Raw genomic sequence first — 121,896 nt, forward strand, 5'->3', positions numbered from 1 at the left:
TCCATTCTATAAGATTCTTGATGTGACAAAGAAAGGGAGACTAGCTTAGTAATTGACAGGAGCTAAGGAAGGTATTTAAGTGGAAGGGAAATGGCTATAAAAGGACAACATGGGGGATTTGTTGTGGTGATGGAAATGCTCTGTATCTATCTTGACTGTATCAATGTCCACATGCAGATTATAATGTTGTTCAAAACTATTGTATCATAGTTTTGCAAGGTATTACCAGGGGGATAATGGGTAAAGTATATACAAGGTCTCTCTGTATTATATCTCACAACTGAATGTGAACCTACCATTATTTCACAATAAAACGTTTAATTAACACACACAATATATATATATAAATAGTTTGCCAAGATGCCTTGTCTTTTTCTTTCAGATGAACATATAGACCTGTTTTATTTAGGTGACTACTTAATCTATTCACTCATTTTTTTAATTTCAACTTTTATTTTAGATACAGGGGTAAATGTGCAGGTTTGTTATATAGGTATATTGGACCAAGGTAGTGAGCACAGTATTCAATAGATAGTTTTTTAACCCATGCATCACCCCCTACCTCGCCAGCTAGTAGTCCACAGTGTCTGTTCCCATGTTTTGGTCCATGTGTGCTTAATGTTTAGCTCCCACTTATAAGTGAGAACATGTAGTATTTAGTTTTCTGTTCCTGAGTTAATTCGCTTATGATTATGGCCTGGAGCTCCATCCATGTTGCTGCAAAGGACAAGATTTCTTTTTTTTATGAAAAGCCATGCCTTTATTCCTGATAACTCAGATACTCATTAAGCTCTTGATCCTAAGTGCGAACTCAGGGCTTCACAGCCAGATTGGTGGGCCCAAATTTGGCCAGCTGTCTGACTGACAGACATTGTTTTGACTTTGAACTAACGTCACTGGAAATGTAGTAAGTCTTGGTTATCTGTAGAGCTCACTAAATAGTATTTGTCAGCCAGTTTGTCTATTGGGGAAATTTTTTCTGATGTGATGTCATGATTTACTATGATTTTTTGAACCAAATCAATATCTCAGCAGTTTTTTCCTGTATCAGTTATCATCCAAGCCCCAAACAATAGTTGTCAAACACGGATGAATATTGGAATTGCAGAGGAGCAACGAACTCAATTGGTTGGAGCTAAGACTCAAACATTAGTATTATTTAGAAGCTCACCAGGACATCCACATACAGCCAGAGGTGAGAACCACTGATCCAAAACAAATAGACAAAAAGCCACAATTACATTGAAGAGAAAATGATCAATACCTACAGATTCAAAAAAATAGCAGCCAAGGTTGGCAAGATGAGGAAAAATCTCCATTCTCATTCATTGCTAGAGAGAGAACGAAATAATTTTCAAACTTTTCTGAAGGGCAATTTTGCATCTCTGTGGAAATATTCATAGAAATTAATCTTACAAATCTTCTAGCAATCTAAGGAAAATCATGGGATGAGTGATGATATCCAGCTACATAATGTTAATTGCCATATTGTTTATAAAATGTCAAGACTGATGGCAACCTTAATGTCCAATAATGACGGAGTGGATAAATAAATGATTCCATTGTGCATTATAATCATGGAATATTACAAAGTCATCAAAAATAGAATTTTAAAATAATATGTAATTATGTGGAAAGATGTGAACAACACACTAAACTGTGGGAAATAGATTACTAAACAACATGCACATTATGGCCACATTTTTGTTAAATAAGCATCATGCATTTATGCATAAAAATAGACACCCAAATGTTCTCACTGGTAATTGCAATAAGACAGGATTGGACATATTTCTTCATGCTTGCCCATATTTTCTAAACTCCCCAAATACACATATATTAGTGAAAAAAATAAATTGTTTTAAGAAGTATACAACAAGAAAATGGCCAAATCTATGCTAACATACATGGATGAAAAACATGGTCCAGAGTCTATTCTGAGACTTCAACCAGGAATAGTCAAGAGTTTGTAAACATGCTGTGGAAAGCTCTGACTGCTAAGTGAAAATCAAATATAAAATGTCCTGGTAGATGGAAGCAGGGCCCATGTCATGAAAACCAGCTCCATGTAATTCCAAGATGTTCAAGTAGCATCTTTTTCAACTACCCTTAACAAGCACTAGTTGTCACCCCATAGCCTGACAGCTTTTCGCTAATGTTTATTGAGCTCCATACTATGTCCAAGGCACTGTATTCAGGTGGAGGATCCCAAATGAGTAAGATGCATTTGATTTCTCAAATGCTTTGCAGTCTGGTGCAGCAAAATTGCATTAATACTGCAAAAAAACTCCATATACACTTCATCCAGATTCACAAATTGCTAAAATTTGGCCACATTTGCTTTATCATGGTCTTTCCCTTCCCATATATGTACATAATTTTTTTACCATATGAGAATAAGTTGTAGGTGTCATATTTCAGTGAATATTTTTCAAGAACAAGGACATGTAGGCCCAGGTGTAGTGGCTCATGCCTTAATCCCAACAATTTGGGAGACCGAGGTTGGAAAATTGCTTGAGCCCAGGAGTTTGAGAACAGCCTGGACAACATAGCCATACCTCATCTCCACAAATTAAAAATATATATATTCGCCTGGCATGGTGGCATGCAGCTAGTTGGTCCCAGTTACTCAAGAGGCAGAGAGGAGGATCACCTGAAACCAGCAGTTTGAGGCTACAGTGAGCCTTGATCGTGCCACTGCACTCCAGCATGGATGACAGAGTGACACCCTGTCTGAAAAACAAAAGAAAACAAAAACAAAAACAAAAAGGACATGAAGGTATATAACCACAGTATAATTATCAATGTCAACGAATTTACATTGCTACAATATTATTATCAAATTGAAGACCTTATTAAAAATTTACTGGTTGTCTCAATAATGTCCTTGTTTTTTAATAGATATTTCTGGTTCAGAATGCAAGCTAGGTTGACACACTGCATTTAGTTTTCATGTCCCTTTTGTCTCCTTTAATCTTCCTTGACATTTTGAAGACTATACGGCATTTATTTTAAAGAATGTTCCTCAATTTGGGTTTGTCTGATCTTTCTCATGATTAGATTCAGGTCATAAGTTCTTGGCAGGAACACTACCTAAGTGATGTATGTCTTCCTCAGCGCATCACATAAGAAGGTACATGACAGTCTAAGAGTCAAATCAAGAACACAGTCTCATTTACAATAGCCACAAAGAAAATGAAATACCTAGAAACACAGCTAAGCAAGCAGGTGAAAGATCTCTGCAAGGAGAGCTACATAACTGCTGAAAGCAATCAAAGACAAGACAAACAAATGGAAAAGCATCCCATGCAAAAAATCTGTATAATTAAATGACCATACTGTTCAGAGCAATTTATAGATTCAGTGTTATTCCTATCAAACTACCAACATCATTCTTCACAAATTAGTAAAAACTATTCTAAAATCCATATGGAACCAAAAAACAGTCCGAATAGCCAAAGCAATCCTAAGCAAAAGGAACAAAGCAAGAGACATCAAATTACTTGACTTTGACTATACTATAAGGCTACAGTAACCAAATAGTAAAGATGTGGGATCAACACAGGTGCCCATCAGTGGTGGATTGGGTAAAGAAAATGTGGTACATATGCACGATGGAATACTACACAAGAACATAAAAAGGAGCAAGATCATGTGCTCTGTAGCAACATGGATGGAGCTAGAGGCCATAAATCCTAAGTGAATTAATGCAGGAACAAAAAACCAAATACCACATTTTTTCACTTGTAAGTGTAAGCTAAACATTGAGCACACATGGACATAAATATGGGAACAATAGACACTGCAGGCTACTAGGAGAGGAGGGAGGGCAGTGGGCATGGCTTGAAAAACTACCTATTGGGTACTATGCTCACTATCTGGGAGCAATATACCCATTTAACAAACCTGCACATGTACCCCCTATATCTAAAATAAAAATTGAAGTCAAAAAATAAAAAATAAAGAAGGCACGTGATATCAGTCTGTCTCACGGAGTTCCTCCACAGCTGTCCAAAGCTCAATAAACCTTTACAACTACAATTTTGGCAATATATTTTTGGCAGAAATGTTTAATATTCCTCTTTTTTCCTTTTAAGTGTATTTTGCTTAAACATGAATATAAAAGAAATAAAAATTTATGTTCACATAGAAACCTATACATGAATGTTCATGGCAGCTTTATTTGTAATAGCCAAAAAGTGTTTACAGTCCAGATGTCCTTCAGCTGATGAGTAGTGAAACAAACTGAGGCACATACATACAATGGAATACTACTCAGAATAAAAAAGTATAGACTAACGATACACACGACATCTTGGATGAATCTCCAGTGAATTATGCCAAGTTAAAAAAAAAGCCAATCCCAATGGATTATATGATTCCACTTATATAACATTTTTGAAATGATAAAATTATAGAGATCAAGAATAGATTAGTGGTTGCTATGAGTTAAGTGGAGGGGAACCTGAGAGGTTGGTGAGTGGCTATAAAAAACAACAAGAGGGATTTGAGTGGTGATGGAATTGCTCAGTATCTTAATATATTAGTCCATTCTCACACTGCTATAAAGAACTACCTGAGACTGGGTAATTTATGAAGAGAAGAGGTTTAATTGACTCACAGTTCTGCAGGCTATACAGGAAAGCATGGCTGGGAGGCCTCAGGAAACATACAATCATGGCGGAAGGCAAAGGGGAAGCAAGTGCATCTTACCATGGCAGAGCAGGAGAGAGAGAGCAAAGGGGGACATGCCATACACTTTCAAACAACCTGATCTCATGAGAACTCACTATCATAAGAACAGCAAGGGGAAAATCCTCCCCCATGATCCAGTCACCTCCCACCAGGCCCCTCCTTCAACATGTGGGGATTACAATTTGACATAAGATTTGGGTGGGGCAGAGCCAAACCATATTACTTGACTACGGTGGCAAATACAGCAACCTACGCATGTTATAGAACTGTATATTACTAAATACACACAGATGCAGAGTACAAGTAAAACTAGAGCAATCTGAATAAGATTGTACCACTATCAGTAACCTGGTTGGGATATTATACTATAGTTGTGCAAAATGTTAACATTGGGGGAAGCTGAGTAAAGAGCGTACATGATCTCTCTTTATTATTTCTTTATAATTATATGTGAATCTATAATTATCTCCAAAAAACTTCAATTTAAACAAATGCATCATAGCTAGTCACAATAGAGTCCATTCATGAAAGCTGATCACCCTAACAGAATTATATAAACCAGTCGTATGGTGAAATTTACGGTAGCTCTTACATAGTTTACCCCACTTGTATTTGCAATATATTTATATTTAGGCTGCTCACTTCTGTGACACCTTTTTTCAAATTTCCTCAATAATTTTTTTGTGTTTCTTCTCCCTATTTAACCAGCATAATTAGCTTTTTTGTTGGTTATTGTTAATGGCACTTTCATATCTTTGTTATTATTGTTTTATCATAAAAGAATAAAATTGTAATAAAATGGCTTTCCAAACAAAGAGGAAAGTAAATACACCTTGTTTGAAAGAAATGTGAACATTTTTTCCCACAATATTCAATTATTCATTTTAACAGTGCCAAGCACTATTTTAGGTGCTTAAGAAAGAGACAGTAGTAAATTAAGCAAAATTCCTGCTTTTTTGGAGGTGACAGTCAACCAGATTAGAAAAACAGACAAATAATTATATATTACTTTATCCTAAATATCATGAAGAAAAATATATCCCAGCAATTATTCACAGAGAATGGTGAGAACACTAATGTAGATAGGGTGGTGATCTGCAGTTGTCTAAAGAGATAAGATTTGAAGAGACTTAGATGGCATGGTATGTAATTCATAGTTATCAAGACAAAACACATGTTGGCTCTCCCAAGACAGATGCTTATTAATTCTTGATTTCCACATTAATTGATGGAGAAATGAATCCTCAACAAAACTTCTTTATCTTTCAAGTGAAAGTCTGAGGTATTTCGTTAGAAGATGAAAGAGTCAAGTACTTAATGCCCAATCTTTCATTCCCTTATCCTTTGATGTTTAAAAGCTTGCCTAGCTCTAAAAGAAAAAAAAAACACATCATTTTAATGAACACTGCAATTAAGAGATACATGCCCTGGAAACTCATCTCCTTTGAGCTGCTCTGATGTCGGCCTTTTCCTGATTTGAGGTCAATAAAGTTATGGTGTTTGCGTCTCCCAGGGAAAATCCCTCTATGTAAGATCATTTGACTCACTCTGGCTTCCCCCAATCCTCCTAAGAAGCTCAATCTGCAGATCAGAGCTGGCTACTCCTTTTCAATTAACATTCTTTCAGATTTGATCATCGTCCTTGTCTTCATTTATGTCAAATGGTGCTCCCGTGGAGACAGGCAGCTGATTATTCTAGTCTAACTCAGATAAACCTTATTAAAATAACCACCTCCCTTATGCAAATCTATCCATCACTTTCACCTTGACAGGCCCTTGTCAGTCTGGTGCCCTGCACCATCTCTGGGTCCCAAATGGTAAATGCCCCCACCCCAACGCTGCACCATCAGCATGGGGACACTGTTAGCAAGATGCAAATTGCATATGGAGATTTTGAGTCATTTGCTTCTTTAGAAGTTGAATTCCACTCAGGAAATATTAACTAAAGAAGCAGTGTAGTTTATGGGGTAGTTCCAGGTATCTAGGCCAATAAAATGCCAGGTCAATGTTTTGCAAGGCGATTCCATGACAAGTGGCATAGAGAGGAATAAGAGGTTTTCAGACCAGACAAACCCCAGATTCAGCATAAACACCTGTATAGGAAGACAGGAACTAATGCTTTCTGCTTAATATGAAAAATTGCCTGGAATTAAAAAAAAAAAAAGAAGAGCCAGTCATGGGAGAGGGAGGTCACTGCTGCCCCAAAAACCTTCCCGATCACCTCCATCCTGGTCATGAGCCACAGCCTCTTGACTGTAGAAGTGATCTGCTTTGTCCTCTAAATTTAAACTCACAATGGGATCATAAAGGGAACAGTGCCAAACAAACAGCCCCTTGGTTTTTGTGAGGATTATTCCTGAGAGCTCTATTGGTCTCCAGTAACATGGGCCTGATGTAGGCGCAGTAAGGTGATGGCCCTCTCAGAGGCAGGAGCTAGTGAGTCTTACAAGATGACTGTTTCCTATTTTCCCTTTGTTACTCATGGAGATGACTGAGGACTATTTACTTCTCATATATGTCGATGTAGTCAGTGTAATAGTCCTAAGATGGATTGGCAGACTCCCATGGAACTGGGTCATACCCCTTTGAAAAAGTCTGATTAAACTTCTTTGAAAAGTCATTGGAGGGCTCATGACCATGGGATGGCATAGTGCCTCCTCCCCCAGTGAACAGACAATTAAAATCAGGGACAATGAGTCAAGAATGGAACAGTAGTAAATTTCAAAGAAGGAAAAAGTTCTGTGCTACTAGATGAATCTCTGAGTATTCAAGAGCTTATAAACTAAGACCTCAAGAGATAGTATTCTCCTGGGAAACCTGGCATGATGCAGCTTATTGATAGAGCTGTGAGTATTGCTACCAGAGCTGTAATGACCAGCCAGCACGTAGGGGGAATATGACTTAGAAGGAGTTGTAGATTCCCTGATACAAGAAATGAGATATCTACAAGGCCAGATGTGATAAGTTGGTCATGCCAAATGACATGATCTTGCCCCTCTGGGAAATGTAGTATAGAGAATCCTATTTTTGAAACTTGAAAAGATGACAGAGTTTGATTACCAAGTCAGTAGAATTTCTAACATTTGCTCCTTTCTTGAATATGTTCCCTTCTGATCAAATGTGGCTAAAAAATTTGCAGATGAAGTTGTGTCTGTCCCAAGCTTCTCTTGATTTTATATAATCCATCCTCCACAACCTAGCTTAGTAACTATTATGTAACTTATTTTTATCATTAAAAATAATTATTTTGAATTATTTTTAATTATTTTAATGGGTAATTATTGCTTAACTTATTTTTATTATTCTTGTTCTGACAATAATTCAGTGGTTTCCTATTGCAATATATAGCAAATCCAAAAATCTTTAACATGACTTATGTTAAACAATTTCTTTCTGGCTTCTTCTCTCCCCATTGTCAATGGTATAGCCATCCTGTGCATAAATGGCACTTTTTTTTTTTAACTTTAATGAGCCAGGCTTTCTCACCCCTCTGCCTGGTTTCCCAGCTCCTTCATTAAACTAACTCCTCTCCATTCTTCAGGTTGCAGCTTGAATCTACTTTCTCTAGAAAGCTTTCCTTAACCCTCACATTGCATTATGAACCTCTCCTATGTGCTCCCACAGAATCGCATGTCCATTCTATCATGCTACTATCACACTATTATTATTGCTTATTTGTTTATAATCCCCCACAGTGCATAAACATTTTGCAGGAAGATACTGCATCTTGTTTATCTTTACATTTCCAGCACAAAATAGGATCTCCTGAATGAATGGATGGATGGATGAAAACATTATTGTTACTAAGAGGCAGAAGACCTGCATTCAAGTCAACACCTCGCTATTTATCCTTAATCCGAAGCAAACCATAGACTCTCTGTGGAAGAGAATGTAGAAGTAGAAATGTGATCTTCTGTCTCCTTAAAACCAGGTGGCTAGACTAGGCAATTCCTTCATGGTCCTTATCAGCAGTATGATCAATGTCTCCATATGCAAAATATTGCAAGATATGTTGAGTTGCTCTAAAACACGTGCAAGACAAGCACCCTGGGCTCTCTGAAGAGGAGGAAAGATGAACAGTCTCTCCAAATGCAGATTCAAAAAAATCTCTATTCTAATTGTTATGTGAAGGAGAGAATTAACTCAAAGAATCAGTATAGAAACATGAGTACGTGACCTGATTATGCCCAGTTCTGCTAAGATCCAAGTGTTATTAAAAACTAGCCTTAATTAGGCAAGACTATGCTCTTTGTTTATTGGAATTTATTTATTAATTTTTATCATAGCTTCCAGTTTTCATTCTGGCTGTTTATTGGAGCCCTTCTTTAAGTGAGAAATGCTCACGTGTGTGTAATTTGAGCATTTCCCAGTGCTAACCTCCATTTCACCTCTGTCACGCTTAGGCAAGGACAGGATCCTCCCTGTTCTAGCAGAGCCTTGGCCCTGTTTTAGCTGGCATGCAAATGCAGAGTGTGATCCATCATGTTTTATTCAATAGAGTCACTGAGAGAAAGGGAAAGGAAATTGTTGTGAATTAAATGTCCTTGTCTCTTCAGACAAGAAGATAAAAGTTCTGATTGATTGCCGAGATGGCTAGAAATGGAAGTATTAATGCAAAACAATGATTTTGTTATGTTTCTATTCTCTAAAGTGTTGCAAGTGGCAAGAAAAAAATTTTTGTCCCAGAAACAGACTAAGAGAGCTTTCTTCCTTGCCAGAACAAGGAAATTTGGTGAAATCAGGAAGCAGGTGATGGTGAGCCCAGGAGTGGGGTCTGGAGATCTGTATTCCAGTCCTAGCCCTGCAATGTTCCCTTAGTGGCCTTGGACAAGTCATTTCCTATCCTGACTTCGAATTCCTTAAAATAGGAGGATTTCGCTAGAGATGAGATCTGAAGTCTCTGTCAGTGCTTGCAGTGCTATGAAATTCTTCTTCTTAATTAACTCAAGCAACAGGTCTTAAGTAGAAGCCATTGTCTGGGGATGCTACTGACGTGCTCTGCCTACTAGAATCTTCAGTAATATTACCAGGAAGATTCTAGCAAGTTCTGCCATTTATCTCCAATATATGAAGAAATTATTCTACTAGGAATTTCATAGTAACAAAGAATGTATAAGGTGTTAAGTGGTTCCATAAAATGGATTAAATTTGACAATTTACCAAAGTTAACTTAAGTACAATTATGTAAACCATGAACTGTATGTAATACACAATGTGATTTTGGTGTTAGCTTCTATTGACTCCTTTCTTTAAAAATGGGAAAATATTTAGGGTTGAGGATTTTTCATTGATTTTGTAAATAATTCTGTTCTGGTCCAGATCATCCTATTTTCCCCCTTCCTCAATATACAATTTTCCCTGATTCAGTGAATCCCTGAATTCATATAGTTCCATTTCCCAAGCTTGCAGACAGAAATACTGGCTCTTTGATGTGTCAAAAGTTTTTTAAGTGCTCACAGAGAATGCTCAGTACTTGGCTACAGTCGCCCAAGGTTCAAAGTTTAAGTTGAGCGCCTTTATCTACTATATTTCTTTGTTTTCCACTTGGACATTGCTGAAAACTAAAGGAAGTTTGATTTTCTCCAGTTTGAGTGTGTATTGCAGAGAATCTAAAACAGTTCTGAGGGGGTGTGTGTGTGTGTGTGTGTGTGTGTGTGTGAGAAAGAGAGAGAGAGAGGCAAACACAGAGAAAAATACTCTTCTTTGAAAGCTAAGAGAAAAATACCAGATTCTATAGCTCAAAACATTCTATATGATCTCAGGTCATGCTCAAAATTAACCACTGGGTCAGAACTCAAATTCTGTATGAGGCCAGATTTTAAAATAAAATTTAGGTATTTGTCTTAAAACAAAAACCAGGCCACTTTCAAAACTTACTCCAACAAAGACATGATTTCTTAAAGCAGTCTTGAAACGTTCTTTTATTTTATGTATGTTTCAGCTTTTTGGTTAAGTATCTGATTCTTAAAACACAAGTACAATTTGTAGCCTGCAAAGTTTGAAAAGTAATTCTGTTTGAATCAAAAGAGATGTTGATTTGATGACTGCTTTTGTTCAAAACAATCATGTCATAATTTATATGCTGTAATATCCATATCTTAATACTAGATCTCCTGGATAAACTGGTTTTCTCTACTACTTTGATAATTTTATTTTATTCAAAACTTGTTTCTGGATGCAGGAAGTATAGAAAGCTGATATTCTGGTATTATGGGTAAAACTGATGAAGTCAAAATTTTCCCCTTGGTGAAATGACTCTCAGATAATAAACAATGATCTTTCCCTCAGACCACTAGTGCATAGCCACACACATTGTGAGTAATTCCCTAACACAGTAAATTAACAAATGTAACTCAAATGAACTTAACTTGTTAAGAGTGTAGAGTTAATGAGCCTGAAACATCTGAGATTAGTTTAGGAGAGTGAGCTTGGGCAGGATTCAAAGCAACACACTGCATTCCAAATACTAGGAAATCTAGGCCATTGTCACAAGAAAGAGTGGAGCAGGAAAGTCAGCGAGTATGTCAGTATCCACCCATCATCCTTCAAAAAAAGGCAACTAAAAATGGGTAGGTAGAGTTTAAAAGTTATCATAGCTAGATACCTTATGGAAATGAGTGAAGCATTTCTAAGTGTATTGAGCTTGGAAGATACATATAGACATACTTGTAAATTTTGTATTTGTATTTATATTATAGTCTTTATATTAGACTATATATTGAGTCTTTGGTACTCTTATTTTTCATAATTCAGTTTGGAAGTGCATTAAATTTACCTTTGTCCTATCTATTTTTAAAATGCTTACAAAGGAAAATAAAGATAAAAATATAATTATAAGGAAAATTTTATCCTTCTTATATCTTTAAGAATGAACTTTTACATCTTTGTTACCCAGGCTGGTCTCGAAAACTTGGGCCCAAAAAATCCTCCTGCCTCTGCCTCCCAAAGTGCTGGGATTAGAGACGTGAGCCACCACATTTGGCCTGAAAGATTTCAAAGCAAACAATAAAGACCAAAAAAAAAAAAAAAAAAAACAAAAACAAAAATCCTAGTAGAAAACAAAGGAAAATATTTTTTGCAATTTTGAGATGAAAACATTTGTGCAAACAACACAACAAAGCTAGGAATCATCACAGAAATAACTACCAGATTCAAATTTATAAAGCATAAAATATTCTACATAGAAAAAAGTTTCCGTAAGCAAACTGAAGAAGACTAATGAAGTTATTTTAAAAAATATTTGAAATATGTATGACAAGGTAGCAATGTACTTAAGATATTTTTTAAAAACCTATAGAAATTAATGAAGAAAAGAGGACTCCCCAACTGGGAAATGAATAGGTAGAGGTCATGAACAGGCTACTCATAAAACAAGTAACTTAGGATGAGAATCTGGTAAAGGTCTGGAGGATGAGAAATTGGATACAAGAATAAGAAAATGATATGGAAAATGTGGAGAATGGACTTAATATGGAGGAAAGGAAAGGAATTGGGAGAAAAGTCTGGCATAATTAAACTGGAGGCAACCTAGACAGCCTTTAGGGTCTTGGCATGAAATAGACCTGGGTCTGAGTCTTTTCTCTGATGATGACAGTCACATAGCCTTGGCAAGTTGCTGGCTCACATGATTCTTAGTTTCATCATTTGTAATTTTTTTTTTTTTTTTTTTTTTTTTTTTGAGAGGGAGTCTCGCTCTGTCGCCCAGGCTGGAGTGCAGTGGTGAGATCGCGGCTCACTGCAAGCTCCGCCTCCCAGGTGCACACCATTCTCCTGCCTCAGCCTCCCGAGTAGCTGGGACTACAGGCGCCGCCACCACACCTGGCTAATTTTTTGGATTTTTTTTTTTTTTTTTTTTTTTAGTAGAGACGGGGTTTCACCGTGTTAGCCAGGATGGTCTCCATCTCCTGACCTCGTGATCCACCCGCCTCGGCCTCCCAAAGTGCTGGGATTACAGGCGTGAGCCACTGCACCCGGCCTCATCATTGTAATTTAAAGTACAGTTGTGAGGACTGAGCAAAACAATTTATTTGACTCAGTCAACTCTGTCTCACCTATGCATAGCCTGGTGGTTTAGTAAGACTGATTTATGCAACTCTGCCTCCTGCTATGCAGGGACCATCCAGTCCTGGAAGAGCAGACCAGGCCTCTCTGTTCATCTTCATGCCCCGTCGATAAACAATCCTTCCAAGGTAAAAAGCAAAGTGGACATGAGGTTTTCAGATCTGTCTAAGCTGTCTGCTCCAGAAGACAGCTTTGTTGACTAGTTCGTGAAGCAAATGTAGTCAGTTCAACAACCACTTTTTTCCAGGAAAAAAAGCAGGATGGATTTTTTTAGGGCATACAGGATAGATTATAAGCGCATTTGGTCTCTGTTATTTTATGTAGTTTTCTTTTGCAGGGTGGGGGGTTAGCATTTGATTCTTTTTTTTTTTTAATTTGGTCACCTTTTATGTAATTTATCTGCTTTTACTAAGGAGAATAGTCCCTTCTGCTGCAATTGTATTCAGAAATCCCCTTCATTATTCCAGAGATGGAAAGAAGATCATGACAGTAAGAAAGTAAATAAATGCTAAATACATTCATAAAGAAAAATGAAATGTTTCCTAGGAACGAGAGGGGAAAATATAGAAAGAGAAAAAGAAAGGGATGGAGAGGAGGAGAGGATAGCAACCAGTGGTTGCACACAAAAGTTTTTCCGTCAAAGACTGCCACCTGGTGGAATTGTAACTGTGCCTGTTCCTTTGGCCTCAGCTAGTTCTGGAAGGAGTCCAGAGTAATCAGACGCAACTGACCTGCGAGCCTTCAAAGCTAAATAAAAAGCGGATGAATAAATGTCGGTGCATCAGTAGATTCTAAATCTTGACAACACAGAAGGCTTATTTAATTTGATCCCTGTGCATCAGAGGCTTTAAACTGTCATTAGTCAGGCATGCTGCCACTCTCTTTTTGAAGGCTAGTGCTGTTTATTGGGCATAAACCAGCTATATTTCATGTGAGCAAGTGAAAGGAAACAAAATCTCTTGTGCTAAAATAAAGAATAAATATAAATGCTATTGTCTTATCCTGCATAAGCCTTCATGGACTTCTTTTCAAGGCATTTAAATAGTTTTCTTAAGAAAAAGTATATATTTGAAATTTTGACCAAATGAAATAACCACTGACACTTTTTTAAATGTCCCAAAGTGGTTTAAATTAGACAAGATTTTTAAGAGATTAATTCTACCCAGTAAGAAGATAATAATATTGATGGACAGGAATATATGTTCACATTTAATGTTTTCTCTCTATTCTACCAAACATGACAATGAAATTATACATATAAGGAATTTAGCCTTAACTCCATGCCTGCACACTACATTTCTGACTTCAACAAGGATTACTACACTGTATGTCAAAAACATATTTAAATGTCAAAGGCAACTTTGTATTTCTAAGCCTTTGTATTGCCTTCTTATCTGGTAGAGAAAAAGGCAAATAAGATTGGCTTATTTTTTACTTCTGCCCAGAAAAAAAAAAAAATCTTAGAGCTTCCATATTCTCTTTAATTACATTTTCTACCTCTAGGCTCCAAATTTCAATTTTCATTTACAGATTTCTAAGGTTTGCCTAATTTTTAAAGAACAGCTCTCTTTATTCCCATCCTGTGAGTTGAATACTCTGGACTTAGCTGTTTTCATGCCCAGATTTAATGACTGTTCAGCTTTGTGCAAAAAAAAGAACAGGTAAACAGATCCAAGGGGATGCTTTCTCTACTAAACTTATGTCAGTGAAAAGTTAATTGATTAAATTAAAACATTTGACATACTCAAATAAAAAACAGAAGTTAACAGTAAGATTTTCATTTGGGTACCCAACTTAAAAGCTTGACAAGAAACAAGAAATAGGTCCAGTGTGCATACAATACTTATCATTCATTTAGATGAGTCACTTAATATGTTACCAAAAAAAGCAAATTTATTGAGCATACAGACAATAAAGAAATAGTCTGCAAAGCAGAAGAACCAAGGAAGTAAAATTTCATGGTATCCAAGGTACAGAGTTTAAAAAAAAGAAGTACATGCAACTCATAAGTTAAGTAAAATAGACCTGAAAAATGTCCATTAGATATGACAATGAAAGAGCTATTGGATCGAGGGAAAGCAATCTCAATAGAATGATGAAGGCATCCTCTGCCAGGATGCAGTGGATTGAGGAGAAAGCTGGAGGCCGGGCGCGGTGGCTCACGCCTGTAATCCCAGCACTTTGGGAGGCCAAGGTGGGCGGATCACAAGGTCAGGAGATCAAGACCATCCTGGCTAACACAGTGAAACCCCATCTCTACTAAAAATACCAAAAAAAATTAGCCGGGCATGGTGGCGGGCGCCTGTAATCCCAGCTACTCGGGAGGCTGAGGCAGGAGAATGCCGTGAACCCAGGAGGTGGAGCTTGCAGTGAGCCGAGATGGCGCCACTGCACTCCGGCCTGGGCGACAGGGCGAGACTCCGTCTCAAAAAAAAAGAAAGAAAGAAAGCTGGAATAGTAGAAGTGGGAATAGCATTATTACTCTTTGAAAAAAATGTGGATAAAAGAGGAAGACAACAAAAAGGGGATTCAGGGTCCCACACAGGACTTTTTTAAGGACAAAGACCCATGAACATATTGATTTACTGCAAGAAATAATAAAGACAGTGGAAAGACAGCAATAAGGATATGAGTAAGAGAGAATGACTAAAAAGGAAGATCATGCTGGATTTAAGGAGAAGGGGTATCATTCCTCCTTTGTCTGGAACTGGAGCAAAAGTTGGAGGAGATAGTTGCGTATAGGCATACGTATTAAGGTACAGGGAACCAGCACACATCCAGTGACCTAAATGAGGTAAAAGGTAAAGTAGCTGTTGGAACTAAGGAGTGTGCAGGTTGACCACACAGACCAAGGGAAGTGGCAGAGATTGGGAACAGGAAAAGATGCTGACCAAGGAGAGTCCCCTGCGTGTGAGAAGAAGAGAAGCCAATTATCACATGAATCACAAGCTGGGTTTTTTCTGGGTGTCAGAGAAGGAACATGAGTAACTTATTTTCTGTGCCAAAATGATTTCCAGTAATTGTTCACAGAATGAGATGATGGACACTGATACTCTATGGTTGATCTTTCACTTTAAGTACAAGTATACACACCACCTACTCCCCAGCATATTAACATCAACTGTCATCATCATGAATTTGCACCTGCTGCTAAGCCTCATCTCATCTCCACCACTATCAGCCTTCTGTTCTCAAAAATAGTTAGAGGTACATTTGGCAATTTCTTTCTCTTTCTTCCCAACAAAGTTTTGTAGTTTCTTCTGTTCCTAATTTGCCACTTGCAACTCCCCTGGCGTCTCTACAGTTTCTGAAATAATACAGTATCTTCACAATATTAGTATATTCCTTACACTAAAAATATTCCATCCATATTTGCATGTTTGATTATCATACAATAGGCAGATAGTTAAAGGTTGGAGATCCAATTCTAGCCAAGATATTTTTAAGCAGCAAAGGTTTTTTAGATACAGCCCCCAAATTACAAATTATAAATGATAAAAATTGATAAATGTGACTACATCAAAATTCAAAACTCTTGTACTACAAAAGACAATGTCAGAAAAAAAGACAAGCCTCAGGTGTGGAGAAAAAATTGAAATATGTGTGGCAAAAGATAATTTTTTCAAGAAATGGTACAAGAACAATTGGATATCCCTATGCAAAAAAAATGCTCTTAGAACTGTACTTCATATATTAAAAAATTAACTCAAAATGAATTATACTTGATCTTAGCCAAAAGGCCAAAAAGCAATTCAAAATGGATCATATATCTCAATGCAAAGCCCAAAAATTATAAAACTTTTAAAAAGTAAATAAGAAAAAAAAATCCTGGAGACCTTGGGTTAATCAAAGATTTCTTAGATACAACACCAAAAGCATAATCAATGAAAGAACAAAATGATAAATTTGTCTTCAAATTTAAAACTTCTACTATTAAAAGACACTCCTAAGAGAATGAAAAGGCAAGTCATTAACTGGAAGGAAATTTTTGTAAAACATATACCTGATAAAGACTTGCATCTAGCATATGTGAAGAACTGTCAAAACCAAACAATAAGCAAACAAACAGACCAGTTTTTAAAATGGGCAAAAGAATGAACACAAAATTTACCAGAGAAAACATATAGATGGCAAATAAGCATACGGAAGCGTGTCCAACGTCATTACTCATTGAAGAAATGCAAGTTAAAATCAGATATGACCACATACCTATTAGGATGGCTAAAACTAAAAACACTGACCGTATCAAGCATTGCAGAGAATGTGGAGGAACTGGAACTCTCAATCCTGTTGGTAGGAATGCAAAATGGTATGGCTACATTGGGAAATAGTTATATTGTTTCTTAAAAAACTAAATATATACCTACTATATGATCTAGCCATTCTGTTCTTTGGTATTTACCCAAAAGAAATGAAAGAATATATCCACACACACACACACACACACACACAAAAAAAAAAAAAAAACTTGTATAAGAATGTTCATAGAAGCTTTATTTATGATAAGCAAAACTGTGAAGCAACTCTAATGTCCATCAGCAGGTGAATAAATAAATTGTGGCATATCCCTTTAATGGAATATTACTTACCAATGAAAAGGAATAAATTATTGTTACATGCAACAATATTGATGGATCTCAAAATATGCTGAGTGAAAGAAGTGAGCCAATATAGGGTACATACTGCATGATTCCACTTCCATAAAATTCTGGAAAATGTAATCTAATTTACAGTGGCAGAAAGGAAATCCATAGTTTCAGCAAGTTAGCAGGTTATGGAGAAACAGAAGAGATAGACTACAAAGGAGCATGAAGAAAATTTTGGGCTTGATGGGTATGTTCATTTTCTTAATTGCAGTAATGACTTCACAAGTATATACATACGTCAAAACTTATCAAATTGCCTACTTTAAATATGTGTTTATTATATGTTGATATCTCAAAGTTGTTTAGAAATGTCACTGCTACCTGTGCTTTCTTCATAGAAAAGCATAAACAATATAATGAACATCTGTGTGTTAACAACCCAGCTTAAAAATAAATTATTAAAAATATATTTAAAGCTCCCCAAATATACCTTTTGCACTAGGTAGAGGATCTCACTTCATCTTTAGTGAGGAGGACCTGCAGAGATCACAGAATCTCACATTTCCCTTTTGCAAATGTGTACAACAAATAATACCTAGTTCTCATTGCAGAGTAAGAGTCCAGTCATTTCCCACAAATTCTTTTGCCATCTTCACATGATGTCAAGCTCAAGAACTTTCTCTAGGTGGTGGCAAATAGAGAGCCCCTTTATCTAACCACACAGACCTCATCTCAATTCAAAAGAAACATGTTTGGATTCGCTCCAGCACTGCATAGCTAGGGTATTGCTCTGCTCCATGAGCGGCAGATGGGGCAGGATGACTCTGGGCAAACTCAGGTGCATGAATGGCTCTTTTTACTTCCTAGCTGACTGACAAAGGTGGAACAGACCCTCCACTTGTGCTTTATCACTCTCGGCTGTCCATCTTTTCGTGCATTATATATTCTCTGTCGGAAATGACAATGTTTCTGCTGGAAAAGAAAAAAGGAGTTCAGCCTGTCAGCAGTGTAGTGGGAAGTAAAAGCATTTCACAAGTTCCGATCTTATCTTAGCAACTGCTTTTCTAAATATTTTGCAATAGTACAGTAAGAAAGCTCTTTTTCAACAATAATAGAAGAAAGGCCTTTTTCTAAAATGTTATAACCCAAAAACATCAAAGAGTTAATGTCAGGCTGAAATGGGAAGAATATACTCTGCCTTAAAATTAATCTTTAGGAGTAAAATAAGTAGATTCCTTTTTTTTTTTTTTTTTTTTTTTTTTTTGAGACAGAGTCTCGCTCTGTCCCCCAGGCTGGATTGCAGTGGGGCGATCTTGACTCACTGCAAGCTCCACCTCCCAGGTTCACGCCCTTCTCCTGCCTCAGCCTCTCAAGTAGCTGGGACTACAGGCGCCGGCCACCACGCCTGGCTAATTTTTTGTATTTTTAGTAGAGACGGGATTTCACCGTGTTAGACAGGATGGTCTCAATCTCCTGACCTTGTGATCCGCCCACCTTGGCCTCCCAAAGTGCTGGGATTACAGGCATGAGCCATCATGCCCGGCCATAACCAAGTAGATTTCTAAGCAATTATGCCTATTACAGAAAATTTCAGCATGTGGAACTCTCTGGGGCCTCAGAGACCACCATGATCAAGACCCTCACTTTACAATGAAGGAACTGAGGCATGATTGCTTTATTGTCTTCTATTTCGAAAGCATTCTAAATCTCTAGACGGTCACCAGCATATGCCTTTTCAAAACTTTCCAACTATAGAACAGTAAGGTTTCAAGAAAGAAATGGTGGGTGGCTCTCCTTCAATGGAACTAAAGTAAACAATCTATAAAAGCTAAGTAAGTTTTATTCCACTAAGGAACAAACGAACGACTGCTTCTGATCTAAGTTTTTCCAGTTTTCCTGAAATTGATGCAAGAAAAAGAGATCAGTTGCCTACTCTTCTGCCATTTCACAACTTGCACAACACACATGGCCCCATAATCAAGCAACAGATTAATCACGGCTCATGGCATAGCCCTGAATCTCCTCACTTCCATAGGCCAGAAAAGCTGACAGGCATGTTGGTTATGAGGGTCTAATGGGATCAACTGTTAGCAAGATAAACAACCTCTTTATCAACACTGCCATAAAAGTAATCTTCCAACGGTAAATGTGTGATCATGCCTCTCCTTAAAATTCCTTCATAGTTCCCCAGGCCCTCGGTGTAAAGTTTAATTTTCTCTGTTTCTCTTTACAAAGCCCTTCATAACCTGTATCCTTTTTTAATAGCCTTATTGAGGTATAACTAATATACAAAAAAGGTGCATATTTAATATGTATAATTCAATGAATTTGGATGTAAGCATATATCCATGACACCATCACCACAATCATAACAAACATCCATCACTTCCAGAGGTTTCCTTGTGTCCCCATGGGTTTTTTGTTTGTTTTTTGGTTTTGTTGTGTTTGTTCTGTTTTGTGGTAAGAACACTTAACACGAGATTTACCCTCTTAACAAACTTTTAAGTACACATACCATATTATTAACTGTAGGCACTATGTTGTACAGCAGATCTCTAGAACTTACTATGCTTGTGTAACTGTAACTTTATATTCATTGAACCTATCTCTTACTTATCTAAGATCCTTTTCTGTCTTCACTACTATGAGCACCACCATCACCACTCTTCATTCTACCCCTGCACCCTGCATCCCAGACAAATATTTGAAATTCTCCAATCAGGCCTTGTTCACACTTTCAAGGCTAGCTCATCTGGCATTCTCTTCCTTGAATGTGCCTCTCCTCTTCCACCATCCTAAGTCTACCTTGGTAAATGCTCATCTGCAGTCAGCTTCCAGTAGGGTGCACAGCGATCCCCATCTCCTTGTATTCATACCCTTGTGTAATCCCTTCCCTTGTGTGTAAGCTAAGCTTAGTGACCTGCTTCTAATGAACGAACTATGGCAAAAGTGATGAGGTGCCACTTTAGAGATTAGATCACAAAAGACCATGCCTCTGGTCTTGCTCACACTCACTCTCTGCCTCTTCTTCCTTGCTCACTGGGGTGAAGCAAGCTGCCATGTTGTGAGCTGCTCTAAGCAGAAGCCCAAGTGGCCAGAAACTGAGAGAAGCCCCAACTGCCAGCAAGTAACTGAGGCCTTCAGTCCAAAAGCATATGAGGAACCGAATCTTACCAACAACAATGAGTGAGTTTGGGAGCAAATCTCTCCCTGGTCAAGTAGTCAAGATAACTGCAGCCCAGCTGACATGTTAATTGCAGCCTCCCAAAAAACTAAGCAAGAACCACCCACCTACCCCATACCCAGACCCCTGACCCAGTGAAACTATAATAAATTTTGTTGATTGAAGCTACAAAGTCTGGGGAGTAATTTGTTTCCCAGCAATAGATAATTAATATGTTATCTCTTGACACTCAATTAACTAGTATCTGCCAGCCTAGAAAAAATTAACTCCTCTCTTCTTTATAACTAACCATGCCCTGTACTCCTGCCTCTGTCATAGAATTGTCACGCATGTGCTTCTTTGCAGCTTTGTCTCTCCCATTCTACTTGAAGATCTTTGAAATTGGAACATGTCTTTTAAAATTTGTATCCCAAGATCCTAGCACAAAGCATGTTTGTGAATTGATGAATGGAAGTGAATTAAATTATAACTTATTCTCAAAATTGAAATTTTTAAAAGACTGACAAGTCAAATTTGCTTTCTTACAAGTACAGGGAAATATGCTGGGAATTACCAGAATAGCATAAAACCCTCCCTCTTAGAGGTCTCTTTTTTATTCAGAGACAACCCTTTACTGACCATATCATTATCCAGTGTGGTGACTGTTTAAGATGACTCTTCCTGGGTTGGGCGAAAATTCAATTAAAATGGAAATCATTCAAGCTAAACATTCTCAGAAATAAAAATCACCCACTTCACACAATGAGAATCACCTACTGATCTATTTTGCCTCTTCGTAACTGCTCAAAGAAGGTCCCTTCTACAAGGAGTTAGATTGGAAGAATAGGAGGTTTGATGAACACTTCCCCAAGAAAAAGGGCATAGGTTAGAAGTCTAACAGGTATTCTAGTTACTTTTTCAGAAGGAGATTATAAAATATTTTTATATGCTTATTATATATGCTACCTCCTATTTTTTCATGTCTTGATTAATATTACAATGCATAAAATCAAAAGCCCCTAGATTTGTCTTCTAGGAAATGGAGTGTGAGACTTTATGGGCCACTCTATCGTGCTGAGCGACAGAGGGATTGTTTGAGCTGTAGAGAGGCTGAAAATATTAGAGAAGATGGAAAAGAAAGTTAACTTTCTGAGACTGCCTGCAAGAGAAGAAACTAAAAATAATCAACTTCCTGAGACTAGGTATCTTGTCTCCCATTTGTTAACACATCAATCCTGTGCTACAAAGGTAACAATGTCTTCCCATAAGGTGTTGGTCTAGACTTCAGTTCACATTCACTTTCCTTTAAGGAGCATTTATTGAGCAGCTTCCCTGTGCCAAGTTCTCTGCCAAGGGAGGTACCATGAGACATGATGTGGGATGTCCCAGTGGAAGACCCAGCACCCAGAATGAAACCCAAGCCAGTAGCAGCCCTTATATTGAAGGAATTGTTTTCTCTTGATGGTTTTTCTGTACTATCTAAATGTTTTCATTTATATCCCTGTTATAGGAGAAAAAATATTCTAACACAAACAAGATTGATTTTGTCAAGTGTAGGAAACACAAGCTAATGGAATGCTTGAGTTAATGATGCTTCCAACATTAAGGTCTATTTAGTGACATATTTTATGGTTCAAACTGTGCCCAGAGTAATAATATACTCCCTTGTCTCACATTTCTCTACATGAGCACAACATTCGGTAGTGTGGGATTTTAAAATCTAAATAATATCAATATGAAAATTTTGAAACTTCAATTAAATATCTAGGAGCTCCCAAACATACAGATGTTGAGTAGCCATATGCGAACCCCCCCGCCCCGCCCCCACCTGCCTTACACAAATATAATACTAGGCGCTTAACAAATGGTGGTTGATTTAACCTACCAGGGGCTACAGCTGGTGCCTTTCACACACTATCCTAATTTATTGCTTCACCAGTCATGCAAAATAGATGTTAGTACAGCCTCCCCTCGGCTTATGCAGGGTGTTTGTTCCAAGACTGCCCACTTATACTCAAATCCCTGCATACTCAAGTCCCATAGCTGTCCTGCAGATCCCACACATAGGAAAAGTCAGCCTTCAGTATATTTGGTCAATCCACATTTGGTTGAAAAAAAAATCCCCATGTAAGTGGACCCATGCAGTTCAAATCCATGTTGTTCAAGGGTCAACTGTATTTCCAATATGTAATTATCTAATATATATTTGGGCTTATATGTGCCAAAGGGTAACTAGGGGAAGCATTTAATATATGTTTTCATGTATGTATTTATTCATTCAGCAACTCTATTTGAGAGTCTCCTATGATCCAGGGATCAGGTTAACCCCTGAGGATATAACAGCAAACAAACCAAATAGACAGGGCACTGTCCTCATGGAGCACACTTTCCAGGCAAGTGGAGACATCAATAAATAAGAAAACAAAAAATAGCAAGACAATTACAGACCACGTAAGTGCAAGGAAAGAAAATAATTAAATGAAGAGATAAAAAATTTCTGGTGATCAGGAAAGTCACTCTGGGGAGATCTGAAGAACTGAAGTAGACAGTCATGCAAAGACCTGGAGGAAGAGATCCCAGACAGGCCTGGGAAAAAGCCCTGAGCTGGGAAAAAGCCTGGCTTGCTAGATGAGCAGAAAAAATGCCAGGGGTACAATTGTTCAAGGTAAATCTGGAAAGATAAGTGAGAGTTGGGTGGTTCAGGGCTTTATGGTTTATGGTGAGGAATTTTGATTCTATTTTAAAACCACAGGGAAGCACTGAATACTTTAAGCTGGAGTATGGTATGATCATTTGTGTACTTTTTAAAGATGATTCCAGTTGTTGAGAGGGGAATGAACCTTAGATAAGCAAGAGTGGAAGTGGGGAAACTAGTGGGAATATCATTACTGCCATCCAGATTCCTATCATTCAGAGATGGTAGAGGATTGGGGAAAAGGAGGTGGCCATGGCTATGGAGAAAAAAGGATACTTCTGAGATGTGTTGCAGTGGTAGAAACAACAAAGCTCACTGGAGAACTTAATGTGGGAAGCGACCTTATAGGGCTGGCACAATTACTGCCTGTTTATACTCCCTTTACACACAGATAAAGACACTGAAACTGAAGCCTGGGCCCTTGGCCACCGTGCTCCATTCCTTCACACGCATCCCTACTCCTTACCCATAATTTCTTCAGGTAAACTCAGGTTTGTCTCACCTTCTATTCCTGCTCTTGACCATTGGTTTTCAACCAGGCTGTCATGTACAGACATGGATGTTGTGCGCTGCCCAGCTAGAGGAGGCAGGGGACACAGGCTACTGTGTAGGTTTTAAAGATAGGTTTACAAGTTCTTTAATATTCCTCCCTTCAAAGTGCTTAATACTCTTCCTGTCGAGTGTGGGCTGGACTTGGTGATGCACTTCTGGTGAATAGAATACCCAGAAGTGATGACATGTAGAATGTCACTTCTGAGACTAGGTTATAAAAAGACTGTGGCTTCTGTGCCCAGTCTCTCTCTCTCTCTCTCTCTCTCTCTCTCTCTCTCTCTCTCCCCCTCTCCCCCTCTCCCCCTCTCCCTCTCTCCCTCTCTCCCTCTCTCCCTCTCTCCCTCTCCCCCATAACTCAATAGAAAGCCAGACGCCATATAAAAAGGACTCCTGGCCATCCCACAGGCAAGCCCACATGGCATGGAACCAAGGCCCGTCAGCAACCACATCAGGGAGCTTGAGAGCACATCTGAGGCCTCACAAAAAGCCACCATAAATGAGCTTGGAAGAAGATTCTCCCCTAGTTCAGCCCAAAGATGACTCCAGCACCAACCAACAGCTTGAATACAACTACATGAGAAACCTAGATATCTGACCCATGGAAACTATGAGATAATAAATATTTTTAAGCACCCCAAAGAAATCATTTGGGGTGATTTGTTACACAGCAATCGATAACTAGTACAAGTATCATGTGAATGGTTCCTGGAGTTATGCAGTATGGTGGTCCTCTTTCCCCCTGCCCCTCATTGCTGCTCCATTACTGTGTCCCCTGCCTTAGAACTATCCCTCAGCTCCAGAGACTAGTCTTGGACTTTTTATTCCAGTTCATCCTTAATCACGTTCCGGGATAGGATCCCCAGTCTCTGTCCACTGACTTTATATCCCTTACCCATGGGCACGAAGTGCTTCACCTCCTTCCATCTGAGGCTCAAGAGATGATTCTGGCTAGGCCTGCATTATTTTTATATATTTGCCTGGATTAAACAAATACGGATAAAAAATTTTAATTTTAATATTTCTGTTTATTCCTAGTAAAAGATACTGTCAAACCATTTTCAGAGGAATAACTGTATCAGAATCTCTGGGGTGCTCTACACACATACAAATTTCTGTACCCTAACACTAGAGAGGCTAACTCAGTAGGTTTCAGTTAAGTCCAGAAAGCTGTATTTTTAAAGAGCTCCCATGTAATTCTGAGACCTAGCCAACTTTTGTAAACTCTAGCTTAGTATTTCTCTCCATCTTGCTATAAAAACAAAGCATGTAACCGGAACCAGAAACTGGGTTTCCCATGTCTTCTTCAATGAATCTCTCACACACATACATAATAAAGTCTATATTTTACCTCTCTGCATTTTATTGACAGCAGTAACTTAATTACATTTGATGAATGTCTGCAAAGATGTAGCAATAAGGATATATTAAATTTATATGAGACCTTTGTACTTTTAGGAAACTGGGACTCAACTTGATGCAAGTTAGTACTTGGAACATATAAATTTATTTTCTGTAATCTCACTTTTGCAGTAAGGACTTTCATTGGCATCTTAGCTCACTCTGTGGAGAATGTGAAGAGCATCTCAATAAATTAAAAAATGACAGCTTTAGGTTTATCAATGATTGAAGCTGCAAAACTATGAGCTAAAGAAAATACAGCAAAGCAAAAATAGAGCCATTTATTCTGTTAGAGTTAAATTCAGGGAAGCAGGGCAGTCAGCAAAAATGCCAAACTCAGTCAAAGACGCTACTGGAGAGGGTTTCTGGTAGGAAGAAAGGAAACTGCAGTTTTCTAATTAACACTGCAATGAATACTAAAAATGACCTTAAAATGGACCTTAAAATGTATTTTAATGAGTTTTTGGCAGGGACTGCCGATGAGCCCTTTTTCATAAGTGAAGGGAAATGTCTTAAAATTAAGCAAGGCTTATGATCATCATACTGGAATCATATTTCAGGGAAATAAAGCCTTTTGCTGGAAGTTAAACAAAAGGCCCAGTAGGAATACTAATCAAGCTTGTGTCTTATTCTAATAATTCTAAAGGCAGATTCCTGAAGTATAAATGTTATAGCATCACACACACACACCCCACTTCCTATTCCACATCTACCTAATTGTCTGCTTCACTGTCTTTCCCTTTCTCTCCAATCGTTCTTCAGGTTCTTTGCCAAACCCAATTATATTAAAATATATACAAGTCTCTTCCGTATTTTCTAAAGCCTTTACTTGCCCTAGACATCTAGTTTAATATAGTATCTGCTACTAGTTTTCCACTAAAGTACCTTCACCTCCGAAGATAGAGAAAAATACTGCAGCTCACAATCCAATGCCCAGAGCAAACCATGCCCTGGAACACACACCCCCATGGCAGTTCCTCCCCTTTACCTCTAGAGAGCAGCTCCTACCAAAGCAGCCAGCCAACCATGTAATCACCAAGGGGCTCATCTTGCCCACTGCCCAGAAAAGCCAATGCACTTTTTTGCACCAAAAAAATAGTTTAATTAATGTAATGCAGGGCTAGCCAAGTGGAAAATAAAATTTATTACTCAAATCAGCCTCAAGAACTCAGAGGCTAGGGTTTTTATGGATAACCTCGTGGGCAGGGGGCTAGGGTGCTGCTAATTTGTTGGGTATGAAATCGTAGGAGTGTGGAAAACAGTCCGTGTGTGCTGAGTCAGCCTCTGGGTGGGAGCCACAGTACCAGCTGAGTCATGAGTCATGGGTCCAGGTGGAGTCAGTCAGTCTTCAGAATACAAAAGTCTGAAATACATCTCAAAAGACCAATTTTACCATTTACAATTGTGATATTATCTACAGGAGCAATTGGAGAAGTCACAAATCTTGTGACCTCCGGCTTCATGACTCCTGAGCAGTAAGGAATTATATGAAAGCAACCTAAGGAACGAATGGCTGAATATTATTTAACCATGCCTACATTTTAGCAGAATCCAGGCCCCTCCCATAATCCTAATCTCCTGGCCTTTTATTCGTCTTACAAAGGCAGTTTCAGTCTCTGAACAAGGAGAGGTGCAGTTTTAGGGAAGGACTATTATCATCTTTGTTTCAAAGTTAAACTATAAACTAAATTCCTCCCATGATTAGCTTGGCTTACACCCAGGAAAGAGTGAGGACAGCCAGCCTGTGAAGCTAGAAGCAAGATGGAGTCAGCCATGCCAGATACCTGTCACTGTCATAATCTTTGCAAAGGTGGTTTCAGCCAAGTTCACAGAGCAAAGCGCTGGCCCAACTCCCACAGAGCCATCTCTGAGCTTGAGATTAGAAGCATCCAATCACTTCTGCACTGGCGCCTCCTTTGTCTGCGTTGTAGATAAGGGTTCTCACCTCTACTTTGTATTTCTTCAGTCCTCTTCCATCTGCCTTATGTGTTCCAGCAATTATTCAAATCTTCTGTTTTATTCTTCCCTCACTTTTAGTACTGACATAAAATGCTTCCTATCATACTTACCCTGTTATTTTAGAAAGAAACTTTAAAAATAACAAAACAAACTTGTATGCTCAGAATTGGTATGTTGATTAAATAAAGGACTGACCTGTGACCCATTTCTCTAAACTATAATATAGATTTGGGGTTCCTCCAGGACCACTTAGTGGTTGGTCTGGAAAATCTATATTGACACTCACAGTTGCCCAGGGAAAAAGAAAGACATATTGTATGTTTCAATTTGGTCAGAGCAAAAGTGGCCTTTGATCATCTATAATAAGTTCTGTGTATTCTGGGGAAACTTTAAGATTAACGCAAGAATGCAAGCAGGAGTTTTTATTTTACAGTAAATAAGTTTTTATTTTACAGTTAAATAAGTTACATAAGTTATTTCAGATAGAAATAGGTGATTTGTCATCAAGAAACTGGAAGTGTTTCTAGACACTTCATCCATAGTTATAAACCCATGAGCCCCAGGGAAAAACACCTTCAGAATGACAGCATTGCCAAGAAAGGAGAAAGAATGGAAAGATAATCTCTTATTTAGAATGATCTGAAGAGGTCTACCCTCAGTTTGAGGTCTTAGTCTAGACTAAATTGAAGCAGAGGAGGAGTGAGAAGACAGACACCATACCCAAGCAATACCTAGCGCCTTGCTACTCAGACTGTGGACCTTAGACCAGTAGCTTCCAGGCCACCTGGAAGCTTGTTAGAAATGCAGAATCACGGACAGACACAGTGGCTCATGCCTGTAATCCCAGCACTTTGGGAGGCCGAAGCAGTAGAACCACGAGGTCAGGAGTTTGAGACCAGCCTGACCAACATAGTGAAACCCCGTCTCTACTAAAAATACAAAAAAAATTAGCCCACCACGGTGGCAGGCGCCTGTAATCCCAGCTACTTGGGAGGCTGAGGCAGGAGAATCGCTTGAACCTGAGAGGCCAAGGTTGCAGCGAGCTGAGATCACACCACTGCATTCCAGCCTTTCTTTCAAAAAAAAACAGAAAGAAAAGAAAAGCATAATTATATGCCCCACCCTAGACATGCTGATTCATAATCTACGTTTTTAACAAGATCTTCAGGTGATTTGTACACCCCTTAAAGTTTGAGAAGCTCTACCCTGGAGAAATCATCTCTTACAGGGCACCATAGAAAAGTGAAACTGATGGGTCATTAACTCGTCCAACTTTACACCCTCCTACTTTCTCTTCCTCCCCACTTTCCTGGGCCATAGAGATTACCCTTGGAGACAGGTGCCTGGGGTTATTCCGAAGACCAAATTAAGTGCTGAGATGCCCAAATATCATCAACAACCACACAAACCTGGCAAGGGGAGGTGTCTTGAATTCTATTAAGTTAGTACCAGAGAAAAGGCTCAGACTTCTGAGAGTTCTTTGTTAGCCACTATTCTGTGAGTTGCAGTAGTAGAAAATCCAACTCAAAATAGACTAGGCAAAAGGGGAATTTATTAGCTTATATAGCTGAAAAGTCCAGTTACAGATCAGTTCCAAGCACAGCTTTGTCTGTGTATTTAAATGATGTTATAGAAAGCTACCCCAAAGTCTGTTTTTCTCTGTCTTGGTTTTCTTTCTCTGGAGGGCTTGCACTTAAGCACAGCCTCCAGTTCCAGGTCCACTTCTTCTCAGCTCTACATCCACAGAAAAAAGAAGTTTTGGCTGGGTGCGGTGGCTCACGCCTGTAATCCCAGCACTTTGGGAGGCCAAGGCAGGCGGGTCACCTGAGGTCAGAAGTTCAAGACCAGCCTGACCATGGCGAAACCTCGTCTCTACTAAAAATACAAAAATTAGGTGGGCGTGGTGGCACACGCCTGTAATCAAGCCTGCTCTTGAAGCCAAGAATGAGATCAACCCCATGTGAAATGCATGAATCAAGAGTGTGGGAGGAAAATAGAGGAACAGATAGCAAAAGAAGAGGAGACTGATGCTGAGTGGAGAAAAACAATAGCTATTCACTAGGGCATCTTTCCACTGAAATCCACAGCTGCTCTCTCCCTACACAGAGGTGTCCTCTCCAGAAGCAAATGCATAGCCATTTGTTAGAGCAATCACCATAGAGCTGCAGGGCAAGGAATTTTATCCTTATAATTTTATTGTCATTTTGGGGGTGTCCATTATTCCATTATACCATTTACAATACAATAAATTTAAATAATATTTAAAATATGGCACTTCATTGCACTGCTTTCTTACTTTTTCAGAGTGACAAGGTTCAACCCAACAACCTGACTTAATGAAAGTGAAAAACATTAGCCAGTGAAAATATAGAAGGAAAAACATCATTGTGATGGTAACAGAGCTCTGGCCACAGGTGAGGCATGTGCCAGTTTTTTCATAACTATCAAACAGTGCTACCTCCTGTAAACAAACATTGAAGGTTTTAGCCCTGGTCAAAGTTCCCAAAGATCTCTCAATGCCTCTGATAAGTGTGACTTTAACTCAAGGAAACACTGATCTCTCTTCATGTCTCAAAAATCTGGATACAGAGCTGTGGGTCACATTTGGAGATGCTCAATTTTGTTCTCCACTACTGAATTCTCGAGTGAACTATTCTGTACAAATCTACTTTAATTATGTATTAATTTCAATATTATTACATGCAGTACACAACTGCTACTCATTAAAAATTAATCTAGATTCTATTGGTTTTATTTCGTATTCATTATAAGGCAACATCCACTTTTTTAAAAAAGCCCTCCAGATAAATGTGTTGCTCTACATAGCCAAGTAGTGACTTGCCAAAAATAGAAATACCTTAATAAGAATTCCGCCTGCATTGTCCTTTCCCTCCTCTCTTTAGCAGCTTCATTCACAATCATCAATAATGAACTGGAGGAAAGCAGAACTGACAGGGACTGGTTAAGCACAACATTTGAGAATCCCTCTGTTCTAAGTTTTTGTTGAAGTTGGAACACCAAAGTCCTATTCTCATTTTGCCATTAAAAGGAATTATTTTATGTTCTTGCCTTTAACAGCCCTGCTCTGGAGATTCCACAACAGGAAAGCTTTTGTTTAGACATTGACAAGAAGTCCCAGTGCTTTATTTCTCCACATCTATTGCAGTACTTTTCCATGCAGATAAGTGCAGAAAAAAATACAACAATGCTTAGAGTCATGCACCACATAACAACATTTTGATTAATGACAGACCACATATACGATGGTAGTCCCATAAGACTATGATGGAGCTAAAAAATTCCTATTGCCTAGTGATGTCTTAGACACATTTTTATGTCCTACGTTGTACGATGCATTATCTGTGTGTTCATGGTGATGCTGGTGTAAGCAAACCTACTGTGCTGCCAGTCATATAAAAATATAGCACATATAATTTTGAACAGTACATAATATTTGGTAATGATAATAAGCAACTATGTAGCTGGTTATGTATTCACTATACCATTCTTTTGATCATTATTTTAGAGTGTTTTCTACTTATAAAAAAAAAAGTGCCTGTAAAACACCCTCAGGCAGATTCTCCAGGAGATATTCCAGAAGAAGGCATTGTTACCATAGGAGGTGACAGCTCCATGAGTGTTCTTGCACCTGAAGACCTTCCAGGGGGACAAGAAAAGTGAAACTGATAGGTCATTAACTTGTCCAACTTTACACCCTCCTAGTTTCTCTTCCTCCCCACTTTCCTGGGCCATAGAGATTACCCTTTGAGACAGGTGCTTGGGGTTATTCCAAAGACCAAATTAAGTGCTGAGATGCCCAAATATCATCAACAACCACACAAACCTGGCAAGGGGAGGTGTCTTGAATTCTATTAAGTTAGTTAATGGGTATGTTTCTGTCTTAGCTTTTAACAAAAAAAAAAAAGAGGTTTAAAAAGTAAAAAAAAAAAGTTTATGAATAAAAACTGCTTATAGAATAAGGATATAAATTTTAAAATATTTTGATACAGCTGTACAATGTGTTTGTGTTTTAAGCTAAGCATCATTACAAAAGAGTCAAAAGTTTATTAATTAAGAAGTTAAGTAGGCCGGGCGTGGCGGCTCATGCCTGTAATCCCAGCACTTTGGGAGGCCGAGGCAGGCGGATCACGAGGTCAGGAAATCGAGACCATCCTGGCCAACACGGTGAAACCCCATCTCTATTAAAAATACAAAAATTAGCCGGGCGTGGGTGCCTGTAGTCCCAGCTACTCGGGAGGCTGAGGCAGGAGAATTGCTTGAAACCGGGAGTCGGAGGTTGCAGTGAGCCGAGATTGCCACTGCACTCCAGCTTGGCGACAGAACGAGACTCCATCTCACAAAAAAAAAAAAAAAAAAAGTAAGCTAAGGTTAATTTATTATCAAAGAAAAAATATTTTTATAAATTAGAGTAGCCTAAGTGTACAGTGTTTATAAAGTCTACAGTACTGTACAGATGTCCTAGACCCTTGCATTCACTCACTACTCACTCACTGACTCTCCAAGAGCAACTTCCAGTCCCTCATGGTAAGTGCCCTATACAGGTATACCATATTTTATCTTTTATACAGTATTTTTACTGTACTTTTTTTATGTTTCAACATGTTTAGATATATAAACACTTGCCATTGTGTTACAATTTTATAAGTGCCTACAGTATTTAATACAGTTTGTAGCCTAGGAGCAATAGGCTATGCCATACAACCCAGGCGTATAGTAGGCTATGCCATGTAGGTTTGCGTAAATACCCTATGATGTTCACACAACAAAATCATCTAACAATGCATTTCTCAGAATGCATGCCTGTTGTTAAGCAACATATGACTGTAGTGTGTGGGAAGAGTCATGTGGGATTGCAAGAACTAAATAAATAAAGTCTCAAACTGTTTTCTTCTAAATGTGAAAATAATAGTTAACATTTGTGGAAACCTTGCTATGTGCCAGGTACTGAGCACACACCTTATTTAATCCTAAGGGGAGTTATCACAGTTACTTCTCACTCACTGTATTTGATGTATTTTTCATACCTTAGGAGAATTTATGTTCACAACAAATAAAAAATGCTTTAATTTAATAAAGAAGAAAGAAAGCCTTAATCCTGAATTTACAATGCCAAACAATTTACAGAGAAACCAAACTTTTGAAGTCCAATTGTGGTCTCTTCTAACAGTATCAAATCAACATCTCAAAGCCAAGTTGAATCATGTATACTGGATTGGGCATTATTTTCTTACTATAAGAGGTGCTGCTGTGCTTTAGGCTAATACTTCAAAGTGTTGGCTTCAAACTATAACTGACTCAAAAAGAAGTTCTAAAAAAGAGTATTTTGTGGCTCCTTTTCAGTTCGTTATGCCTGGCCAGGTTCCCACTCGACCTTTTCGTTGACTTTCTCTTTAATTCTATTTAACAAACAAGTAAAAGAAGTTAAAGTGTGCCAGGCTAATGTGTTGGTTGCATGGGTTGACAGAAACTAACTTCATCAACCTAAGTAAAAATAAAACAAATGGTGGTGAGAAGGACATACACTACAGGAGTATGATCAGGAACCAAGGGCAGAGAATTACTCAGGCTTCAGGAAGCGAGATGACTAGGAATGGAGGTTTCCCAAGATCCCCTTCTCCTTTCTCATCTGTGGCATTCTCTACTCTTCACAGACCAACTTTCTCCGCTTCTTAACCACATGGCAGAAAATGTACAACCAAAGCTCCCAAGTCTAAATGTTGAATGCTGGCCAAATAGGAAACTCTGCTTTCTCTCTATCTCAGTCCCCACTTCAACACTCAGGAGAAATAATACAAAGGGCCCACCTCAGGTCAGATGTCCACTTCTGCACTCATCAGCTGTGGCTAGGAGATGGAGTCACATAAGACAAAAGGACGGTAGAACCCATCAGTACAGTTTGGAAGAGAGTTGCCAAGTAAAAGGAAGTGACTGAACTGGGCAGATGCCCTAAAGGATGTAGTATTAGTCAAGGTTCTCCAGAAAAACGGAATCATAAGAGAGAGAGACACAGAGAGATTGTAAGGAATTGGCTCACATAATTATGGAGACTGAGAAGTCATAAGATTTGGTGTCAGCAAGCTGGACATCCAGGAAAGCCAGTGGTGTACTTTCAGTATGAGTTCAAATAAGCCTGAGAACCAGGAGCTCATGGTTTAAGTTCCAGTCTGAGAGCAGGAAAAGACTGATGTCCCAGCTCAGCAGTCAGGCAGATAAAATTTCCTCTTATTCAGCCATTTTGTTCTACTCAGGTCTTCAACTGATTAGATGAGGCCAACCCACATTAGTAGGGCAATCAGCTTTCCTCGATCTGCTGATTCAAATTGTAATCTCCTCCATAACTTTAAAGAAACACCTAGAATAAACTTTATAGACACACCTAGGATAAATCTTGTTCAAATGTCTGGGCACCCTGTGGCCTAGCCGGGTTTGCATGTAAAATTAATCATCACAGGCATCCTCCACCACAAATAACAGTCTCTTTAGGAATCTGAATAAAAAGGCATAATTAAGATATTAATTTAATGATATTTGAATTTCTAATGACACTATAAATGAATTATGTCAATAATTTTTAAAAATTAATAAAAAGCCTATTGTTACATACTTGGAAGGAAAGTGGAATGCCAAACAGATACCTTGGCCCAAAAAGCATTTCTATAATACAATTGATCACAGACTCCTCTCAAAAAAGGCACTGGCACGAAGAACCCCATCCCATTTTTCTTACCAAAAATGATAAAGTTATGATGAAGGAATTCTTCTGAATTTAGTTACTTTCAAATTTATTTAAAGTCTTCAGACTTTTTATGTCATCATATTCTTTTTGCTTAAACTTACTAGCATTCTTTGATTCCTAAGCCAAACTAAAAGGAATTAACTTAAGACTTACCACAGTTATGGATATGATGACTTCTGCATTATTAAGCTGAAGCACAAGCTAATAAAAAAACTAATGTTTTAATTTACTAATAAAAAGATAACTTATTAGTATGTGGTTTCCATTATTAAATAAGTTCAAAAGGTTAAACTCTTATGTTCTAAATTTTGGAATAAGGGTGGCTGGGCGAGGTGGCTCATGCCTGTAATCCCAGCACTTTGGGAGGCCGAGGTGGGCGGATCACAAGGTCAGGAGATTGAGACCATCCTGGCTAACACGGTGAGACCCCTGTCTCTACTAAAAATACAAAAAATTAGCCAAGCGTGGTGGCGGGCGCCTGTAGTCCCAGCTACTCGGGAGGCTGAGGCAGGAGAATGGCGTGAACCCGGGAGGCGGAGCTTGCAGTGAGCCGAGATTGCGCCACTGCACTCCAGCCTGGGCGACAGAGCGAGACTCCGTCTCAAATAAATAAATAAATAAATTATAGAATAAGAGTTACTCTCATCCATCTCTTTGCTACAGAAAGAAAGCATATTAAGAAGAGACAACATAAACAATGTTAGAATATTTACCCTTTTAAATAGCTTACAATCATTTATTCACTGAATACCTGAATACCTACTATCTGCCAGAGCTAGCCCTAACATCAAGTATTTATTTCAAATGCAAAGGGTATGTTTTTTATTCTTGAGCTATTTGGCTTTGTTAAATATTACTACTATTAAAACCAACAAATAATATTGTTTTAAGAGTACATCAATCTTTTAAAAATTGAGCATTTATACGCTAAAAATTTTTCTGAGAAAATCGGAGTATATCTCATCCATTTCTGTATGGAGGAAACCAGTGCACAGAAAGGTGAAGTTACTTAATGGAGACACCACAAGTATTTGATTATGAAGACATGACAAGACAGTCTCTTGACTCTGGATCTACACCTCTGCCTTAATACCACACCACCATTGACTTAACAAATGATGCAAAAGTTATGTAACAATGACAAAATTCCTCCTTGACACTTGAGTGCAGAAAATGGCAATTTTTTATTTTTCTAAATAATGTCAATATGGCTTAACCCCTCAGCCGAGAGAGTAGATAAGAAATTATATGTCAGTCAAAATTTGGGACCCCTGTTCTGGGGTCAAACCTGTATTTATTCTTATTGCTTTATTAAAAATTGTAAAGTTAGTAATGGATTTCAAAACAGATATAAAAACGGGTTGGGAGGATGGTGGTCACCAATCACTAGTGATGACTCTCAGTGAGCCACACACTTCCTGCCATTTGTGCGCTTGGGTAATCCGCACACATTGACTCCGGCCAGCCCACGACTTGCTTTAATCACTAGAAAGTTACAGAAGTAACATAGTTCCAGGCTTAAGCTTTAAGAAAGCCTGGAAGTTTCCACATTTACACTTTTGGTAACCCTAAAGTACCACGTAAAAAGTCCAGCTAAGATGTTAGATTAACTGTGTGGAGAAACCTTGTGGAGAGAGAGAGGCTCCATCCCCCAGAGTCCCACCTGAACCCAACCTTCCCGCTATTCCCCTCAATGCACTAGCATAAGAGCAAAGCTACCTTGAACATTCAAGCCTCAGTCATCAATCACCTACAACTTCATGAAAGACCCTACGTAAGACCAGCATGAGAATCTTCCACGTAAACCCAGGCAACCCATAGAATTATGATAAATTCACTAACTTTCTATTATTACATTAATAGAAACCCAAAGAGGGGATTAAAAAAATCTTGCCCACCACAGAAATTGTTCCCAAAAGCGTATCAAAGAGTGCATATTACTGAAAGAAAATGACACAGCAAGACTCTGAAGAATACAAGTGGGCTCTGTGGTTCTGCCTCAGAACTCCATTCCAGGTTCATTTCTTATGATTGTCCAGGTTACTTTTTGCATGACTCCAGAATACACATTCATTTTTTAATCATCATAGATTTAATTTCTGTTAGACAACAGTAAAGTATATTGAAGAAATAGTACCTCACTCTGATTTTCACAAAGTTCCAATTTGGATTAGAGAGAGGGATGTACAAGTAACATATTAATTAATGGAAAATTCTACCGGGGTTAATCAATTCATTGAAAAAATATTCCTGGTCTCCATGGCCTTGCGGCTTGGCCTATCTTTTGTGTCTTCATGAGTATTTCAGAGAAAAGGTGAGGGACAGTGAATTAAGTATTATTAACTGTATACCATCATATAACAGAAATCCTAAATAAATGACCTTTAAAAAAAGTCAACACAAAGTCAACGCTTGTTTTAAATCAATGCTGCTTAAACTATAATGTGCATGTAAATCACCTGAAGATATTGTTAAAATGCAAATAATTTCCATTCAATCTGTCTGGGATGAGGCCTAAAATTCTGATGTTCTAAAAGAACAATATGACAAACACAATAACTGGGGATGATACAAGAAAAGTGAAAACTACTATGATTTGCTATCTTTGTCCTCTAGATGATCCACATTCAATCAAGGGAGAGAGAATCTCCTTGCTCCAGCATCTTACCTTAAGTTCATAGCAGGGGCACATAAGAGGGGGTTCTAACCCCAGCATGAAAGTTAGGGTAGACTTCCTTGAAACACCATTCTAAACTAAGATGGGTAAATCAACAGACTTTGCTAAGTAAAGTGTGGGAGAAAGTATATTTTCAGAGTCTACAGTATGTACAAAGTTTTGGAGCTGAAAGACATCATGCAATAGCCGGCAAAAGAAGGAAAAGGGAAGAAATCTCAACGATACCCCTCTGTGTTTCCCACCTACAATGAGAGCATGAGATTGGATGAAATTGGATTCACCAGCTTCTCTCACTACCTCAACACCCTAGGGATTCTTCTTATAATTGGGATACATATGTAGCCACCGCTTTATGATATGCAAGGCCCATTCCTTTATACATTCATTCAAGAAAGTTACATTCACATCTGGTGTACAATATCTAAGTAAAAATGGGTGCTAAGAACAGAGATGATAATCACTATTTTATAGATGAGAACAGAGGAAACAATTATGAACTTGATCAGACATAGCTAAGTGGAGTAGGCAAATGCAGAACCCAGGGCTTCTGGTTCCTAGCTCACTTCTCTTTCTACCTCATCCAAAATATTCCAAATATCAGTAGCCAAAAATATCATACAAGGCTATTTTTGTTTGTAGCACTTCAGCAAGATGTCCCCAAGGTACAGTATAGAACAGAGCAATAAAGTGGCCAGACAAGAGGGTGGTAGAATGGCAGCAAAAGGAGTGGGTGTAGGTCAATCTGAAAGTTTTTACCATACTATTTTCCTTTATGTGGATCTACTAGTTATTTACTTTTTTCTTATTTCCTGAACTGCAATCCTCTCTACAGCAAACAACTAGTTATTTTTGTATATCCATCACACTCAAGATCATTCCTTCAAAAATTCTGAACTACTCCTAGGTTTTCTAGGAGAGCCTTGACTTTATTCCTTCCCATGTCAATAAATACTAAAATGTTTCAGAAATTCTAATATATCACAATGCAAACTATGTGTCCCAGACTGCCTCTCATTCTCAAAGTCATTCCCCTAAATCCTTTGTTATATAAGATTTTTGTTAACTACCATGATTGTACATATACCATATAAAGGGTTGTTTTGCATGCAATAGGCGCTTAACAAATGCCTTTTGGTTAGATTTCTATATTGGTCAGCTTGGGCTACTATAACAAAATTTTGTAGACTGGGTGGGTTCAACAATAGGAATTTATTTTCTTGTAGTTCCAGAGGCTGGAAGTCTGAGACCAGAGTGCCAGCACAGTTGCTGTCTGGTGAGGGCTCTCTTCTAAGCTTGCAGATGGCCACCCTCTCGATGTGTTCTCATATGGCAGAAAGAAAGCCAACAAGCTCTCTGGTGTATCTTCTTATAAGAAACCTTGCCCTCATGGCCTTATCTAACCCTAGTTATCTCTCAAAGGCCCCATCTCCAAATACAACTCATTCCGGCATCAATTCTAAAGACTAAAGTCTGGTTTAAATATCATCTAAATTAGGTATGAATGAGACTTGAGATATGGTTCGTCCTAAGGCAAAATTCCTCTCCAGCTTTGAACCTGTGAAACCAGACAAGTTATGATGCGCTTCCAAAATGCAGTGGTGGGACAGGCATAGAATAGACATTCCCATTCAAAAAGGAAAAAATAGGAAAAAAAAGAAAAAGGTGATGGGTCCCAAGCAGGTCTAAAACCTAGTAAGGCAAATTTCATTAACATCTTAAGGCTCAAGAATAACCCTCCTAATACTGAAATCTGGGTGAAGTCGAAATAATTTAAAATTTAAATAATAAAAAAAAAAAGAAAAAAATAACTCTGTTTGGTTTGATGCTCCGCCCATGCCTTAAGTTCACAATGCCAGTCCTACCCACATGGTTGTGGCAGCTCTGATGATCCCTGAATCCCCTTTGGGGTCGTTCTTTCCTTTCCTTGAAAAATGGTGCAGTTTCACAACCAAATACCTCCGTGATCTAGTCCTACAAAATCCAAGAAGTCCAACAGCCTTCCTCCAATCTGTCCTGCTTTCTCTGGCCTCCTTTAGCTCCAACTGGCAGTATCTTTGCTAGTATAATCCCATCTGTATTCCTGATTTCTGCTGAGATGGCTGGTTATATCCATGAGTCACACCTGGCTGTCTTTATCAAATGGTTGTTCAGCCACACCCTCAGTGTTCTCTTCAGAAAAAGTTTATCATTTTTGCAATACAGATATGCTGATAATTTTGCATCTACATGTTCTGGTTCCTTTCTGCATAAAAATTCCTCTTCAAATAATCTCTCTCACTTTTCATATTTTACTATAAGCAGTCTTGAGCAACCAAACTGTTCCTTCAATATTTTGCTTAGAAATGTCCTCAGCTAAATATCCAATTTTATCACTCACAAGCTCTACCTTCCACAAGACACCAGAACATAGTTCAGTCAAGTTCTTTACCATTTTATAACAAGAATTATCTTCCTTCTAGTTTCCAATAACACTGAGACCTCCCAGAACTGACCTTAACATTCATATTTCTAGCATGTACCCCAAAACACTTATGGCCTCTATGCATTATTCAGTTTCAAAGCTGCTTCCACATGTGTAGGTATTTGTTACAGCAGAACCCCACTTCTTGTTACCAAAATCTGTATTAGTCAGGGTCTTCAGAGACAGAGAACCAATAAGATAGGTAGGTAAGTAGATAGAAGATAGATAGATAGATAGATAGATAGTCTTATAATAAAAAGGTTTATTATAGGAAATTGGCCTGTCCAATTATGAAGGCCAAGAAGTCCCAAGATCTGCAGTCAGCAAGCTAGAGGCCCAGCAGAGCTAATGGTGTAAGTTCCATCTAAAAACAAGCAGGTTCAAGACCTAAGAAGAGCCAATGTTTCAGTTTGAGTTTGCAGGCCAGAAAAGACCAATGTCCCAGTTCAAAACACTCAGGCAGGAGGATTTCCCTCTTACTCAGCCTTTTTGTTCTATTCAGGTCTTCAATCATTCAATGGGGCCCACTCACATTTAGAAAAGACAATCTACTTTACTCAGTCTAAACAGTTCAAATGTTACTCATCCAGAAGCACCCTCACAGACACACTAGGAATAATTTTATCCAAATGTCTGGCCACCTTGTGTCCCAGTGGGGTTGACACATAAAATTAACCATCACAACTTCAAAACCAATTAAGTATTAAAATTCTAAATTCTACATTTCTTAAATTCATGATTTCCCTTTCCTTTTTAACCTGCTATTCAATTTTCTAGCAAGCTTACCACTAGGGTGCTGCTGCTTCTTTTCTTCCCTGGATACCATCCTCCATTTTTCCCAGCTGCACCCAGCTTCTTCCTAACTCTGTTTGATTTTTTATTCTTCTCTCTCTCTCTCATCCTCCTTACTGGAGAATATAACCTCAGTGCTCTGTCTCTCTCTCTCTCTCTCTCTCTCTCTCTCTCTCTCTCTCTCTCTCATCCTCCTTACTGGAGAATATAACCTCAGTGCTCTCTCATCCTCCTTACTGGAGAATATAACCTCAGTGCTCCGTTTCGCTCAAGAATTAGTTTCCAAGAATCCTTCCATCAACTATTATCTCTTTCACAAGGAGATATTAAGCTGTGCCCAAGGCAATAGAATCTTGTTTCTATAAGCAATGATCCCAGAACAGCCACTAAACCCAGCAGTGCCAAGTGACTAATAATGATGAACTGGAGATTTTAGCCTGTTTAAAATTGTAGGGTGTTCTCATAGCGCTCATCTGCTTATTTCTCTTTTGAGAACAAGTAGTGCATGCCTCCCAGCCTCTTCCCTCTGATAATGGGATTTCTGGTCCATGTCATCTAACTCAGTACTACTTGCAAGGCCACAAGGTGCCAGAAACCTATGTTCACAGGTGCTGGAACCTAGGAGAAATTGTCAGTACTGCTGGTAGTCAGGAGAGTTTGTTTACCCTTGTGTTACAAAGGAAGATATTTTGTTACTGCCATACCTCTGATAATGGCCACCTTGTGCTAGGAACTCACACAGAACAGGGCTGAATAGGAACCATGCAGGAGAAATTATTTGGCTGCGATTCAGAAAAGGAGTCCTGGCAAAATCTAAATCACAAGTATTAATAAAATGCATTTTCATGAACAAAGGTTCAACACTCCTTTCTTGGTAATTACATCTGGCAAGACAATAAGCTTAAATTCCCTTCCGTTCAAATTCTCTATTTTACCCCCTTTCTAATTGGAAAAATAGACCCTGAATCAACTCTAGAATTTTTCATAAAGTTGTAAGGGAATGCTCTTATTTAGGGATCATTTAATCTGCCTCATTTACACAGGTGAAGAAACTAAGTTTCCTTGGAGTGAAATGAATTGCTCAAGTCATAAGTGAAAGGTAGACCTGGCACAAGAGCCTAGACCTGTCTTTTCCCTCTTGTGCTGGAGCTACCATATACCATGGACAGTGCCTCCCCCACTTCCATGACCTGCTCTGCCACTCCCTCACCAGGATATTTGGCCCCTCTAATGGTCAGCTAGTTTACAGAAAGTTAGACAGTAATTCTTTTCATCTTACCCAAATAAGAGACAAATAAAAAAGCATGTACTGATCTTCTGAAACTACTGTTACAAATATATGCCACAAAAAGATTATTTTTCTATCCAACAACTTACAGATAATGTCTTAATCATTTCTTTTATCAATCTCAAAATTCAGCCTCAAATAGAATTATGTAATTATGAGAAATTTTCCTGGTAATGTCAGCAAGAGAAAAAGTCATCTATTTTTAAGAACACATTTTCTCTGTAAACAACGAGCCTATAATTTTTTAGTGTTATTTTTCAGTTCACTTTTTCCCATGATACTATATAAAAGTCTTTCCTTAAATCCAGAGTTTCAAAAATTAGCCCAAGGCTGTATTATGCCATGGCCCTACAGGCCCTGCCACCTCCCCTAACTTCTCATTGTGCTCATTATCAATCCTACACAGAGCTGGGGCAGAGCAATAAGCTAGGACTGAGAAATGATCAAATGTCCCAGTTCTGCAGCCATCTAATTTTCACTTTTTAACACAGGATATGAACTTGGGCACTTCTCACAGCCTCCTAAATCTTCCACTCTTGGGTGATGCTACCTCCATTAAGCAGAGCTCCTTATACTCATCTAAACAAAAGTTAAAAGATGCATCTGGTTTGAAGAGAATCTGGAATATTCTAACTTATGTAATTCTCTCTTCTGGGTCTTGAAGAGGGTGTTTAATCTCATCCTGTCTTTATCTTGCCTGTGCCTTGTCCTAGTTTAAATGGCCTCAACCATCATACCTTGTTTTGATTAATGTAGTTAACAGCATGAGTTTTAGAGAGAGACAAACTTCGTTTTCAGTCTGACTCTGTTCCTACTAGCTTTGTGACCTGGCCAAATCAGTAGAAACAAAGTTAACTATGTTGCTCAGCTTCAGTTTCCTCATGCTTTAAATGGAGGACATAAAACTTGCCTCAAATGGTCCTTGTAGGGTGAAATGAAATAATGTATATGAAATATTTGGCATAGTTCCTGGCACATTGTTAGTGCTCTTATTATTTAGAAGATAATATGAAAACATTTTATTTTGGCTAATTTCCGCATCTCTTTCTTTTTCAACTTTTTATTTTACATTTGGGGGTACATGTGCAGGTTTATTACCTGGGTATATTGCGGATGTTGGGATTTGGGATATGAATGATCTCATCACTCAGGTAGTGAGCATAGTACCCAACAGTTAGTTTTTCAACTCTTGCCCCACCTCCCTCCCTACCTTCTCTTTAGCAGGCCCCAATGTCTATTGTTCCCATCTTTATGTCCCTGAGTACCCAGCATGTCCGTTTAGCTAAATGAGAGCATGCATAATTTGGTTTTCTGTTCCATTGTTAATTCACTTAGGATAATGGCCTCCAGCTGCATCCATGTGGCTGAAAGGACATGATTTCATTCTTTTTATGGCTGCATAGTATTCTATGATGTATATGTACCACATTTTCTTTATCCAGTCCACCATTGATGGGCACCTATGTTTATTCTATGTCTTTGCTATTGTGAACAGCATGGCAAGGAACGTGCACGTGCATGTGTCTTTTTCGTATAATGACTCATTTTCTTTTGAATATATACCCAGTAATGAGATTCCTGGGTTGAATGGTAGCTCTGTTTTAAGTTCTTTGAGAAATCTCCAAACTGCTCTCCACAGTGGCTGAACTAATTTATATTCCCACCAACAGTGTATAAGCATTCCATTTTGTCTGCCGCCTCGCCATCATCTGTTGCTTTATGACTTTTTAATAATAGTCATTCTGTATTATGACTCACATAATACAATGTGAGATGGTATCTCATTGTAGTTTTGATTTGCATTTCTCTGATGATTATTGATAATGAACATTTTTTCATGTTTCTTAGCCACTTGTATGTCTTCACCCATTGTGCAGGCTTGGTGGGATGGTATGACAGGGTATTTTCCCTCCCACTACAGAAGTCACAGAGGATCTATGAGAGCCTCTTTTTCCCACCCCAGTATCTGAGTTGAAGAGGTGAAGGCAATAAGGGGGCATATGGTTTAAGTTCTGCAGTATGGAAAATTCACATTTCCTATATAGGGCTCATAAATGTATCTAATCAATTAATATTTATTGAACACCATGTGTCATGTTCAATGCTAGACTCTGGGGGATTAATTAACAACACTATTCCTGCCCTCATAGGGATTATAATTTAGTAAATAATTCCAAGACAGTGCCCAAAGTTCAATAATAGAAGTATGGTGAGACCAGAGCGCAAAGAAAAGAGTAGATATTTCTACATGGAAACCTCAGAAAACATGTCATTGAGGTGTGCTGAGCATTGAGAAATAATCAGTATGAGGGGAAGGATGTTCCAGATAATAAAGCAGGATTGACACAATCATGGAAGTGTTAAATAGCAAGAGAAATTTTAGGGGCTCAAGTCATGGCTGGTGCATAGAGTGGGAAATGATGACTAGAGGAAGCTAGCTTTTAGAAAGATGAATGATCTTCTGCAAATTTCTACATGTTAGGATATTTCAGATTTTTTTATTTTAAAAAGTTAAATACAAAAATAAAGGAGAGTCAAGGGGCTTAAAATGAATTTTTTTTCCCAAGCTAAGGAACTCCAGCTATAATATGAAAACCCTAGGGAACCATTGAAATACAGTAAGCAAGGACTGTGCAATCAAATCAACCTTTTTGAGGATTAAAGATTGATTTGGAAGAGAAAACTGGAGTCAGGTAGGCTTGAAGTTGCTATAACCAACCCCACTAGGATTAAAGAGGTTTGCTGAGAACAGAACCTGGTGCTCACTCCCTACATCTTTAAAAAGAAGAAGGTAATGATGCCTTACTTCTTCAATTGCCCATTCCATCTGTGCAAAATGAAAAGACAGGCAATTGGTAGGATAGAGATGAGGGGATAAAGGCCTAGGTATTAAGACTAAGATGATAAACTGGCAGGAAATCCTTTCATGTAAATATAAGGCAGGCTGTCGGCAAGGAGATGCTGGATGGTTTAGTTAAGTCATGGCGGTCACTTTTATTGAATCTAACTTTTAACTTTCCCTCCAGTGAGAAATGTATGATAGGAATTGTTTACTTGTCCACAGCCACGGTCTTCTGCGAAGGTCCAATTTATCTACAACCTCAGAAAGTTATGAAAGAGCTCTGAAGTTGTAACTGGCCAGCCAGATTTGACTTTATCTTTTCTTTGGGAGTGCCACTTCATCAGATGGGTCTCCTGGAAGACAATGATGAATCTGTCACTAAGGAAGGCATCGTGTAGAATCAAAAACATTCAAACTAAAAGTTATTTAAATAAAATTAAGTTGTTAAACCAAAAGGGGGGTAATAATTTTTTAACTTTGTCATGTAGAGGGTGGGAGGATTAATTCACTTGTTTGTGTGAAGTGTTTTAAAGATAAATTGTGCAGCTAATGTGCCAAAGCTCATTTTTATTATGCTTATTTGCTGTGTCCTGCATAAATATTTAATAGGTACCCTGAGAAGTAACTCTTGTTTAATCTATCATCCATTTTCCTATTAGTAGATAGTGTACAACAGCTTAACTTTCCCCCTGAATACATTATTTTTAAAAACACCTGCAAGATAGTTTTCTATCAACCAAGCAATAATCCACAAATAAATTATTATAACATTTTTATCTTTCTTATCAATAAAAATCACATAGTATGGTAGAACCTATGTGTTGGAGCTCCTTCAAGGCAAAATATGAGTTAATTTTTCTGTGCACCATTGTGGTCATACTCAAATTGATCATTGCCAAGGAAAGTTTTTTTTAATAAACACGAAACAATGCAGGTTCTTACTCAGCTGTTTTTAAGCATTAACAACAATAAAACATGCCTTATTTCTAGAAACAAAGGCTTCACAAATTAAGAAGAAAAAAACTCCCATTATCATTCAAAGGTAATTTTTAGTCAGCGTGCTTCATGCTCCATTAATTAATCTATTTGTAAGAAAAAAGAAAAAGGAGTACCAACACCTCTTTTCATTGGATTTGTATCCCTTAAGTGAGATCAACACAGGCCCCAGGCTCTGGCCAGGGCACCCAGCCTGGCTGCATTAAGGATCCCTGGCAAGCTTTCTTCTTGGTCTGTGTTTCTCTGGAGATCTCCCTGTAGCCAGCTGTGCAGATGAGCACCTTAGCCTTTCACTGCAGCAAGTGCAGACCCCCATGTGTGCACAACACCTGGCACTAGCAGGCAGAAGGCAGAAAGCCAGCAGATAATTCACGGCAAGTAATGTTGGCAGAAAAATAGCAGGAAGCAAGCAAGGGAATAATGTTTAGGAGAAAAGGCATGTACAAGGTTCTCCTTCACAGGCTATAAGATTACAGTGTGTCCATCACACTTGCAGATGAACATGAGAACAGAGAAGTTGCAAGGTTTTCATATGTTTTCAATTGTTGCCAAGAGAACTCTGTGTCCCCAGTACACTAATTATGGGTCCAACTAGTTCTGTACCACCAACCCAAAGAACATGCAACTAATTCCAAAATGCAGGATAATTCTTTTCCTAGATGAAGCCTTAATGACTTGGACAGCTCTCCCTTTATCAGTGGGAAGGCCCTATCTGGAAGGCCAGGCTCCAAACAGAAATAAAGGATGCTACCTTTTCTTCTACCACACTTGTCTCTACTGCTTCAACCAAACCAGAAAATCTGATCCTACTTAGCCTTAGAAAATTTCTTATAGCCACAGGGGCAGAATCAAAGTTAGTGTCATTGCTTTTTTTCCCCAAGGTCTTGCCCTTTTGCCTACCTTAGACTTGAGCTTATCAATGAGGAACTAGCTCTCCTTGTGCAGGTGGAAGAAGCTATTCTGTGCCTTTGAGTCAAGTTTCCTCAAAAGGGTGAGATGATATATAGGTTAAGCCTGATAGCTTGTATGTCAAGCTTAATTTGAATCTTGGCTTTATCACATAAGAGCTGTGTGACCTTCAGCAAGTTAATCAACATTTCTGAGGTTCAGTTTACTCACTTGCAAAATGAGGAAATAGTACTGCAAGGATTAAATGCCAGCTTTCACTGTATTCTTCATCTAATATGCAGCCAATCATATATGAACGTAGAAACAGTGAATGTAATGCAAATTTTTAAAATGCTAATGTTTTAGAGCAATATGTATTCATACAATTATACATCACTCTATTCTTCAGTATCAAACCAAAATTTAAGTGACGCCATCTTTGAGAATCTAAGCCATTTTCATCTGTAGCCATTCTCAGTTATGCATGTTTCTTTTTCAAAACCTGTGCTCATTATCTTAACTGTGTTGGCAATTTCAGTTTGACAACACGATCACTTAGCATTCAGGACTGCTGTGTATGTTTGTACAGTTTATACACTGACAGCATTAGAAAATGTCATCCACATAGACTATGGGGCATGTCTAAAAATACTACATTTTCTTCAACGAATGTGTATTTCCAGAAATATACCTTCTCTTCATGAAAGCTACCAGAGTCGGATAGAGCTGAGTATTCAGCACCTGCAGGATCAATGTCAGTATGATGCATGATTTGGTTGGACCAACCTCTTTTCACTTTGAAGACTTTTATTAATGTAAGAATATAGAGCTGATTGACATTTAAATGAAAGAATTGTTCGTAACCGTAAATATAATTATTTTACACTGCTGAAAGAGACAACATGAAAGAAGCCTGGATTTTATTAAGGTTTTTGAGAAACATTTGTTCTGTTGGATATTCTATTACTGAATGACCAACAAATAGTCCAAAACAATTTTCAAATTCTAACCTTGCTTTCTAAATTATACATATCATTATTCAAAGTTTATCGAGCCCAGAAGAAATATTAAATAAATTAAATAGCTATTCTCATAAAGTTATTTTAAATATAATACATTTAACTAATCATAAAATATTATATACTCATTGCAAACAATTTTGGAGGAAAAAAGTGAGCATAGAAAAAAAGTCCATCAAAATCACACATATTATTATCACCCATAGATAACCTCTCTAACCATTTGGCTATATTTATTCCCAATTTTCTTCAAATGATATACATATATATGTAGTTTTTCTATAAATTCAAAATTATTAAATTATACACATATTTTTTCCATAAGTTATTGGAGTACAGGTGGTATTTGGTGGCATGAGTAAGTTATTTGGTGGTGATTTGTGGATTTTGGTGCATCCATCACCCGAGAAGTACACACTGCACCATATTTGTGGTCTTTTATCCCTCGCCCCCTCACTCTTCCTCACAAGTCCCCAAAGTCCATTGTATCATTCTTATGCCTTTGCATCCTCATAGCTTAGCTCCCACATATCAGTGAGAACAGACGATTGTTTGGTTTTCCATTCCTGAGTTACTTCACTTAGAATAATAGTCTCCAGTCTCATCCAGGACACTGCAAATGCTGTTAATTCATTCCTTTTTATGGCTGAGTAGTATGCCATTTTATATATATAAATATATATATGTGTATGTATATATGTGTATATATACATATATATATACACATATATACACATATATATACACATGTATATATACATATATGTGTATATATATACACACATATATATACACATATATATGTGTATATATATACACATATATATGTATATATATATACACGTATATATATATACATATATATACGTGTATATATATATATGTATGACAGTTTCTTTATCCACTCATTGATTAATGGGGTGCTTCCACGATTTTGCTATTGTGAATTGTGCTGCTATAAACCATGAGTGTGCAAGTATCTTTTTTGAATAATGACTTCTTTTCCTCTTGGTAGACTGCGTAAATACCCAGTAGTGAGACTGCTGGATCAAATGGTAGTTCTACTTTTAGTTCTTTAAGGAATCTCCACACGTTTTCCATAGTGGCTCTACTAGCTTACATTCCCACTAGCAGTGTAGAAGTGTTCCCTGTTCACCACATCCATGCCAACATCTACTGTTTTTTGATTTTTTTATTATGGCCATTCTTGCAGGAGTAAGATGGTATTGCATTGCGGTGTTGATTTGCATTTCCCTGATGATTAGTGATGTTGAACATTTTTTCATGTGTTTGTTGGCCATTTGTATATCTTCTTTTGAGAATTGTCTATTCATATCCTTAGCCCACTTTTTGATGGGATTGTTTCTTTCTTACTGATTTGTTTGAGTTTGTTGTAGATTCTGGATATTAGTCCTTTGCCAGATGTATAGATTGTGAAGATTTTCTCCCACTCTATGGGTTGTCTGTTTACTATGCTGACTGTTCCTTTTGCCATGCAAAAGCTCTTTAGTTTAATTAGGTCCCGGCTATTTATCTTTGTTTTTATCACATTTGCTTTTGGGTTCTTGGTCATGAAATCCTTGCCTAAGCCAATGACTAGAAGGGTTTTTCCAAAGTTATCTTCTAGAATTTTATAGTTTCAGGTCTTAGGTTTAAGTCCTTAATCCATCTTGCGTTGATTTTTGTATAAGGTGAGAGATGAGGATCCAGTTTCATTCTCCTACATGTGGCTAGCCAATTATCCCAGCACCGTTTGTTGAAAAGGGTGTCTTTTTCCCACTTTATGTTTTTGTTTGATTTGTCTAAGATCAGTTGGTTGTATTTGAGTTTATTTCTGGGTTCTCTATTCTATTCCATTGGTCTATGTGCCTATTTGTATAGCAGTACCATGCTGTTTTGGTGACTATGGCCTTATAGTACAGTTTGAAATCAGGTAGTGTGATGTTTCCAGATTTGCTCTTTTTGATTAGTCTTGCTTCTTTTTGATTAGGCTATGCAGGCTCTTTTTTTGGTTCCATATGAATTTTATAATTTTTTTTCGAATTCTAAAGATGAATGATGGTGGTATTTTGATAGGGATTGCACTGAATTTGTAGATTGCTTTTGGCAGTATGGTCATTTTCACAATATTGATTCTACCCATCCATGAGCATGGGATGTGTTTCCATTTGTTTGTGTTGTCTATGATTTCTTTCAGCAGTGTTTTGTAGTTTTCCTTGTAGAGGTCATTCAATTCCTTTCTTAGCTATATTCTTATGTATTTTTTTTTCTTGAAGCTATTGTAAAAGTGGTTGAGTTCTTGATTTCATTCTCTGCTTCGTTGTTGTTGGTGTATAGAAGAGCTACGGATTTGTGTACATTAATCTTGTATCTGGAAACTTTGCTGAATTCTTTTATCAGTTCTCGGAGCTTTCTGGAGGAGTCCTTAGGGTTTTCAAATAAACGATCATATCGTCAGCAAACACTGACAGTCTGACTTCCTCTTTACTGATTTGGATGCCCTTTATTTCTTCCTCTTGTCTGATTGCTGTGGCTAGGACTTCCAGTACTATGTCGAAGAGGAGTGGTGAGAGTGGGCATTCTTGTCTTGTTTCAGTTCTCAGAGGGAATGCTTTCGACTTTTCCCCATTCAGTATTATGTTGGCTGTGGGTTTGTCATAGATGGCTTTTATTACATTGAGGTATGTCCCTTGTATGCCGATTTTTCTGAGAGTTTTAATCATAAAGGGATGCTGGATTTTGTTGAATGCTTTTTCAACATCTATTGAGATGATTGTGAGATTTTTGTTTTTATTTCTGTTTATGTGGTGTATCACATTTATTGACTTGTGTATGTTAAAGCATCCCTGCATCCCTGGTATGAAACCCACTTGATCATGGTGAATTATCGTTTTGATATGCAGTTGGATTCAGTTAGCTAGTATTTTGTTAAGGATTTTCGCATCAATGTTCATCAAGGATATCAGTGTATAGTTTTCTTTTTTGGTCATGTCCTTCCCTGGTTTTGGTATTAGGGTGATGCTGGCTTCATAGAATGAATTAGGGAGGGTTCCTTCTTTCTTTATCTTGTAGAATAGTGTCAAAAGGATTGGTACCAATTCTTCTTTGAATGTCTGTTAGAATTCTCTGAATCCATCCAGTCCTGGACTTTTTTTGTTGGTAATTTTTTAATTACCATTTCAATCTCGCTACTTGTTATTGGTCTGTTCAGGGCATCTAATTCTTCCTGAGTTAAGCTAGGAGGGTTATATTTTTCCAGGAATGTATCCATCTCTTCTAGATTTTCTAGTTTATGTGTGTAAAGGTGTTCATAGTAGCCCTGAATGAACTTTTGTATTTCAGTGGTGTCAGTTGTAATATGTCCTATTTCCTTTCTTAGTGAGGTTATTTGGATTTTCTCTCTTCTTTTCTTGGTTAATCTTGCTGATGGTCTATCAATTTTATTTATCTTTTCAAAGGACTAACTTTTTGTTTCATCTATCTTTTGTATTTTTTTGTTGTTGTTTAAATTTCATTTAGCTCTGCTCTGATCTTGGTAACTTCCTTTCTTCTGCTGGATTTGGGTTTGGTTTGTTCTTGTTTCTCTAGTTCCTTGAGTTATGACCTTACAATGTCAGTTTGTGCACTAAGCTTAGGGCTATAAACTTTCCTCTTACCACTGCCTTTGTTGTATCCCAGAGGTTTTGATAGGTTGTGTCATTGTCATTTACTTTGAAGAATTTTTTAATTATCATCTTGATTTCATTTCTGATGCAATATTCATTCAGGAGCAGGTTATTTAATTTCCACGTATTTGCATGGTTCTGAAGCTTCCTTTTGGAGTTGATTTCCAGTTCTATTCCACCGTGGTCTGAGAGAGTGCTTGATATAATTTCAATTGTCTTAAATTTATTGAGGCTCATTATATGGCCTATCATATGGTCTATCATGGAGAAAGTTTCATGCACTGTTGAATAGAATGTGTATTCTGTGGCTCTTGTATGAAGTGTTCTGTATATATCTATTAAGTCCATTTGTTCCAAAGTATAGTTTAAATCCATTGTTTCTTTGTTAACTTTCTGTCTTGATAAACTGGCTAGTGCTGTTAGTGGAGTATTGAAGTCCCCCACTATTATTCGGTTGCTTTCTATCTCATTTCTTAGGTCTATTAGTAATTGTTTTATAAATGTGGGAGCTCCAGTGTTAGGTGCATATATGTTTAGGATTGTGATATTTTCCTGTTGGACAAGGCCTTTTACCACTATATAATGTCCTTCTATGACTCTTTTAACTGCTGTTGCTTTAAAGTTTGTTTTGTCTGATATAAGAGTAGCTATCCCAGCTCACTTTTGGCGTCTATTTGCATGAAATGCCTTTCTCCTCCCCTTTACTTTAAGTTTATATGAGTCCTTATGTGTTAGATGAGTCTACTGAAGACAGCAGATAGTTGGTATTGATGAGTTCTTATCCATTCTGCAGTTCTGTATCTTTTAAGTGGAGCATTTAGGCCATTTGCATTCAATGTTAGTGTTGAAATATGAGGTACTGTTGCATTCATCATGCTCTTTGTTACCTTTGGGATTTTTGTTTGTTTGTTTTTGCTTTTTAACATGTATTTTCGTTTTATAGCTCCTGTGTGATTTATGCTTTAAAGAGGTTCTGTTTTGATGTATTTCTAGAATTTGTTTCAAGATTTAGAGCTCCTTTTAGCAGTTCTTGTAGTGGTGGATTGGTAATAGCGAATTCTCTCAGCATTTGTTTTCTGAAAATGACTATATCTTTCCTTGATATATAATGCTTAGTTTCACTGGATACAAACTTCTTGGCTGATAATTGTTTTGTTTGAGAAGACTGAAGATAGGGTCCCAATTCCTTCTAGCTTGTAGGGTTTCTGCTGAGAAATCTGCTGTTAATCTGATAGCTTTTCCTTTATGGGTTACCTGATGCTTCTGTCTCATACCTCTTCAGATTCTTTCCTTCGCCTTAACTTTGGATAACCTGATGACAATGTGCCTAGGCGAAGATCTTTTTGTGATGAATTTTTCAGGTGTTCTCTGATCTTCTTGTGTATTGATATCTGGGTCTCTAGCAAGGCCAGGAAGTTTTCCTCAATTATTCCCCAGAATATGTTTTCCAAGCTTTTAGAATTCTCTTCTTCCTCAGCAACACTGACTATTCTTAAGTTTGGTCATTTAACATAATCCCAGACTTCTTGGAGACTTGGTTCATATTTTCTTATTCTTTTTTCTTTGTCTTTGTTGGATCAGGTTAATTCGAAGACCTTGTCTTTGAGCTCTGAATTTCTTTCTTCTACTTGTTTAATTCTATTTCTGAGACTTTCCAGAGCATTTCAAATTTCTAAAAGTGTGTCCAAAGTTTCCTGAATTTTTTTATTGTTTTCTCTTTAAGCTATTTACTTGAATATTTCTCCCTTCACTTCTTGTATCATGTTTTTGAATCTCCTTGCATTGGGCTTTGCCTTTCTCTGGTCCCTCCCTGATTAGCCTAGTAACTAACCTCCTGAATTCTTTTTCAGGTAAATCAGGGATTTCTTCTTGGTTTGGATCCATTGCTGGTGAACTAGTGTTATTTTTTGGCAGTGTTGAAGAGCCTTGCTCTGTCATATTAACAGGGTTGATTTTCTGGTGACTTCTCATTTGGGTAGGCTCTGTCAGAGGGAAGGTCTAGGGCTGAAAGCTGTTGTTCAGATTCTTTTGTTCCATGGGGTGTTCTCTTGATGTAGTACTCCCCTTTTTCCTATGGTTGTGGCTTCCTGTGAGCCAAACTGCTGTGATTATTGTCTCTCTTCTGGGACTAGCCACCCAGCAAGTCTACCCGGCTCCAAGCTGGTATTGGGGGTTGTCTGCACCAACCACCATCTATGGGTCTCTCAGTCATGGATACCAGCTGCTGTTCCAGTGGAGGTGGTGAGGTGGGTTCAATGGACTCTGTGAGGGTTCTTAGCTTTGGTGGTTTAGTGCTCTATTTTTGTGCTGGTTGGCCTCCTGCCAGGAGGTGGCACTTTCCAGAAAGCATCAGCTATAGTAGTATGGAGCGGGACAGGCAGTGAGCAGGGCCCTAGAACTCCCAAGATTATATGCCCTTTGTCTTCCATTACCAGGGTGGGTAGGGAAGGACCATCAGGTGGGGGCAGGGCTAGGCATGTCTGAGCTCAGACTCTCCTTGAGTGGGTCCTGCTGGGGCTGCTGTGGGGCATGGGGGTGAGATTCCCAGGTCAATGGAGTTGTGTACCTACAAGGATTATGGCTACCTTTTCTGAGTCATGCAGGTGGTCAGGGAAGTCGGGGAAAGCCAGCAGTCACAGGCCTCACCCAGCTCCCATGCAAACTGAAGGGTCAGTCACTCTCCCACCATGGCCCCACCCCAATAGTCCCGAGTCTGTTTCCAGGTGAAGGGTGTGATGGGCTTGAAAACTTGCCCCAGGCTACCCGCCTCGCAACTGAGAGAGAAAAGGGCTTGGTTCTTCCCCCACCTGTGGAGTCTGCAAACCAGATTTGTGCCCTCCCCCAGGTTCTGGCCAGGAGGCTTCTCATCCTGTTCAAATTGTTACAAAGTTCAGCTAGAGATTGCCTTCTCCCTGTGGAATTTTACCCCCTGCTCCTCTGGTCTCCCTCCCAATGGATTCCTGTGGTGCCAGGCAGGAATGGCCTGCTAGGGGACAAGCAAGGTCCCAGGGCCTTTCTGCTGCTTCCTCTAACCTTGTATTTCACTCAGCTCTCCAAATTGACTCAGCTCCAGGTAGTTGGAAACTTCTGCAAACAGACCTTCAGGTTCTCCAGTTGGGGATGTGTGTTCAGGAGAGGAGGGTCTCCTTTTCCCACTTCTGCAGTCGGGGCACTCACAGTATTTGGAGTGTCTCCCAGGTCCTGCAGGAGCAGTCCACTTCTTTCAGAGGGTCTGTGGGTTCTCTTGGGATTGCTGGTTTGTTCTTGCAGTTGAACTGGAGCTAAAATTCACAATGTGAGCTTCCGCAAGCTGCTCTGTCTGGAGCTGCAATCTAGTCCTGCCTCCCATCTGCCATGATGATCGCCCTAAATTATACACATTTTTAATTTTAACAACATCATTAAGCTTCTATGAAATATCTCCCCAAATGTCTTTTTAAATGACTGCATGTTAGTATATTATTAGATATTTTGGTTGCTGTTACTTTTTAACTATTATAAATAATATTGTGATAAATGTCTTTTACAAAAATCTTTGATTAAATATCTGATTTTTTTTATAAGACAGATCCCTAAAGTTTCAAAGGAACCTGTTAAAGACTTTGTCACACCTTGCCAGTTTCCCTCTATAAAGTTTATGCCAAATACATTCCTACCAGAACAGTATGAAAGCATTCACTTTTTTTACATCCTTGCCAACGCTAGGCTTTTTCACTATTTCTGGCATTCAGTTTATATTTGTTGTTTACCTACAATGGTCAGATCTTGGGCTATGGCCTCAATAAATGCAGCATAGTAGAACAAACAGTGAATAAATATAATTTATGATGTTAAAAATAAGTATGTAAAATGAGTGTGTCTTACAAAAGGGGAGGCAACTGCCTGAGAAGAAAACAAACTTGAGTTATAGCAAGTAGTAGTATAGCCCAGCTGAGAAGGCCTTCTTCCTCAAAAATATCTTCTAGATATTAAAATGTACTTCTGGTATATAATATTTTAAATGTCATCCCACAGATGAAGAGCAGGCATACCACTTCCAAAAGCTGGCCAACCAGTGGAAGCCAAACAGAACTTTAACCAACATTTCGTGACAGCCAAGGAAAAGAATCTTAACAATCCTGAGCTAGATCCAAACCTCGCAATGAGTACATGGATGGCAAATTCAAATATGACCCAGTGGGGCACTTTCTGCTCTTCAGAGGCAGCCTTTACACAGGTTTAGGAAGATTTGCTGAGCATTTTCCAGTACAAGGCACTAACTTTTTTGTAAGCCTTCTAAGATCAGGAAAAATGTATTTAATTTAGAAATAATGCAGGTATATTAATACCTAAAATTTCAATGCACCATAGGAATTTAACTACAAAATTCTGGTGTAAGTCAAGGAAAGCCATGAAGCTAAAATCAGCAAGCCTCTTAACTATAGAGCAGTAAATGTGGCCAAAAACATTTAAAACATAGAGGAAATCTAAATTGAATAAAAAGGAATTGAAAACACTGCCAAATGCAAAATTAAGCTCTCTTGTTCTCTCATTTTGCAGTTAATTTACCCCCATTACAACATTACAACCCTTTGGTCTACTATTTGCCATGAATTTTACTGCCAGGATTTTAACTGCTTTTTAATATGCCCTCAGTTTTACACACACACACACACACACACACACACACACACAAACACACACACGAGGAGTCTTCAAAAGGTTCATGGCAAATGCAAATTATGGAAAAACTACAAGTGTATTTCAAATTTTTTGCACCAAAATAAACTCATACTAACTTGTTATATATAACATATCTGAACAGGATCTAGTTTGAGGCACTAAGAAGAATAAGACAGTCTACAGCCATACCAGCTTGAATGTGCCCAATCCTTGTCTGGCCTCAGAAGCTAAGCAGGGATGGTCCTGATTAGTACTTTGTAAGAAGGATAAGACATCAGTTTGAAAAGAGCCCCTATCAGAGCAGTATAAATTCTGCTAAAATTGAAGCAAGAACAAACACCAAATTTCTAGTAATGTTTGGGTGAAAGAGTGATGAAATCATTGATGCTGTATGAAAAGCTTATGGTGAAAAGTCCCTCAAAGAAGTTTACAAATGGATAACTCATTTTAAGAGGAGATGAAACAATGTTGACAATGACACTCATAGCAGCAGACCAACCACATAAATCTGGAAGGAAAAGATTAATCTATTTGTGCCCTAACTGAAGAGGACAAATAATTAACAGCACACATAACAGCCAACGCCATAGACAGCTCAACTGGTTCAGCTCACACAATTCTGAAGTTGAGCAAACTTTCCACTCAATGAGTGCCAAAACCATTGTGCCTAGATCAGCTGCAGACAAAAGTAGAGCTGTCAGTGGACATTTTAAACAGGTGGGATCAAGATCCTGTACTATTTTCTCAAAGAATTGTATCAGCAAGTGAAACATGGCTTTACTGATATGATCTTGAAGATGAAATACAAAGCATTGGCTACCAGAAGTGGAAGTGGTTCAGTCAAAGCAAAAGCAGACCAATCAAAAGCAAAGGTCATGTCAACAGTTTCTAGGGATCCTCAAGGCATTTTGCTGTTGACTTTTTCTGCAGGGCCAAAGAAAGATAACATCTGTTTATTATGAAAGTGTTTTGAGAAAGCCAAATCTTTAGCAGAAAAATGCCTGGGAAAGCTTCACCGAGAGTCATTCTCCACCATGCCAATGCTCCCGCTCATCCTTCTCATCAAACAAGGGCAATTTTGCAATTTATAGTCCTGGTTTGGCTCCCTCTGACTTCTTTTTGTTTTCTAATCGTAAACGATGCCAATTTTTCTGCAGTTAATAATGTAAAAAAGACTGCATTGGCACGATTAAATTCCCAGCACTTTCAGTTCTTTTGGGGGATGGACTAAACAGCTGGTATTATCACTAATAAAAGTGTCTTGAATTTGACAGAGCTATGTTCAGAAATAAAGTTTAGGCTTTTATTTTTATCTTTTAATTCTAGTTTTCTATGAACTTTTTGAAGTCTCCTTATACACAACATTAGGGCATAAATTACTCCAAGAACAAAAGAAAAAAATATTTGTACCCTAAGCAATGCGTGCCTGGCACTTTCTGCAAATGCCCCCAATATCCAAAATTATTTGTGTGTGAATAATCCTACCTTGGGCTATTGTTCAAGAAACAAATAGCAAAATCTAGATATTAAAAGATATTTAATGAGAGTCTAAGATGATACATTTTTCTTTAAGTTTCAACACTGAATTAGCAGCACTGAGGAGGCAATATAAAATAGTTAAGGGCCTAAAAGTATGGATTTGAATTTCTACTGAATAATTAAAATCCATGTGACTTCACAAATCACTTAACCTTTTGTAACCCTATACAATGTGTGTTAGGAAAATAATACTTAACCTCTAGAGTTATTGTAAAAGTTAAATGAAAATAGTACCATATTAGTAGTAGTACATATCAGCTGTTGTTTTGATTACTTAACTATTATGCTTAGAGAGAAATTCCTAGTCCTCCTAGATTTCACAGCAAATTCTTGTTGAAATATATAGGGTGTTACAATCACTCAGAGCTTTTTGCCCAAACCCAAAACCTGAAAAATATCATTAAATCCTTGTGTGCAGTTAGTTTCTAATGTTAGACAATTTTCTAAGCCTACCTAGTATTTATTTCTGCCCTTAAATATATAAACCTCAATACAGTTCATGAGAACATATAGATTCATAGCCTGTAGAAATAATTGCTTTTCAAATGTATTAGTCAGAGAGAATTGTTTAAGAATTTTTTTAAAGATCTGTCAAAATCACAAAAACCAGACCATCTCTGAGAGGCAGGGGAACCATCTGCTCAGATCCATATTGGCACTGCTCTCCCTCCAGAACACTGCTCTCCCTCCAGAGTAGCTTGTTCTGAAAGGATGAGGACCTGTCTCAAGTGGCTACAGATCCTGGCTCAGGTGATAACCTTTCTTAGGTAGACTATATTGATAGCTGGAGGAGTGATAGAGTACTCTGTTTTAATTGTAAAGATGATGTCACTCCGCCTGGTTCTTCCTTGAAGCATTCTACAGCGTAGAATTAAGCAGAATGTCTGAGGTCCCAGATGACTAAAATTAGTGAGAAAATGAGGGACCCTTAGGTGTAGCACTGAATTGTTTTTTGAATCAAAGTTTACAGAAGGCCTTGTCAGAAGCTTATGTCTAAGGAAGCATAAGCTTCTTAGCCACAATAAGAAGATGCAAGATTCCAAGGAAATCAAATGGTGAAATTTGTCTGAATAATGTTTTGAGGAATGATCAAAATACAGTATGTATTTGGAGAATAACTAAAATTCTAGGACTGAAGCTCTACTTAATTTCATTCTTCATTCTAATTGTTTTTCCATTTACATTCACAACTTAAAGAGATGGGAAGATCAAAAAGACAGAAAGAGTGAAATTCTGTTTAATTGCAGGATCTTATGTTCACAGGAAGGTTGAAAGCCTGAATCCTTATTAAAAGTTTAATCTGCATCTTCTTTATAGCAACACATTTCCACTTGGGACAGTTTTATATCTATCTTGGCAAGTGAATTTAATCCAGGAAAATGCATTTGCTTACTATTCTCTTGGACAAACAAATTGTTGGTGTGCCTTGACATTCTAGAATAGTAACTCTTATTATTTTCTCTGTTGTTATTCACAAACTTTGACATCTTCCTGTCAGTAGCATTATCCATGCAATTCATCAAAGCTTCAGTTTTAACATAAACTCCTCAAACACACCTCGCTTGAGAAGTGTCCTCACTGGCTTTTTTCTGTTATATCCCTTCAAGTTAACTTCCACCTGACAAATCAAGTTTTTTTTTTCTTTTCTGTAACCATTAATCTTCACTGAAAAGCTGTTCAAATGCCTTCCAACAGCTTCAGGGGCAGAACCTCCTGCTGGCGCTCATAACTCTCATAAATATTATTGGGATTGTGTATGTACATCAGAGAGAGATACTGAACCCCAGAGAACATGAAAGGAAAAACAGCAACTTCATTCTGAGTGAATATAAGTTGTGCAACTGAACACAGGAGACAATGCATGCAGAAAATTAGTTAGCAATTGAAAGGGCAAACAGGTGTTCCACATGGGCTCTGCTTCTAGGAGGAAATAAGAATGTCACACTTTATTGTGTATTATTCTTGCTTATTATTATATCTTATCTCCTCTAGTAAATGATAAACTTCCTGCAAGCAGCATCTTTGTATTATGTATGAAGTATTTGTCAGGCATTCAGAAAATGTTTGTGAATAAATGAATGGATGAGTAGATAAGTGAGTAGATACATGGGTGGATGAAAATACCTTCTGAAATAAAGCCTATATTATTAACATTTCAAAAAAATAGTCTCTAGTAAGAACATACTCCTTAATACCAAAATAAGCAAAATATTCCAAGACTTTTTGGAAAGCACTGTCACATTATTTGTGTGTGTGTGTGTGTGTGTGTGTGTGTGTGTGTGTGTGTATTTATCTCAAAGCCACCCACATAATTTTTGAGGATCACTGTTTTAGAGATTAAAAACATCACCGTATTTTTTAAATCTTGGTGTTAGTTGCCTGGCCATGCACTGGAGCCTTAGAGCATTTTCTAAAGAAATATTTCCTGTGGAAATAAGTGAGGGAAGATTATGACAGGGAAAAAGAAGCATTTCTAACAAATTGGGTCAAAAAGAAAAGAAGATTTAATACCCTCAAAAATTATACTTACATTAATGCTCAGAACATTTATATAGGAGCTAGAGGAGGGGTAAAGCTCTTGTGATTAGGAGAGTATGAATTTAGAGTTGTGAAATTAGCCTTACCACATTTGAGTATTCTAGTGAGAATCATATTCTAACAGAGAGAGTATCAGAGTGTTTCTTCTGCCTTATTATTTCAGTTTTACTTCTGGCAAGGTAGCCAAGTGAGTTTGCTGGTCCGTGATGATTCTCTATGAACTTACATAGCGATAAACAGCTCAGAACACTTCTCAAAGCCCTATGCAAAACCTAGCTTCTTCCCCAGACACTGGAGCTATTTGAAAGGGAATTTAAAACAACTTTGATTGATATGTTAAAGGTTCTAATTGAAAAGTAGAACACATCCAAGATCAGAGGGGTAATTTCATCAGAGAGGTGATAGAAAAAATATAAAACCATAACAGAGACAAATAACATCTTTAACAGCTCATTTGTAGACTCAACACAAATAGACTTGAAGAAAGGTAAGTAAGAGCAATTACCACAAATGAAATCCCGCAAGGAAAAAAAATGAATATAAACTTTCAAAAGAATAGAAAATCCAAGAGCTAGGCAGTAATATTCTGGAGGACAAGAAAGAGAAAAAGGGGCAGAAGAATATATGCAAAGAAATAATGACCAAGAGTTTTCTAAAATTTATAACAGCCATGAAACAGTATATCTAAGAAACTCAGAAAATACCAACCATGATAAATACCAAAACAAAAAAAGATCTAGACATAACATATTCAAACTGCTAAAACAAAGACAATGAGAAATTCTTGAAAGACAATCAAATATAAAAGAAACTTTATATATAGATGAATAAACATAATAATTACAACAAACTTCTTATCAGAAACATCTGAGCCAGAAGACAATACCATTAAAGTGGTGAAAGAAAAATCTCTCAACCCAAAAATCTATACCCAGCAAAAACATTTTTCAAAAATGAAGGAAAAATAAAGACTTTTTAAACAAAAACTGAGGAAACTTGTTTCCAGCAGACCTACTGTACAAGAAATATTAAATTTCTCCTTGTACACTGTTCGTAGAAATATAAATTTGTACAGCCGTTTTGGAAGATTCTATCCTCAATTGATTTGAAATCAATTTGTCAGAGAGATGTCTGCACTCCCATGTTTATTGCAGCGCTAGTCACAATAGCCAAGTTGTGAAATCAACCTAAGTTTCCACCAACAGATGAGTGGATAAAGAAGGTGTGGTGTATACACACAATAGAATACTATACAGCCTTTAAAAAGAAAGGAGTTCTGTCATTTACAAAAACACAAGTGAGCCTGGAGGACACTGTGTTAAGCAAAATAAGCCAGGCACAGAAAGACAAATATTGCATGTTCTCATTTCTATGTGGAATCTAAAACAATGACATTTGCAGAAGTGGAGAGTAGAATAGTGATTGCCAGAGACTGGGAGTTTTAGGGAGTAGGGGAGATGACAGTCAAAGGGTACAAGGTCTCAGTTAGACAGGAGGAATAAGGTTTCTTTAGATCTATTCTACAGTATAGTGAATATAGTTAATAATAGTGTATTATATATTTCTAAGTTGCTAAAAGAGTAAATTTCAAATGTTCTCATCACAGAAAGGATACGTATTTGAGGTAATGGATATGTGAATTAGCTTGACTTAATTACTCCACATGGAATGTATAAATCATAACATCACTGTGTTCCCCATGAATATATACAATTATAGTTTGTCAACTTGTAATAAAATTCTTAAAAGAAATTCAAAAATTCTTCAGGCATAAATAATATATCAGAAAGAAAATTTGATATACAAAAGAAACCAAAATACAGGAAATAAATAGATAAATATAAATTTAAATTAATCAGAATGAAAATTTGATCTACAAAAGAAATCAAAATACAGGAAATAAATAGATAAATATAAATTTAAATTAATCAGAATGAAAATTTGATCTACAAAAGAAATCAAAATACAGGAAATAAATAGATAAATATAAATTAAATTAATATTTTCTTATTTTTAATTGCTTTGTAGCAAAAATAATAGCAATATATTATATGTTTATAGCATATAAAAATAGTAAAAGAAATGACAATAGCACAAAGGATGGGGAAAAAGGAATTGAGAATATACAGTAATAAGGTCTTCATGCTACACATGGAGCAGTATAATATAATTTGAAGATATGTTTCATACATATGTCAAAAGCCCTGGGTTGAACGAAAATAAAATTTTTAATGGTACAAATAATGTCAGTAGAGGAGACAGAATAATTTTTTTTTAATGCTCTAGGTAGAAAAGGGGGCAGGGAAGCAAAGAAACAGATGGAAGAAGTGGAAAATAACCAGCAAAATGGTACATTTTAATTCAACTCTATCAATGATCACATTAAATGTGAATGATTTAAGAAGAGTAGTTTAAAAGACAACAATTTCATATTGGATTTAAAAAGCAAGACCAAAATATATGTTATCTACAAGAAGTTGACTTTAAGTTTAAAGACATATAAGTAAAAATGAAAAGGGTAGAGAAAGATATACCTTGCAAAAATTCTACAAATGAAAGCTGGATAACTATATTACTATCAGACAAAACAAGCTTCAGAAAATGAATAACATTAGGAATAAAGGAGAACACTATATAATGTCAATCCTCCAAGAATACATAACAATTTATGTATGCAGTTAACAACAGAGCTCCAATTATAGAGGCAAAAACTGATGGAACTGAAAGAGAAAATTAACAAATCCACAATTTTAATTGAAAACGTCAACATTCCCTTCAGAATTAAACACTATAAACCAACTAGACCTAAATCACATATAGGACCCTCCATCCAGCAATAGAAAAATACACATTATTTTCCAGTGCACATAAAACATACACCAAGATAGGTCATATTCTGAGCCATAAAACAAACTTCAACACATTTAGAAGAGTAGAAATCATACAAAGCCTTCATATCACGAAATGAGAGTAAAAGTTTGGGCTCCCAACTCAGTCTTTGTTGCCTAAAGTAAGAGGGGATTTGTGGTTTCCCTGGTGCTTAGTTGGAATAAGGCAGTTATTGACAAAAGCTTGCTCTTGCTAAGTTGCCCTTTACCCAGTCCTTCATCTAGGGAAAGCAAACTTTGCAGGAGGAGGGCTTTTGATCTGTGCCCATTAGTATTTCCTGGGGTCAGGCTGCTAAAAGAATATTTAAATAAGATCTACAATCTCATAATACAATGACATGAAAATCTATTGTCATACTAAGAACAAGGAAAATCTCAATTTGAATGAGAAAAGGCAATTAACAGATGCCCATACCAAGACGACACAGATATTAGATTATCTGATGAGAATTTTTTAATGACCATCCTATAATTCCTTCAACAAGCAATTATGAATATGCTTACAAAAAATGCAAACTAGAAAGTTCCAGTGATATAAATAAATAATATAAAGACAAACCAAATGGAAATTTTAGAACTGAAAGATACAATGACCAAAATAGAAAACTCATTGAATGGGCTCAACAGAAGAATAAAGAGGAGAGAGAAAATAGTCAATAAACTTGAAGACAGAGCAATAAATATGAGCCAAACTAAACATATAAAGAAAATAGATGAAAAAATTAACATAACCTCAGGGATCTGTAGAATAATAAAAGATCTAACATTCATTTCATTGGAGTCCTGGATGGGCAAAAGAAAGAATGTGGAACTGGAAAAGTATTAAAGGAAATAGAGCTTACACATCTCCCTAATATGGCAAAAGACATAAACATAAAGATTCATAAAGCAAAATGAATCTCAAACAGCATAAACCCAAATAAATCCATGACAAAACACATTATAATCAAACTTCTGAACACTAGACATAAAGAAAATTTATTGAATGCAGCAGAGGAAAACGATGCATTGCCTTAGAGAAACAATGATTTTGATGACAGTAGATTTTTACTGGAAACCATGGAGGCCAGGAGAAAGTGTCACAACATCTTTTAAGAGCTGGGGGAAGAAACCAAACACCTGTCAATCCAGGATTTCTAGAATATCTTTCAAGAAATCAAGATATTCTCAGATTTAAAAAAACTAAGAAAATTTGTCATCAGCAGTCTTACCTTAAAATAATAAAATTCTTCAAATAGAAAGAAATGATAATAAAAGCAAGCTTAGAACATCAGAAATAAATTTAAAAAGAAGAGAAATAATAAAATATAAATAATATAATATACTTTCCTCCTGAGTTTTCTAAATTACTTTTGATGGTTGAAGAAAATTTATAACATCATCTGATGTGATTTTCAACATATATAGAGGAATTACTTAAGACAATTATGTTAAAAAGAGGAAGGGCAAAGACACCTAAATGAAGGTACTCTTCACTTTAACTACTAAAATGTTGACACCAGTAGATGCACACAAAAGCACTATACCTAAATCAAATTGAAATTCTAAAATATGTTGAAGTAACCCACAAGAAAGAAAATGAAAACAGATAAATGAAAAAAGGGAGAACAAACAAAATAAATAATTAAATGTCAGGCTTAGACATAAATATGTCAAAAACTACATTAAATATAAAAGGTCTAAATATACCAGCTAAAATACAAGAATTGGCAAAATGGATAAGAATGACACAATTCTATGCTCTGGTATGGTTTGAATGTTTCTGCCTCCTCCAAAATTCATGTTAAAACTTAATCCTCATTGTGGTGCTATTAAGAGTTGAGGCTTTTTGAGATGTGATTAAGTCATAAGAGAACCACTTCCATCAATATATTAGTACCTTATGAAACGTCTGAAGAAAATGGCTTAGTCCTTGTTTGCCCTTCTGCTGTTCCACCATGTGAGGACACAGCACTCAAAGAGCTATCTTGGAAGCAGAAACCAGGCCTTTGCTTGATACTGAAACTTCTGGCACCTTGATCTTTGACTTCCCAGTCTCTAGAACTGTGAGAAATTTCTGTTGTTCAGTTTCAATTACCCAGTTTTTAATAAAAAGATTAACAAAGAACAAAAAAGGCAATTCAACAGGTCAAAAAAGGTATGATAACCTCAATTTTCAGGTATTTTGTTATAACATCACAAACAGACCAAGACACTGTCTTTTTAAAAGCCCATGAAAATTATAACAAATTAAACATTAAGTGATGGAAAAAATATACCAAGAATTAGTCAAAATAAAGCAAGAATTGTGATATTAATATCAGATAAGGTAGACTGTAGAAGAAAGAAAATTACCAGAGATAAAGAGAGACAATATATAATGATAAAAGAGTCAATCCACCAAAAAGGCATAGCAATTCTAAGTTTTTGTATGCACCAAAAAGCATAACTGTAAAATAAGTGAAGCAAGAACTGATAAAACTGAAAGGAGAAGCAAGCAAGTCCACAATTATAGCTGGAGATTGAACACCCTTCTCTCAACAAATGATTGAACTATTAAACAGACATAGAACTTAACTACAATGTCAACTAACAGATCTAACTGACATTTATAGAACACTCAACACGCCAACAACAGGATATTTTTCTCAAATAAACAGGGATAGAAACGTGCACTGAAGCTTCTGCAACATCCACTACACTTTCCTCATTTGACATTTTTCAAAGTACACTTGCTAGTTGTAACCAGTGAAACAATACAATACAATGATATAAAAAGATAAATCAAATCATGTCAGCCCTACTCTTTTTCCAGTTCCAACCACATTTCCAATTTCATGTCCACAGTAACAATGTGGACATTGTTACTGTGGACATGAAAGATCAAAAAAGAATGAATGGCCTTGGTAACTTCTGTAGAAGCAAAGAGAGAAGGAAGGAATCAGTATACTGACATGGATGAAGATTTAATCAAGAGTACAGACTTTAGCATCCTAAACATCTAAATCCGACTCCTGAGATTTACTGGCTACCTCCAAGTAAACTCAACTACAACAATTACAAAAGGTTAGATTCTATAAGTGTCCTTTCTTTCATCTGTATAATGGGATAAGAATAGCAGCTGCCTTACAGACATTCTTCTTCTTTTTCTCAGAGCCTACACACTCTCTTACATCTTCTCTCTGAATTTCTATTCCTTTATTCCCTCTGCATTCTAGAAAAAAGAAAATGGGAAGAACGTTCTTACTACACAAATTTCAATAAGAAAAAAAGAATATGACAATAAAAAATTGACAAAGAACAAAAGAGGCAATTCAGCAGGTCAAAAAAGGTATGAAAACCTCAATTTTATTCAAATAACTAAAACGAAAACACAAATCAACAGAAACTATTCACCCTTATTAGTGCCCAAAGAAATGAAAACTTAAACTATGATTTATATTTTTACCTATAAAATAGGCAAAATAAAATGAAACTAGTATTGGGAATGTAGCATAATTTGCATTTTCTTATACTATTGATAGTGTAAGTTGGTACAAACTTTCTACAAGGAATTAGGCAATATCTATTACACACCTTTAAAGTGGTCATTCATAAGAACAATAAGCACTGGAACTCGAAAGAGGGGAGGGAGGGAGCGGACCAAGGGTTGAAAAACTACCTATTGGGTACTGTGTTCACTATTTGGGTGAAAGGGTCAATAGAAGTTCAAACCTCAGCATCATGCAATACACCCTAGTAACAAACCTGCACATGTACCCACTAAATCTAAAATTAAAAAGAAAAACATAGTAATCCATGTCTTGATATTTATATGCCATTTCTACTTATTTTAGAAAGTTATTATGCTGCAGAAAAAATCAGAAATTCACACAAAGATTTATATAGAAAATATTTATCAAGTTTTAGCTATAATAGTGAGAAACTAGAAACATAAAGTTACAACAAAGGGAATGACAGTGAAATTAATTGTGATATGTGATATATAATACCAGCCAGTCAAATCATGTTTTCTAAAATTATTTAATTATATGAGTAAATGCACACAATACAATGGTAAGAAAAAACAGTAGACAAATCATACATATGATATATATGTTAAAAATACCCACATAAGAAAAAGGACTGGAAGAAAAAAATCAAAATTTGAAGAATAAGTGAGGTTATGTATGATTTTTCTTTCCTTATGTTTTTATGTGTCTTCCAGTTTTCTTATTCTGAAAAATACTAATCTGTTCATCTCCCAGTATTTTCTACTAGACTGTGGGCTCCTTGCGGAGGGGCTACATTTTCTTCACAGTGGTGCCCTCAGAAAGAGCACATTGCTGATACAAAATAAGAGCTCCCAAATGTTAAATCAATAAAGTACTTTGACCTTTGAACAACAGGGTTTTAACTGCATGGGTCTGCTTATATGCAGATATTTTTCAAACAAACAGGGAAGGGAAAATACAGAATTTGCATGATGCAAAACTCATGCATACAAAGGACTGACTTTTCCTATACATGGATTCCACAGGATCAACTGCAGGACTTGAGTATGTGTGGATTTTGATATACATGGGGGTCCTGGAACCAATCCCCTGCATATATCAAGAAATGACTGCAATTGCTCTTGTAAAAAGAAAATTGCAACAAATTTTATTTTTAAATTGGATATAATATATTCAGAGAATAATTATTTTTATGGATATAGCATTACAATCAATAATTGAGCATTCCTCAGTTATTTCTGGAATTTCATGTTTTAATTCAAAAATCATAAAAGTAGAAGACACTATTAGCATCACACTATAATAACTTCAAGGAGGTTATGTTTTTAAAAATATTCTTATTTTATATATTATCCCCCATTCCAAAAAAGCACTTTAGATGGCCTAAATAAAAACATATAATAATAGTAGTTTATATTTATTGATTGCCTACGAAATGTCAGGTTTCCTTGTGTTCTTTAAATGTATTTTTATTAAAAATAATAATAATAAATGTATTTTTATTTAATCTTCATAAGGACCCTAATATCCCAATTTCATAAATGAAGGCATGAAAATGTCATGTCTTCTGCCAGCTTCCAGAACGCAGTAACAAGCTAACCTGTTAGTTCACAAGTAAAATCTCAGAGCCTTCACAATTCATGATAGACTCTTCATTTTCTTATTTACATAGAAAAATGTATTAATATCTGCTCTATCTTCCTTACCAAACTATTGGAACACTCAACAGTATTCATGCAGAAACACTGTCAATTTTTAATAAGATGAGATACTATTATAACACAAGTGACTGCAGACCATAAGGAGAGCCCTGTGTCATTGCAATAAGATTCTCAAAATATAACAGCACTTGATTGTTAATTACAAGTCAGCAAGTGTCTAAATTTTTTAGACTCTATCTTAAAAGCATTCCATGTGGTTTGGGCATCAGGAGATACCAGACACAGACACAGAGAATAATGGCATATGAGTGATACACTCCTTTGCATGCATAAAAATGAACTTTCTGGTATCTCATAAAGTGAAACAAAGACAAAAATCTCCAAAACATCAACTGTTCTCTGCTGAGATTAGATCATTCCTTTTAATTGTAGTTTTTGATGTAATTTCTTACATATTCATTTTCCACTTACTCAAACGAGCTTTATACTGTGGAGAGTCTACACTGTTTTTCATAAGTAGTTGGTCTTTTTCTTCTTGACTAAAGATCATGAAGATTCACCAAAAAAAGCCAGATTTATCCTCTTCTCCTACCTCACATGCATCAAAGCCAAAGAAAAAAAAACATCTGCTGTGAGGTTTACTGCCAACTACAAAGAACCAATGGAAAACCAGGACCTTTGAGTGATGAGAATGCTAGTTATAATTTGAGTCTATCAAGTGATTACTGGATATGCAATGGCCCATATGCTGAAATCTTCAAATAGCCAGATGGGTTCTGCCCAAATTCAGAGAGCCATTGAGGGTCATTCAAAATCCCTATAACTAGTACCCTTGACATTTACCAAACCTGGCCCACATGAAAAGTGATTAAGTGAAAACTCATTAAAACAGCTTTAATATTTCATAAGGATCCTTTTAATTTAGGGGTAAGGTTTTTTATTTTGACAGTGAACCAAAATCATCAGAAACCCATATGCATGTGAGCATGATGAATGTTTTACTAATTAACAAATGGGCCCAAACTGAGATCCAAACACATCTATCTGCAAATGTCTGGTAAAACAGTGGGAGGCCAAGGGAAGTAATTTGCATAAATCAATTTGCAAGTGAGTGTTTTTTGTTGTTGTTGTTCTTGACTGATTAAGAAAGGAGGAGTTTTGTGTGGCACCTAAAAAACATCTGAGAAATGGACAGAGAATATAGTGCATGACCTTCCCCTTTGCCCCTGGACTCATGAGCACAGGGAGAAGCTGCCTGTGAGGCTCTGAAACCATCCCTATAAACTTTATAAAATTAATCAGAGAATAAGGGAGGGGGAGAAACAAAAATAAACCAAGCTTCTAGCACATTCAGCATTAATCATTAGATCAGCTTGCTCTCTGACCTGCTTCCTCATAGTTGTTTAGTGCCTATTGTTCTAGAATCACATGGAACCTAAGTAATAATTCCCTTTAACTGCTCTGTGGATAACAACTCGAACATTATAAAACATTGTTTTCCCTTTGAGATATTCTTTCAGGTTCTACATACCAGTGAAACTACTGACATCAGCTGATCTGAAGAACCCCACAAGGAACTGACTCACCAGAGAATGCAGGTTTTTTTTTTTGTTTTCTTTTGTTTTTGTTTTTTTGTTTATCTTGAGACGGAGTCTCGCTCTGTCGCCCAGGCTGGAGTGCAGTGGCACGATCTCGGCTCACTGCAAGCTCCGCCTCCCAGGTTCATGCCATTCTCCTGCCTCAGCCTCCAGGCGCCCGCCACCATGCCCAGCTAATTTTTTTGTATTTTTAGTAGAGACAGGGTTTCACCATATTAGCCAGGATGGTCTCGATCTCCTGACCTCGTGATCCGCCCACCTCGGCCTCCCAAAGTGCTGGGATTACAGGCGTGAGCCACACTGCCCAGCCCAGAGAATGCAGTTTGCACATCTGATGATTTCATCCCTCTTGCTCTGACCTATCAACAATTCCAATTTTCCAGCCCCTTGCCCTCCACAATCCCCTTAAAAATCTCAGGCCAAGACTCTCTGGGAAGATGGATTTGAGGGCCTTCTCACATCTCCTCACTTGGTGACCTGTGATCAGTAAATTCTTCTTCTGCTGCAAACCTTGCTGTCTCACTGCATTGGTCTATTATTGTGCAGAGGACAAACAAATCTGTTCATCCTATAAAAGCTCTTGGAAATATCAGAGCATATATACTATAGCTTTGATCCTGAACAACAAAATGGAACTTCAAAATATACAGTCTCCCTGGCAATCAGAAATTGTATACAAGACCAATAACAGGTTCTGAAATTGAGGCAATAATTAATAGCCTACCAACCAAAAAAAGTCCAGGACCAGATGGCTTCACAGCCAAATTCTACCAGAGGTACAAAGAGGAGCTGGTACCATTCCTTCTGAAACTATTCCAATCAACAGAAAAAGAGAGAATCCTCCCTAACTCATTTTATGAGGCCAGCATCATCCTGATACCAAAGCCTGGCAGAGACACAACAAAAAAAGAGAATTTTAGACCAATATCCCTGATGAACGTCGATGCAAAAATCCTCAGTAAAATTCTGGCAAACCGAATCCAGCAGCACATCAAAAAGCTTATCCACCATGATCAAGTGGGCTTCATCCCTGGGATGCAAGGCTGGTTCAACATTGATTATCTCAATAGATGCAGAAGAGGCCTTTGACAAAATTCAACAGCCCTTCATGCTAAAAACTCTCAATAAATTAGGTATTGATGGGACATATCTCAAAATAATAAGAGCTATTTATGACAAACCCACAGCCAATATCATACTGAATGGGCAAAAACTGGAAGCATTCCCTTTGAAAACTGGCACAAGACAGGGATGCCCTCTCTCACCACTCCTATTCAACATAGTGTTGGAAGTTCTGGCCAGGGCAGTCAGTCAGGAGAAAGAAATAAAGGGTATGCAATTGGGAAATGAGGAAGTCAAACTGTACCATGCTGTTTTGGTAACTATAGCTTTGTAGTATACTTTGAAGTCAAGTAATGTGATGCCTCCATATGTGTTCTTTTTGCTTAGTATTGCTTTGCCTATGTGGGCTCTTTTTTGTTCCACATAAATTTCAGAATTTTTTTTCTAATTCTGTGAAAAATGATGATGCTATTTTAATGGGAATTGCACTGAATTTGTAGATTGCTTTTGGCAGTATGGTCATATTCACAATATTGATTCTACTCATCCATGAGCATGAAATGTGTTTTCATTTGTTTGTGTCATCTAGGATTTCTTTCAGCAGTGTTTTGTAGTCTTCCTTGTGGAGATCTTTCGCCTCCTAAGAGACTCTCTCTCAGCACAGAGAGAGACTCCTTGGTTAAGTATATTCCTATGTATTTTGTTTTGTTTTGTTTTGTTTTGCAGCTGCTGTGAAAGGATTGAGTTCTTAATTTGATTCTCAGCTTGGTCATTGTTGGTGTATAGCAGTGCTACTGATTTGTGTACATTGATTTTGATTCCAGAAACTTTACTGAATTTATCAGATCTAGGGGCTTTTTTGATGAGTCTTTAGGTTTTTCTAGGTATGAAATCATATTATCAGAAAACAGTGACAGTTTGACTTCCTGTTTTCCAATTTGGATGTCCTTTCTTTCTTTTGTCTGATTGATCTGGCTAGGACTTCCAGTACTATGTTGAATAGAAGTGGTGAAAGTGGGCATCCTTGTCTTGCTCCAGTTCTCAGGGGAAATGCTTTCAACTTTTCTTCATTCAGTTTGATGTTGGCTGTGGGTTTGTCATAGATGGCTTTTATTACTGGTAAAAGACTTTTAACAACAAATTCCAGAGAGAGGAAGAAAATAACTGGTCACATTGAGGCAGATACTGCTTTGTTCTCCATTGGAGTTTTCCATATAATGTATATATATTGGGCAATAATCCCTCTGCATCCCAATGTGCTCATCTACATTTATGGGGTAATTAACCTACCTCAAAGGTAGTTGCCAGATTCACCTCAGTTACATTATCAAATTCCTTCAGATGCTGTAGAATTCTTTTTATCTGACATAATTGGGACCAAAGTTCATGGACTCACAAAAAGAGCCAGATATATAGATAAATCATAAGAATTCACCATATACCAAATACAGAAAACCAAATACCATATCTTCTTAGTAAGTGGGAGCTAAGCTGTGAGGAAGCACAGATATACAGAATGATATAATGGACTTTGGGGACTCAGGGAGGGTGGGAGAGGGGAGAAAGATAAAAAAGACTACATATTGGGTACAGTGTACACTGCTTGGCTGACAGGTGCACTAAACTCTCAGAATTCACCATTATAGAGTTCATTAATGTAACCAAAACCACTTGTACCCCAAAAGCTATTGAAACTTTTTAAGTATTTCACTATAAACAAATGCAAGGTAAAACTTGGAGAGTAAAATAATCCAAACTAGACTTATAGGATTCTGGGCTAATAATGATACTCAAGAGATATTAAGATTCTGCCAAAAATAAAATTTAATATATTTCTGTCATTAAAAAGTCCAATAGAATGCTGACTGTAACATTAAAAAGGACATTGGAAACAAAAAATAAAATCCAACTGTAGCCAAAAAAAATGGTGAAAGAGTTAAACAGACATTTCACAAAAGAAGTTATAGGAATGGCCACTGAGCATATGAAAAGATGTTCAACAGCATTAGTCATCAGGAAAATGCAGATTAAAATCACAAGGAGATACCACTACCTACCCATTAAAATGACTAAAATTAAAAAGACTGACAATACCAAATGTTGGTGAGGATTAGTTGTGGAATTATACAGCATTTGAAATAATATATCTTGTTACCTTTTCTTGAAAGTGTCATCAATGACTCAGCTGACTATGATTTATTCAAGTATCTGATGGATTTTCCAAGAGAGTTTTTTTATATATTTTGATTAAAATTATTCTTAAAATATAAATTTAAGAAAAATATATCAGGCTACCATGAGACTTATTTCCCAAAACAGTATGTCAGAAGACAAAGACGCAACAACAAGAAAGTTTCAAGGAAAGAATATTGGAACCCAGAGTTACTGTTCATATGGAAGGGGAGAAATATAAAGCATTATAGAAATGCTAGTGAAGCAAAGCAAAATGGCTGAAGAGAAGGCCCCACCAACTGACCCCCACCACCCAACAGTAACACCAAATTTCACAACTATCTATACAGAAAAGAACCAAAAACCAGGTACCAGCTTGACACAGTGGAGTAAAGCCTCAAGCAGGCTCTTAGAGTCTCTGATTCCAGGCTTTGGCTCTTTCATGGCCTTTCTGGACCTGCCCTGGGCCAGAGGGGAGTCCACTGCCTAAAGAGTGAGTCCCAGGCCAGGCCGTATATGTCATAAGCTGACTAAAGAGCCCTTGGGCCTTAAGTGAACACAGGTGGTAGCCTGGTAGTACTCCCCATGGCCCCGTGGTGGTGGTGGCCACAGGGTGAGGTTTCTCTCCCTGTGGAAAAGGGAGGAAAAAGCAGGAAGGACTGTGTCTGGTGGTTTGAGTGCCAGTTCAGCTACCATATAATAGCACACCAGGTAGATTTCTAAGGTTTTTAACTCCAGTCCCTGGCTCCCAGATGACATCTCTGGACCTGCCCAGGACCTGGAAGAACTCACCACTCTGGAGGGAAGGACAGAAGCCTGGCTGGCTTCACTACCTGATGATTGTAGAGTCCTAGGTCCTGAGTGAATAGGCAATAGTTAGGTAGTAGTTATAGCAGGCCTTGGGTGAGACCCAGTGCTATGCTTGCTTCAGGTCTAACCCAGCACAGTCCCACTGGTGGTGACCACAGGGGTGCTTGTGTCACCCAACCTCCAGCTACAGGCAACTCAGCACAAAGAGTGAGACTCTTTTTGTTTAGGAGAAAGTAACAGAAGAGAACAAGAGTCTCTGTCTGGTAATCCGGATAATTCTTCTGGATCTTATCCAAGACCACCAAGGTGGAACCTCTACAAGTCCACAAGACCTGGCTGGGGTGTCCCCTAAAGCAGATACAGCTTAGATCACAACACCCAAGTCCTTTCAATACATGGAAAACCTTTCCAAGAAGGATGGGTACAAACAAGCCCAACTGTGAAGACTACAATAAATACCTAACTCTTTAATGCCCAGACACCAACAAACATCCACAAGCATCAAGACCATCTAGGAAAATATGACCTCACCAAATGAACTAAATAAGGCACCAGGGACCAACCCCGGAGAAACACAGATATGTGACCCTTCAGACAAAGAATTCAAAATAGCTGTGTGGCAGAAACTCAAAGAAATTCAAGATAACACAGAGACGGAATTCAGAATTCTATCAGATAAACGTAAGAAAAGATTTAAATAATTAAAAAGAATCAAACAGAAATGCTGGAGTTGAAAAATGCAACTGACATACTGAAGAATGCATCACAGTCTCTTAATAGCAGAATTGATCAAGCAAAAGAAAAAGACTTAAAGAGCTTGAAGATAGACTATTTGAAAATACAGTCAGAAGAGACAAAAGACAAAAGTATAAAAACAATAAAGCACACCAACAAGATCTAGAAAATAACTTCAAAAGGGCATACCTAAGAGAGTTATTGGCATTAAAGAGGAGGTAGAGAAATGGGGTAGAAAGTTTATTCAAAGGGATAATAACAGAGAACTTCCCAAATCTAGAGAAAGATATCAATGTCCAAATATAAGGTGGTTATAGAATAGATTTAATATGGATGAAGAAAGGATCCTAAAAGCAGCAAGAGAAAACAAAGAAATAACATGCAATGCAGCTCCAATACATTCAGCAGCAGACTTTTCAGTGGAAACTTAACAGGCCAGGAGAGAGTGTCATGACATATTTAAAGGGCTGAAAGAAAAAAAACTTTTACCCTAGAATAGTATACCCAGTGAAAATATCCTTCTAACATGTAGGAGAAATAAAGACTTTCCCAGACAAACAAAAGCTGAGGAATTTCATCAGCACCAGACCTGTTCTTGCCACCACACTCCAGCCTGTGTGACAAAGTGAGACTCTGTCTCAAAAAAAAAAAAAAAAAAAAAAAAAAAAAAAAACCAGGAATACAAGGAGGTTGCTACACAAACAAATCAATCAATGTGATACATCATCTCAACAGAATGAATGACAAAAACCATATGGTCATTTCAAATAATGCTTTAAAAAGTATTTGATAAAGGGCCAGTCACGGTGGCTCAGGCCTGTAATCCCAGCACTTTGGGAGGCCAAGGTAGGTGGATCACGAGGTCAGGAGATCGAGACCATCCTGACTAACATGGTGAAACCCCACCTCTACTAAAAATACAAAAAATTAGCCAGGTGTGGTGGCAGGCACCTGTAGTCCCAGCTACTCAGGAGGCTGAGGCAGGAGAATGGTGTGAACCCAGGAGGCGGAGGTTACAGTGAGCCAAGATCACACCACTGCACTCCAGCCTGGGCAACAAAGCAAGACTTCGACAAAAAAAAAAAGTAATAAAATTCAACATCCCTTCATCATAAAAACCCTCAAAAAACTGGGTCTAGAAGGAGCATACTTCAACATAATAAAAACCATATGTACAAAAAACCCAAAAGCTAGCAACAGCTAGTATACTGAATAGGGAAAAACTGTAAGATTTTTCTCTAAGATCTGGAAGACTACAAGGGTGCCCACTTTCACCACTATTATTAAACACAGTACTGGAAGTTCTAACTGAACAATCACACAGGAGAAAGAAATAAAGGGCATCCAAATTGGAAAGGAAGGAATCAAAGTATCCATGTTTGCAGATGATATAATCTTATATTTGAAAAAAAACTAAAGACTCCACCACGTAAATGATAAACAAATTCAGTAAAATTGCAGGATACAAAATCAACATACAAAAATCAGTAGCATTTCTATACACCAAAAGTGAACAGTCTGAAAAAGAAATCAGAAAAGTAATCCCATTTACAATAGCCACAAATAAAATTAAATTCCTAGGAATTAACCAAAGAAGTAAAAGTTCTCTGCAATGAAAACTATGAAACATTGATGCAAGAAATTGAAGAGGGCACAAAAAAAATTGAAAAGATATTCCATGTTCATGGATCAGAAGAATCAATATTGTTAAAATGTCTATACTACCCAAAGCAATCCACAGATTCAATGCGATCCCTATAAAAATACCAATGACATTTTTTATAGAAATAGAAAAAAACAATCCTGAAATTTATATGGAACCACAAAAGACCCAGAGGAGCCAAAGCTATACTAAGTAAAAAGAACAAAACTGGAGGAATCATATTATCTGACTTCAAATTATACTACGGAATAATAGTAACCAAAACAGAATGGTACTAGCATAAAAACAGACACATACACCAAGCGGACAGAATAGAGAACCCAGAAATAAATTCATTCACCTACAGTAAACTCATTTTTTACAAAGGCGCCAAGAACATGCACTGAGGAAAGGACAGTCTCTTCAATAAATGGTGCTGGGAAAACTAAATATCCATATGCAGAAGAATAAAACTAGATTATATCTCTCTCCATATACAAAAAATCCAATCAAAATGGATTAAAGACTTAAGTCTAAGACCTCAAACTACAAAACTACTATAAGAAAACATTGGGGAAACTCTCTGGGACACAGAGCTGGGCAAAGATTTCTTGCGTAATATCCCACAAGCATAGACAACCAAAGCCAGAATGGACGATGGGATCACATCAAATTAAAAAGCTTCTGCACAGCAAGGGAATCAACAAAGTAAAGAGAATGGGAGAAAATATTTTCAAAATACCCATCTGACAAGAGATTAATAACCAGAATATATAAGGAGCTCAAACAACTCTATAGGAAATAATTTAATAATCCAATCGAAAGATGGGCAAAATATCTGGATAGACATTTCTCAAAAGAAGACAGACAAATGGCAAACAGGTATATTTAAAGGTGCTCAACATCATGGATCATCAGAGAAATGTAAATCGAAACTACAATGAGATATCATCTCATCTCAGTTGAAATGACTTATGTTCAAAGGCAGGCAATAACAAATGCTAGTGAGGATGTGGAGAAAAGGGGACTCTAGTACACTGTTGGTGGGAATGTAAATTAGTACAACCACTATGGGAAACATTTAGAAGTTCCTCAAAAAAACTAAAAATAGAGCTACTGTATGATCCAGCAATCCTACTCTTAGATATATACCCAAAAGAAAAGAAATCAGTATATTGAATAGTTATCTGCACTCCCATGTTTATTGCAGCACAATTCACAATAGCCAAGATTTGTAACCAACCTAAGTGCCCATCAACAGACAATGGATAAATAAAATGTGGTACATATACAAAATGGAGTACTATTCACCACAAAAAAAGAATGAGATCCTGTCATTTGCAGCAACATAGATGGAACTAGAGGTCATTGTGTTAAGTGAAAAAAGCCAGGCAGACAAAGACAAACTTCACATGTTCTCACTTATTTGTGGGAGCTAAAAATTAAAACAATTGAACTCATGGAGATAGATGGTAGAAGGATGGTTACCAGAGACTGGGAAGGGTGGTGGGGGTTTAGTGGGGGAAGTGGGGATGGTTAGTTGGTAAAATAAATAAATATATAATAGTCACAAAGAATGATTAAGACCCAGTATTTGCTAGTACAACAGGATGACTAAAGTCAAGAATAATTTAATCATACATTTTAAAATAACTAAAAGAATCCCGGCTAAAACGGTGAAACCCCGTCTCTACTAAAAATACAAAAAATTAGCCGGGCGTAGTGGCGGGCGCCTGTAGTCCCAGCTACTCGGGAGGCTGAGGCAGGAGAATGGCGTGAACCCGGGAGGCGGAGCTTGCAGTGAGCCGAGATCCCGCCACTGCACTCCAGCCTGGGCGACAGAGCGAGACTCCGTCTCAAAAAAAAAAAAAAAAAAAAAAAAAAAAGAATATAATTAGATTGTTTGTAACACAAAGGATAAATGCTTGATGTGATGGATACCCCATTTACTATAATGTGATTATTACACATTGCATGCCTGTATCAAAATATCTCATGTAACCCATAAATACATACACCTACTATGTACCCCCAAAAAAACTAAAATTTAAAATTGTTTAAAAAGAAATGCTAGTGAGCCATGTAGCAAGAATGAGAAGGTGGGTGGAGGAGTAAGAGACAGAGAGAAGGAGAGAAGAAAAAAAGGAAGGGTTGGGGGAAGAAGGGAAGAAGGAAATATTGCTTTGAATGTGTTTAATAAAAAGGCTGCATATCAAAAATAATCCTTGAAAAAAGCAACATGACATAAAATATGAAGTAATAGTAATCTGGACCTAAAGTGCTATATTATGTTTTAGTATCCTAAAATGTAATTAATAAGGTGAGAGATAGAAAGTAAAAGCATACTAGGTTTCTCAGCTTTTACCTTTTGCCATAAGTGAAATGTTTTAAATTTCCAAAAATTAAGGACTTTCACACAACTAAATGTTATATAGTGATTAAAAATATGTACTTCTGGTTAAACATACAGCATAGTAAACCCATTTTCCCTCAGTTCACATTGATTGGACTTAGTTCCCATGCCCACCCTAGTCCTAACATTTGCAAAGACCACTTTTAAGTCATCCTGGGTTAGGAGTGAGGCCGATCTTTCTTAAGACCAAGATGGCTTTACTAGCCACAAATCATGTTTCTGTTTTCAGGATGATAGGCTGGGAGGATTAGCTCTTGGGAAACCAGTAAACTTCCTTCCACCAAAGACCTCCCACCAAAGACAATGAGAAACACACCTACAGTTGGACCAATTGAGTTTGGTGCTCATGGCAGTCAGGGAGAATGCACATCATGGGGAATCATCTCAGTAAGAAAGTATAAGAAAAGATTAATTATAGGATTTGGGCATGGGTTAGGTGACTTTGGGGGCGTTAAAGAGAGTTGGACTTTGCTATGAATTGGATACTGTCAGGAAACAGAGACAATTCTAGACTGGGTATCTCTATTAGTTCATTTTCACCCTGTCAATAAAGACATACCTGAGGCTGGGCAATTTACAAAAGAGCAAGGTTTATTGGACTTACAGTTCCATGTGGCTGGGAAGGCCTCACAATCACAGCAGAAGGTGAAAGGCACATCTCACATGGCAGCAGACAAGAGAAGAGAACTTGTGCAGGGAAACTCCCATTTTTAAAACCTTCAGATCTCATGAGACTTATTTATTATCACGAGAACAGCACAGGAAAGACCCGCCCTCATGACTCAATTATCTCCCACTGGGTCCCTCCCATAACACGTGGGAATTCTGGGAGCTACAAGATGAGATTTGGGTGAGGATACAGAGCCAAACCATATCAGTATCCTAATGAATCTTCTCTATAAGTCAAGAGGAACACATAGAGGCTAAAGCTTTGATAGTCACTCATGTTAGCCAAGAGAGGAGGATGTCTGGTATTTGGGTCATTTGGTTTTGCCTGTGCTTAGACAAAATTTTGAAGTTGTCTTGTCTCACTTGTTTTTTCTCTCACTCCATTATAGTCAGAGTGCCTTGGTCTGTTGTTGATGTTCTATGAGATCATTTGTGTCCAACAGGCAAACACTATGAACTAGATGTAAATATCAGGCCAGTTTCCTTACGTCAGGAGCTGTTTTTCTCTTTTTCAGTGGTTTTATTCAGATGATGGAGTTGAGGTGAGAACAAGTCCTAATGCTGTTAGTTGTACTTAATATTTTTGATACTTCATACACCTAATAAGAGGCACAAACTTGGAAATATTTTCCTCATAACTAATTTTAAAGAAAAAATGTGTTTCTATCTAAACTAATGAAACAGTTAATTTTCTGTATGCAAGAAATGGTGACCTTTCTCTCACTCTCTCTTCCCCTGGAGAACCTCTAGGGTGTTTCTGTTTACAATAAATACGTAGGGCTTTATTTATTTACTTGGTCTTCTCTAACACTCACAAACATTGATTTATAGCAGTGACCTTATTTAAACAGCAAAACCAAAAAATAATAATAATAATAAGCTTCTCCAAATGAGCATTTCTAAGCCAAGTTTCTTGCCAGAGGGAATTTTTTCCCTTTCAGTTATAATTCTCTCCAAACAAGGTACTGTGGGGGGAAGTCTAAGAAACAGTGTGACCCAGCTCACTGTGGCTTTATTCCAAGCTTCAGTTCCAACCGGGGCTGAGCCACACGATGCAGAGATCAAGAAAAACAAAGGTTCCAGTTCCACTGGAGATGGTAGCTTCTGGGTCTCAGTGATCAACAAAGAGAACAGAGTGCTTTGTGGAAACAGAAATTGAGGCTTTTGCCATCCCCAGCTTACTTTCCAAGTGCTGCTGTTCTGCACTTGCTCGCCATTTTAACCACCTTTTTTTTAATGTTACAACAGTAAGATATAAAGTGTATTTACAAAGCAATCTGTTTATTTAAAAATACATGATATACACCAAATTGCTGAGAGGACATTATTGGTCAATTGAAATGGATACTTTTTATCTTTTTCTATATCTCTATAATCAGCATATGTTACTTCCACAATAAGAGAAAAACAAACACTAAATAGGTCATAATAGAGTTAAGAAAGCAGACTGCATCATACCACCAAATTGAAAACCTAATCTGTCCTTATCTTCTTAAATAAACTCCCTTTTTCACTCTCTCAGCTCAAGGAATCCAAAACAAGAAGAATAAACCGGCAATAATTAAGTCAATTGGGCAAATAAGCCAAAAAAGTCACTTATTTGGAAATTATCTCATATAATTTCATGAATGAGTTGGATACAGAAGACAGCGAAAGACTCAAGTCAGACTACTGTGCCTCCAGGAAAGGGGGCAAAGCTGTGCCATCCCTTCCAAAAGCAGGGAGACAGACAAAGGCAAAGCCTGCAGGTCTGTGAACATGCCCATGTAGTATGAGCGCTGAATGGGCTGGAGAATCCATTCTGCAGTTTTCCATTCCTCTCCCATAACCCACTGCCTAGATCATCGCAGGCCTCTTCTCCGATTCATGGTCAGTTAGTCAGAGCAGCCCTTCCTTCTGGTATCTAAAACATGATTCCATGACAGAGTTTCCAGGAAAAATTTCACAAGTGGCCAGCTCCTGCCTTGTTTCTCTGATTTTGCTTTCCACAGGCCCTTCCAGGTGGACTATCTGATGACATTTACAGCCCCAGGCCCAAGGTAGCAGGGGCAGGAAGTACAGCAGCAGCCTCAGATTTCAAGAAGGTGGTACCTGGACCTGATCCTATTGCTTATGGACTTGGGATCTGCCCTGGGCCCACTGGTAGACCCCTTGGCACAGCTCCCCTTTCTTCCCTTGCTCCACCCCCTGCCCTGAAGGATTGATCCAGACTCTCGGACATGACTTCTGCCTTGGTTTTCCTGCATTACACTCCCGTATCCCCTAGTAATTCCCTAAGCCCAAGGATGCCTAATTAGGGCACAAAGATTATGCTAGTCTCCTCTTGTGGGAGACTAACTCCTCTTTCCTCTCCCTGCCCCTAGCTGGAGACTCAGTTTAAATTGAACTCTCTTTACCCTTTCCAAAGTCAAGCCTTTCACACTGATTTTGACCTGAACTAGAGGTCTCCAACCCTCTATTCTTCTGAATATTCTGCACGGATTGGGAAACTAAAAATCAGACCCACAGCCTCCACACTACAAACCAATGATATGATGCAATTATGTTGCCATTAAAGGAGGGTACAGAGTACATGAAATAAAAAGGAAAGTGGTTTGCTGTGACTGATTTCTACTCAATGTTGGTCCTGTTGATGGTCCTGCATAAATAGGGGGCACATACACAGGAAATAAGATGCCTGCCTGGAAAATACTCACATGTCAATTGTATGAAAAATCAGCTGCCCGTAACAGTCACATTATAAGTATCATTATATATGTTAAAGTTCAAAATATGTGGACCCTTCTATTTCGGAGATGCTCACATCCTCTGCTGCATGGTAAATCACTGTTCCATGGAACTTGCAATTCCTCTCCCTTTTCCTCTTTCCAGGATCATTTTGAGGGTTATGCATTTGCCCTTCAGCAGTGATGAATGGAGTGTTGTGCTAATGCTGGACTCTACCATTATTCATGTCCCCATCCTCTGTCCAGGCCGTTAATTGCAGCATCCTGGAAGTGGAAGCAAAAACTGTATTACAGAGGAAACTTTCATCTTCCTGATTATAATACCTGACAAAAGGCAGGCTTTTCTATTAATCTCAGATACCTTCCACCGGAGAGGCATCCATTCACTCACTGTACATACACAGGGCCCACATCCAGGCATCATCACACAGAAACAGAATATGTGGCTCATGGGATCTATAACTTCGGTCTGAAGAAGCTGAGCTGATAATCATATCACTCCACTGCCACATCCTTAATCAGCCTATTATGGGCATAAATTAAGAGTTTTAGTGAAGAAAATCTGTGTCCCAGAATTTCTGATTGCCAGGACCCAGATGAGCTCTGCTGAATATAAAGTATTCCACCATATTCTAGCTCTCTCATCGCAGCCTATTATAATCCAATTCATGCTTATTCAAAAATGCCCTGAATTTGTCAGAGCCATCTCTTCCCTCCCGCTTTAGCTCTGAAAGCAACACTCAAAAGAGGGTATTCGGTTACACAAATTATATCTAGAGGATATTGACCAAAGATTTATTGTTCAATATGTATAATTAGAATGATTTTTGTCACAATTAATCAAGAGGCAGAACAAGTGACAAGTCCATCAGAGTGCAACAAAAGCATCAATTTGGGTTACAAGACAATCCATAGTTGATCATGGCTTCTATTAAGTCTTAGAGCTACAAAGGTTCTAACTTTGCCATCTGCTACTTCATCAAATGGTTTATAGGAAAGCTTCTAACCTAGAGAAAAACCAATGCAGCTGTGGGCTGCTTGCTTCTATCTTTTTAAATTAAGACTTTTCAAAAAAGTGTATGGCCCAATTCAAGCTGCAAGAAAAAGGTAAATGATTTTATGTAGTATAGTGCCCACAAACCCTGGAATTTATAATTGTAAAAGCTCAACCACAATGTATTTAGAATTGACGGCATAGTAGGCACTGTCCTAGCCACTGGGGATATCTAGATAAAGGAAATATTATAGAACTTGGCCTACTAGCCAATCAGGACATCTTCCCAACTGCTCTCTTTCCAGATAGAGTCAGCAAATCTCCCTCCCAGTTATCAACACTGAAGGGCACTATCCAATATCTGTATAGCTATGGAGTCACTATTAGAGGAGGATAAAATCAGGGTCGTCTCTCCCTTACCTGCCCTGACTCTCCCGGGACCCCCACCTCGTCTTCTGAGTTCACAACGGAGTTCTCTCTAGCCCAAAACCAACTCTTATAACACAGAGAGAAGAGAGTCACAGGTTTGTCCCTAGATGATAACACAGACTAATGCCCCTAAACAGACAACTTCAAGGTTTCTTTAAGTGGCTTAGCTTTTATTTACTAAGTCAGTAAAAAGTCTTTGTAGGTCTAAGACCGAAAAGAAAGCATAATCAACTACAGCTTCAACTGATTCATTTTTAAAGGAGAGTCAGGGTCATAAAGCAAACAGAATTACTCATCGATAGTGCCAGGAACTGACCTGTTTCTGATAACTGGCCCCCTTTTTTGAGAGGTGACTGTATCTGTTTCTTAATACCTGGGGCAAAGTCAGTTACACACCTTGTGATGACAGACAAAAAGAGGCAGCCAGGACAGAAAGACAAACTTCGCATGTTCTCACTCATTTGTGGGAGCTAAAAATTAAAACAGTTGAATTCATGGAGGTAGAGAGCAGAATGATGGTTACCAGAGGCTGGGAGGGTAGCTGGTAGAGGGTAGGGGGACAGTGAGGATGGTTAATGGGTACAAAAATGTAGTTAGATAGAATGAATAAGATCTAGTATTTCACAGCACAACAGGATGACTACAATCAACAATAATTTATTGTACATTTTAAAATAACTAAGCATATAACTGGATTGTTTGTAACACAAAGAAATAAATTCTTGACATAATGAATACTTCATTTACCCTGGTGTGATTATTACACATTTTGTGCCCGTATCAAACTAGCTCATGTACCCCATAAGTATATACATCTACTATGTACCCATAAAAATTAGAAATAAAAAAGTTTAAAGTTTAAAAACTAACAAAAAAGTTAAAATTAAATAAAAGCTTATTGAATAAGATATAAAGGGAAAAAAGGCAGCCAGAATGAGATCCCAATTGGTGGAAAGGGCAATGAACTTTAAACAGTGGTTCCCTATTCTATTCTGCAGTCTTCTTTATGGAAGCCGTATACATGTGTGCATGAAGACAGAGAGAGACCAACAGGAAAGAGAAAGTTAAAACAAGCTTTTAGAGAGTATTTCCCATGAGCATCTCATAGTCTAGTCAGGGAGATGGACAAGTAAGTTTGCAAGAATTGCAAAACAGTGTTTTACACTTCACAATGGAAGTGTCCTGGAGATACCAAGCAGGGAATGGTAAACACTGTTAGATGAAGGCAGAGAAGGCTTCATGAAAGAGGTGATGACTTTTGAAGGATGAGTAGGAAATTCTAGGTGCATTAGGGGATTAAGGGCAATTCAAACTGCATACACTGCACCTGCTTCACTTTGGTGAGTGGCTCTCAAATTTAGCATGCATCAAAGTCACTTGGAGAGTTTATTAAAGCACAGATTACTGGGCCTCATCCCCAGAGTTTCATATTGAATAGGTCTGAAGTGGGCCCACAAATCTGATTTTCTAAAAAGTTGGCAGGTGATGTTGAAGCTGAGAACTGCTGGCTTAGGTGCACTGTGAGGAAAAATTAGTGGAGAAAGATACTCTGAGAAATAGGCAGGGCTGATTATAAGGGAAATATAGACACTGTAATCTGGACAGTGGGACCCATTGACAGGTTCTAAGCAGTAGAGTGCAATAATCACATGTGAGTTATAAGAGGGCAACTCTGATGGAAGTGTGGAGGGAAAGGGTGGTTATAACACAGTACCAGTCAGCCAGTCAGGAAATGATGAAGTCATAACAAAGGCCCAGGGGGAGCAGTAGAAATATAGAGGATGGATCTAAGATTACTTATGCAAAAACAAAAACAAAACCCAGTCTCTTGAGCTATGTTCTAAAAGGAGGACAGTAAATCAGCTGTTTCCCTTGCCTCTAGAAACTGTTATTTGTTCTCTTGCCTTATTAAAATAAATATGCACGATATACTTCTGGGAAAGGGCACAGATTTTAGTAATGTTTACTTAACAACCATCATTTGTTCATTCTTTTTTCCAAGGAAAAGGGAAATACCCTTATTTGGTGAAGCAAGCGTGTCCCCATGGGTTTTCCATATGCATCTCTGTTGCCCACGAAGCGCTGGACTAAGCATGCCTGGGAAAAGAAAGGGGTAGGTTGGGGGAAGCCTGCGTATTCATAGCTCTAGGAGAAGCAGACCAGGAAGGCCGGAGTAGCATAGGGAAGGGATATAGAGAGGGCGAGAGGAAGGGCAGAAGCAACAAAAGCTGTGCACCTGCAAGGATGGAATAAGGATTTCTAGGAAGCCCTAGAAACAGCTGGTAGGTGATTGAATTTCCTGCAGCAATATTCTAGATGAGGGGCATTTACAAGATCAGCAATAATGTTCATAAAAACTAACATTTATTGATGCTTCCTATTTTAGCCTGGGTTCCTCAAAAGCAGAGCCTGAGACAAAGGCTCACATGGTGATGACTTATTTGAGAATGGAACCTGAGGGAGCAGGAATGCAGAACAGGGAAGTAGTTTAGCAAAGCAGGGAAAGGCAGGACCTTATGAGACACTTCTCAGAATCATCCATCCAGGAAAGAAAGGGGATAGGGTTCATCCATTGGTTGCCTTCACCACTGGTCACGGGCTGCCCAGAAAGATATTAAATCTCTTGCATTTCTGAGTTGCACACACAGGAGTGCCCACTGCAGGTGTCAGAACATCCCTGAGAAGAAAGTGAGAATGTTAGGGAGCTGTCAGGTTGCATCTGTATGAAGCAGGCCAGGCCTGTATGGAACAGGTGATACCATGTTGCACCGGAGTTGAGGCCGCCGCAAGAATGTGTGATGGTACATGAGGTATCCGGTGCACTTGCTGTGGGCCAGCTCCTAGGCTAAGGGTTTTACATACATTATTCCACATAATCCATACAACAGCCCTACAAAGCAGATGTTGCTCTCCCCACCCTGCAGAAGAGGAAATGAGGGTTAGAGGACCAAAATGAGACAGCTTGGAAGTGGCAGGGTGAAAACTTAAATCCACTTCTTTCTGGACTCAAAGCCTGTGCTTAACATAACATTAAACTGTACTCAAGACAAGAATCTAGATAATAATTCAGAAAGTCTTTTTAGGAAGCCATATCAACAGACTTTAAGTGCCTATTAATTTTATTTCTATGCTGGAAATCTAACTTAAGGAAATAATCAGAAATGCACATAAATATTGATGTTTATTACAGTCTTCTTTTTAAGAGCCAGGATCTCACTAGGTTGCCCAGGCTCACCTCAAATTCCAGGTTCAAATAATCCTCTCAGCGATAGTCAGAATTATAGATGTGCACCTCTACACCCGGACTCCAGTCTTTTTAATAATGAATTAGATAGATAGATGACAGATGATAGATGATTGATAGATTGATAGATAGATAGATAGATAGATGGATGGATAAGATAGATGTGTGTGGGCACATATACATATATAATGGAATATTGTGCAATTATTTTAAATGGTTATAATTACAAATATAATAATATAAATAAGTACTTGTGACATGAGGTTAAGAAAAAATATAGCCTACAGAATATACAGTATGATCTCACATAGAAAAAATGACTGAAAGAAAAAGTTAGAAATGTTTAGGTGGTGGCAAGATAATCATAATATTTTAAATTTTTTTCTTTATATTTCTCAATATTGTCTAAATTTTCTACAAAAATATGTATTACTTTTATAATTAGAGACATTTGTTATTTTATTTTAATGGGCAGTGGGGTGCAGTGACTGTTACTCACCAGGGCTCCTCACTGGTTCCCTAGGATACCTTTCAGCTGGGTTGAATGGTCTGTCCCCTGCACCCATCACTACAGTCACTGCTGTCACTGATAAAGAGTCCTTTGCAGCTGAGAGAGGGCTTCATGATACTTCACAAAAAAAGTCTTTTTCAAAACACTCTGCTTGGAGCCTGGAACTGTTTCTCTACTTCTGGGCACCACAGACATCTCTGCTACCCCACGTTGAGCATGACCCCAGTCTGGCCACTACTCTTTGTGTCCAAGGGAGGGCTAATAGTACTGGAATGCTTGTGCTTGAGAAGATCTTAACTGGTGGCAGCCCCCTCAGCTCTGGCTTGTCAACATGAGCTTTCTGTCCTATCTGTCCTAGGCGAGACTGAAACTTTTTCTCCTGACTTCCCTGACTTCCCAGGAGTCTGTCTGGTACCTAGAGGAGAAGGTGAGAAATGAAGAAGAAAATGCTGCCCAATTTCCTTCATTTCCAATTGAGAGACTCTTTCAAGATTTCCCATCTCTGAATTTGCCAAGTAAGTTTCTCCTTATTATAATAATTATTATTATCATCATTATTATTATTTTGAAATGGAGTATCGCTCTTGTTGCCCAGGCTGGAGTGCAATGGCACAATCTTGGCTCACTGCAACCTCCACCTCCCGGGTTCAAGCAATTCTCCTGCCTCAGCCTCCAAAGTAGCTGGGATTACAGGCATGTACCACCATGCCCAGCTAATTTTGTATTTTCAGTAGAGACAGGGTTTCTCCATGTTGGTCAGGCTGATCTCGAACTCCTGACCTCAGGTGATCCACTCACCTCGGCCTCCCAAAGTGCTGGGATTACAGGCATGAGCCACCACGCCCACCTTCTCATTATTTTTTTGTAGAGATGGAGTGTCTCTCTTGGTATATCTCTCTCATACGTGCTGTGTGACCATCTGCACCATCATTTTATCTTTGAAGACTACTCGCCTCCTGGGAATAATTCCTGGAGACCTAATACTAGAACACTGCCATACTTGGTCAGAATTGTCATGGCCCAGTGCTTGACAGTGACATTTCAAAAAGCCACATGGTCCCCTTTTGTCCTTAAATAAACAGTCTGCAGTATTTCCGGGAAAACAGTGTTGCTTGGAACAATGTCCAATAGAGGGGAAACAAGGCTGTAAATTCTGGCTATAACCTAAAGTACATTTGCAGTTCTATCTCACTGCATTATCAGGCATCAAAAGATACTTTGACAAGGGAGTGAAGTGGAGGAAACCTTGCAATCAATGGCTGTTGGTAGCTGCATAGCATATTTTAAACAGAATTCCTATGTTTAGAAAATTTCATACACTATTAGACCTCCTCCTTCCCAAAGGAGATATGAGACTGAACTATCATTTGCAGTGATATACTGCTAAATATTTCACAATCACCTTTCCCGGGGAAGAAAAAAGCCCTAGTTTGGAAATTGCATTTTCCAGTTTCCGTGGTGTAAATATAGCTATACCTCAGGCATATTGCAGGTTTGGTTCCAGACCACCACAGTAAAACAAATATTGTAACAAAGCAAGTCACATGAATTTTTTGGTTTTGCAGTGTGTATAAAAGTTATGTTTATACTATATAGTAGTCTATTAAGTGTGCAATAGCATTATGTCTTTAAAAAACAATGTGTATACCTTAATTTAAAATTACTTTATTGCTAAAAAATGGTAATGATCATCTGAGCCTTCAGCAAGTCATAACCTTTTGCTGGTGGAGGGTCTTGCCTCATTGTTGATGACTGCTAACTGATCAGGCTGGTGGTTGCTGAAGGTTGGGAAGGCTATGGCAATTTCTTGCAATAAGACAACTATGAAGTTTGCGGCATCAATTGACTCATCCTTTCATGAAAGATTTATCTGTGGTACGCAATGCTGTTTGATTGCATTTTATTTACAGCACAACTTCTTTTACTTCTTTTGAAACTGGAGTCAATCCTCTCAAATCCTGCCACTGCTTTATCAACTAAGTTTATGTAATATTTGAAATACTTTGCCATTATTTCAACATTGTTCACAGAATCTTCACCAGGAATAGATTCTATCTCAAGAAACCACTTTCTTTGCTCATATGTAAGAAGCAACTCCTCACTCATTACAGTTTGACCATGAGATTGCAGCAATTCAGTCACATCTTTAGGCTACCCTTCTAGTTTTCTTGCTGTTTCCACTACATCTGTGGTTACTTCTCCCAAAGAAGTCTTGAATCCCTCAAACTCATCCATAAAGATTGGAATTAACTTCTTCCAAACTCATGTTAACATTGATATTTTCACCTCCTAGCCTCGATTATGAATGTTCTCAATGGCATCTGGAATGGTGAATCCTTTCCAGAAGCTTTTCCATTTAGTTTGCCCAGATTCATCAGAGGAATCACTATGGCAGCTGTAGCCTTACAAAATGTATTTATTAAATAATAATATTTGAAAGTCAAAATTTCTCCTTGATCCATAGACTACATAATGAATGTTGTCTTTGCAGGCATAAAAACATTAATCTCCTGTGCATCTCCATCGGAGCTCTTGAGTGAACAGGTATATTGTCAATGAGCAGCAACATTTTGTAAAGAATCCTTTTTTCTGAGCAGTAGGTATCAATAGTGGGATTAAAATATGCAACAAACCATACTATAAACAGATATGCTATCATCCAGGTCTTGTTGTTCCATTTATACAGCATAGGCAGAGTAGATTTAGCATAATTATTAAGGGTCCTAGGATATTCAGAATGATAAATGAGCATTTAAGCATCAACTTAAGGTCACCAGCTGCATTATACCTTAACAAGAGAATCAGCCTATTTTTTGAAGCTTCGAAGTCAGACATTGACTTCTCCTCTCTAGCTGTAAAATTTCTAGAGAGCATCTTCTTCCAATAGAGGGCTGTTTGGTTTGTACTGAAAATCTATTTTTTAGTGAAGCCACCTTCACCAATGATCTTAGCCAGATCTTCTGGATAACTTGCTGCAGCTTCTACATTAGCATTTGCTGCTTCATCTTGCACTTTCATGTTACGGAAACAACTCATTAACTAATCTCTGTTAGCCTCAAACTTTTCTTGTGCAGCTTCCTCACCCCTCTCAGCCTCATTAAATTGAAGAGAGTTCGAGTCTTTCTCCAGATTAGGCTTTGGCTTAAGGAACATTATGGCTGGTTTAATCTTCTATCCCAGCCACTCATACTTTCTCCATATCAGCAATAAGGCTGTTTTGCTTTCTGATCAGTCGTGTGTTCATTGGAGTAGCACTTTTAAATTCTTTCAATAATGTTTCATTTGCATTCACAACTTGGCTGTGTGGTGCAAGAGGCATAGCTTTCAGCCTGCCTTGGCTTTTGACATGCCTTTCTCACTAAGCTTAATCACTTCTAGCTTTTGATTTAAAGTGAGAGACATGAGCCTCTTCCTTTCACTTGAACAGTTAGAGGCCATCGTAAAGTTACTCATTAGCCTAATTTTAATACTGTTCTGTCTCAGGGAATACAAAGGCACAGTTCGTGGTGCCCGAAAATAATTACAATGGTAGCATTAAAGATCACTGAACACAGATCACTACAGCAGATATGATAATGAAAAAGTTTGAAATATTGTGAGAATTATCAAAATGTGACACAGAGACATGAAGTAAGCACACGCTGTTGGAAAAATGGCACCAACGGTCTTGCTGGATATAGGGTTGCCACAAATCTTCAATCCGTAGAAAATACAATATCTGCAAAACACAATAAAGTAAAAGACAATAAAATAAGGTACACCTACACTCCTACCATGGCCTATGTCAAGTTTCCAACAGTTTAAAACTGGCTTTTAAAATTCCTGAAACTGGGGTCTTCCAATTCCAAAATGGCATCACAGATGCAACTCCAACACACACACACACACAGAAAACCCAAAATAAATATACAGCACTGAAATTATCATCAACAATATCCCAGAACTAAAATATGAGGATGAATTGGTTCCCAGGGCCACAAAGAAGCAAAAAAATGACAAGAAGACAGTAAGAAAATCAGATTTCCATATCCTGAAATCACTCACCCCAATCTGCCTGGCATCAAGTACGTAGAAAATTTCCCTTTACACAGTTTATACACTGGAAAAAGTGAGATTAAAGTGGAGAACCAGCTTCGCCACCATCTTGGGTTCCCTGGCAAGAGACCCATTCCTGACTCAACCCATGGGAAACATCATGAGTGACTAAAGGGAAAAAATATCCCTGAGGAAAGCCAGAGAGAAAGAGTAGAGATGGAACTACCATTTCCAGCCCTGGAAACTCTCCTCTGTAACTCTTCCAAAGAAGATGCCAAATCAGACTGGCTGTTCAGCAGCACCGTGCTGTAGGAGGCATGTTCTGCAGGCCCCCTGGGCATGAATCTCCAGACAGCCTTTCCACAGGGCTGAGCTATCCCCTTTGGGACCTCCCCGATTTGGGACAGGCAGGCACTGATCAGTTGTTTGAGCCGAGGCAAAATTGACACAAAAACCGTTAGCATTTGTACACACCAACAGCAAATGATCTGAAAAAGAAATCCAGAAAGCAATGTTATTTCCAATAGCTACAAATAATATAAAACACCTAGGAATCAAGTCAACCAAAGAAGTGAAAGATCTATACAAGAAAAATTATAAACCACTGATGAAAGAAATTGAAGAGGACACCAAAAACATGGAAAAATATTCCATGCTCATGGACTGAAATAATTTAAATTGTTAAAATGACAATACTACTCAAAGCAATTTACAGATTCAAAGCAATCTCTATCAAAATACCAATAACATTCTTCACAGAAATAGAAAAACAATCCTAATATTTATATGGAACCATAAAAACCCTGAATAGCCAAAAATAAAAAAATTCTGAGCAAAAAGAATAAAGGCACAGGCATCACACTATCTGACTTCAAAATATCCTACAAAGCTATAGTAACCAAATCAGCATGGTACTGGCACAAGAACAACACATAGACCAATGGAATAGAATAAAGTACTCAGATATAAATCCACAAATTTATAGCCAACTCATTTCAACAAAGGCACCAAAATCATACAATAGGGAAGGGGGAGTCTCTTCAATAAATGATGCTGGGAAAACCAATATCGTATGCCAAAGAATAAAATTAGACCCTATCTCTCACCACATGCAAATATCAAATCAAAATGATTCAATATTTATATCTAAGAACTCAAATGTGAAACTACTGTAAGAAAATGTTTGGGAAATGCTCCATAGCATTGGTCTTGATAAAGACTTTTTGAGTAAGACCTCAAAAGCCCAGGCAACTGAAGCAAAAACAGAAAAACAGGATTACGTCAAGCAAAAGAACTTCTGCACAGCAAAAAAATAATCAACAAAGTGAAGAGACAATCCACAAAATGAATAAAAACATCTTCAAACTATCCATCTGACAAAAGATTAAAAACTAGAATATATAAGGAACTCAAACAATTCAATAGCAAAAAATAATAACCTGATTTGAAAATAGGCAAAAGATCTGAATAGACATTTCTCAAAAGACACATAAATGGCCAACAGATATATGAAAAAATGTTCAACATCACTAATCATCAGAAAAATTCAAAACAAAACTACAGAGAGATATCACCTTACCACAATTAGAATAGCTTTGGACAAAAAGACAGGAAATAATAGGTGCTGGCAAGGATGTAGAGAAAAGGGAACTCTCATACAATGTTGGTGGGAATGTAAATTAGTACAGCCACTATAGAAAACAGTATGGAAATTCCTCAAAAATCTAAATATAGAGTTATGACATAAGCCAGCAATTCTACTGCTAGGTATACACCCAAAAGAAAGTAAATCAATATAATAAAAAGATATCGGCACTCCCACATTTATTGCAGCACTATTCACAATAGCCAAAATATGAATTCAACCAAGGTGCCCATCAATGGATAAATGGTTAGAGAAATGTGGTATATATATACACAATGGAATATTATTCAGACATAAAAAAGAATGAAATTCTGTAATTTGCAGCAGCATGGATGAAACCCAAGGTCATTATGTTACGCGAACTAAGCCAAGCCCAGAAAGACAAATATCACATGTTCTCACTCATATTGGGAGCTAAAAAATAGTGGATCTCATGAAGATACCGAGTAGATTGGTGTTTTCCAGAGGCCGAGATAGTATGGGGAAGGAGGGGATGAAGAGAAGTTGGTTTGTGGGTACAGATATACAGTAGCTAGAAGAAATAAGATCTGGTGTTCAATGGATCATCGGCGTGACTATAGTTAACATTAATCTATTGTACATTTCAATAGCTAAAAGAGAATAATTCCAATCTTCCTAAAGAAAAGATAAATATTTAAGGTAATAGATGTCCCAATTACCCTGATTTGATTATATGAATGTATCAAATGAATGTACAAATTACCACATGTACCCCTAAAATATGTACATCTTTTATGTATCAATAAAAGCATAAACAAAAATTAAAATTAAAAAAATAAAGTATATGAAACTTAACAATCAACTCTCATGACCTGGTTTGAGCCAGCTTCAATATACAGCTGGAAAGACATGTGACTTAGATTCTACAATCAGATAAACCTATAATGGAACTTCCCACAGCAACGCAGGAGGGTTGTCCCTGAAACAGGCCTGAGATGCATTTGGGCATTGTTCCTGATCTCAGAGTCTCCTGGCCTACCTGGAGGTTTTGTAAACTTTTTTAAATTTTTTTAACAAATGCCTCTTATGCTTTGACTTAAGACTTAGTAGAGTGGATGATCTTACTTGCAAAGAAGAACTCTGGTCAATTATAATGAGGATCTTTCTGTTTCAGACAGAGAGAGGTACTTGTACGCAGAATTAAATATTGCCTCCACTGAGCCTGTCTTTAAAGTTTAGGATTTCCCTACGAGCGTGAATTCAGGTTTCATCCAATCCCGTGTGTTCCCCACTGATAACAGTGTTAGGCAAAAACAACCTCATACTCAGATTTCTCTGCAACTCAAGATAAATGAAGGGTGTGGCTTTACTGTGTAATGAAGTGTCTAACAAGAGTCTCAAAAAGACTTGGAAAGAGTGGGGAGTAATTCCCTCCACTTCAGTGGTGCCAGCTCTCACATTCATTAAAGAGGCTGAAAAACTCTGAAGACAACAGAGGGACCAGGAAGGACATCCATCATGGACACTTTGATAACCTCTCCCGAAAAGTTGGTTCCACAAACTTTACCTTAGATATTGTTCCAGGACTTTCTGGACCACCTGCCTCTAAGATACCTGAAATGCTTGTTTAAAATTATTTCTGCCTTGCCCAGCCTCCTGAGTCATAATACCCAGAGTCAAGGAATATACATTTCAACTTGTGCTTAAATTTTTTAAGAATCAAGCGTCTTTATAACATCACAGAAAAGGGCTCTCTACCGCCCAGCACACCCAAATACATACACACACAAACACACACACACACACACACGCGTATATGTTTTATATATATGCACACACAAATTATATATATTTAAGTATATGTAAGTATATATTTATATATAAATGCACACATACAGAAAATCTCGTGTATATACAGGTATATAGGTATATACAGGTATATAGGTATATACAGAAATTTTTATTCTACAAAGTCTAGATATATAGAATTTTATATAATCTACATATACAGAAATTTCTATATATAGAAAATTATGTGTGTGTGTATATATGTATGTTTATACGTACCCACACAGAAAATCATAGCTATATAACACAAATTACATGTTTAGGCATGCCAGACATGACATTATTATGACAGGTTTAATAAAAAGTTTTAACCTATGGTTTTGAATTAAAAATAAAACTCTCCACAGTGCCTTGGAGATGTGAGAAGGAGTTGAGAGGAGCCCAGTCTATTTGGCTGGGAGTCACCATCTTCTCCCATTTTTCTCTCCATATTTAAAAGCTTCCTGGCTCCAAGGGGGTTTGTCCCCAGGTAGTTCTTTAAAGAGTGCTCTACCGAAGCAGCTTCTAAATGCTGCTGCTTCTTATCATTCATGGAAGATATAGTGCAATTAAAAATAATAATAGCCAACCTTTAAGGAGGTCTGTTTGCAAGGCACCATGCTAAGCACTTTGAATGGATTCCTTCAGTTAATCCTTACAACTATTTGATGGAGGAATCATCATTATTCTCATTCTATAAGTAAGGAAAGCAGATGTAAGCTAATTATCCAAGTTCTCCGCAAGTTAGTGGCAGAAGCAGAATATGGTTGGTGAGAGTCTGACTCCAGAGCCTACACTCTGAAGTTCTGCACCACACTGATAGTGCCTGGCAGTAGTCAGGTCAAAGATAGAGGAGGGAAATGAAAGGTGCTGCAGCAAGCTGTCTGACATATGCATAAGGATCTGGAAGAAACCCCTTGACTCAGAAAATCTTGCAATGTTTCACAAGAGGCTGGGTTTCCTCATTAGCTGATGGGGACTAGTCTGTGACATATGGATGGTGGCAGTGTCTATCACTCCACCCACAGTTTGTGGCCTGAAGAGTTATAAGCCATATATGTATAATTAAGTGGCTACAGTTCTTATTACAGTGGATGGATTCTGTCGGTGCTATCTGATTCTTTTGTTGTCTTCATTAAAACCCAAGTGAAAGAACACTTCCTAGGGTTTCTACTGAACAGAGTGGACAATGGGTGCTTGCTGACTGAATTCTACCTCCTCAACTGCCTTGCTTCTGTTTTTTATTTTACTTATTTTTATTTCTCCAAATTTGTTATTTATCAGGAGTGACTGAAATACAAAATATAATTGAGTCCCATCATCATCATCATGGAAATGGCTTTAAGAGAAAACTGGTTAGATGAATATTATTGCTTCCCATTTTCAACCAGTAAATAGTTCCCACTGATAAACTGACAGCCAGGAGTCTGTTAAGAATGCTCAAGATATGTTATATAATACAACATGCCTGCTCACAGGGGGAAAAAATCCTAGGAAATAACTTATGTGTACTTTTTGATTTCATCACACAAGACAAGCACAAAAGCACCACCCATGCCTCTGAGGACATTGGACCATGCACCCTTGAAAAAAGCTTTGTCTCCTTCATCACGAGCAATCTTCCTCCAGCAGTCAAGTGTGCCTGTGTACATGATGTCAGTTGCTTTGAGTTCTGACTGCATCATCATGCAGCGGCAAACAGTGTCAAATGGATAGGAAGTCAACCCAGCAAATGGAAGTGATGGACTGTGCCATCATCCAGCTGATGACGATGCGAGTGTTCTTGGGATCTGGAAGCATTCCCTTTACAGTGCCATAGATACTGAAGTAGACAGCTTGGTAGATGACAATACCCTGCACAGGCACGTTAAAGCCTTGGTACAGGCCCTTAATCCCATCCGATTTGTAGATCTTAACCAGGCAGTCATCGAGATCTCTGAATCCCCTTTCGCCTCCAGGTCTACCCACATCGGCTGCTAGAAAGGTATGGGCAAAACCAAAAGGGTACACAAAACATAAGGATGTGGCCCCAGCGGCACTGCCCGATGCCAGATTCCCTGCAAAGTCATGCCAAAACTGGGTCTTCTTGTCCACACCACCCAGGAAGATCTGCTTGTTTTTATCTTTGAAGGTGAAGTTGAGAGCCTGGGTGGGGAATTATCTGATGACATTGGCCAGGTTACCGCGCCAGAAGGATAGGACTCCCTGCTCCTTGGGAATACGGACCACACAGTCTATAATGCCTTTGTATTGCTTATCTGTGGTGATTTGCTTGCTGGCATGCTGCACCTGCAGCAGCAGCTTGACCCCCTCGATGGGCACTACTGCCATCTTGGGGATGGCCACAGCGACACCACCTGCCAGGAAGTCCTCAGCGAAGGACAGAGTGGTATGTGTCATGTTGAAAGGAAAGAGGAGGCAGGTGGCTAAGGGATGGGACTGGGATGGGAACTGGCTTTGACTCCGGGGCTGTGGGGCCTGTCTTGCTTTTTGCAGATTTCAAAGGAACTAAAGCCCTTCCCTTAAAGTAATGCATCATTGGTCTAGGTTCATATCCTAACTCTACCACACAAGCTCCGCAACCTCAGGCAAGCTAGCTGACATCTCTGAACCTCAGTTGTTGTTGTTGTTTCTGCATTTTTTTTATCTATAAAAAGATGAACATTCTTAACTCACAGGAATGAAGAGGAAATGAAAACATTTAGCAAAAGTCCTGGCAGAGTAAATACTCAATGAATAGCAACTGCTTGAATTTTTACAAAAACCCTCATCTCTTCCTAAATCATTTATTCATTAATTATTTTTACATAAGTCCCTTTGACAAACTTTTCCAAGTCCTGTGCTTTTGCTTTGTGTACACATATCCTGACAGGGACACTGACAGACAGAGGACATGTGTATATGTTGTTAGACCTGGGCTCACTTTCCCTGCAAAAGCAATGTCTGGAAGATGCCACCCCACCTAGTGCAGTTTGCACAGTGATGCCTACTGTAAGTGAGCCCCAAAGTCTGGAGAGTCAAGCTATCTCTTCCTCCATGCTCTTTATCTTTTCTCTCCAACAAGCAAGATCATGGTTTCTTTTCACATGGCAATAAATAGAAGCAGAAAGTTTCTCCTTCATGTTTTGCCTCCCATCCCTCTGTCATCTGTGCACAGGCTGCCTGGTTCTGGGCATCTCTCTACATCGTGTTATCTTGAGACTCTGTGCATAACAGAGAATAGCAAATCAAATCCACAACCCAAAGCCACACTGAGGAGTAAAACAAACTCAGATAAAAGGCCATGCCTATTCTGACAAATGAGGAGTGCCAGCCCCATCAGCTAAGGTAAGGCTGAGTGACGCCTTTCTGAAGAAATGTCAGGATTTCATTTTCCAGCTTGCCCGCAGTGCATCTCAGGTTGACATCTTTCATGTATTTTTGACATTTACTCATATGAATAAATGGATGTTTGATCTTTCTGGATTTCCTTCTCAGTGACCAGGAAAAGAAAAATGTAAATGCATCATTTTAAGCCCTCAAACCACTGGTTGTAACTGCAAGACCAATAAGGAAACAGACTTTTTACTCTCTTCTTTAACCGATTGATATGTTTACCATTTATTATGTCTTATATGTGTAGCTGCAAGCTCCCTGCCCTCAAATGTCATGGACAAAGCAGTTTCTGAATCTCAGCAATCCTGACATTCAGAGAGGGAGAATTCTTTGTTGTGGAGAGCCATCTGTGCATTGTAGGATGTTTGGCAACTCCATAGCCTCTACCCACTAGCTGCCAGCACCACCCTCTACTCGCATGTGCCAAACAAAAATATTTCCAAACATTGCCAAACATCCAAAGTGGGGCAAAATTGCCCCTGGCTGAAAACCACTAAACTAGATAAACATGTGGGTAAATACCTATAATACAATGAGAAGGTGGTAAAAGATGAGACGTATCAAGTGCTACAAAAGGAAAAACTTGCTCCGCCAGGGAAAGTGAGGAAGACTTCACAGAGGAAATGGCAACTGAGCTACATTTAGAGCTGTTGTTTTTTGAAAATAATTCCTTATTTTGAACTCAAATTAGCCTTCTTACATAACTATTGACTCTTGGTCTAGGCTTTGGTTAATAGTTGTGTATTAGTTAGTTTTAGATAATAGTTGTGTAAAAAGGCAAATATGAGTTCAAAATAAGGAGTTATTCCCAGTCTTGATTTAGACTTTCTCATTTGATTCTTTGAAGTTAATAAATGCAAAAACCAACACTCTACACAAGTATTTCCCAGCTCACACGATACTGTCTGAATTCACCGCTATGGACTCTGGTCTTAAAGGAAAGAAGAATAAGGGAAGAGGTAAATGGGTGAGCTTCAGCCACTATCAATGAATAGGAGGTCAAAGAAGGGAAAGCAAGCACTGGAAACATATGAACAATATCCTCTATCTCTAAGCAGAAGCATCCATTTTTACATTAAAAACAAAAGTCTGGACAAGAACTTTCACAGTGTGGTATCTTTTTCTACTGTGAAATGAGACAAAAGTGAGCTGTAACAGTTGAGTTTTTGATATTTCATTAGTTTAGCCTACTGCATTCAACACTTACCCAGAGGCCCTATACGTGCAACCACTGCTGTTGACCAGTGTTGTTTCCTTTGTTCTCCAGGTCTAAGCTGTTTGCTCCTTTCCAGGTTAAGAAAAGTTCCAGCTGAAACAACAGGTTCTCAGATACTCACTGCTGCAGACCAGTCATGCTAGACAACCACACACTGTTATTGCCTCATCTCTGCAGAGGTATGTAGGCACCCAGGAGCCCATTTATTTCTCATTGACTTTTAATGCTGATAAACACACAAGTAAGAATGAAGGGACTGGAGAGAAGTAATTCTAGTATGGTAGAGTAAGAACCTCTAAAAATTCATTGCTCCATAAAAGCAATAAGAACGCTAGTCCAAAAAAATAGTTAAAATTAAAATTAACTTTCTTAGAGCTCTACAAATTAACTAAAGGCTTACAAGGATCCAAGAAGCATTTATTCAAGAAAAGTGGCTGAATCTCACTTAGAAAGAGCGAGCTTTGTGGTGTTTGAATTTATCTAGTCTACTCTCCCCAGCTCTGTAATAGCCTTGAAAATAGGCAGCCTTAGAAACTATAAACACCAGCAGCTTAACAGCCACCAGAGAGGAAAGAACAGGTTTAGAGCTTCCTAAAATGCCACAGAGAATTGCCACTATTTGACCTACCTGAAAGCTCTCTGGAAAAGCCTCATTTGCATCTAATTAAACTTAAGAACTGCACAGCAAAAGAAACTATTAACAGAGTAAATGGACAACATACAGAATGGGAGAAAATATTTACAAACTATGCATCTGACAAAGGTCTAATATCCAATATCTATAAGAAAATTAAACAAATTAACAAGGAAAAAACAAACAACCCCATTAAAAAGTGGGCAAAGAACATGAACAGACACTTTTCAAAAGAAGATTCCATGCAGCCAACAAGCATATAAACAAACGCTCAGTATCACTGATCATTAGAGAAATGCAAATCAATACCACAATGAGATATCACCTCACACCAATCAGAATTGCTATTACTGAAAAGTCAAAAAATAACAGATGCTGACAAGGTTGCAGAGAAAGGGGAATGCTAATACACTATTGGTGAGAGTGTAAATTAGCTCAATCATTGGGGAAAGCAGTGGCAATTTCTCAAAGAGCTAAAAACGGAACTACCATTCAACCCAGCAATCCCATTACTGAGTATATACCCAAAGGAATATACATTGTTCTGTCATAAAGACACATGCATGCATATGTTCACTGCAGAACTATTTACAATAGCGAAGACATGGAATCAACCTAAGTGCCCATCAGTAACAGATTGGATAAAGAAAATGTGGTACATATACACCAAGGAATACTGTGAAGCCATAAAAAAGAATGAGATCATGTCTTTTGCAGACACATGAATTGAGCTGGAGGCCATTATTCTTAGCAAACTAATGGAGGAACAAAACACCAAATACCACATGTTCTAACTTATAAGTGGGAACTAATTGATGAGAACTCATGGACACAAAGAAGGTAACAATAGACGCTGAGGCCTACTTGAGGGTGGAGGGTGGGAGGAGGGAAAAGGTCAGAAAAAATAATTATTGGGTACTAGGCTTAGTACCTGGGTGACAAAATAATCTGTACAACAAACCCCTGTGACATGAGTTTACCTATATAACAAACCTGCACATGTACTCCTGAGCCTAAAATAACAGTTAAGGAAAAGAAATGAAAAGCCCCATTCATAGGGTTTCTCTTTATTTGACCTGACTCAGAGTCACTCAATAAGAAAAAGTCTATTCTCAGTGCATTTGTCAAAAACAGCCACAATTGCTTAACATCAAGCTGCCAGAGGCTGTGAAACTAATTCAGTCAAAAAAAAAAAAAAAAAAAAAAAAAAAGATGGCCAAAAACCTTGAAACAAAAATCTGGTAATAAAATGTCTATAAGGAGCTTTTAAAAGCTACAAGATATTCCTGGGGATCTAGAAGGCTACACACATAGGCAGGGCCGGGCACATTCCCAGGAAATACCTGAGAAGACCCTAACCTTCCACCTCTGGCTGAGTGGGAGGCTCTGAGCAAGCAGGCAGTGAAAGCTAAGGTAGGGTTGCAAACTGCTAAGCACTGAAAGTGTGCCCCAAAGCATATACAGAAGGGTGGAAGATTGATTGGTCACAGAATTTAAGAAAATCTTCATTCAGTCCTACAGCTGGCCACTAAGCTAATCAAGCAGAGACTTCAGCACCACATAAAAGTAAACAGAGTATACATAATTAGTTCATGAAATATATTTTTAAAAGAATATTATTTTCAACAAATGGTACAGGGACAACTGGATAGCCAGTCACAGGCAAAAGAAGAAAGTGGACCCTACCTCACTCCATCTACAAAATTTTATTCTAATTATTAGAGCTAAGCCTACAAAACGCTTGGAAGGTCATGATGGTTATTTTATTAACAGGCGTCAACTTGGCTGAATTAAAGGATGCCTAGATAGCCAATGAAACATTATTTCCAGGCATGCCCATGAGGGTGTTCCTGAGGGATACTGGCTGAGTGGAGATTGGCCCTCAGTGTGAGCAGCACCATCCAATTAGCTGGGGCCCCAGATAGAACAAACAGGAAGAGGAAAGGTGAATTTGCCTGCTCTCTCTCTTTCTCCCTCTCTCTCTCTATCTCTCTCTGTCTCCCCCTTTCTCCCTCTCTCTCTTTCTTTGTCTCTCTCTCTCTCTCTGTCTCTCTTTCTCCCTCTCCCTCGCTTTCTCCCTCTCTCTGTACCCTGTCCTTGAACATCAGAACTCCAGGGTCTCTGGCTGTTGGCCTCTGGGGTTCGTACCACAGGACCCCTGCGTACTCAGGCCTTTGGCCTCAGACTGAGAGTTACACCACCAGCTTCCCTGGTTCTCCAGCTTGCAGATAGCTTATTGTGGGACTTCTCAGCCTCCAAAATTACATAAGCAAGTTCCCTTAACAAATCCCGTCATGTGTCTGTCTATCTATATCTCTATCTATGTATACCCATATTCTGTGTCTCTAGAGAGCCCTAACACAAAGATCATCATTAACAGCCTGCTGCTGACAGAAATAGTGGCAGCACCTGGCAGATGGAGTCCTGATGTTTAAAGCAGAAGAATTCACCTTTTCCATAGATGATTCAGCTGCACACAGAACAGGAAATATGTGTCCGTACAAAAACCTGCACACAAGTGTTCATAGTAGTTTCACTTGTAGTAGCCAAAAACAGGAAGCATGCCAAAGGTCCATCAGCAGGTAAATGGATAAACTGTGGTGTATCAATACATTAGAATACTACTCAGCAATAAAATAACTAACTACTAATATATGCAACAACGTGGATGAATCTCAAAGCAATTCTGCTGAGTAAAAAGAGCCAAACAGAAAAAGCACATACTGGATGATCACATTTATATAAAACTCTAGAAAATGCAAACTAGTCCATAGAAAACCGTTTGGAAATTTCTTAAAAAGTTAAACATATACCTACCATATAACCCAGCCATTCCTCTCCTAAAATTAAAATATATGTTTACACAAAGATTTGTGTACAACTATTTATAGCAGCTCTATTTATAATAGCCAAAACCTGACAATAGCCCAAATGTCTATCCACAAGGGAATAAACAATCTGTGGTCTATCCATACAATAGGATACCACTCAGCAATAAACAGGAATGAACACTTGATACACACAGCAATATAGATAAATATCAAAATATTTACACTGAGTAAAAGAAACCAGACAAAAAGGAGTACTTACTGTATAATACCATTTATTTTAGATTCTAGAAAATACAAACTAATCTATAGTGACAGTTGATCAGCATTTGCATGAGTTACAATAGCACCTGTGTCTTGCTCCACCTGTAGATCCACGAGTTAAATAAATGTCATTGTTCTAAGCCAGTGCATTTTAGGACGTTTTTTAGTCAGCTATAGCAGCTGGAACAGCTCCTTTCCTTCTTCCGCACCTCAATGGGGCCCACAGATGAAGTGCTGTAGCCAGGTCAGTCCTCCACAAAACCATGAAAGCTAACACTTTAATACCCTTAGATCCCATCAAAGGGTATTTGAGGCTCCCAGGCTGCCCTAAGCTGCCTCAGTCACGCCTACCCACCCAGGATGCCTGGCCCTCACATCAAAATCCTTTCCCAACGCTCTCTTCCCCACCACTACTTACTGTGTCACTGCACCTTCCCTCCACATTCACCTTTCTGTGTTCCTTTTGACCTGTGGCCACTCCTCCAGAGGTGGAAGCCCAGGAGTTCTGTGGCTCATAGTTTAAAGTGTAAGTTTACTTCAGCTCAAGAATTTGGGTACATTTTAAATGGAGCTTTTTGGAAACAAACACCTTATCCCAGAAATGAATTAGAGCTGGGAAATTCTGGAAAAGAAGGAGACTTCTAAGCCCTTTCCTCCTGCCTTTGATTGAACCACCTGGTCTCAATAGCAATAACCAGACAGCAAAATAGCTGCTTCTATACTTTACATTTTATGATTCCAGCTGTTTTGAATTAGAAAGTTGCACCATTATTGTTGCCCAAATACGTGCAGATTGCTCTGGTTGATTAAGCATCAATGGGTTTATAAAATAACTGAAAACAGTACAACATCCAAGTAGCAATTTCACCATCCACAAACTCAGCTTTAAGCAGCTAAGTTTTTTGACAGTAATAGAATTGGTGCAGTAATTTTTCTCATGGCCTAATGGAGTTCATGTAGATCTTAAGAGATGACTTTCATAAGGAAAGAATGTGGCTAAAGGCACACGGTACCCATTGAGTTCTTTGTAGTTTCTTGATACACTATCATTACCACAGCCTTCTCTATAAAACATTCCATGGGCTTTTTGACTGAGCCTCTGCCACTGAGCTTAGAACTTTAAAATAAGTGTTGCCGTGGAAGCAACAAATAACCTACTACCAGAGTGAAAAAGGAAAAGTTAAATTGCCTACAACTGTTAGTGTTTCAGGACTTTCTGCACCTTTTTTTTAAATTCATTTTTGCCAAGAATATAAGACCCTTTCACATATCTCTGACTACACTGGTTGCCATGGTTTTCTAGCTTTTGCTACTTCTGGAAATAAACAACCCATTAGATTTGTGTCATGGTTAATTTGTCCCTTTGCACAACACAGAGGTGATTTGTAGCCTGAAAATCAGCACAAGTTATCCTAAGTCCCCCATGGTGAAAAGCTGGCACCAGGACGTTTTAACTATATATATATATATGTGTGTGTGTGTGTGTATACATATATATATAATATGTAATATTATATATTATAACATGAATACTAGTTAAGAAGCTGACTTCATGAAAAGATAGGTATTATTTCTAATTAGTATGTCAATTGTACATGCTTCTGGAATTGCTAAATACAGTTTATTAATCCTTCATATATTTCCAATATTATCTGTGTATGAGTCCCTTTTGTCACAGAGAATGTAAAAATAAAAATTCCCCTAAATTGTTCCCAAATACCACAAATTCCAAAGTGATAGACCCCAGATGACTGAGGATTTTGAAAACCCACTTGAAAGTGGCAAAATTATCCAGGTGTTCTCTTTGGAGGCATATCAATTCTTTCAAGTCACTGAGAACCAGTCTAAAACCTGGAAGGTGTGAGTCTCCCCAAATACCTCAGGCCTACCCCAGTTTAACCTCTAACATCAGCCTCACCCAGTCCAGGGCCCAAAGAGAACCCAATCTGAAAGAATATAAATAGCTTCATAACCACTTGCAAAAAAGGAAGTTGGGAAACAGTTTATAATCTCCCAAAGGGCTGGGTCCTATTTTCTATCTAAATTATCTAAGAAACTTCTGAATAAAGGCTCTATTCCCTTTTGGTGTCATGGAGAACTGCTGCACAAAAATCTTCATGCTGGGACCTTCTCATCCACACACCCCACTCCCAGCCCACCCCACCACCACCACCACCACCATCACCATCTTTAACTCACGTGTACCCCTGCAGAGGGCAGAGGTTCTGCTTATTCATCTTTGTATCATCAGCACCTACCACAGAGCCTGGGCATACAAAACTTTCAAGTGTGTTGAAATAAATGGAATTTTTTAATGTGTTGAATGAATCGTAACTATATACCATCCTTAGTTTGCCTGTGACTAGTAATCATAAAGAGAAGTTTAAAAGGTCTAATTAGGTTAGGAGCAAAGGAGTTATTTTAAACTTTTTGAGTTCTATTCCATTTTGTATGAGGAGGGATAATTATGGAGGAAATCACATTCCCAACAAAAATTGTGTTTAAAAACAATTCTTTCTCCCAGCACTTTGGGAGGCCAAGGTGGGTGAATCACGAGGTCAGGAGATCGAGACCATCCTGGCCAACATGGTGAAACCCCATCTCTACTAAAAATACAAAAAGTACCTGAGCATGGTGGTGCGTGCCTGTAATCCCAACTACTCAGGAGGCTGAGGCAGGAGAATCGCTTGAACCCGGAAGGCGGAGGTTGCAGTGAGCCAAGATCGCCCCACTGTGCTCCAGCCTGCTGACAGAGCAAGACTCTGTCTTAAAAAAAAATCAAAAACAAAAAAACAAACAAACAAACAAAAATCTTTCAGGATTTGTAACTGGAAAGCAAGTTGAACCTGGAAATAAGGACTTGAAAGAAAGAGACAGTGAAAAGAGAGAAGAAAGAAAGTCATAAATGACAGCAATATCAATTCCTGGTGACTATCAAGAGCTGATTCAGCCATCGTTCTTCTGGCCAACTGAGCATAAACCAGTAAGTTGAGCTAGCAAAAAACAGAGGAAAAAGAGGAGTATGAAAATTCACTTTTACTAAAGGATATGCATGGGCCTGCAATCAGAACAACTTGAATGTAGCTAAGGAAAGATATTTGAGGGAATAGGTCAATGTGCTCAGCCCAGGCTAAGCCTAGTCAGTCTGATGGAAAAAGGGAGAGAATTTGCAAGGAGTGTCGTCAAGAAGCAGAACCTTCAGAAAGGTCACCTGCACCTAGGCCACGGGCCAATCCAGGTAGCCCTGAAGGGTTAAGACCACACATTAAGATTAGCTGCCTTCCCTGTTGGCTTCAGGACATAGACTTTATTTCCAATGTGCCCTGAATTAGTTTATTCTTTGAGTCAACATTCAACAGGCCCATGTGCAAAACCACTACCTGAGAGATGCAAGGAAAACTAAGGACTTCCAGAGCCTGCAGAGATCCTCTGGAGATGCACACAAGTAGCAACAACACAAAGTCCAATGGGGAGGCGTCGTAAGAGGGAGAAAAATGAAGTTCTACTTGATAAGAGACCTATTAATAACTATCTTCTAACTTGATTTTTATAATTCATAAGTGCATTGTCACTTATGACTTTCTAAATAGATATGCACAGTAGAAGGGGATTATGGGGTGTTGCTCAGGCTGGTCCCCCTACTTGGAACACGAGTCTCTCCTTTCTCTTTGTTACCTTCACGTTATCTTCAGGTCTTGATTCACAAGTCAGTTTCTCCAGAATATCTTCCTTGATCCTATCAAGGACCCTGCTACGTGCTCTACGTGGGACTTTCCTTAGCAGAGCACTTACTACATTGTATCCTAATTGTTTGCTTAATTTTCTGTCCCTATAATTAGATTAAATTCCATGAAAGCAGAACTGCACTTGGCTGGGTCACCTGAATCTCTGCTCCAGGTTTGGTGCATAGCAGGCACACAGAATGTTTTATGTGGATTTATCAATCAATTAACTCATGACACATTTAAAGGGCCTCAGCAACAGTCAAGATGGAATAACATTGAGTGGCCATACTGCTCATCAATCTAATTGAACATGAAAACAGATTAATTCAAATTTCCCACACCAAATATATAACTCAATGCAAAAGGCCCTGTCCCTCACATATCCAAAGGGGTTCACTGGTAAGGGCAATAAGTCATAGAAGAAATGTAAGTAGAAAGATCATTTGAAACCCCAAATTATTAAACATTTTTTATTCCTACTTTTAGTTTCTTCACCACAATACCTTTTAACAGAGTCACTAACAAAAAAGGAGGGGAAATCACGCACCGACTTTCCTCTCCTCCCTCATCTGCCTTCTGCCTTCTGGAAGCCTTCAGATGAGCTGGCAATAGCCAGAAGAATGAAGAATAAAGGGTGTGAATAACCCCTGCGCTTTAGCTTTCAGTTTCACTTTCTGACAAAGGATCAGAGTCTTGCCCAAGGCTGGAACAACCTGGGGAGCCTGCATTCAAGCTCTGTATTCAGGAAATAGTCAGCATTCTGCATCCCAGTCCTGGAGGCCCCCTGCTCAGGAAGCTTCCTCCCACAGGCTGCCTCTCCACCTAAGAACCGGGATACCTGGGACATTAGGTCCAACATCCATCGGCATCACAGGTATTGTCCACACTTGGACAGCCACTGAACATGCCTCTGAGTAGCAGTGTTACCACTGAGGGCGGTGGGGTGGAGGGGAAGAAAACCAGTGCTGCACTTTTCAATGGAAATGCTCTCGTTTGATCTCTCGTATCAGTGAAGGTTGCTTTTTCTGCAAACCTGTCACTGCATGTGATGCCTCTATTACATACACAGCCTCTGGCAACATGGACAAGGCTAAATCCCTGCCCCAAATCTAAATGTGCCAAAGCAGATCAAAATATGAGGTAGTGCTTAAGTTGATATGGACAGCAATTCACAGGCACTGACATCTAAGTTCTTTCTTTGTTTCTGTCAATTTCCAACCGGACTGCGGCAACCTAACTGGATACCCCATCACTACCCTCCTCCTTCTCAAACCCCATCTTCATTCCTGCTCCTTAAAACCATTATCACCACCAGAAACTACCCAGATCCCAGTACATCCTACAATGCTGATCATTGGATTCTAGCAGAGAGGCAATGGAAACACAACATGACATTTCCTGTTTCCAAACAGAGCCCAGGGAAAGCACCGCTCCACTGATAAATGCTTGCTTTCAGGCACTCCCAGCTACCCGCAGGTGGTTCATATGCATACCCAGTTGGAGAGGGACTCTTTCCAGTCTAGACCAGCTGCTCCACTAAGCCAGCCTCTGGTTGCCTCAGCTAAAAAATGCATCATCATTTTTACGACGATGCCCACAGATTAATAAACCATATGCAAAAAGACGGCCATCCAAATAATTAAGCTTCCTATTGCAGATATTGTAAAGTCATGACAGATCCAGGTGTGCCTGAAATTCTGGCTCCTTTATTCAGCACACTTACGAGCAGATAAAGTCTTTTGTTATAAACGTCAGGTGCCTTCTTAAAGCATAGTGACAAACCAGGATAAAATAACTTCCTTTGGCCTTTCACCCAGAATGCAAGCACTCCTCTCTGGGCAGGAAGGCACCAGTAGGATGACTATCAAAGCCCCCACCTAGAATAAATCTACATTTACAGAGGGGTGAGAACAATAACTGATGTTGAATCTTGTTGCATCTACATTTTGGGAGGTTTGGGAAAGAGGACAGAAGATAGACCTTGCTGGGACTGACTCTTTCAGCTTTTTAAAGAATAATGTGTTTCTTACTACAAAATTGGCTTATGCTCACTGTCGAAATACAGACAAGCATAGGAAAAAAAATAAAGTAGTGCTGATTCACTTTCCCAAAGTAATCACTGTTAAGATTTTAGTGCAATTCCTCCTTTCCCAATGCGTGCGTGTTGTGTGTTTTAGATTATGAGAATGAATTTGTAACTGGTATTTTTACTTAATAAAAACTACTATATTAATAATATTTTGTACATTTTTTTTTTGAGACGGAGTCTTGCTCTGTCGCCCAGGCTGGAGTGTAATGGCGTGATCTCGGCTCACTGCAGCCTCTGCCTCCCAGGTTCAAGCAATTCTCCTGCTTCAGCCTCCTGGGTAGCTGGGACTACAGGTGCCCGCCACTACACCTGGCTAATTTTTTGTGTGTATTTTTAGGAGAAATGAGGTTTCACCATGTTGGCCAGGATGGTCTTGATCTCCTGACCTCGTGATCCGCCCGCCTCGGCCTCCCCAAGTGCTGTGATTACAGGCATGAGCCACCGTGCCTGGCCATTTTGTACATTTTTTAAAGATAACACGTGTGGGTGCAAAAAAATAAAGCTAACATTTATTGAGCCAGCAACCTTGCTGTATTATCTCTCTTACTCTTCACAATACCTCTCTGAGTTAGATACTATTAGATTTCACCATATTATAAGTGAGGAAACAAAGACATAAGATCAGCTAAATGATGCCTCTCTTCTGCTTCTTCTCTTTTCCTTCTCCCCTACACCATCCTCCTACCAAGCAGAAAAAACACAGCTCTAGAGTAACCTTCTCAGATCTCCACAAACCAGGCTCACTGTGGCCCTGTGAAAACAGTCCCCAGGCAGCGCTCAGGACCAGCTCTTCAGAACAGAGCAAATGTGCCCATACTGCAGCCTTCGGGTTCCCAGAAACAGCTCCACTTTGCTACCCTGCTACACCCAGTGCTGGGCCTGGACTAGTTTTCTATTAATGTGGAAGACACAGCACCGTTTTCTATGCGGTGCTTACCATGCATCATTTTTAAGTAATGGTACATGACTACTATCTTTGTCTTGCTAAGACAAAAAAATCACATTCACCGTATCATCTCTTTATTTGGAGGTGTTTAATTTTGTTCTTTCCTGCCCTCTGTCTCTTGTCTGAAATTATTTTTCTCCCATTTCTCGTCTTTCTCATTCTATCTTCATTTCTGCTTCTCTTTGTGAGACACTGTTTGTTCTCCCTTCTTCTTTGGTTCTCTTCGTTCACTGCACCTCTTTCCCATCTCACCCTATTCCTCCCCACCCTCCCGCAAACCAATGAATGCTTTCTCAGCTTCATTTTCTGTAGACATCACCCTGCTGTCATAGGTCCTCTGCTTTTTCCCTTGGTCTAACATACTCATTTAAAGTCACTCCTGGTATATGGAGGAGCCAATGACACCATTAACTGACAAATCTCTACTCCATATAATGAAGGATGATAGAAAATTATCCCATCTGGAAGAAACTGCCAGCTATTGCCATACCTAATCACGCATTCCCTTGGCCAGGTGAAAGTCATCTCCCTGACTTTCAATCTGCATCCTTCCTTGATGACTTCCAGCTCTCATCTGTTCCCAATGCTGCCAAAACCAATGTGATATTGTTGGGTTAAAACGCCTTTCCTAGAGCCCCTCTGTTAGCTTGTTGCTTCACAACTTGGATTATACCCCACAAATGCAAATACAAGTAATATGTGCAAAAACATTACAGTTATTCTACAGGTACCATCTGGAGTCAGCTCTGCTTAGCTTTCTGACAAAGATCAAGATACTCCTAAGACATTTCACTGCAGGCCAATCTGCTATGCCTAGAAACCAGGCTGCCTTATTTCACTTGTCACCAATAACTGAGGTTTTGCCAGGAAGCAGAGGTTGCAGTGAGCCGAGATCATGCCATTGCACTCCAGCCTGGGCACAAACAGCAAAACTCCATCTCAAAATAAGCAAATAAATAAATAACTGAGGTTTAGAACTGAGGGCATTGCCAGCATTTTAGAGAGTGAGATGGGGTGGTCTGAAATGCAATTCCTTTTGCTTTCTGGGCTGACTCTCCAGCAAGACTTTAGGGAGCACTTGCTTTTCAGTGTGATTATATTGTCAGTGTCTCCAACTTCAGCTGTCTCTCCCCTGGCCCCCAATTTTCACACAGAAATGCTCACACACACAAACACACATTCATGCATATGCACACACATAAAAAATGTAGGCCCAGGATTCCAAAGATTTTCCAAATGTATTCACGGATAGAAACAAAGCACTGTTTATAATGGGTCTTTAAAAAAAAATTGCCACAATAGAAAATAAAGAAGAGAAGAGAAGGGAGGACTGAAAAGCCCCCATGAGACCAGTCTTCACATGCTTGCTGCTTTAGGGTTCTGAGTTGTTGGCAGCATCGCCGGAAAATGATGAATGATCCAAGATTACGTGTTGTGGCTACCCACGGAATTTGCTCTCTAGAAGTATATCCAATCCTGGCCTGTTTTCTGATGGTAACTTTGGGCAGGACAGTGTTGCAATGGGCCATGCGGGTCCCATTTGAATAATATAAGATCAAAATCGTGTTGTTGCTTTATCTCAACATACAGTCTCTAAGTTGAGGCTAAATGATAGTGGCACAACTCTGCTTTGCACTGAGCTAGGAAAGAATTTTGCATGATTTTCTCAAGGATGATAGAAAAGTGCAAAATATGTCAGGATACAAATACCTCACCTAAGACTGGGTGCACAGGGTTAAGACAGAGTCTATGGAGAAATCAGAAAAATAATTGATTTGGGAAAATCTCAAGCAGGTAGGAGTAAAAATCACAAGCAAAGTTTTTATATAGCTATTGCCAGCTATAGAAATAGGTGAACTATAAATTCTTCTGAATGTAGGTTTCCTAAGACAGCAGAGATAAAAATATTTCTAAAAATCCTTATACAGAGAAAGTCACTCAAATGAATACTTCTTAAGGGAGTCGATGCATTCAGAGGAAGCATTTGCTGACTAAAAGCCACATAATACACAGAGGTTGCATCCTGACAGGATACTTCTTAAGAGAATCCATTTGCGGCTCCAATATTCGGGGTCAGTAATTTCTCAGAGAAAGGTTAATGGAAACAAAACAGAATTCAGCGCACATTTTCTCAACCAGTGTGCAGAAATATAGGCAAAAATACACCCTTAGCATATCCTCAGGCTATAAAATGCAAAATTACTGCAACATTCTTTTTGATAGAGTTTGCAATCAATGCAATGGAGAACAAAGGGAGGTTAGATGGTGTGGGTGTGGGGAAGGTGCACATTTGTGTGTGTGGTTGGGCAGATGAACTCAATGACCTCTGCCACTTCCAGCCTGAATTTGCAATGATTCCATGTTTGAAGGCAAAGAATATGGATGTGAATAAACCAAGTGGTGGCTGGATAGAGCTGGAGAAATGTTCTCAGATAAACCTCCAGCCCCAGAAGCGGCTGTGAGAAATTTACACGTGTGTCACTGACTCACTAGAATTAGAGAAAATTGATCAAGAATGAAGCCATAAAATGTGATGGCTGTGGTCAGACCTTCCTTCTTGTAAAGAGAGGGAAACTCGATCTGGGCAGCAGTATTCTAGAAAGGTTGAGACAGTGGGAGCCTGGTTTGGGTTTCAGGGTCTAGGGCAGCCATGTTCTCTGGAACATCAGAGACAGTGAGGATCCCAACAAAGCATGCAAAGGACTAAGCAAGAAAAGATGACAAGAGAGAGCCTAAATTCACCAAGACAAAGGAGCCGTGGAGGTCTGGAACAGGAGGAAGGAGTGAACATGAGGCTGAAGAGAATCCTACTAGAGGGGGATGGCAAGGTGAGCCCAGTTTAAATGACTCGAAAAATACACCATGTACGTAAGAGACCACACAGATATCCAAGAGTAGCCAGAGGAGGTATCATGTGTCCTTCATCCAAGGGTAGTAGGTGGTTCAGGCTGGTCATGGACGGCTTTCGTCAAGGCTTCACAACCTGCAAAGCTCAGGCTAAGTGTTCTGCATGCAACATGTTATTTAATCTTCACAGCAACCTTCCATCTTTATCAAATCCTCAGTTAGAAAAATAGTATTTATGGAGAATTGATGGGTTCTAAATTGTATCCTTCAATTAAATTAGACAATCAGAAAGCTACACTCCAAGAAAGTGTTTTGGGACGCATAATGCTCACTCTGCCCCCTCCATCTTAAACTCTTCTGACAGAATAGCATTGCGGTGTTACCTATCAGCTGCTGTAGGAAGCAGTCATGTGAAAAGTATCATTGGGTGTAATGTAAGGAAATTACTTATCACCTTACACAATATCTCCTTCATAAGTTCCTAAAGGATATAATTCCTAGTCTTCATACTATATGGTACCTTTCCTAACACCTGGCTTGTTTTTCTGTTATGGACATTGGGTTATGCAACTGGTCCTGTTTCTCTATTTGCATTGACTGCTGGGAAGCTCCAGGCCAGATTTGTACCCCAACTTCATCCCATTCTTTTTTCTCTACTGTTTTAAATTTAAGCATGTTTTACCTTTTTTATCTTATAAAGTTTTGTACATTATTTAAAACACTTTTTGTACAGGCCATGTATAAATACAGAGATAAATACAAATGTACATTATCTAAAAGTGCTATGGCCAAATTTCAAAAACAGTACAGGCAGTAAGAGTTTCATGTACACTTAATTGAAATTAGTGAAATTCTTGTCCCTTGTTAACATTATGTCTTGTTAAAATTTATAAGTAACCCAGTTTTCCTGCTTCACATTTTTATTAAGGAAATTCATTTTCAACTTGCCAGAAACCTGAATTTCTTTATTCCTCTTAAGAGAAGGCAAGCCTTCTGATTTATGTGGAACAACTTCTCCATCTATTGGCACAATTTAATATTGCAAATAATAAATCTCTTGAAATCAAATGTTTTCTTGTTAGTCTATGGAGAAGTTTTTCCCCCATTAAGCCTCTCAAAAAGTTTCCACTGTAATAATTAAATATATCTCCCTTGCATTAATCCCTTTGCCTTCAGGATTTAATAAACTTATAGATATTAAATTCATGCATATCACCAGGAAGTTTCCAGAAGCTTCCTGGATCACCATCTCCACCTCCCAAGGGAAGCCAGGCCAAATTTTCCAAAATAAGATATAAAGTATGAAGCCATATTGTGCAAAGATTTAATCTAAAACAGCTTAGAATATGATAATCATTTTAAATCATGTTTAAGGGCTGAGTGAAGTATTAGAAACACCAACATTTCAATCCTCACTTTGGAATAGCTTACAAGTAACAAAACATATGAGTATACAAAGGGCCAGTCAATTTTATAAGTATGTATTCGACTAATACTGAAAATTGAGACTGAACCAGTCTTGCCATTCCTCACCCAACAACAAATCCCTACCTTCGAGGAACTAATTCTCTTCCTCTGACAAGGTAATCCTACCTTCTCTTAAACAAAACACATCATCCTTGAAATCTTTGAAACCATAAAATGTCTTCAAAATCCCCATGATGTTCCAATTTCTGTATGACTTTACACATCCATAGTAAATTCACTAATATGTACACCTCTTGTGTTATTACCCTGACCTGCACTTAAAACCCAACTCAAGTTACCTTTACCTTCATGACTTCATATGTAAATGAAAATAACAGTAATTCTTTTGTAGGATTGTGGTGAGGATTAAATAAGGTAATATTTTTTAAAATACCTAGCACTTTGTAGACAATAAATGGCAGATTTTTAATAGTAATTGTAGTTGTAAAAAGAAGAAAAGGCTTTGTCATACTTCCCCATAAGTACCTTGAACTCTCAGTCCTTCTCATATGGAATGTCTGGCCTGAAGAAACAATTGAAGAGGACTTGAAAGCAGGGAGGTTCACAAATAGCAAGAAATAATAAGGATCTTGATGAAGACTATGAAGCTTCCAACAGGAAGAGGAAGCAAATTTTAAGAAGCAGGTCCCCTCTTCCTCCTCCAGTCTCCCAGTCTCCCTCTAGTGCCCCCACTGGGGGAGACTTGCAAGGAGCAGCCAGCGAAGCAGAAATGAAGAGCGCTGAGTCCCAGCCACTGCAACACAAGGCAGAGGGTAGAAGGACTGCCTTGGAGCTGAGCAATAACAGCTTTTCACTGAACGGACCAGTAAAAAGTTCCTGGAGTCTGGTTTTGGGTCTTGCAAGGAAGGAAGCTTAGAAGTCACCACTGTCTCCTAAAGAGTAAAAAAGCTAGCAACTCTTCTTAGGTCTGTCAGAGAAATGAAGTCACAGGGCCGACCATTGCCCCAAAAATTGGAGGGACAGGCAGGAAGATACAGAGAATCACATGTCACTAGAGCAGAAACCTGCCAGCTGCAGCCTCCATGGGAAGCAGTGACAGGGCAGGAAACCTGAACTGGAATTGATGAACTGTGGGAGGCTCAGTTTGGGCAAGTCTGAGAGTTAAAAAATTCAGTGGAAACCAGTCAAGGGGTGTCACATATTTTTATGGGTTTTACCTCCAAGAGCCTTGCCAGATCCTCACAGTAAATATGGGAGAAAAATTTCCTCTTGCTTCCTGCAGGAGGAGGGGGAAAGTCACCACTTGAAATAGACCAGAGCATCTGTTCTTAGCAAAGCCTGCCTTCAGAAGAAACTATTATACCACAGCCTGACCTGCTATGGGTCTATCAGCACCTTAATCTACTTGGGGAAAGGAAATGCCAAACTCCAGCCCCCTCTAGTTTTATATGTACATATTATATAATATTATATCTATTATTATATATATAATATATAATATATATAATATAATATATAATATATATATTAGAATATATAAAATATATAATAATATATATATTAGTATTAACTTACATGATCACAAGGTCCCCACAATAGGCTGTCTGCAAGCTTGAGGAGCAGGGAGAGCCAGTCTGAGTCTCAAAACTGAAGAACTTGGAGTCTGATATTTGAGGGCAGGAAGCATACAGTACAGGAGAAAGATGTAGGCCGGGAGGCTAGGCCAGTCTCGCGTTTTCATGTTTTTCTGCCTGCTTTAGATTCACTGGCAGCTGATTAGATTGTGCCTACCAGATTAAAAGTGGATCTGCCTTCCCCAGTGCACTGACTAAAATGTTAATCTCTTTTGTCAACACCCTCACAGACATACCCAGGATCAATACTTTGTATCCTTCAATCCAATCAAGTTGACACTCAGTATTAACCATCATAAGTCCACCCCTTGTCAACTTGAACCCATACACTTCTCCTGAGATCATACATAATCTTCAAATAAAGATAATAATAAGGTTATAATTACACCTAACGTAATACAACTATCCTTCATACAACCAGAAATGCACCAATCCCCAAACCAAATACTATTACATAAAGTTAGCAATATTTAAATGCTGATATGAAGTCAATAAATCTTATGTCACATATAAAGGAAAAGGAAATACAGATATTTTCTTAGTACAAGTGTATACATGCACAAACATGTTTTTAGCAAAAGAAGGAGGAAATACTCATGACAATTACAGTCCCCATTTCTGCAGCTGGTCATGTGGTCGTAACTGGTATTGATGACTACCTTCTTCTACTACTCATTCTGTATTCCCTTTGCCTTCAGCAACCACCTCAGCATCAGCAGGTTGTGGTTTTTTTTCCTGGTGGAGTGACCCAAACCTTAATTCCTGAAGGGTCTGAGCCATTTGTAGTCCTGGCTGGATTGGGCTGATGTAATTTCCCAATGACCTTAATCACAGGGCATAGTAATACTAAGAGACGTCCTAATGGATCTCCTGTATTCCATGCATACTTTCTTACCTCCGTTGTGGAGTAGTAGACTGATTTCATCTTGATGGTCCAGGTCAATCACCCCAGCCAACACTATAACTCCCTTCTTAGCCTGTTGACTTAGGAGGTGCCCCAAGTGTCCAGGTGGCAATCTTAACTTCCAGTTTAATTGAATCGTTGTTGTGTCTCCTGGTGGCAGTGTTCCTCCCTCTTGAACTAAGACTTCTAGGCCTGCAGAACATAATGCCATGGGAACAGGAAGCAAAATTTTTGCTAGTGGATCACTGGGGGTGACAGTGAGTGGTGCCAATTCCACTTCCACTTCCACCCCTTGATTCCTGGACCCATGAAACCTGGCTATGGGAGAAACAATACCATATATTGGACTCCAATTCAGAGCATACATGGCCTTCTGGAGAACTTTGCCCCCACCCTGCAAAGTATTGTCACCTAGTTGGCATTGTAATTGTGACTTCAAAAGGCCATTCCACCATTCTATCAATCCAGCTGCTTCAAGATGATGGAGAACATGGTAAGACCAGTGAATTCCATAAGCATGAGCCCACTGCCACACTTCTTTAGCCTTAAAGTGAGTGCCTTGGTGAGAGACAATGCTGTGTGCAATACCATGATGGTGGATAAGGCATTCCATAAGTCCACAGGTGGTAGTCTTGGCAGAAGCATTGCATGCAGGATAGGCAAACCCATATCTGGAGTAAGTGTCTATTCCACTGAGGACAAACCTCTGCCCTTTCCATGATAGAAGAGGTCTAACATAATCAACCTGCCACCAGGTAGCTGGCTGATCACCCTGAGGAATGGTGTCATATCGAGGGCTCAGTGTTGATCTCCATGGCTGGCAAATTGGGCCCTCAGGAGTGGCTGTAGCCAGGTCAGCCTTAGTGAGTCGAATTCCATGTTGCTGAGCTCATGTGTAACCTCCATCCCTACCACCATGGCCACTTTGCTCATGGGCCCATTGGGCGATGACAGAGGTGACTGGGGAAAGAGGCTGAGTGGTGTCCACAGAATGGGTCATCCTATCCACTTGATTATTAAACTCCTCCTCTGCTGAGGTCACCCGCTGGTGAGCACTCACATGGAATACAAATATCTTCATGGTTTTTGACCACTCAGAGAGGTCCATCCACATACCTCTTCCCCAAATTTCGTTGTCACCAATTTTCCAATCATGCTTCTTCCAAGTCCCTGACCATCCAGACAAACCATTGGCTACAGCCCATGAATCAGTATATAATCGCACATCTGGCCATTTCTCCTTCCATGAAAAGTGCACAACCAAGTGCACTGCTCAAGTTCCACCCACTGGGAGGATTTCCCTTCACTGCTGTCCTTCAGGGATATCTTAGAAAGGGGCTGTAGTGCTGCAGCTGTCCACTTAAAAAGTCATCAGAAATTTTACATAAGAAGAAATCTTAATGACTAATAAGCCTGTAAAAATAATTTTTTGCTTCATAAATACTAAAAAATATTTTGGGACTCTGTTTTTAACAGTTGTATTGGATGACAATTAATGCACAATATGCCGTATACATTGAAACTATAATTGTATGAGTTTCAGCATGTGGCTGGGCGTGATTGCTCACGCCTGTAATCCTAACAGTTTGGGAGGCTGAGTCAGGTGTATCACTTGAGGCCAGGAGTTCGAGACCAGCCTGGCCAACATAGTGAACCCATCTCTACTAAAAATACAAAAATTAAACGGGCTTGGTGGTGTGCACCTGTAATTCCAGCTACTCAGGAGGCTGAGACAGGAGAATCACTTGAACCCAGGAGGCAAAGGTTACAGTAGCTGAGATTGCACCACTGCACTCCAGGCTGGGTGGCAGAGTGAGACTCTGTCTCAAAAAAAAAAAAAAAGTGCACATACCCGTGAAAGCGTCATCACAACAAAGGTAATGAGGTAATGGGAGTATCCATCACCCTAAAAGTTTCCTCATGTGCCCTTGTAATCTATCCTTCTGTCACACTCTTGTCCCCCAATTACCAAGACAGCCACTGATCTGTTAACTACAGCTTTGTTTGCATTTCCCAGAATTCTGTATAAATGATATCATACAGTAGGTATTCATTTTTAGTCTAACTTTTTTCACTCTGCATAATTATTTTGAAATCCATCCATGTTGTTGCATGTATGAATAGTTCATTCCTTTTCATTGCCAAGTACTATTCCATTGCATGGCCATATCACAATTCTCAATCCATTCATCTATTAATGGGCACTTGGGTTTTTTACAGCTTTTGGATATTACAAATAAAGCTGCTATGAACATTCATGTACAAGCTTTTTATGCACATATGCTTTCATTTCTGTTAGGTAAATACCTAGAAGTGGAATGGCTGGGTTGTATGGCTGTATATTTAAGAGGTGCCAGTTTTCCCAAGTGCTGTACCTTTATGCATTCCCACCAGGGGTGTATCATAAACCACTTCTACCTCATGCTCACCAAAACATGGTATGGTTAGTTTGTTAAATATCAGCCATTCTAGTGACTGTGTTGTGATACTCAGAATTTTAATTTGCATTTTCCCAATGATTAATAATGTTGTCATGTGATTATTTGTCTCATATATTTTCTTATGTAATTATTTGTCATCTGTCTATCTTCTTTAGTGAAAAGTGTATTCAAATCTGCCCATTTTTTAATTGAGTCATTTGTCTCATTATTGAGTTGAAAGAGTTCTTAATCTATTCTAGATACAAGTCCCTTGTCAGATATAAGTTTTGCAAATATTTTCTCATAATCTGTGGCTTGCCATTTTATTTTTATAACTGAGTAAAAGTTTTACTTTTGATGAAATTCAATTTATCAATTTTTTTCTTTTATGATTTATGCTTTTAGTTGAATCTAAGAATTATATACCCAACATATTTTCTCCCATGTCTTCTTCTAGATGTCTTGTAGTTTTTTATTTTAGACTTAGGGATATGATCTATTTTGAGTTAATATTTTACTGTGTTGCGAGGTATGGGTCAAAGCTGATTTTCTTATATATGGATATCTAGTCGTTCCTTTTTTTCCACTGAATTCCAATTGTACCTTTGATGAAAATCAATTGACTATTTATATACATGTCTATTTCCATGCTGTCTGTTCTCTTGCATTGATCTACGTGTCTTTTCTTTTGCCAATACCACACTGTCTTAATATAGTTTTACAGTAAGTGTATTAGTCTGTTCTCACGCTGCTAATAAAGACATACCTGAGACTGGGTAATTTATAAAGGAAAGATGTTTAATTCACTCACAGTTCCACATGGCTGGGGAAGCCTCACAATGGTGGAAGGTGAAGGAGGAGTAAAGGCACATCTCACATGGCGACAAGCAAGAAAGCGTTTGCAGGAAACTCCCCTTTATAAAACCGTCAGATCTCATGAGACTTACCATCACGAGAACTGCATGGGAAAGACCCACCCTATGACTCAATTATCTCCCACCAGGTCCCTCCCACAACACATGGGAATTATATGAGCTACAATTCAAGATGAGATTTGGGTGGGGACAGAACCAAACCATATCAGTAAGTTTTGATATCAGGCAGAATGAATGCTTCAGCTTGGTTCTTTTTCAAAATTGTTATAGCTATTCTATTTCATTTGCCTTTCCATATAAATTTTAGAACCAGTTGTCAGTTTCTACAAAAAATTTTCCTAGGATTTTGATTGAAATTGCATTGATTCTACAGTTCAAATTGGAAAGAATTGACAATGTTGAGACTTCAAATTCATAACACTCTCCCTCAATAAATAAATAAACATCTCCATTATTTATCTCTTTTTTGATTTCTTTCATTACTGTTTTACAGTTTTCAGCATATAAATACCACACTTTTTGAGATTTACCTTAAGTATTGTGTAATTTTGTAAATCATACTGGTCTTTAATTTCAATTTCCAATTGTTCATTGAATATATAAAAATGCAATTTTATATATTGAGATGGAGTCTTGCTCTGTTGCCTAGGCTGGAGTGCGGTCATGCGATCTTGGATCACTGCAACCTCTGCCTCTTGAGTTCAAGCAATACTCCTGCCTCAGCCTCCCTAGTAGCTGGGATTACAGGCACGTGCCACCACCCCCAGCTAATTTTTGTATTTTTAGTAGAGACAGGGTTTTGCCATGTTGGCCAGGCTGGTCTCTAACTCCTGGCCTCAAGTGATCTGCCAGCCTTGGCCTCTAAAAGTGCTGGGATTACAGGCAAGAGCCACTGCACCCAGCCCAATTTAATTTTATACGTGAACTTTGCATCCTGCAACCCTGCTTAATTTAGTTGTTAGTTCCACTAACCTTTTTGTAAATTCTTAGAGATTTTTTGCATTATTGTTTATGTCATGTGCAAAGAGAATACAGTTTTATTTATTTCTTTCCAATTTTTGTCCTTTTTCCTGGCTTATTTTACTGTGTTGGACCTAGAAGAAAGTTGAATAGGAGTGATGACAGTGGATATCCTTGCCTAGTTTCAGTCTTTCATCATTAAGTTTGTTATTAGCCATAAGTTTATTGTAGAAGCCCTTTTTCAGACTGAGGATGTTTCCTGCTGTTCCTAGTTTGCTAAAGCTTTTTATTAGAATGGATGTTGAGTTTTGTCAGATTCTTTTTCTGCATTTATTGAAGTAATTAGTTTTTCTTTTTTTTTTTTTTTTTTTTTTTTTTTAGAGAGAGTCTCACTCTGCCACCCAGGTGGAGTGTGGTGGTACGATCAGGGCTCAATGCAGCCTTGACCTCTGGGGCTCAAGCAATCCTCCCACCTCAGCCTCCCAAGTAGTTGGGGCTACAGGCACACACCACCACACCTGACTAATTTGTGGTTTGTTGTAGAGATACATATTGCCCAGGCTGGTCTCAAACTCTTGGGCTCAAGCAATCTGCCCTCCCTAGCCTCCCAAAGTGTTGGAATTACAGGTGTGAGCCACCGTGCCTAGCCTATAGTTTGTCTTTGTTAGTCTGTTGATATAGTGAAATGCTGGTTGATTTTTCAATTGTTGAGTTGGCCTTGCTTTCCTGAGATAAACCTCTTTGTTCATTATATACTGTCCTATATTGATAGATTAAATTGGCTAATATTTTGTCCAGGACTTAACTGTTCTGGATATTTCATAAATGGAATCACAAAATATATAGTCCTTTGTGACTGGCTTGTTTCACTTAACATGATGTTTTCAAGGTGCATTCATGGTATAGCATGTAGCAGTACTTTATTCCTTTTTATTGCCAAAAAATATTCATTATATGGATATGCCACATTTATCCATTCATCTGTTAGTGGGAATTTGAGTTGTTTATACTTTTTGGCCATTATAAATAATGCTGGTATTAACATTCATGTACAAATGTTTGTATGTGCACGTTTTCATTTGTCTGATTTCAACTATAATTTCAATTATGGCTACATCAAGCATATTTGAGTCTTATAATTTTATTTACAAATTCGTATTCAAAAAATATAAATATTTAATGAGTATCAATTATCGATTTATCCCATCAAGTTAACAAAAAACCAATAATAATATCCAGAGTTGTGAAGGATTCTGAAAGACAGCTACTCTGTCCCAGCTGGTGAAAATTTAAACTGATAAAAGTTTTCTGGAGGGCAATTTGAGTAGCTAAAAACCAGGGGCTATCAGTGGTTAAATAAAGACAATGCAATAATACTAAAATCATGTTTTTAATTAACTTTCGGTGACCTGAGAAAAGTTTTTGATGTTATATTTTGAAAATGCAACATATGAAACTACCAACTGTGTGTTCCCCACTTACCGAGTTAGGACAGAGACTGATAGAACTAAATTTATACAGTGATACATCACCCGTGGGTGGTAGGACTATGGGTAGTTTTCAGTGGTGGATATGTATGTGTGCACGTGTGTATTTTCAAAGTTTTTGCAGTGAACATGTTTTACTTTAAAATGATAATGAATGTGATGTATAGAACTGTTCTTAATTTCACCTCTTTAAAAATCACTTTTATATTTTACAACACAACAACAAATATTTCCTTCAGGAATGCCTCATTTTGCTTCTCCAAAAGTTGCAAAACATCTTAGATAATGAGCAGTTTATTTGCAGTAATAATGTATTGGCTGTACTTGGGGAACTAGCTCACTGAACTTTTCCCTGTGGCAATACAAAAATGTCATACACAGAGGCATTATGGTGTTTATGCTAACTATGGCATTTTACACACCAGGGCTCATTATTATTCCCATTAATTTTGTGATTGTTAATAGCACTGCTATTAATATGATGACTTAACCTTTACAGATTTCAATCAAACATTTCTAAACTCAATAGAGAATGT

At 38.3% G+C, this 121,896-nt stretch overlaps 1 long non-coding RNA gene and 2 pseudogenes across 4 annotated transcripts, besides 3 other annotated features; 1 reads left to right on the forward strand and 2 right to left on the reverse strand.

Annotated features, from left to right (window-relative positions):
* Window positions 1-44,053: 44,053 nt before the first annotated feature.
* On the reverse strand, window positions 44,054-113,798 carry LOC107987059 (uncharacterized). 4 transcript variants are annotated; one of them, XR_001746645.2, is made up of 3 exons: window positions 113,606-113,798; window positions 81,053-81,346; window positions 44,054-44,279 (listed from the first exon to the last, which is right to left on the reverse strand). It is a non-coding gene; the product is annotated as an uncharacterized LOC107987059 (long non-coding RNA). The 4 variants fall into 4 exon arrangements; XR_007061447.1 differs by lacking the exon at window positions 44,054-44,279 and having other exon boundaries at window positions 79,617-81,346; XR_007061446.1 differs by lacking the exons at window positions 44,054-44,279; window positions 113,606-113,798 and adding an exon at window positions 102,464-103,107 and having other exon boundaries at window positions 79,617-81,346.
* Window positions 53,149-53,648: an enhancer, noted in NCBI's record as "H3K4me1 hESC enhancer chr9:32291373-32291872 (GRCh37/hg19 assembly coordinates)". NCBI's record gives its function as "activates a minimal SCP1, AML or CMV promoter by ChIP-STARR-seq in naive and primed H9 embryonic stem cells {active_cell/tissue: H9 hESC(naive and primed)}" and the evidence as "EXISTENCE:reporter gene assay evidence [ECO:0000049][PMID:30033119]".
* On the forward strand, window positions 55,332-55,466 carry RNA5SP281 (RNA, 5S ribosomal pseudogene 281; annotated as a pseudogene).
* Window positions 93,122-93,322: a silencer, noted in NCBI's record as "peak7216 fragment used in MPRA reporter construct". NCBI's record gives its function as "represses an SCP1 promoter by STARR-seq MPRAs in K562 erythroleukemia cells {active_cell/tissue: K562}" and the evidence as "EXISTENCE:reporter gene assay evidence [ECO:0000049][PMID:32103011]".
* SLC25A5P8 (solute carrier family 25 member 5 pseudogene 8) lies at window positions 94,969-96,205 on the reverse strand (annotated as a pseudogene).
* Window positions 106,285-106,579: an enhancer, noted in NCBI's record as "tiled region #8424; HepG2 Activating non-DNase unmatched - State 24:Quies, and K562 Activating non-DNase unmatched - State 24:Quies". NCBI's record gives its function as "activates a minimal TATA promoter and a strong SV40 promoter by Sharpr-MPRA in HepG2 and K562 cells {active_cell/tissue: HepG2 | K562}" and the evidence as "EXISTENCE:reporter gene assay evidence [ECO:0000049][PMID:27701403]".
* Window positions 113,799-121,896: the final 8,098 nt, after the last annotated feature.

The sequence above is a fragment of the Homo sapiens genome, chromosome 9 (assembly GCF_000001405.40).
Source record: "Homo sapiens chromosome 9, GRCh38.p14 Primary Assembly".
Classification (NCBI taxonomy): domain Eukaryota; kingdom Metazoa; phylum Chordata; class Mammalia; order Primates; family Hominidae; genus Homo; species Homo sapiens.